The 144179-nt window shown below is 35.7% G+C and overlaps 1 long non-coding RNA gene across 4 annotated transcripts; it reads right to left on the reverse strand.

Moving 5' to 3' along the window:
* Window positions 1–11705: 11705 nt before the first annotated feature.
* LOC105486121 (uncharacterized) lies at window positions 11706–116643 on the reverse strand. Of its 4 annotated transcripts, none has more exons than XR_011620984.1 (4): window positions 116090–116643; window positions 106534–106582; window positions 18743–18860; window positions 11706–14267 (listed from the first exon to the last, which is right to left on the reverse strand). It is a non-coding gene; the product is annotated as an uncharacterized lncRNA (long non-coding RNA). The 4 variants fall into 4 exon arrangements; XR_011620983.1 differs by having other exon boundaries at window positions 106534–106624; XR_989989.3 differs by lacking the exon at window positions 18743–18860 and having other exon boundaries at window positions 106534–106624; window positions 116090–116641.
* Between the last annotated feature and the right edge of the window lie 27536 nt (window positions 116644–144179).

Here is a 144179-nt window from a genome sequence, read left to right on the forward strand (position 1 = left end):
GCAACTTTACTGAATTCATTTATTACCTCTAACATTCTTGGTGGATTATTTAAGATTTTCTTTATATAACGTCATGTCATCTGCAAACAGAGAACAATTTACTTCTTCTCTTCGAATTCGGATGAGTTTTATGTCTTTTTCCTGACTATTTGCTCTGACTAGGACTTGCAATACTGTGTTGAAAAAAAGTGGTAAGAGTGGGCATTCTGGGGCTGGGCATTGTGATTCATACCTTTAATCCCAGCATTTAGGGAGACAGAGGCAGGAGGATAGCTTGAGTCCAAATACTTAAGATTAGTCTGGGCAACATAGTGAGAACCCATTCTCCACAAAAAGAAGATTAAAAAAAGAGTGGGCATCCCGGCGGTGTTCCTGATCTTAGAGGAAAGGTTTTTATCTTTTCACCATTGACTGACTGTAATGTTACCTATGGGCTTGTTACATATGGGATTTATTATGTTGAGGTACATACCTGCTATACCTAATTTGTTGGAAGTTTTTATCATGAAAGGGTGTTGAATTTTTTCAAATGTTTTTTCTATGTCTCCTGAAATGATTGAATAATTTTTTTGTTTGTTTTTTTGAGATGGAGTTTCACTCTGTCTCCCAGGCTGGACTGCAGTGGCACGATCTCAGCTTACTACAACCTCTGCTCCTGAGTTCAAGTGATTCTTGTGCCTCAGCCTCCCAAGTAGCTGGGATTACAAACCCGTACCACCTCACCCAGTTAATGTTGTATTTTTAGTAGAGATGGGGTTTGACCATGTTGGCCATGCTGGTCTCGAACTCCTGACTTCAAGTGATCAGCCTACCTCAGTCTCCCAAAGTGCTAGAATTACAAGTATGAGCCACCACACCTGACCCTGATCAAATGATTTTTGTATTTCATTCTATTAATATGGTGTCGCGAATTTAGTGGGTTTTGTATGTTGAACCATTCATACATTCCAAGGATAAATCCCACTTGATCATGGTATATGATCCTTTTAACATGCTGTTTGATTCCGTTTGCTAGTGTATTATTGAGGATTTTGCATCTATGAGATATTCATCAGAGATATTGGCTGTAATTTTCTTTTTTCATGGTGTCCTTGTCTGGCGTTGGGGTCAGGATAACATTGGCCTCATAAAATGAATTTGGAAATATTCCTTCCTCTACAATTTTTTAGAAGGATTTGAGAAGCATTGGCATTAATTCTTCTTTAATGTTTGGTAGGATTCAGTAATGATGCATCTGGTCCTGGGCTTTTATTTGCTGCGAGATTTTTGATTACTGATTCAAAGTCCATACTCTCTTAGTCTTTTCAAACTAGTACTTGCAAATTTTCTGTTTCTTCAGTCTTTTAGACTTTTCAGATTTTCTATTTCTCTATGATTTACCCTTGGCCTTTGTATGTTTCTAGGCATTTATTCATTTATTGTAGGTTATCCACTTTGTTGGCTTATAATTGTTCACAGTGGTCTTTTATGATCCTTTGTATTATGTGGTGTCCGTTGTAATATTTCCTCTTTCATTTATAATTTTATTTATTTGAGTCTTCTTTTTTGCTTGATTAGTCTAACTAAATGTTTGTAAATTTTATTTATCTTTTTAAAAAATGAACTTTTAGTTTTGTTGATCTTTTGTATTTTTTTCCATGTCTATTTCATTTACTTTTCCTCTAATATTTATTATTTCTTTCTTTCTGCTCATTTTGGGGCTTCGTTTGTTCTTCTTTAGATTCTTAAGGTATAAGCTTAGGTTGTTTACTTGAAGCCTTTCTTTTTCCTAAAGTAGGCATTTATTGCTAAAAACTTTCTTTTTAAAACTTCTTTTGCTGCATCTCAATAATTTTGGTATGTTGTTTTCTAGTTTTCTTTGTCTCAATGTATGTTTAATTGTTCATTAGTGAGTTGTTTAATTTCCACATATGTGTAAATTTTCTGAATTTTCTCTTTTTGTTGATTCTTAGTTTTATACCATTGTGGCCAGAAAAGATAAATGATATGATTTCAATCTCCTTGTATACGTTAAGAATTGTTTTGTGATCCAACATATTATCTGTCCTGGAAAGTATACCAAGTCTGCTGTAGAAGAATGTCTATTATTCTACTGTTAAATAGAACTTTCTGTATATGTCTTCTGGGTCCATTAAGTGTATAGTGTTACTCAAATTTTCTGTTTTCATATTGATTTTCTGTCTGGGTTACCTATTCATTGTTGAAAGTGGAGTGTTGAAGTCCCCCACTGTTATTGTACTTTTTTTCTCCCTTCAGTTCTGTTAATATTTTTTTAAAAAATTTAGGTGCTAAAATGTTGGGTGCATCTATATTTATAATTGTTGTATCCTTTGGTAATTTGATCCCATTATCTTTATATAATGACCTTCTTTGTCTTTTTTTACAGTTTTTTATTTAAAGTCTATTTTGTCTGATATTAGTATAGCCAATCCTGGTCTGTTTTGGCTATCATTTGCATAAAACGTGTTTTTGTATTCCTTTACTTTCAGCGTATGTGCATTCTTCAAGTTAAAGTGAGTTTTTTAATAAGCAACACACAGTTGAATTTTGCTCTTTTATCCATTCAGCCACTCTATATTTTTATTGAATAATCTAATCCATTTACATTTAAAGTAATTATTGATGAGTAATGATCTTCTATTGCCATTTTGTTCATTGTTTTCTGGGTCTCTTGTAGTTCCTTTGTTCCTTTCTTTCTCTCTTGCTATATTCCAGGCTCCTACAAAGGTATACTCATCATAAGTGATAAGACAGTGGTAAGAAAATAAGGAGAGTTTTAAGAGTTGTTTTTATTTTTTCTACTCAGCAACTATTAAGAAAGGTTTATAGACATATATATTGATCTCAGCTCTATGGCTTTTCCTCTTATTTACAAGGAGTTTTTATTAAAAAGTGAAGTTGGTGCTAAGATGACAGAATAACTGAATTACATATTTAGCAGATTAGTAGTTTTTGAGAGCCAAACAATCCCTGGGGAGTCTTTTTAAATTGATTTTAATGGCAGATTTAATGCAAGGTGGTTGCCTGAAGGAAGCAGCTGACTACAAAGCATGTAATTATAGATTTCCCATTTTACAGGTAACCTTAGAATCATACATAAACCTGTCAGAATTTCTTTAAGAAATGTAATGTGATGACAAGATTAATATTCTAGAGATAGAAAAAGGTATTTTTATAATAATTGTTGATCAAGTTTTTAAGGTAAGAATTCAGGACGCGGCTGACCTATGAGTTTGAGAATTACTTTCAATTGTCATTTGATCTGTACTGCTTTTGTAATACATCACTTACAAACTTTTGTAAGCTGTATTTACTCAAGCTACCACAATTTGGGGGTAAATTAGCTACTTGGAAACAGATAAAACAAATATAATTCTTCCATGACCATTTGATTTAGGTGTTAGATGATCCACACACTGTGTGTGTGTGTGTGTGTGTGTGTGTGTGTGTGTGTTTATCCTCTGTATATATGCATTAATGAGTTGGATAACATTTTACCTCACTTTAGATTACGTAGTTTAATGATTTCCCAACTGTGTTACTAGTGTAGATTCCAAGGAGAATCCTAAGGGCAATGATGCCTTGGAATCGGGTAACAGTGACTGTGTAGGCAGGGTTGCCCAATGTTTTCTCAATACTTATTGCATTTCTGAATCAGCCTTCACTTCTAAAGAGAAATCAGTTGCCAGATAAGTTTGAAATATCACAGCTTTAGTTAACCCGCATTTCAATCTACAGATGAGGATCTAGTATCAGTTTACTAGGGTATGGCTTGCCCAAGTGAAGAAAATTTTCCTTTGTCGGCATTCTCCAACTAGAAAGAATATTATTGACCATCTTTAAAGGAAAAAAAAAAAAACACTTTAATAATAAGTGGTCTCAGAGATTCAACTTTAATTTCATGACAAAGTAATAGAATATATTAATCATAATGTCATTGGCTTCAATATGCAATTTCTAGATATTTATTTAACTTTTAGAATAGCTGTTCTTATATGAAAATTTTAAACATGCTTATCAAAGAAAGCTTTGAAACTTAGCAATTATTTTTTTAAAATTCAGTGACTACATGTATTGTGCACATTATTTCATACACAGAATGAATCACATTCCTATCTCTGGTCTGTTTCCAAATCCATCCATTACACCACTCCCAGAATAATACCTAAAGAAAAAGTCTGACAAAGTTTCTCTCTCCTAAAAATTATCCCATAGCTTTTGGTGGCCTGTAGGAAGCAGACTAAACTCTTTAACACTGCCCTCAGTACCATCTTTAATGTGGCTGCTCCTACATAACTCTCCAACCTCGTCTCCTGCCACTCCCTTCATTATGTTTTCTACTTGGGCTACAAAGCACCATTTATAATTTATTGTACACACTTTGCTATAATGGTTAATTGCATAAATTCTGAATCTGGCATGCTATGTTCAAATCCTTACACTGTGACATTTGGCAAGATATTTAACCACTCAGTTTGAAGAGTAAATATGTCAATATATAAAGAATGACGAATTTCCACTTCTAGCCATAAAATTTTGAAATGAGTGTTAGTGAACTTGACATCCTTCTGAAACAACTAGAAAAGTGGGGGAAATAAATTTTGAATATTGAAAAAATGAGTTGCACAGAACTGTGATATCTTTAAGAAGAAAAACAAAAAGGGTGATCCCCACAATCACGTCAGCTTTGTGCCTGAAGACGCTAAATGGACCACAGCACAAAGAGATGAAACCTAAGTAGAGCAGTAAAACCTAAATCATCTTATTCTGTTGAGAAGACAAATAATGTTGTAGGAGAAGGAGAAAGTTATGAGAGGGAGTGCCAGGCAGGAGAGTGCCAGGCAGGAGGGTAGGAAACCTGAATAGGGGTCTTCTCGTGTCTGTTGCTGAACATACTAATGCAAATACATAGAATGTGATTCTACAATGCTGAACTGTGAAGGAGATGAACATAAATAATTCCTAGAACAAATGCATAGCTGGGAGATATTTGACTTCAGAGCAGACAGAGTGGAAAGATTCCAATACCTCAGATACCCCAGAAAATTCAAATCTTGGTAGTAGTGTCAAATTAGACCTACTTCAAAGATTAAGTTAGTTCTGCCCTTGGAAGGCCTAAAATTAAACTTTGATTAGATCAATAATATCTGTAAGTTATTTAACTACCCAGGGAAACAGAATAAGGAAGAGAGTAAAATTCAATCAATATGGTAAAATATCAGCCATTCAATCAATAATTACTAGACTAAAGAAGAAACAGAAAAAAAGGTAGCCCATAATCAAGACAAAAATCAATTAACAGAAAGAGATCAAGAAATGACAGAAATGATAAAATTAGCAGAAAGGGGGTTTAAAACAACTATTATGAAAGAGCTTAAGAATTTAAACAAGAAAATTAGAAAAATAGAAAAGGAAGATAGGAGAATTTAAACAAGAAAATTAGAAAAATAGAAAAGGAAGATAGGGAAAAAAATCAATGGAACTTCCTAAACTGAAAAAATTACATTATCAAAATGAAAAACTAACTGGATGAAACTGACATCAAATTAAACAAGGCAAAATAAAAGAACAATGAACTTAAGTACATAGCAATATAAGCCAGAAGAAGACAAACATCAAATTGTAATCTCAGGTGGCAGAAATAGAAAAATGTCTTTCAAACAATATGAATCATACAGAGGATGTTTGTGACCAAAAAGTAATAAATTAAAAATAAATAACCCAAAAAATGAATAATTTCCAAGTTTTTAGAAGTACTTCTAAATAATCTAAATATTTCTAAATAATTCATGTTCAAAGGACATATCACAAGACACTTAAAATATCTGAACTGCCATCACTGACAGCACTCTTTCCATCTATTTCTACTAATAGTCTGTTTGAGGACATTTAAGTTTTCTCTATCATGTTCTTCAAAATTTATTTCAGACTGCATCCAGTGCCTGGTTCCAAAACAACTCCCCAAATTTTTCTGTGTTTGTTATAGCAGCATCAGACTTCCATGTACTAAAATTTGTATGAGTTATCTACTGCTGCATAACAATATTACCAAAAAATTAACAGCTTAAAACCATGTACATTTATTATCTCACAGTTTCTATGTGTCAAGAGACTGGATACACCTTAGCTAGTTTTATGCTGCAATCCAAGTCATTGATTGCAATGCATTTATTGCAACCAACATGTCAGCTGGGTTGTGATCTTATCTGAGGTTCTACTGGGGAAGACTCTATTTCACAATTCATGCAAGTTGATGGCAGAATTCATTTCCTTTTGGTTGTTAAACTGAGGATTTTAATTTCTTGCTGACTATTGGAAATCACTCTTAGAGGCCACCCATAGTTCCTTGTTATGCAAAGTGTTTTTTACTCCAGCATGACAAGTGTTACACTTAAATGATTATATGACTTTTATAGCAGTCATATAATCATGTGCATGTAATTGCATACATCCCATAATCTTTACTGCATTTCGTGGGATAGAAGTCACAGGTCACACCAATACTCAAGGGGAAGGGCTTACATACAGAATGAATATATATTAATATAAATATGAATTATACACAAGGAGATGGATATATCATTTATTTATTTAGATTTATATACTATATTTAGACAAATATATGTGTATGAAGATATGTATGTATTATTACTATTTATTTATTTACTTATTTTTTGAGATGGAGTTTTGCTCTTATTGCCCAGGTTTGAGTGCAATGGCGCAATGTCAGCTCACAGCAACCTCTGCTTCCTGGGTTCAAGTGATTCTCGTGCCTCAGCCTCCCAAGTAGGTGGGATTACAGGCATATGTTACCACACATGGCTAATTTTGTATTTTTAGTAGAGACAGGGTTTCTCCATGTTGGCCAGGCTGGTCTTGAACTCCTGACCTCAGGCAATCTACCCGCTTCGGTCCCCCAAAATGCTGGGATTACAGGTGTGAGCCACTGTGCCTGGCCTATTTGTATATTTAGTAATGAAAATAGCTTCATAGTTATGTCCTGACAAAATGCTTTATACTTGTAATTTTAATCTGCCAAATGAAAGATCTGGGATTTTAATTGATTGGTTGATTGGTTTCACTGGTAAATACAAATGGTTTAACATAATATATATATATATGTTATATATATATATAACTGCGTATATAATATGTAATATGTATTATATATATATAACTGCAAAGGAATGATAATGGACACAGGATATGACAGAATTCATTGTTAATTTATCATTTTGCCACTGGGAAATAATTGGAAGTAAGTGACTTCAATTTAGAAAAAAAAAACTTTATGTGTCTGTTAGATGATATTTAATATTCTAACTAGAGAGTTTAAAGTAAAGGAGAAGCACAAGTGAAGTACAATTAAAACCAGGAAAATCAATCTCTTCAATGTAAGAGTATGAGAAGAGGTTGAGTCAGGAACCTACAAAGAGTGTTTACTAGTTAGATAAGCAAATAATTGGCACATGTTTTTTCCTCTGAATTTGTCACTTCTCCATTGGTCAAAAGATTTCAAACATGGAATGTGTGACTGTTATGCTGCTAATAACTATTCCGGAAATACTGATCTCTCTGATGAACTGGAGACTCGTTGAGTATGATTTTGTATATCTACATATACTATATGTTTGAAGCACCCATTACCACTTAATCTATCAGTTCACTTTTGATATTGAATGGTGAATGAAAGTATGCAGGAAGACCTCATCCTATGGTCTACCATTTATGATTGGACCAGAGGCAGAGTCTCACTCTGTTGGCCAGGCTGGAGTGCAGTGGCACAATCTTGGATCACTGAAGCTGCCACCCACCAGGTTCAAGCAATTCTGCTGTCTCAGCGTCCTGTGTAAGTGGGATTACAGGCACCAGCCACCATGCCCAGTTAATTTTTGTATTTTCAGTAGAGATGGGGTTTCACCATGTTGGCCAGCTTGGTCTCAAACACTGGACCTCAGGTGATCTGCCTGTCTTGGCCTCCCAAAGTGCTGGGATTACAGGCCTGATCCACCGTGTTCTGCTTGTACCAGAATATTTTAAGTTTAACTTTGTTAGATCATTGATATAGCCATATTTTCATTTTCAATTCTCTCTCTTTCTATCCTCTCACACACACACACGAACACACCCACCAACACACACAATTAGGAAGTGGCAAGATACACAAATTTGAGAAATATATTCATAAATATGATTTCTATAGTGCCTTGTATAGTGAGTAACAATAAATATTTGTTAAATTGATGAAGTTTTAAAATTTGGAAACAGTAATTTATTTTTATTATGACTAACATTAGTTGCAGCTATTACCAAGGCTTCTCAAGAACATAGGAAATATTAAAAACAAATGAACAAACAATAAACTTAAAGTTATGGATCACATTGACTTGGTGATTTCAATGGTCAAATATACAAACATCATAATTAGACTCCTTTTTCCTCATTAATTAGGAAATATGTCAGCAATTAAACAATGTGATTATGCTGAATATTTTATAAAGTTTTCAGAGTTTTAAAACATTTTTAAAATATTTAAAATGTTTTTCAAATACTTAAGTTTTAAAATATTTTCAGTTTTGAGTATACAAAAGTTGTGATTAATTATACATTTTCTATTGACCTTGCAATATATTTTTAAAGCTTTATTAAAGTCTACTTTAGATACCATAAAGTTCATTCACTGTAAGTAAAAGTCAATACATTTTCAGTAAATTTTTAGAGTTGTGTGATCATTACCAAATTCCGTTAGAACTTTTCCAGCACACTAAAAAATTTCCCTCAACCCTCTTTTCAGTTAATTTCAGCTTCTACTTCCAGCCCTAAGCAACCACTGATCTGCTTCTATCTCTATAAATCTACTTCTTCTGAATATTTTATATAAATAGAATCATACAATAGGTAATATTTTGCATCTGGCTTTTTTCACATGTCACAATGTTTTTGAAGTTTATTTATGTTAAAACAGTGCTTTATGTTGTATCTAAGAACTCTTTGCCTAACCCAAGGTCTTGACACTTTTCTTTAATGTTTTCATCCAGAACTGTTATAATTTTAGCTTTTACATTTAGGTCTCTATGATCCCTGTTGACTTAATCTTTCTGCATGATATAAAGAAAATTCTTAGACAAACATATCTATATTCAAAAAGATATAAATTTGTATTGACTTACCTTGAAATGTATTTTATTTTTTCATTTGTATATATTCAAGGCCAGCACACCAGAAATTCACTTAGACTAAGATAATTATAATTTAAAAAAACAGTCTCGGGATGAACTGGGAAGTAGTTCTGTTGGCTTTGTACCACTCCTTATCTTTCTTATTACTTACTTTCTCCTCATTACCCTATAGAAGAAAAAGAGATCTTCTGGCAGCTTACTGTTAGTCAGAACCAATACAGAATTTCCTTCCTCCACACTCTCTCAGTAAAACATAAAGGTATGTTCTATTTTGTTTCAGTGGAATTTCCTGCTAAAGACAAAATAAAATTTTTCTGAGTACTTAGGGATATTTAGAGTACTTGCTGTCAAAATAGCTATGGGAAGGAAAACAACAGTGAAAGGACCTAGAGTAATCAATATAATTGCTAATTAAAATATGTCAAAAATGCATCCAATACTAATAATCCAAGGACAGTGAGAAAATTGTCCTAGAAATTATGCGACGCTTATAAGATATATTTCTCCTTGCTGATAAGTGGAGGAATATTAGAAAATTTGAGGTTATTTTTCTTTCAACTAAAACCTGATTAGTGCTTCTTTACATAAGCATCTCTCCCTTCTTAGTTTATTTCTCTTTTTATACAGGAACCTATGTTGTTAGAATTAATCTGAAGAGTCAATAATCCCACCCACTATAGCAGGAAAGAATGATTAGTAGATGGATTAATAATGACTGTATTTACCTTTATAATATGAGAGCTAATCATTCTCATGCTGTTAGGAATAAAGTAATGCCAATGACAATTTAGACTTAAGTAGCCGTAATGTAGTAATAAAGAACAATCAACAATTTTATTGCTACCACTCATAAAATACATTACCTTTTATCCTAAGAAAGTTTCAAGTATGTAATTGTAATCATAATTTTAACTCATGAATTTATGCATTTTTATTCCTAGATATCAGCTGGAGTTATTTCATTTAATTGAAGAAGAACACTCAGCATTTTATTACCTCTTGAAAGTCTGAATAGTAAAGATATATTTTCTAAAGATGGTGAATTCTTATTCAGTAGAGTTTGTGGCTTACAAATGATCCATTCATACCATTCACAGCTATTAAAAAACAATATGTGCATTTGAGTTCTCTGCCACTAAATCTAGGAGGCATCAGGAAGAGCAAGGTTTTCAATGCAGCTGCACAGTCTTCTTTTAGAGTGATGGTTCTCAAAGTGTGGTACCTAGACAAGCAGTGTCAGCCCCATCACTGAAAGAGATCAGAAACAATGGGGGTAGATGCCCAGCAAGCTGTGTTTTAACAAGTCCTCTGGGTGATTCTGATGCTTAATAAAGTCTTGATAACTATTAATTCTAAGTTAATAATCACTGATAAATTCTTAGTAGGCAGGCTCCTGTTCTATAATGTGTTCCATATTCTCTCAGTCCTAAATGAACCAGCTCAACTTCCCTTGGAAGTGATTGCATCTGAGTCTGCATCCTCCATGGAGATTGAGATGGAAAAGCTCAGAGTTAGGGAGTACCAAGATGCAGCTGAGTAAAATGCTGTAATGCAGAAAGGATAACCAGGTTCTAAAATGATGGCCCCTGTGGAAATCTTTGTATTGAAACAGCCATGAATTTCACAACAGTGCATTTCAGAAACAGAGACCAGACGGGAAAGAAACAGGTGCTCACAGATGATTATTAAGTATTAATTAATTAGGTCAAGGTGTACTGTTCCCAAGACCCGCTAGGATGCTTTCCAAACGGTGGTCTAGTTGTCAATCTCCATTATAATGTTACTCTGGCTCTCAGTTTAACCCATACTTACGAAGGGAACTGTGAAACTTTAACTTTCAGTCCCTGTCTTCTAGATTATTTACAAACTCTCCCTTCCCAATCTGCCAGGCATACTTTGCCTTTGTTTACTTTCTAAACACTTCTACTGAAGAGTTTGAGTTATGTAATTTCTCTGTCTGAAAGTTTGCAGTGCTCTCATTTTCTTACCAGCTATTAATATGTACATTCTTGCTAACTTAACATCTGAGGCCTTTTAAAATGGATGTCAATTACCCTTCCAATCTAACCTATAACTGTTTCCCAACATGCATGCTGTATTCACTAAGTTGGACAGTTTACCCTTCCTTGAATACTCTCAATAACCTCTCCATTGTTATCCTGCCTGATTCTGTTCCCTCAAATTCTCTTCTAGATGCCTGACATATAATACTTTTTGTGGGATGTGGTCTCACTCTGTCGCTTGGACCTATCTAATTCTCTTTGTATTTACTCTACAACTCCTTGTTACAAATTCTACTTATTTGTTCATAATGTGGTAACTACAGTATGATAGGAATTACACATCCATTTATTCAACACATAAAAATTAGAATTACGATATCTACTTCAAACACCTTTTCAAATATGCTAATGAATGAATGCAATTTTACTGTTTATTAACTTTTAATAATATTATTCACAAAAATATAAGAACAATAATGTAGAAAGTATTCAAAACATAAATTCCAAAAGTAATTATTGACAACTAAGTCTCTGACAAGACATCTAAGATAGCTCTGTCATCACTGAATTTAGATTCTAGTTAGGAGAAATAGAGTAGATTTACAATGTTCCTAACACAAAGAAATGATAATGCTTGAGGTGTTGAACACCCCAGTTACCCTAATTTGATCGTTATGCATTGTGTGCTTGTTTAAAAATATCACATGTGCTTCATAAATATGCACAATGATTATGTATCCATAACTAAACGTTAAAAAATTAAAAAGAATAATTTTACAGAATGAAAATATAATTAAGAAAATAGAACAAAAGGATGGAATGCAGTGTGATTTTACAGGAGAGATACTTAAAGCTAGTTTTTCAAGCAAGGTCTGTCTTCAGTGATTTACTCATTCATTTGTTCGTTCATTTATTCAGTGATCTATTCATTCATTATGTTTATAGTAGTAAATATTATATAAAAATAAATCATGGAAATGTATACAGAGTGACTGGTGAAGGTGGGCATTTTTATTTTAGATGAAGTAGTTGGGGACATCCTTCAGAGAGGCAATCATTGTAGCAGGCACCTGGATAACAAGCAGGAGTCAGCACAGATAATTTGGTAAAAGATGTTACAGTGAATGGACATCTAAAAATAAAGAAAATTCCCAAAAAGTTCAGGAAGTCTTCTAAGGAAATCTGCTTAAGAAATGTTCCTACCCAGCTGGGCAGGCTTTTAGATATTTTGGCTCAGTATCCATGTCCAAAGTTGTGCAGGCTTAAGCAAACCAACCCTCTCAGACTCGGGGGATGTGCTTGCCACATGTTGACGGTCAGAGGATGTGAGCGTGGGAAAGTTTCCCGAGTAAGAACACTGTGTGGTAACTGATGAATTCCGCTTCTGATGTGAGTGGATGCTTCCTTGACTTTGTGAGCTTTAAACTGATGCCAAAATCATCAAACTGCATGTATTTCTTTCTATTTTCTCTCCATTTTCCTTGTCTGCCAATGTTGAGAACATTCACATACATCATTTAACTAGACAAACAGGCCCAACAGTAGCCTGTTCTCAGTTACTCCTGTGACCAGATAATTTTCTTATTTGAGTTTCCCAAGATATTCCCCCAGTAAAAAGACACTATGTACTCTAGGCGAGAAGTGTTGTCTCACGCCTGTAATCCCTGCACTTTGGGAGGCCAAGGCGGGCGGATCGCTTGAGGTCAGGAGATCGAGACCAGCCTGACCAACATGGTGAAACCCTGTCTCCACTAAAAATACAAAAGTTAGCTGGGCATGGTGGCGGGCACCTGTAATCACAGCTACTTTGGAGGTTGAGGCAGGGGAATCACTCGAACCCGGGAGGCAGAGGTTGCAGTGAGCCGAGATCATGCCACAGCACTCCAGTCTGGGTGACAGAGTGAGACTCCATCTCAAAAAAAAAAAAAAAAAAAAAGACACTGTGTACTCTAGAAAATGATCCTTTACAAAGGAATTTTTGTTTTTAGCTCTAATAAATTTATTATACATTTAATTGAGATGAGAATCAATCCTTCAATGTGTTTTACACAGTCAGATCAAGAAATTGCCATTTTACAACAAAGTAAATGTCAGTCAGTTAAAATGCTATGGTATCAAATAATTCTTTTCCCATTTTCAAGTGAAAACATATAGGACAGATGTCCGTTCTTGATGTTTTGAAAGAAAAAAAGCAGAAAAGAAAAATAAAAAAACAATTTTAATTCTACTTAACATGCATATATCGTGTAAGCAAATAGTATTTCAAAATAGCTATATATAAATGTAAGTTTGTGCCCCCAAATGTTGATCCATCTCTCCTTAGCTCTTAATTTATTTGTAGAGAAATAAAATTGCTAAAAAATCGCTGCTGCCAATACCAGTTCTCTGTTGGCAAATTTGATGTTATACTTTAAAAATAAGTGAAGAAGCAGCCAGTTGCACTGGCAATAAAGCACTCAAGCATTAACCACTGGACATTGGACCTTTTTCTGTCCCTCCAACGCTTTGACCACACACAAATCTCTGGATAAAACTCTTCTCTTGGCACAAATTTTTGGGTAAACTTCATCACATTAAAAGGCAGGAAAAGGGTTTTTTAGACCTACCTCTGCTACTGCAACTTGCACGATCTTAGATAAGCTCAACCATTTTTGAACTCTATTTTAATGGTTAACAAGATGGCTTGGTCTAAATGACATCCTGGTTCTCTGTGGTTTTACCATTCTGAGCTCGTTTTCCTGGCCTGTTTGCATGCAGCTCTCCCTCATTGTGGCTGATTTATGAGCCACATTTACCTTTTCTTCATTTCCCTTGATTTCCAGGGTATTTGTAAATCTAGAGGAATGAGCCGGAGGGAAGGAACTGGAGAGGAGAGGAGGGAGAAGATATGCCGCTGAGAGTAAAGTTACACACCTTTCACCACAACACTTAGGAGAAAACAATTTCGCTAGTTTCCATTAAGTTTGAACTCTCAGGCAGGAAAGTATCTTCAGGTGAGAGTATTTAAAGAGCAACTGCGTGTTCCTCCTCCACTCTTAGAAGATTTCTTCAGGCTAACCATGCAGAGCTCAAAACGTGTTGAAAGCTGCAACCAACAAAGGTAAAGGCATTATTTTTTATTTATTTATTTATTTATTTTTGAGAGAGAGCAATATAAAATCTAGACAGGTTCAGTTCAGGCATCTATCCCAGAAAGTAATTGTCTTTTTTGGTGATACAGAAACAAATACAGCCCAGCGTTTTGAAGATTTTATGTTCATAGTTGGAATATTTAAGGTAAGCTTATAGGTCCATTATGTGTAAATATGAATCTTATTTATTTATTTGTTTAGAGACGGAATTTCGCTCTTGTTGCCCAGGCTGGGGTGCAATGGCGCGACCTCGGCTCACCGCAACCGCCGCCTCCTGGGTTCAAGCAATTCTCCTGCCTCAGCCTCCCAAGTAGTTGGGATTACAGGCATGCATCACCACACCCGGCTAATTTTGTATTTTTAGTAGAGACGGGGTTTCTCCATGCTGGTCAGGCTGGTCTCAAACTCCCAACCTCAGGTGATCCGCCCGCCTTGGCCAGCCTTCCATAGAGCTGGGATTACAGGTGTGAGCCGCCACACATGCCATGATTATGAACCTTTACCTAGTAGGACTGATTAATGTGTAGTATCTTTTTCAATAAGTAAAACTAGATGCCCTCCTACCATCAGGAGTCTGGTGATAATTAACTCTAATTAAGACCAGAATGGATCATTTATAATTTTGGGTTATTTTTACTGCATTTAATAAAGTGAGTTATAATGAATTGAGACAGAGGGTTTAGGGATTCTTAAAAGTTTTGGCCTGTATTATTTGCACATATCAAACGTGTTCTCTGGGAAAAAAAAAAAATGTTTGCACATGGGTTTTTTTTTTAAAGAACATTTCATACCTGTAACAAAATGAAAAACTTATTGAGTATTTGATGAACTCCATAGCCTGTGTAATTATTGGAACTCTACACAGATCCATTTTAATTTACACCTCAGAATAGTGAAGAATTGCTAAGAGAAGACATCCACAGCATTAGAACTAGTTTTTCTTAGAGATGAATGGGCATTGCTCTAGGGATAAGAGGGTATGCCGGGTTATAACATTTTGGGATAATGGAAGAAGATGTGGGGGACACAGACATCCATTATTAGCTTATTGCTCCTAAATTCTTACTTAGCACAATGAGAATATACAGAGACTGCTTTGGAAAGGTAGCAGAGTGTACCTCTGAAATCTGACTTGTGAATCCACACAGGAGCAATATGGGAAATCAGACATGGCATTATTTGTAACCCTGAATCACTTCTAATCATTATCAGTGAAGTGAAATGCCTACTTCCCCATTACATTTCACCACCTTAACGTTTTCCTGAGAATCCATGAGTCCTACAGTCTATATTCTTTGCTCTGACTCTACATGACAATAATTAACCCAGTCATAGTGGAGCATTCACTTTTTCCTCCCTGCCCAACAAGTGAAACAGAATATCAGTCGCAGAGTTATTAAATACAGCCCAAGGCAGGACTTTTTGGCTGGCAATGCCAGATACCAAACATCCACTTCATAATTTTACTAGTACTAATCGCCTGTAGGTATTGTTGAGGTAGCCATGGTGAAGTAACCATAGTAAAGCAACCGATACTCATTCATTTGTTAATTAAGATTAAAAGTGTAGCTCTTTATGCTTCATGAAAAGACGGTTTCACAACTCTGAGTTTATAAGAAATTCAATTCCTTTGGGGTAGAAATGTATTAGAACATAAGTCAATTTTTGTAGAAATCTTTTCAGGAGATCTAAATCTATTCTGAACCTCAATATGGTATCTTCTCATTAGCCATAGAATTTATAAAAATAAATGGAAAGCTTTGGCTTTAGTGATGGTTATATTTAATAACATCTTGTAACAATAGGCATCTTTTGCTTCCAGACAAAAACTTCAGTAACTTCTGAGCTTTTGCTTTTTCTATATCAGTTTTATAATAGAATTTGTATGTAAAACCATAAAACCTAACATAAATCAGGAAAAGGAAAACAATGAAATCCTCCCTTGACTTTATGTTTCATTAGAGGGAAAACTACATCACAGATATAGAGTCACACATACTAAAAAACGTTACTGAAAATACGTAATATTGACAACAAGATGCAGAAGGGCCTCAATATTTAAGGCATGACTATTTATTAAAGTCTCCTTTTATGAGTGTCTCCAGTGAGTATGAGGCCTGCAAGTGTAACACACATCCTGTTTTATTGTAATGTTTTTGTTATGTGAAGTTTCATGCTGACAACTTACTTGCAACCTTAAACTAAGAAACCCACACCAAAGCCCCAGCTCCCACAATGGAAATGTATTGGCAAAGGAGAATTTGAAATGCTATTGTCTGACCTCTTCATTTTACAGATATGGAGGTGAAATGAATTTCTTTCTGTCACTCAAGTAATTCACTGATTTAACAAATATTTTTTGAGTAAATTGTGTATGTAAGTCTTTGTGTCAGGAAGTTAAGTTAGACAAATGAATAAGATAACATTTAAAGTAGAGACCCCTATACTAAACACTAAACTAATTGGGGTAAGAGTGAGGACAATAATAATTTCCAGGATAGAGGTAGGATACCTAGCCATCTTGAGATAGTCAAGAAAGGCTGAGCAATCTGAGATGGGACAGGGAGCATAAGCAGGGATTAGACCAGTGAATACAAGAGAAAAAGCATTCGGAGAGAGAGAACACTGTGAGCAATGGCATGGTGTTAGAAACAGCATGCTTTCATGATTTTGATGCTTTGACTCAGTGGGTTTGCTTTAAGAAGGAAAAATGACCAATTTTATAAAAATTCTGCAAGTAGCTGCAAAAGAAGAGGCTGCTAAAAGAAGCATTATGTGATAATGAGAATTATTCTCAGCTATCATGAACAGAAGCTGTACAATTCTGATTTGGTAGATAATATTTTTCTTTCTTTTTTTTTTTTTTTTTTTGAGATAAAGTCTTGCTCTGTCACCCAGGCTGGAATGCTGCGGCACGATCTTGGTTCACTGTAACCTCCGCCTCCCAGGTTCAAGCAATTCTCCTGCCTCAGCCTCCCCAGCAGCTGGGACTGCAGATGCGCACCACCACACCCAGCTAATTTTTGTATTTTTAGTAGAGATGGGGTTTCAGCATACTGGCCAGGCTGGTCTCGAACTCCTGACCTCATGACCTACCCACCTTGGCCTCCCAAAGTGCTGGGGATTACAGGCATGAGCCACCACGCCTGGCCTATATTTTTCTTTTTCAAATAACTTGTAAAATGTTCTCAGTGATCCATTTACCCTCACTATTTGCATTAGTCTTTCCACTCCCCATTCTTCTGGTGAAAGAAAGTCACTTCTAATCACTTTTTAACTTTTTCTCCTCTCCTCCACTTCCCCACTCCACAGAGACTTGAAGCAGCTTTTAAAGAAAACACTTCAAATCCATTATTTCTCCTTAAAAGTTTGGAACTAGTTTGGAAATTCTTGTATCAGCCCAAATGATCAAATCTGAACAGTGTCAGCACTCCAGAATTTGGAACATGTAAGAACAGAGCTTAGCATTACTTTGCCTCATTCCAGTCAGGCTAGAGTAGCTACTTACTTCCCTAAAGAGACTATTGTTGAGTGATGGGTACATATAAATGGGATCTGGACATAGGTATAAAGAACAGTTTTCATCATAAAGGATTCTGACTTTTAATGCACCTGAGATAAGATTTTTGGAGCAAAGGCCCGTGGAAGTAATTTTCTTCCCATAACCCTCCCCTAGAGTTTAAGATTTCCCAGGTGTATGGCTATTATGACATAGATTTTAGTGTTGAAAGAAAGTACTTATGGCCTAGTTAGTAGGAAACATTGAAGCTGCCACTTAGAAGCAAACCCACTTAGTCATTCCTGCTTTTTGGTAGTGAATAATGAGGAATTAAGCACATGTAGTTTCTAGTATAAGGGCCTTTGCAGTAATTTTCATGATATTTTACAGCTCACTTTGAAGCACCATCACATTTAGTGCAGCTGGAGATCCACTGGCCTTCTATTATTTCACAAATAAGACAAAATTGGATTTTAAGTCACATTTAAAAGCAGAGCATCTATTTATTTATCCATGGATCACATTAAAGTCTACAAGAGACATTACAGCAAAGATGTTAATAATGTTGGAATCAGAAAAATTGGGGAAGGTTTTTCTCTTAGTCACTTACTAACTCTCTAACAATGTTTAAATTAATCAGACTATGTCAATTTGGTATGTAGGTTATACTAAATATACATAATTCTCTAGACAACTTTTCTCATTCTAGATATGTTATATTTGCTTTATATTTTGAAATCACATAATTAGGTGCAAACAAAATTAGAATAGTAGCCAGACCATGTGGCTCATACTTGTCATCTTAGTACTTTGCGGGGCCAAGGCTGGAGGATCACTGAAGGCCAGGAATTAAAGACCGACCTGGGCAACATACTGAAACCCTGTGTCTGTGAAAAATAAAAAATATTAGCCAAATGCAATGGTGCTTACACGTAGTCCTAGCCATTCGGGAGGCTGAAGTGGGGGCGTCAGTTAGGTCCAGGAGTTCGGGGCGACAGTAAGCCATGGTCACGCAACTGCACTCCAGCCTGAGTGACAGAGACAGACCCTGTCTCAAAAGTAAAGACAAAAACAAAATTGGAATATTTATATCTACTTGATAAATTAATTAGCATAATACAGTGATATATTTTTCATGTGATAATGCCTTATGCCTTAAAGTATGTTTTCTCTGATATTAATATACTATTATTATTTTCTTTTTTAGTGTTTGCTTAATAATTGCTTTGATCTTTTTATTTTCAAGCTTTGTGTCCTTACTTTGGAACACTAACTCCAAACTTAAATGCTATTATGTATTTTAATTACACATGAAATATGTTTCTTCATCTTCTAAGATATTATTTTCATTGTTCTGTACGTCAAAAATGTATTTATATTTACCGACATATTTAACATTTTGTTTCACTTTTGTCTTTCCTGCATCTTCATCTGTTTGTTTTGAATAATATTTCATTCATTTGAAGAATATCTGCTGCTTAAAACTTGTTCAACTTTTGTTTAAAATGGGTTTCACTCTCATTCTAGATGGATATTTTTGTTGAGTATACATCCTACATTTTGTTCTATTTTTAAGATTTTTTTTTCTTTCATAGCTGCACTATGTGTGCCTGGGTGGATTAATTTTTTGAAAAGAAATTTTTTGCTTGGAATTATTAGGCTTAAGAAATCTGTCACTTAATAAATATATTTCATAATTTCTCAAAATTGTTCATACATAATATCTTACAAGATTGCTTTTGTTCCATCTTTCCCTCTCCTCCTTTCAAAAAGATGGTATTTTAGGTTTTTCAATGTATTTATCTATTTTTCACCCTCTTTTTGGTCTTTTTCATCTTTTGTATTTCCATGCTTAATTGTATATATTTTCTTCTTCTTCATTTACTTTTCATATCATTAATTTTCTCTTCACCTGAAGAGAAGCATCTGACCTGTTATTAAACCTTCCTATTTTATTTTATAGTAAGAGTATTATAATTTTTAGTTCGAGAACATATATTTGGTTCAATTTCCAATCTGCTATATCACCTTTTATAATTTCCAGATATCTGCTGATAATTTCAAGCTTTGATTCTATCTCTTTGGGCACAGAAAGTGTAATTCTTATATAGTATGTATCTAATAATGCCATTATCTGTAGTCTCTGGAAGTTTTTATTGGAAAATATAATGCCTAACTGTCTTCCCAAATAGTGCCCTTACAAAATTCTCTAGTGCTGCTCATTCTTCTGGCTTTTGCTTCATTTGATTCCCGTCCCTTCATGTGCCTGGTTATCTTGGATTGTGTGCTGTATATTATGTTTAAATTTTATTTGTAGAATCTCTTTTCTAAAAACTATAAAAATTTGTGGGGAAAATAAAGAAGTCTAAATAAATGGATAGATATGCCATGTTTGTAGATTTGAACATGAAATAACGGTTACAAAGACAATTCTCTGAAAGTTAATCTATAGATTTAATGTAATCTCAATAAAAATCCTAGAGGTCTTTATATTTTGGTAAACATTGCTAGTAAATGGCAAAATTTACGGAGAAATGCAAAGAAACTGGAAAACAAAAGCAATATTTTCAAAGAACAAAGTTGAAGGAGTTTCTCTACCTTACTTCAAGACTTACTATAAAGCTATACTAATTTACTAATTAAGACCATTTAGGATTGTTGAAATTACAGACATATAGATTGATGGAATAAAATAGGAAGTCTATAAATAGACCTAAACTCTTACTTCATATCACATACCAAAATTAACTCAAAATGGATCACAGATCTAAATAGAACAACTGAAACTATAAAACTTTGAGAAGAAAATATGAGAGGAAATCTTTGAGACTTCGGTGTAAAGTCTCTTAGATAGAACTACAAAAAGCATACACCATCCAAAAATGAAAAGTTGGACTTCAAAATTCAAATAACAGAAACACAAACTTTTGCTCTTTCAAAGACACCATTAAGAAAATGAAAAGGCAAGACATAAGTGGGATGATCATGTTCACAGCATGCATATCTGATAAAGAAATATGTAAAGAATTCTTGCCACACAATAGGAAGAATACAAACAAACCAATCTTAAAATGGGTAAAATTTCAAAACAGATTATAAGGAATGGGAGTGAAGACAAATTTAAAAACCACCCAAGTAGAATTATGTCTTAGTCAGTTTGGGGTGTTATAACAAAGTACCATAGACTGGTGGCTTATAAGCAAACAAACAAAAAACTTTTTTCTCACAATTCTGTAGGCTGGAAGTCCCACAACCAGGGTGCCAGCATTGTTGGGTTTCACTCCTCTTATGGTTTGCAGATTACTATCTTCTTTTGCAGATTACTATCTTCTTTTTGTGTCCTCTGATGGCACAAGAGCAAGAGAGATCTCTAGAGCTCCTCTTATAAGGCACTAATCCCATTCACAAAGGCTCCACTCTCATGACCTAATTACCTTCCAAAGACCACCACCTCCTAATTCCATCCTATTGGGGGTTAGGATTTCAACACATAAATTTTGAGGGTACACAAACATTCAGTTTACTTCATTACTCCTCTTCCCCCCTCCACAAATCTGTGTATTTCTCACATGCAAAATGCATTCATTTCGTCCCAACAGCCCCAAAAGCCTTAACTCATTCCAGTATCAACCCCAAAAACTAAGGTCTAAAGTCTTACCTAAATATCATCTACATCAAATATGAGGGAGGCACAAGTTATGATTTATCATGAGGCAAATTTCTCTTTAACTATGAACCTGTGAAACCAAACAGTTATATGCTTCCAAACTGCAATGGTCAGACAAGCATAAGATAAACATTCCCACTCCAAATACAGAAATAGGAAAGAAGGAAGAGGTGAAGGGTATCAAGTAAGTTCAAAACGCATCAGGGCTCAATAATTAAACATTAAGGTTCAAAATAATCCTCTGGCTAACTTCTCTGTCATCCAGACCCCCTATAGCAATGGCCCCATTTCCACAGCTCTGCTGGGCAAGACTCATGTGTGCATGGCTCATCTGGACTAGAATCGCATGCTGGTGACTCTCCTGGTCTGGGGTCATGTCCCCATGACTGTATTGGACAGAGTCCATGCAGCAGCTTTGGCATGGAAGCCCCTACCTAAGGCATTGAGTGTAGGCTTTCTGGCCCACCTGAATCAGAGAGGATGCCCAACCCTTTGAAATTGCTCTGTGCCTCTGGCCCTTGCACTCTGGGCCTGTGGTGAAGGAGGCAGTCCTGATTATCTCTGAATCACCTTGTGGGATAAGCGGTATCATCCTTCTTTATTTTCAAGAACAATGCTTGGCTCCTGTTGAGATGGCTATTGAGGTTTGTGGTTGAAATGGTGATTTGGCCATACTCTTAATCGTCTCTTCTCAGCACACTTTCTCAGTGTTTTCAATGCGGATAGGCTGAGTATTTTCCAAATCTTTAAATTCTACTTCCTTCTCAACATTTCTGTCTTAAAAGTGTTTCTTTCTTCTCACACTTAACTATAATCAGGCAAGAGTAACCAAATTGCTCCTTCAATGCTTTGCTTAGACATTTCCTTGGTTAAATATCCAATTTGGTTGCAAGTTCTACCTTCCACAAAACAGTAGAACACAAAGACAAGTCAGTTATTTATTTATTTATTTTTTTGCCACTTATTAATGACAAGGATCTCCTTTTCTCTATTGTCCAATGTCATGCTTCTCATTTCCATCTGAAGTTGCAGCAGAATGGCTTTACCATCCATATTTTAACCAACATTCTATTCATGTTACTAAGGTATACTCTAAAACGATAAGCTTTCTCTATAGTTCTACCCTTTTCTTTCTGAGCCCTGACAAGATTCACCTTTAAAATTTTGTTCATGGCTGTATAGGGTTTGTCTAGCATACACCTGAAAACATTTACACCCTCTACCCATTACCCATTACCAAAGCTGCTTCTGTATTTTTAGCAATTTATTATAGCAGGACCCCCACTTTTTGGTATCAATATCTGACAATTTTAATAGCTCAATAATAAGTAATATGTTTTTGAATTGGGCAGTTAAGAAATACTAGAAATAAAAAAGCATGTTGAAGTATTTGCTGTGGTAGAGAATCAGGTTTGGCTTTATTATGACTTTAAGATTGGACATAGAACCAATGAGTAGAAAAGTCATATGCTGGGATAGTGCAGAGGAAAGGAAAATGAGTTGAATTTTGAATATATAGGCTTTAGGTACCTAATGCAACATTTACTGGATCTTCCTAGGGAGACTAGTTGGTGATTACTAAAAGGGAGTTTTCAGAAAACTACAGAAAAACATGAATAGATGGTGTAAGGAAGTCAAGGAAGGAAGAAATGATCAGTAATGTAAAACGTGTTAAATACGGTGTTAATACTATTTCTACAATAATGAGTAAGTGTAGAAATGTATTAATACTTTTAAATATTTCAAATCTCATTGACATTTAGCTAGAATGCATTTAGTTAGAAATGGAATGGTTCACGTTTTGAGTAGCAAGTTTCCATTTTTAGGTTATTTATAAGTGATATGAAAAGTAATCACTATATTTGACAGTCTATGGTTACTTGTATGGGATGAATTTCAATGGAGTGGAAGAGCCAGAAATAAAATTGTAGCAGGTTTTGTGAATAAGATATGAAGAGACAGAAACAAGAAATATACATATACACTATTCTTTCAGTGAGATTGATTGTGAGTTATAAAATGAATAAATTTGGTTTCTCTAGTAAGAGTTTATGAAGAAGATATCACAAGGAAGGACATCGGTATGAAACAGTGCTACAGAGATTGATAGGTTGCATAAAGAGAAGGGAGCTGATTATATTATGCTTGTGAATCTACATCTGAAGATCCTCTTAGTGAGATTTGTCTCAGCAGCATACATTAACAATGAAAGTAGAAACAGAAGTTTAAAATCCACCAGAAATTCTCAGGCCGAGGCTTCAGACTCCCCTCTCTTTGATTTCCAGTGGACTTGAGACGAAAAGTAGAACAGAGCTAAGCAGCTTTAAAGTGATGACTGGGGATTTATTTTTAAAACAGTTGGGTATTAAATTTAAATAGCTCATTTAGGTGTTGATGCCTCCTGGAAATTTTCAAGATAACTATCCAACGTTGTAACTTAATTACATAAATAATGATAATAATTATTTGATTTCCTTCATTATATTCTTAATTGTAGAAATATTATTGACACTTCTATCTATTTCAAATACCTTTGACTTTTAGTTAGAATGCATTTAGTTAGAAATGGAATGGTCAATGTTTTGAGTAGCAAGTCTCAAGTTTTTAGGTTATTTATAGGTAATATGGAAAATTTTTAATCATACACTAAGCTTTAAATTTTGTTTAGATATTCTTTTTTTTTTTTTTTTTTTAGAGACAGAGTCTCGCTCAGTCAGGCTGGAGTGCAGTGGCGCGATCTCGGCTCACTGCAAGCTTCGCCTCCCGGGTTCACACCATTCTCCTGCCTCAGCCTCCCAAGTAGCTGGAACTACAGGCGCCCGCCACCACGCCCGGCTAATTTTTTGCATTTTTAGTAGAGACGGGGTTTCACCGTCTTAGCCAGGATGGTCTCGATCTCCTGACCTCGTGATCCGCCCACCTCGGCCTCCCAAAGTACTGGGATTACAGGCGTGAGCCACCGCGCCCGGCCTAGATATTCTTATTAACCGCGTAGAAGCAAATAATGACCTAGTCCATTTTATTTAAATACTATATTTCTTGTGATTTGATTAGTTTTAAAAGAAAAGAACACAATGAAAATTTTGCAAGATCGAGTAACAATTTCAGAGACTTGAAACAGACCTCCAATCTACTTCTTTATTTTGTATGTAATGAACCTAAGATCAAAAAATGTAAAATAAACTATCAAAGTCTCCATAACCAATTATAGAAGGGAACGTCACATGAGAAATTCAAACACAGATCTTCAAAACCATGCTCTATATTTTTGTCAAGTGTTAGATACTACTGATAGTTTATTTTTATTTTTGAGATGGAGTCTCAATAGTTTTTTTTAATTACATGTATTACCAAGAACAGAATTATGATTTAGCCCCTATATTAGTCCATTTTGCATTGCTATAAAGGAATACCTGAGACTGAGTAATTTATATAGAAAAGAGATATAATTGGCTCCTGGTTCTGCAGGCTGTACAAGCAAGTACAGCCTCTTCTGGTGAGGCCTCTGGAGGCTTTTACTCATGGTGGAAGGCAAAGGGAGAGCAAGCGTGTCACATGGCAAGAGAGGGAACAGGGGAGACAGGAGGAGGTCTCAGGCTTTAAACAACCAGCTCTCTCATGAACAGACTGAGAACTCAATCATCACCAAGACGATGGCAGCAAGCCATTCATGAGAGATCTGCCCCATGACCCAAATGCCTTCCACTAGGCTCCACCTCCAACAGAGAGGATCACATTTCAATATGAGATCTGGAGGGTACAAATATCCAAACCACACCAGCCCCCATCCAGTAAATAATTTGAAACTCTCTAGACCTCACTCCATTTAGGCAGGAGGGCTATAAACAAATATATTGGAAGGATAAATTAATATAAAAGCGTATTTCTCTATGAATCGCCTGAAGAGAAGAGAAATATATAAATTGCTTTGAGCTTATTCAGCTAGTTTCTCAACTTTATCATGAAGTACAAATATGCCATTAGCAACATCCTTAAGTGTTTGTCTGGAGCAAATCACAAATAGTTCCACTAAGGTGACCATCGGGATTAACTCCCCACATCCATCACACACTATCTGATTCTTCTGTTAGTCACAGTATTTTTTTTTTGTCTGTTTAACTTAAAATTAGCTCAACAATGAGAATGGACAGTCTAGACCAAAATGAATTAAAAAGAAAAAAGGAGAGACATGATTTCTTTTCCCTTAAGATTGAACCACAGGAGGAGACTTACAACCTCACATAGAATTGCTCTTTGACACAATCTTACAACTATGAGGTGGACCAATATTGCTACCTATAAATGTCTGGATGGCAGAGAAGAGGAGCAGATAGAGCCTGGGTATTGGTTGACATTGTTGAGCATATAAATGAATCACCCAACCCTGAAACCTGCCCTGCCCTAGTTGTCAAGCTGGATGAGCTAATAGATATCTTGCTGCATAGGTTGGTTTGATACACATTTTTAGTTATGAAAGCTAAAAATATCAAAGTAATCTGATTCCTTTTTTTTTTCTTAACATCTTTATCTTACTGACTTGTAAATTCTAAAAAATATATCATGAGAATTTATAATGGAGAGTGGAAAATGAATGAATGCCACAGAACATCAGACAAAAGATGTAAGTATAAGGGATAGGATGAGCAATTGTAGAAGGAAAATGAAAAAAAGGGAAGAATTATTGTGATCACACAACCGGCTCTAGTGTATCTGGTCTAATAGTAGGGAGATGATTAAATTGAGATGAACTTCCTGGATCATTTTTAGCACTGTAACAGCAATAATGTCTCTGGAAACAAGGAAGATTGGCATCAAATGCAAAATAGATTCCTGGACCAGGCAGGGTCCTGGCAGGAAAGAGATGGCATACTCTGAGGCTTTGGCAAAAATGATTTTATCAAGGGATGATTTACTGAAGTGTGGACAGCATTGATGGAACCTGCAAAGAATGGTGATGCACCTAGAGACAAGTAACAGAGAGAGAACCGTGTCTAGATCTGCCAGGCAAGGAAATGAAATGGTGAAACTGGGGTTTTATAGAAGCTGAGTTGTGGAAGAGGGCTTTCCAACAAGATCTGTAGCTATGCACAGTCACTGTCAGAATCATGGCAAGGGAGGGAAAGAATGAGCAAATAAATACAGTGAACTTCCCACCCCTCTGACATCGTGGCCTCTGTCAGTGCCACGCATAGACCAAAATCACTCAAAGCTCAAAGACTCCAGAGGGAGATAGTGTTTAGGGATCAATCCGCCAGGACACAGAGCAGTGAACTGATCTGCTAATAGGGCAAACAGAGAATCTTCAAATATATGATTTAATATATGACAAAGCATGGCCACTTTAGGTTAAAAAAGGTTCTTTAGGGTCAAGTTGTGTTCAGCATTCTGAATAACTCAGACTTGACTTTAAAACAAATGGAGAAGATTTTGGGGGAAAAAATCACGAAGCTTTATCTAGTCCTCTGTGTTACACTGCACCCCTTCTAGGGTGATTATGGAGCCATTCTGTGGAGTCATTTGATGCCCTATTCCTGTAATCCATCATTAAAATGTATGGGAATATGGTAGTAACTACAACTTCAGGGTGTTCTTCTTTCCTTTATCAGTAACCTTTCTAATCACTGAAGCAATAATCTAGTTTAATTATTTAGGGAGAGGTCCTTAAAAACAACCCCGCAAACTCTCAAAAATCTCTTTAGAGGGCAAAAAATAAAAAATAAGGAAATAAATAAACCTCTGTCATGAATACATTTCAGTCTGCATATAAAGATGTGAAAATGTAGATTTCATTGTTTTTTCATTACTCAAGTAAATTTATTTAAGTCCACATTTAGTCTACTAACTGAAAAATTATACAATTTATAATTTTGGAAATGAGACCTTATTTCTTATAAAGGGTTACAGCCTACATGGTGGCCATTGTGACTGGCTGGGAAGTGCAGCCTCTGGTGGAAGCTCAGAAGCATTGACTTGGAGGGAGGGAGGGGTAAGACAGAAATTTAAACTGAGCGGGAGCAGGTTGGCTAAACATGTAGATATTCAGCTGGTTACAGGAGGAGTCATGAATATTTACAAAGGAGGTCCTGATGCATGCGTATTGTACAAACATGCATGTTACATATGACCCATGTTCACTTCAGGGTAGAGATTTAACATTTAAATGTCTTACAATTAGGCCTTATATGTCAAAGATCTTTTTAGGACATGAAGGCATTCAAGTGCACAGCCTCTGTAAACTGGCCAGAACCAGTCCACAGTTGGTGGTTTTTGAAATCAGGAGAAAGTTACTAAAATCAGTCTCTTGTCCAGTCAAAGCTGGAGTGATGGCTTGTGAAACAGGGACTCAGCCAGCATCTGGCAGTGAGCTACAATTGCTTTAATATTGCTTATCTTGAGGTCAGTGCTTGTTTAGCTGCTAGAGAAAAAGAAATACCTTGTGGAAGTTAGAACGTAGTTTATTCTTTAAGTGTAAGGTTATATAACATAATCATTGCCTGGCATAGCCTTAGGTCTTATTTATAAATTGGCACCTTACTGCCACAGTGTCTGTTCTGTCCATCCTATGATCTCTGTTTTAACATTAATGCTGGTCAGTTGTGTCTAAACTGAAAAAGGGAGGGAGTATAAGGAGGCATTTCTGACCTCCCATCCTGTCATGGCCAAGAATCCAGTGTTCAAGGTTTTTCAGGTCCCCTTGGCCAAGAGGGAGTTCAGTCAGTTGAGGGGCTTGGGATTTTATTTTTTGTTTACGAGCCTTATTGTACAAGTAAGTATCATCTAATCCTCTGAGATGTCAGAAAGGTAATTCCTTTCAATTTAGAGTCTTCTCCCAATCTCTGTAAATTCTGGAGCCATTTTGGAGAGACAAGCACCGGGCTCTGTATGGCAGGACCTGACCACACTGTGTCAGCCTTAGCTAAGAGGCACACTTTTCGCCAGCCCTCAGCCCTTCTTGTACTCAGTCTGTTGCATTCTCCATACCGCATCATATGGTGTCTCTTCAGGTCCTTGAGATCTCAATGTCATATTCATATTACTTTCAGACATGTGGGGAAATATGTTCATACCATGCTGAAGAATAGGAACCCTCTCTGAGGTCCACCTACTTGACAAACCCCAAACTGTGACTACACTACATACTTATATCACAGAACAAGATTAGGTACAGGGGAACCCTAGGAGAATTGCAGTCTTCCAAATGACATGGACCACAATGGGTATCCCTCTTCCTGGGCACCTAAATCAGTGTGGAGAGTCTACCTTCTGTACTTCTGAGATTCATCCTTATTTACTATTGAAACTAGATCACTTCTGAGAGCGAAAAGCAGCACTCTTAATAATGTACCAGCACAGCAGTTAAAAGCCAAGTCACAAGGGACAAATGAGGACCTATAGTCGGTCATCTTATTACTCAGGGACACATTTGTATTTTCTTTTTTGGTTTCTTTTACAAGGAAAGAAGGAAAAACTAGCACGGGGTAATTGACTAAATGTGTAATTTACTAAATGTATTGTTTATCCTATGATTTCAGATATTAACAAATAAAAAAAATACTTTGCTGTTTGATTGTATCAGCCCTCCTCAGAGACATAAATCAGAATGCCCACCCAATGGGTTTTCTAGAATAAAGAAGATCCATTAATATAAGTGACCACAATAAAAGTGAAATGAGCTTATATGTAAAAATTTTACTACTGATTTCCCAAAATTGCCATTAACCATTTTTACCCTTTCAAAGGGTCTGAATCACCTTCTCCCATTTTCTCTGTATCCCAGATAATATTCATACATCAGATATTGGGATAACTGTGGATGAGAAAGGGAAGAGTAAATAGTAGAGAACCTTTTGTCACATTTGACTTTCTCTTCTATCTTAAAAAAAAAAAAAAAAGAAACTGCAGATATTCATTATGTGTCTCTTTCTTGATTTTTATTTTAAATTTATATTTAAAAATTCAGGATTGGAGGTTACTTCAATGTCCTTGTGTTTAGTAGTATTCATACTACTATTATACTAATATTGCCTTATCATGTATTTTCTACTTATTTCTTTTTAGTTCATTTTTACGAAAGAAAATATGAAACATAGTTATATGTAATAGATATAACATGCTATTTATAATATAAAAAGCATAAATGTACTATGTAAAACATTAATATTAATATATTATATAAAATATCAATATACATTTATAAACATAAATAATCAATATACATTTATAGACATAAATATACATGTTCATATACATATGAAAATCATTCATATACATATGAAAATCATTTTTTATATTTTTAGACTAAAATGTACCAAATCTTTTGACTTAATTATATCAATAAGCAGGAGTCATTCTTCACTAAACACTAGCATCTAATTAGCATGAATTTTGAAAACCTTAACTTGTTTCGGCTCATATTCAAATCTAAGTTTCCTCTTTCTACTTTTTGACTCATTTCTGTGATACGAAATTTATGTTAAAATCGGTACGGCCGGTGCAGTGGCTCACGCCTGTAATCCCAGCACTTTGGGAGGCCGAGGCAGGCAGATCACGAGGTCAGGAGATCGAGATCATCCTGGCTAACAGGGTGAAACCCCGTCTCTACTAAAAACACAAAAAAATTAGCCGGGCGTGGTGGCGGGCGCCTCTAGTCCCAGATATTTGGGAGGCTGAAGCAGGAGAATCCCGTGAACCCGGGAGGCGGAGCTTGCAGTGAGCTGAGATCGCACCACTGCACTCCAAAATGAGCAACAGAGCGAGACTCCATTTCAAAAAAAAAAATAAACAAATAAATAAATAAAAAATCGGCACGTGGTTTTGAATGGATTTCCTCCATTATGGCAGTAAAGAATAATTTAAATTCCAATGGGAGAAGACATTGTACGTATAATCCAAGAACAAAATCTGCATTTCAGAAATCTGAATTAAGTTTACATTTCAATTACACAGAAGCAAGTATTTTTAGACTTTGGGCTGATGAATTAAATTTGCCCTCTTATTCCTTCAGTGGGGGACAAAATTGGATTTCAGTTATTTTGTAAAAGTGAAATAACATCTTAGAACAAATGAACAACAAACAAAACCCCGTCAAAGTCTGTGAAGCATAAACTCACATAAAAAAAAAATTAGCCTCAGGTCGGAACCAAAGCATACCCACACGTTCCTTCACATTTGTGACCCAGAAACTCTACCCACAAACAGGAAAAACAACACACAGCAACACAAGCTAGTGGCGCAGCCATTCTGCCTTTCTTTTAAAGTTTCTAACATACTTGGCACATGGTGCCATTACTAGTGCTACCGCAATATATAATTATCACAGACGGAACATTGTAAGATGAAATTCCCCTCTAATGAAGACTTATGTAAGTAGGGAAATAAATAGAGATGCTACAAGGTAAAATACCTTTGATTAGTTGGAGGTTACTGCTTTATGCCTATTCTGAAATATTTTTTTCTTTTTTTCTCTGTTTCACTCCCTCATTACTCGTGGTTTCTCCTTTTACCTATGTATAGATACTACATTTAAGATTTATATACATAAATAATCTGCCAGGCAGGAAAGAAAAGTATAAAGTTTGAAATTAATTGCTAACGACAAATCTATAGATTTCATTTAAACATCACTTTTCTATTTAATTTTACAATACATGAAAATTAAAATATAAGGGAATTACCAAAATAAAATTACCATTGAGAACATTATAAGGTAAAAATATAAGTTATGTTAATGGTATTAAATAATCAATCCAAAATATATTTTTATCCTCGAGTATGTGCAAGGCACATTGCGTACATAATTTAGCCAATAAAACATACAAAATGCTTACAGTCTGAATTCATTTATCTTAAATATTAAATGACCATGAAACACTTGAGTATTTATATAATCTCTTTAGAGGGCAAAAAATAAGAAATAAGGAAATAAATAAACCTCTGTCATGAATACATTTTAGTCTGCATATAAAGATGTGAAAATGTAGATTTCATTGTTTTTGCCAAGGTTATAAGCTTAACAGAAAAGAAATATGTGCGCAAGTATTTGTTTTACTACCAGAATACTGAAGGTCTTTGTGAATTTTTTTTAAGCTTTTCTAAAAAATTTAATGTTGGTAAGCAGGGAAAATGATAAAACAGGGCTTAACACTAGGTGAAATGTTAGCATCATAAGTGGAGAACTAAATGGCATATATAAATGGCATAAATAAAGTGTTTAAAGAAAGGTATATGTGAGGTGCATTTTCTCAAAATAGAATTATATTTTGTTTACGATTTTACTTACAAATTATTGTTCTGAGGCATTATCAAATTGTTTTAAACACTTAGTTCAGAATGTAACCTGACATGTTAAACAAGCAAACAAAAAGCCAAAAAGCTATCATCTCTTACTTTATTAAAAAAAAAAAAATTGTATAAAATTGTGTTTTAACTACTAGGAAGCCAAAATAAAAGTTAAGTTTTCTGAGATATGTAAGATGGATATTTTTTTCCTTAGACAACTCCTTTATATTTTATCCCAGAATGATGGTTAAAATACTGACTTTCTTTTTGTATTTTTTCTGCATGTCTTTGTAATATTTGGTACAGGGATTTATTAAGCAATAGGTATTTTTCAAACTGCGTATAACTTAGTAGACAAAATGCCTGGATTCTCTTATCTGAAGTCTCAGTAAATTAGATTGAATTTTCTGCTGATGATGTGGTAATATGAAATAGAGATGCTGCTTTTGAATCTAAGAACATTAAAGTAAAACTAGTTATTAGGTACATGACATTGTGGAGAAGCAGAAATAAATCAAGCTGCTTGTAACGCTCTTTATTCCAAGCATCGTGTAACAGAATGAAGGGGAGCAAATACAGCTTACTTGGCTCAACATGCCTGAACGGAGTGGAGCAACAGCACAATGTGGTTTTATTTATTTTCAAGGGAAGGTGGGGAGAAGCACACACAGTAAATGTTCTCATCCTTCATAGGTTCCCCAAGGGAAACAGAAGCTCCCTTCATCCCTAGCCCAAGTACAAAATCACCTTCATTCAGCCAAGTATAAAGTAAATTACAAGAGGTGCTTGCCTAGGCCAAGTTCAAATACCAGCATTTAAGAGAAGCTGCCTGCCAATCTGCCCACCCTTAACAAGTTTATTCAATGAAGATGTAAGTGTAGCTTCCTGAAGCCTCAGGGAAGAAATAGAAAAGGCATTTCTCAGCAAGTATGTAGATATTACTTTGATGATCACCACTTTAAGTGTGCATGCAACACACTTTTTCTATGGAGAAGATGCTTCTCCCAATTCCCCCAGGGTTAGGTGGTTGACAAGACCTTATGAGTTGAATAATGTAGATATTAAGACACAATATTGCCACTAATGTCATTGACTTACTCTGATATTTTGCGTGATCAGAAGTCCCTAATTTTAACAAAGCATGTAGTGAGCAATAGTACTTAATTCGTGATGCCCATTAGAAGCCTCTTCAAAATATCCATATTAGGATCCATCTTCAAAGTCTGAATTATTTGGTCTGAGATAGAATTCTGACATCATTATTTTTTAAAAGCTCCCATATGATGCTAATTCACGGCAAGGGTTGAGAATTACTGAATTCAATAAACTTATATGGTTCCCTATACAGATTTTATGCAGGATTCCAGAAGTGAAAAGAAACAGAAAAAAGCAATATTATGAGAAGAGGAGATAAAGAGAAGTAGAAAAATTAAAAAAAAAAAAATACTGAATATGTAGAATGTCCCCTGAAAAGACTGACTGAACAAGATTTAGTTACGTGTTGAATGGTTTAGCTCAGGTTTTAGACCAACCGTTTTTGCTGGCAATTTTCTCTCGGTTGCCATACGCAGTTCAAGCAGAGAAAAAAAGCAAGACTGTGGAATAAGCAAGGATCAAATAACGTGCCAAGGTTATAGCTTAACAGAAAAGAAATATGTGCCCAAATATGTGTTTTTCTACCAGAATACTGAAGGTCTTTGTGAATTTTTTTAAGCTTTTTAAAATAAATTTAATGTTGGTAAGCAGGGAAAATGATAAACAGGGCTTAACACCAGGAGAAATGTTAGCATCATAAGTGGAGAACTAAATGGCATATATAAAACAAGAAGAAAAGGCAGGATGGCATCATATATTAGGAAAAAATATGAGAATATTTAAATGTAATAATTAATTTATTCACGATTTCTGAATAGGAAATTTTATTAAATAGCCATGGGTACAAGTCAGTAAGTTGGAAGATATGTGCTACCTATTAGAGTTCATGAAGTCAAGAAATATGAAAACAAATAGTGTATGCAAAATCCACAAGGATTTCTCAAGAATAAAAACAGAAAAATTAGTATTTTAGCCAGGGCACAAATTCTCAATTAACATGGCAAAGTGATCTGGAAGTCCGGAAACGTCCGTAATGGGAGGTGCTGAGGATAGAAAGGGTTGGTGAATGCCAAAGGATTTCTGATTGTAAACAATTCACATAGAAAATGTTTTTTAAGTTTCTATCACCTCCCTCCATCCCGAAGTTTACTCTTGAGAGCAAGGGAGACAACGAAATGAGAAGGATCTAGAGAAGCAAGTAAGGGACAGAACACAAATGGCAAAAAAATTTTGTCTTCTATCTTAGTGCAATGAGATGCCAATAAAAAACTTAGAATAAAAGAGAAAACTGATCCAAAAATGTCGTAAAGATACTCTGACAGCTGTGTATAAATCAGATTGAGAATGGCAAGAATGAAAGTGGAGAGAATTAGGAAGCTATTCCAGTAATTCTGTAAACAGGAAAGCTTAAAATAAAATGTTAGTGATGAACCTGGAGAAAAGTGGAGAGGTGTGAAATATGCTTTGTAGGTAGAATAGACAGACTTTGAGATGGAATGGATGTGGATAGGAGAGAGGTCAGTGTCCAGGATTATTTGCAGGCTTTGGCTTATGTATCTAGGTAAGCAGTGGGACCATTGACTGAGAAGATAAAACATTGGATTGGTTGTGGGAAGATCAGAAGTTCAATTTTGAAAAGGTTAAGTGAGAGAGACAAGTGGAGATGTCAAGTAGGCAATTGCATGTATCAGTGTGAAACTCAGAAGAAAGGTCTTCCAGCATCTTTCCAGCTTAAGAAGGAATATCTTTTTGAAAGAAAACTTTGAAGTTGAAACATGTTTACATTTCCTTTGGTATTTTAGCAACAAACCTACCTATTTTTACAGTAGTTATCAGAAACTGAAATTTAATTATCATGTTAATGTTCCAAATTGAACCTTTGAAGACAATCACAACTTCACCCAACACAACTGTAGTTAATACAGTGCATTAAGCAGCCATCATCTTCTGGCTAATCAGAAGCCAATAACCAGTTTGGCACCTCTTCCAAATCCCTCAGTCTGCCAGACGGAAAGACACATATTTACTTTGTGTGCTTTCTTTTGAAAGCTATCCCAGGATCTGGCCACCTGGTCTGTCATGTTGGAAGCTAATTGGCTACAGCCTGCCAATTGATGAGATTTGTAGGTTTGAAGCAGAAGTCATTCTGACTTCTGAAATGAATCTTCTCCTTCCTAATTAGGGAAAACAAAACCACTCATGGTATAAAACAGATTTTTTTTTTAACGTATGCATTATTTGCCACACAATTCTGCAAGTAGTAACATGGCCAGAACAACTAGAATGAACTCAAAGAGAGACTTCTTAGGGGAAAAAAGAAGAAAGATGCTTTTTTCTTTCTATGAAACTTAACATAAAACAAGGAGGATTAGGGACTGGTAGAATTTTCTACATGTCTTGTAGCCCTTCCTTTATCTTCACATTGGCATGGCATTGTATAGTAAAAAAGAGAGTTCTAATACTTCTAGTAACTAAACATCTTAAGACAGAAATCTGAAACTCATGCTATACCAAATTCTTCACTTTGAAAAGGACTTCTCAGTGTTTACTTAGATTTATGGACTAGATAAATCTCTGAACACATAGAATTATACACCCTTACCTGAAAAATTCTTCCCTACTCTGTGTTCCCCTGGCCTTTCCTATTCCAAGTGATAAAATCTTACTTTCAAGGCCAAATTTAAAAGTTACATTCACGCTGGAGCCTTCCCCGATCTTCTAAGATAAATTGTTTCCCTTTCCTTGATCTGGAGGCATTATGTTAAGTACCTAAACTACAGTATTTGTTTATTTCTCTGATTTAGACTGAGAGATCTCAAAGTTGCAGTGATACTTTTTTAATCAGAGAATAGTTACTGATAAGAAAAAAACAGAATTTTTCAGGGAAAAATCGTACGTTTATTAAATAATACAGAGGAATCTCATGGAAACATAGCTTAGGATATTCAATCAGGACTCATGAAAATTGGAGATTGTTCAACACTGTCTTTATCCTCTCTTCATGGTATACATGGTCTCTTGTCTTTGACTCTTTCGTCATTTAAGTTCTTACAGTTCTATCAGCAGAAATGATTTTCCTGCATTTTCACACTCTTGCATATTCTCTATTTTTCATTAAGAGAAAAATAATTTGTTTGGTTCACCTTGTTTTAATTTTGCATTCCTGAAAAAGGTAATTTGGTTTCCCTATAGAAACTAAAAATAACATTTTCGTATATGTTCCTGAGTTCTTTTTCAGAAATCCAGACCCCCACCAGATGGCTCCTCTGGTATGTAGACCTCAGATAAGGAAAAACTGTGGACTGAATTCTGACAGTTGTTCTTTGTTCTAAAATTCTTTCTTAGGTGCCTGGAGGAAGTCACACCCATGGGCCAAGGCTTACATTCTTTTCTGCTGACCACAAAATTTTAGAAAAACCTTCACCTCTTTAACCAATTGCAAATCAGAATATCTTTTTTTGTTTGTTTGTTTTGAGATGGAGTCTCAGTCTGTTGCCCAGGCTAGAGTGCAGTGGCACAATCTCAGCTCACTGCAACCTCCGTCTCCTAGTTTCAAGGGATTCTCCTGCCTCACCCTCCTGAGTAGCTGGGATTACAGGCATGTGCCACTATACCCGGCTAATTTTTGTATTTATAATTGAGACAGGGTTTCACTGTGTTGGTCATGCTGGTCTCAAACTCCTGATCTCGTGATCCGCTCGCCTCGGCCTCCCAAAGTGCTGGGATTACAGATGTAAGCCACGGTGTCCATCAGAAAATCTTTGAGCCCACCTAGTCCCTGTGAATACTACTTTGAGATGTCCCACCTTTTGGGGTCAAACCAATGTATAGCCTTCATGCATTAATGTATGACTTTTATTAATTTATGACCTTTGCCTCCCTGACTATAAAAACCCTTAAGTGAAAGCCATCAGGGAGGTCAGGTTTTAAGCATGAACTCCCTGATTTTCGTTGCTTGATGTCCTGCAATAAATGCCTCATTGCAGTCCCAGAGTCAGTGTTTGGCTTTGCTGCACTAGGCAGTGGACCTAAGTTCAGTTCAGTAACAACAGATTATATACTTTGGTATTAGGCTGTTCACCAGGATAAAGGAATATCCTGTGAAAGCTACACCATAAACATGCATGACCACCCAACCTGGAGTGCTGTCAGGGCAAGGCTAGAGTTTATAACCAATCTCAAGAGAAAGACCTCAAGCCCAAATTAAATAAAAATACTACAATACTACAGAACAAAAGAGTTATGCACCACATTTGAATTTTGCCCTTGAAATAATTGAGTGTGGACCAGGCATGGTGGCTCACACCTGTAATCCCAGCACTTTGGGAGGCCAAGGTGGGTGGATCGCTTGAGCCCAGGAGTTCAATACCAGCCTGAGGAACATGGTGAAACCCCATATCTACTAAAAATATAAAAATTAACCAGGTGTGGTGGCATGTACCTGTAGTCCCAGCTACTCAAGAGGCTGATGTGGGAGGATCATTTGAGCCTGGAAGGGTGAAGCTTGCAGCTAGCCATGATTGTGCCACTACACTACAGCCTGGCCAACACAGGAAGACACTATCTCAAAAAAAAAAATACAAAACTGAGTGTGTACTTTGATGTCACCTTTTCCCTTTCAAGTGACTGGAAGCTAGTGAGAGCCAGAAAACTTTTTTAAATCCGTAACTAGTAGCCGTTTGTTGAATGTGGCAGAGATGCCTATCCATCCTGAATCAACTGCCTATATCTGGACTATTACATGAGAGGTAAATAAATGTTTATTTTTTAAAAACAAAGTGATTATATTTGATGTTTATTTAAAAATAAATATTTGTACAAGGAGGATGCTAGAGTACCTATAGAAGATTTATGCAATTTGGCTTAGCAGGAAAGCAGCAGATGTTGCGAATACAGAAATTACTGACTAGAAATCCAGTGATCCTTATTACACTATGACCATTACTGAATGTGGTGAAACTGTTACCTATGATCATTTAAAAAGCAAATCAGGCCGGGCGCGGTGGCTCAAGCCTGTAATCCCAGCACTTTGGGAGGCCGAGACGGGCGGATCACAAGGTCAGGAGATCGAGACCAGCCTGGCTAATACGGTGAAACCCCGTCTCTACTAAAAAATACAAAAAACTAGCCGGGTGAGGTGGCGGGCGCCTGTAGTCCCAGCTACTCGGGAGGCTGAGGCAGGAGAATGGCGTAGACCCGGGAGGCGGAGCTTGCAGTGAGCTGAGATGTGGCCACTGCACTCCAGCCTGGGCGACAGAGCGAGACTCCGTCTCAAAAAAAAAAAAAAAAAAAAAGCAAATCAAATGTCTGGAGAGCCCATAACTTTAGTGGAATTCATCAGAAAAAAATCAGAATATTTGTGTGTGTTGGCTGACAGTTTGCATCTTTTAAACAAATCACTGGAGAGAAATAGAGAAATTCCTATGATGGATTCTCAAGCAGATGTGGAAAGTAATATGTTCTGATAAGATAAACTCTTTGCCTATATCCCACAATCTAAGTAAACTGTGATTTGAGTCAAGTAATTTTGAGCCTTACGATGTTGGAGAGCCAAGGTTGCTAACCCCTAAACATAATGGGATAAGATTGAGACCTGAACTTTATTAGAGGGCCTTCTGTCTGACTCAAGAGATCTTGACCAGACAACAACTCAGCCCAGATCACAGATTAGATTAGTGAGTTGTTTTTCAATCCCTATTGCTTCAGGTAGCCTCAAGGTAGTTGCTATTAAATCGAGGAAAAGACATGAGCCAGCTTAACAGGCCAGTAACTAAAAAGGATTTGGGCGGGTTTAAAAATTATGACAAGGCAAGATTCTTGGCCGTATTTAATGTCACATGAAACTGATTACAAACATATAGACTGAAACCCTACTAGATTTTAGGTACTTGTATTATAAAAGACATTGCCACTCTAAATTATAAATGTTTATGTTTAACCTACTCCTAAGTAAACCCCTGAACCTCCAACCTGCAAAATAAGATTTTGCAACCCCCTAAGCATGTATACTCTCCAATGTGTATGCATGTGCATGCTTGCAATGTGTATGCATGTGTATGTGCATGCATGCAATGTGTATGCATGTGTATGTGTATGCATGGCCACATCAAATGTGGTCAGAGACAACAATAGACAAGAAAGAGTCCCTCACATCTCAGAGAGGACAACAGACAAGGAAGTTCTTCCCAGAAAGCAGATACAGGTGCTAACGAAAATAAGTACTCTATTGCCTTGACAGGGAATCTTCATAATTTCTGTTTCTTAGGACCCCTTTATTATTATGAACGCCCTTTTCCTATTTGTCCTTTTTTCAAAATGGAAAGTTGATAGCTATCTTATTTCTTGTCCACTACTAAATATGGAAGGCAAAGATTCATGGTAATTGTCTATTATTTTATACATTGCTTGATCCATTATCCATACCTGGTGGAAAATTCTGCATATTACTCAAATAACATGGCTGGATAATAATTGACTAGGAATTATTTGAGTCTTCCTTGGGAAATGGTGAATGAGTGGGAAGAATCATAACTATGAATGTTTCCATAATCAGAGAGTTGAGTGAAAGATAGCTACTAGTCACCCAGAATCCCTTTTTCTCCTATTATGATACACTTTTAGTTAAGCACAAATCTACACAACCTAATACTATAATTTTGACCTAAATATGTCCAAATAACAAACTCCTGGCCTATGGAATTTGAGCAGAAATGATCTGTGCCATCCAGTTTTTGTCTTTATTACTATTGACCATAGACTCCCCAAAATATCACTTGAAATATTTGTTAATCAAATAAGGCTATGTTTATGAAACTTACTTCATCAAGAGACAATGTAATCTGGACAGTAGTGTATTGGAAAGGAGAATTCAGTGAAGTATATTTTTAGACCTTTAAGGCTTGGGATGAGTGATTTTTAAGGTGAGTCTTGCAAGGCAAAGCATAATTGAAAGCATAGTTGAATATTAATGACATGATAATTTTGGATTGAGTACACCTAAGGTAAAAATATTAAAGCAGGCCTTGGCTAAAAGGGTTTTTCTTCGTAAGAAAGAAATTTTAGGCCGGGTGCGGTGGCTCATACCTGTAATTCCAGCACTTTGGGTGGCCAAGGTGGGTGGATCACAAGGTCAGGAGATCAAGACCATCCTGGCTAACACAGTGAAATCCTGTCTCTACTAAAGGCACAAAAAATTAGCCAGATGTGGTGGTTGGCACCTGTAGTCCCAGTTAGTTGGGAGACTGAGGCAGGAGAATGGCATGAACTCAGGAGGTGGAGCTTGCAGTGAGCAGAGATTGTGCCACTGCACTCCAGCCTGGGTGATAGAGCAAGATTCCATCTCAAAAAAAAAGGAGTCCATTCCAAGATGTCCGAATGGGAACAGCTCTGTTCTGCGGCTCCCAGCATGATCGATGCAGAAGATGGGTGATTTCTGCATTTCCAACTGAGGTACCTGGTTCATCTCATTGGGACTGGTCAGAAAGTGGGTGCAGCCCATGGAGGGCAAACTGAAGCAGTGCGGGGCATCCTCTCACCTGGGAGGCACAAAGGGTCGGGGGATATCCCTTTCCTAGCCAAGGGAAGGCATGACAGGCTGTCCCGGGAAAATCAGGACACTGCCATCTAAACACTGCGCTTTTCCAACAGTCTTAACAAATGGCACACCAGGAGATTATATTCCATGCCTGGCTCAGCGGGTCCCACACCCATGGAGCCTTGCTCAGTGCTAGTCCCAGATTGAAATGCGAGGCAGCAAGCCTGGCTGGGGAGGGGTGTCCACCATTGCTGAGGCTTGGGCAGGTAAACAAAGCAGCCAGGAAGCTCGAACTGGGTGGAGCCCACCACAGCTCAAGGACGCCCGCCTGCCTCTGTAGACTCCATGTCTTGTGGCAGGGCATAGCTGAACAAAAGTCATCAGAAACTTCTTCAGAATTAAACGTCCCTGTCTGACAGCTCTGAAGAGAGCAGTGGTTCTCCCAGCACAGTGTTTGAGCTCTGAGAATGGACAGACCACCTCCTCAAGTGGGTCCATGACCCCCATGTAGCCTAACTTGGAGACACCTCCCAGTAGGGGCTGACTGACACTTCATACAGCCGGGTGCCACTCTGAGATGAAGCTTCCAGAGGAAGGATCAGGTAGCAATATTTTCTGTTCCACAATATTTGTTGTTCTGCAGCCTCTGCTGGTGATACCCAGGCAAACAGGGTCTGGAGTGGACCTCCAACAAACTCTAACAGACCTGCAGCTGAGGGAGCTGACTGTTAGAAGGAAAACTAACAAACAGAAAGGAATAGCATCAACATCAACAAAAAGGACATCCACTCCAAAACCCCATCTGTAGGTCACCATCATCAAAGACCAAAGTTAGATAAAACCACAAAGATGGGGATAAACCAGAGCAGAAAAGCTGAAAATTCTAAAAAACAGAGGGCCCCTTCTCCTCCAAAGGATCACAGCTCCTCGCCAGCAGCAGAACAAAACAGGACAGAGAATGACTTTGACGAGTTGATAGAAGTAGGCCTCAGAAAGTAGGTAATAACAAACTTCTCCGAGCTGAAGGAGGATGTTCAAACCCATTGCAAGGAAGCTAAAGACCTTGAGAAAAGATTACATGAATGGCTAACTAGAATAAACAGTATAGAGAAAATCTTAAATGACCTGATGGAGCTGAAAACCATGGCACGAGAAATACATGATGCATGCACAAGCATCAGTAGCCAATTTGATCAAGTGGAAGAAAGGGTATCAATGATTGAAGATCAAATTAATGAAATGAAGCGAGAAGAGAAGTTTAGAGGAAAGAGAGTAGAAAAAAAATGAAAAAAACCTCCAAGAAATATGGGACTATGTGAAAAGGCCAAATCTACGTTTGATTGGTGTATCTGAAAGTGATGGGGAGAATGGAACCAAGTTGGAAAACAATCTTCAGGATATTACCCAGGAGAACTCCTTCAACCTAGCAAGACAGGCCAACATTCAAATTCAGGAAATACAGAGAACACCACAAAGATACTCCTCGAGAGAGCATCCCAAAGACACATAATTGTCAGATTCACCAAGGTTGAAATGAGGGAAAAAACGCTAACGGAAGCCAGAGAGAAAGGTCAGGTTACCCACAAAGAGAAGCCCATCAGACTAACAGTGGATCTCTTGGCAGAAACCCAACAAGCTGGAAGAGAGTGAGGGCCAATATTCAACATTCTTAAAGAAAATAATTTTCAATCCAGAATTTCATATCCAGCCAAACTAAGCTTCATAAGTGAAGGAGAAATAAAATCCTTTTCAGACAGGCAAATGCTGAGACATTTTGTCACCACCAGACCTGCCCTACAAGAGCTCCTGAAGGAAGCACTAAACATGGAAAGGAACTACCAGTACCAGCCACTGCAAACACATGCCACATTGTGAAGACCATCGATACTAGGAAGAAACTGCATCAACTAAGGCGCAAAATAACCAGCTAACATCATAATGACAGGATCAAATCCACATATAACAATATTAACCTTAAATGTAAATGAGCAAAATGCCCCAATTAAAAGACACAGACTAGCAATTTGGATAAAGAGTCAAGACCCATCAGTGTGCTGTATTCAAGAGACACATCTCATGTGCAAACACACACATAGGCTCAAAATAAAGGGATGGAGGGATATCTACCAAGCAAATGGAAAGCAAAAAAAAGCAGGGGTTGCAATCCTAGTCTCTGATAAAACAGACTTTAAACTAACAAAGATCAAAAGAGACAAAGCCATTACATAATGGTAAAGGGGATCAATTCAACAAGAAGAGCTAACTATCCTAAAAATATATGCACCCAATACAGGAGCACCCAGATTCATAAAGCAAGTCCTTAGAGACCTACAAGGAGACTTAGACTCCCACACAATTATAGTGGGAGACTTTAACACCCCACTGTCAATATTAGACAGATCAATGAGACAGAAGGTAAACAAGGATATCCAGGAATTGAACTCACCTCTGCACCAAGCAGACCTAATAGACATCTACAGAACTCTCCAGCCCAAATCAACAGAATATACATTCTTTCAGCACCACATCGCACTTATTACAAAAATTGACTTCCAACTTATTACATATAGTTGGAAGTAAAGCACTCCTCAGCAAATGTAAAAGAACAGAAATTACAACAAATTGTCTCTCAGACGACAGTGCAACCAAATTAGCACTCAGGATTAAGAAACTCACCCAAAATCGCACAACTACATAGAAACTGAACAACGGGTTCCTGCATGACTACTGGGTAAATAACTAAATGAAAGTAGAAATAAAGATGTTCTTTGAAACCAATGAGAACAAAGAGCCAATGTACCAGAATCTCTGGGACACATTTAAAGCAGTATGTAGAGGGAAATTTATAGCACTAAATGACCACAAGAGAAAGCAGGAAAGATCTAAAATTGACACCCTAATATCACAATTAAAAGAACTAGAGAAGCAAGAGCAAACAAATTCAAAAGCTATCAGAAGGCAAGAAATAACTAAGATCAGAGCAGAACTGAAGGAGACAGAGACACAAAAATCCCTTTAAAAAAATCAATGAATCCAGGAGCTGATATTTTGAAAAGACCAACAAAATTGATAGACCATTAGCAAGACTAATGAAGAAAAGAGAGAAGAATCAAATAGATGTAATAAGAAATGATAAAGGGGATATCACCACCAATCCCACAGAAATACAAACTACCATCAGAGAATACGATATACACCTCTATGCAAATAAACTAGAAAATCTAGAAGAAATGGATAAATTCGTAGACACATACACCTTTCTAAGACTAAATCAGAAAGATGTTGAATTGCTGAATAGATCAATAACAGGCTCTGAAATTGAGGCAACAATTAATATCTTACCAACCAAAAGGAGTCTAGGACCAGAAGGATTCACAGTCGAATTCTACCGGAGGTACAAAGAGGAGCTTATACCATTCCTTCTGAAACTATTCCAATCAATAGAAAAAGAGGGAATCCTCCCTAACTCATTTTTTGAGGCCAGCATCATCCTGATACCAAAGCCTGGCAGAAACACAACAAAAAGAGGCAATTTTAGACCAATATCCCTCATGAACATTGATGCGAAAATCCTCAATAAAATACTGCAAACCAAATCCAGCAGCACATCAAAAAGCTTATCCACCAAGATCAAGTTGGCTTCATCCCTGGGATGCAAGGCTGATTCAACATATGCAAATCAATAAACATAATCTGTCACATAAACAGAACCAAAGATAAAAACCACATGATTATCTCAATAGATGCAGAAAAGGACTTTGACAAAATTCATGCTAAAAACTCTCAATAAACTAGGCATTGATGGAACGTATCTCAAAATGATAAGAGCTATTTATGACTAACCCACAGCCAGTATCATACTGAATGGGCAAAAACTGGAAGCATTCCCTTTGAAAACTGGCACAAGACAGGGATGCCCTCTCTCACCACTTCTATTCAACATAGTGTTGGAAGTTCTGGCTTGGGCAATCAGGCAAGAGAAAGAAATAAAGGGTATTCAATTAGGAAAAGAAGAAGTCAAATTGTCCCTGTTTGCAGATGGCATGATTGTATATTTAGAAAACCCCATCGTCTCAGTCCAAAATCTCTTTAAGCAGATAAGCAACTTCAGCAAAGTCCTAGGATACAAAATCAATGTGCAAAAATCACAAATATTCCTATATACCAATAACAGACAAACAGAAAGCCAAATCCTGAGTGAACTCACATTCACAATCGCTACCAAGAGAATAAAATACCTAGGAATCCAACTTACTTGGGATGTGAAGGACCTCTTCAAGGAAAACCACATACCACTGCTCAAGGAAATAAAAGAGGACACAAACAAATGGAAGAACATTCCATGCTCATGGATAGGAAGAATCAGTATCGTGAAAATGGCCATACTGCCCAAGGTAATTTGTAGATTCAATGCCATCCCCATCAAGCTACCAATGACTTTCTTCATAGAACTGGAAAAAACTACTTTAAAGTTCATATAGAACCAAAAAATAGCCCATATTGCCAAAACAATCCTAAGCAAAAAGAACAAAGCTGGAGGCATCACGCTACCTGACTTCAAACTATACTTCAAGGCTACAGTAACCAAAATAACATGTTTTGGTCCTGGTACCAAAACAGATATATAGACCTATGCAACAGAACAGAGGCCTCAGAAATAACACCACACATCTACAATCATCTGACCTTTGACAAACCTGACAAAAACAAAAAATGGGAAAAGGATTCCCTATTTAATAAATGGTGTTGGGTAAACTGTCTAGCCATATGTAGAAAGCTGAAACTGTATCCTTTCCTTACACCTTTTACAAAAATTAATTCAAGATAGATTAAAGACTTAAATGTTAGACCTAAAACCATAAAAACCCTGGAAGAAAACCTAGGCAATACCATTCAGGACATAGGCATGGGTAAGGACTTCATGACTAAAACACCAAAAGCAAGGCAACAAAAGCCAAAATAGGCAAATGGGATCTAATTAAACTAAAGAACTTCTGCACAGCAAAAGAAACTACCATCAGAGTGAAGAGGCAACCTATAGAGTAGGAGAAAAATTTTGCAATCTACCCATCTGACAAAGGGCCAATATCCAGAATCCACAAAGAACTTAAACAAATTTACAAGAAAAAAATCAAACAACCCCACTGAAAAGTGGGCAAAGGATATGATCAGACGCCTCTCAAAAGAAGACATTTATGCAGCCAACAGACACATGAAAAAATGCTCATCATCACTGGTCATCAGAGAAATGCAAATCAAAACCACAAGGAGATACCATCTCACACCAGTTAGAATGGTGATCATTAAAAAGTCAGGAAACAACAGGTGCTGGAGAGGATGTGTAGAAATAGGAATGTTTTTACACTGTTTTTGGGAGGGTAAACTAGTTCAACCATTGTGGAAGACGGTGTGGTGATTCCTCAAGGATCTAGAACTATAAATACAATTTGACCCAGTGATCCCATTTCTGGGTATATGCTCAAAGGATTATAAATCATGCTGCTATAAAGACACATGCACACGTATGTTTATTGTGGCACTGTTCACAATAGCAAAGTCTTAGAACCAACCCAAATGTCCATCAATGATAGACTGGATTAAGAAAATGTGGCACATATACACCATGGAATGTGTGTATGTGGCACATACACAGCCATAAAAAAGGATGAGTTCATGCCCTTTACAGCGACACGGATGAAGCTGGAAACCATCATTCTGAGTAAACTATTGCAAGGACAGAAAACCAAACACCGCATGCTCTCACTCACAGGCAGGAATTGAACAATGAGAACACTTGGACACAGGGCAGGGAACATCACACCACGGGGCCTGTCGTACGGTGGGGACCTGGGGAGGGATAGCATTAGGAGAAATACTTCATGTAAATGACGAGTTAATGGGTGCAGCACACCAACATGGCACATGTATACATATGTAACAAACCCACACGTTGTGCACATATACCCTAGAACTTAAAGTATAATAATAATTAAAAAAAACCCAGAAATTTTAATTGGTTCACTACCTTAACCTTGAGAAGCAATTATTTTCTGAAGGAATGTATTAATGTATTTGTTTCTGGTCCCAATGTTGTTTAGTTCAGAATCAGAAATATATGTTGACTTAGTTCACTTTGTGCTGCTGTAACAGAATACCACAAATTGAGTGATTTATAATAAAGAGAAATTTATTAGCTCATGACTTTGAAGGTTGGGAAGTCCAAGATCAGGGGGCTGGCATCTGGCGAAGGCTTTCTTGATGCTCATCCCATGGCAAAAGAACAAAGAGAGGGTGAGGGAGAGAGTGACAGATGGAAAAGTGGCCAAACTCATTTTTTATAAGGAACTCACTAAGACAGTAATCACTCTACCTTCATGGCCTGATCACCTCTCATTCGGCCCCACCTCCCAACACAGTTTCACTGGGAACTAAGTTTCCAGCACATGCTTTATGGAGAACATACTCAAACCATAGCATAGCATATATACATACATACATACATATATATGTAGTCTCAGAATTGTTTGCCCCAGAGATAAGAAAGTATGTCATTTGAATTCTCAGTAAAATTGGAAGAACATGTCTCTAGTCTTCTTCCAACTTTGTGGTGATTAGGAAATGATACACCACTGCAGTGACACCTTGAATCCGTGAGTAAAAGCCAAATGTTGAGAATGGCAGAGCTGCTTACTCATCTTGATTCTCTAGCCACCTTCAAGATTATGACATAGGAGAAAATTGAACGATGTCCTATGTAAACTACATTATTTTTAGTATACTTCAACAGCACATCCTCTATTCTAAGTTGTTAATATTTTGAGAAATGTTTATTTAAGGAAAAACTGAAGCAAGCAAACATTAGAGGAAGGGAAAATGATTTGAAGTTTGGAAATTGACCAAAAGACAGAATGGCAAAATCAGACTCAAACTCAGTTCAAGGTATTATGTCAACTAACAGATCAGAATAATATCTATCAGCACCTACTCTTCATTATCTATATAAAATACATAAAGAGAAAATAAAATATGCATATGCTATTAAAAGACAGAATAAATAGTTCTTTGCACTAGAAATAGTACTAAACTGCAAAATGCCATGTGGTACTAAACTACAAACCAAGAGAGGCAACTCAGCTCTTAGAGGCAATGAGAACTGAAAGTGTTCCACGTGACAAAGTTACAGGATCCCAATTCACAAAAAGTATTCAGGAGATGTGAAAGTAATCTCTCATAAAATCAAGTCAAAGAAACCACTGCTGACTGCCACCTAAAGCCACTGTTTTTAGTAAGTTGCAAGCCTAAAAGGGCAACAGGAAGCTGACATAGTTTTATAACAAAGAACTGAACTAAACCACCCACTGACTTGAAGTCATCTTCAGTATAGTCAGTATGATCACCAACAGGAACATCGCAATGCCACTCATTATAAGTGTGGTTCTCATTTGAGGGTCTAGTTCCAATGCAGGCAGTGAAAAAAGAGAGAATATGAACAAATAAAAATACTTATCTGTCAAAATGAGCCCCCAAACCAAAATTCTAAAACGTAAAAAGAAATAGAATGCTAATACATATACCAAAATTTTTCTAAAATCTGAATATTAATAAAATATGTTTCACATAAAAAGGTTTTATGTTTCAAATTAAAATATCACATGAGATAGACTGATTTTTCTTTTTTTCTTGAGACAGGGTCTCACTCTGTCATGCAGGCTGGAGTGCAGAGTCGTGATCACAGCCCACTGCAGCCTCAACCTCCTGGGCTGAAGTGATCCTCCCGGCTCAGCCTCCTGAGTAGCTGGGACTACAGAGGCATGCCACCATGCCCATCTAATTTTTGTATCTTTTGTAGACAGGGTTTTGCCATGTTTCCTAGGCCAGTCTCAAACTCCTGGGTGATTCACCCACCTCAGCCTCCCAAAGTGCTGGGATTACAGGCAAGGGCCACTGCATGTCAGCATGAAATGCTTTAAGAAGTATGTTTATGTTCTCAAAATGATAAATGAAGGAATTCATTCTATCTGTAACATCTTGTTCAAGAGTAAGACATAAGAAATTAAGGCAAAAACAAAAAATGAAAAGATACCAATTTAAGATCGTGAATGTAAGCCTTGAAATAAACACATATACACACTTAATGGGGATTACACTATAGAGAGCTCACAGCAGATGAGGAAATGAGTGAATGTGTGATAGTAGTGAAGAAGCCACCTAGAACAAAACATAAAGAAATATAAAGATAGAAAAGTAATCAGTCAAGACATATTAAAGGTAGATTAAAAATCATGAATTAATTGGTATTTCAGAAGAAATGGATATTTCAGAAGAAAAGAGACAATGACAAAGAAGGAATGACATTTATCTAGAATTAAAGAAAACTAAGAATACTAAAACTAAAAACATATTTCAATTACTAAGCAAAAGGAAAATATAGACACATCACAATACATCTGAAAAACATTGAAAACAAGAGGAAATACTTTACAAGCTAACAGTGAGAAAAGACAGACTGTCCATAAAATAATTGGAGTTAAACTAACAGCAGTCTTATAAACAGAAATAATAGATGCCAGCAGTAAATGAAAAAATATATCCCACATGCTGAGGATATACATTGTTGTTTTAGAGGTATAGAACAGGCCAAATTACCATTAAAGATACTTGGAGGGAGCGGGTGCGGTGGCTCACGCCTGTAATCCCAGATATTGGGAAGGCTGAGGTGGGCGGATCACCTGAGGTCAGGAGTTCGAGACCAGCCTGGCCAACATGGCGAAACCCCGTCTCTACTAAAGAGTACAAAAATTAGCCGGGCAGGCGCCTGTAATCCCAGCTACTCAGGAAGCTGAGGCAGGTGAATCGCTTGAACCCGGGAGGCGGAAGTTGTAGTGGGCCGAGATCGTACTATTGCAGTCCAGCCTGGACAACAAGAGCAAAACTCAGTCTCGGGGGAAAAAAAAAAAAAAGATACCTGGGGATGTGAAATAAATGTATTTTGGGGTATATAAAGATCATGACAGTTTGTGACCCATAGACTCTAATTAAAATATCTATAAAAAATGAACCCAGAAAGGCGGAGTAGAATACAAATAACAACAATGGAAACAGAAAAAAATTTATTAGTAAACTTAATTTACTGTGACCATAAAAAATAAACCATACAATTTTTATGTCTAGTAAAAAGAGGCAAATGTGAAACACTTAGCAATGCAGTGGAGGAACAGCTCAATTGATATTTAAAGAACTGTAGGATCTTTGTCATTTCCAAGGGAAAGATAAATACGCTGAATTGCTATAAACTTTGTTCAAGTTTAGGTATGTCTAAAATTAATGCAAATATTAAAATAGGAAAACCATATTCATACATTGCTGGTGAAAAGAGCAAGTTGTTACAATTACTTAGGAAAACTGGCAAGATCTACTGAAGCTACATATATTCCTATCTTATGACACAGCATTCCCACTTCTGGACATATACATAAGATAAATGAGCATATGTGTTTGTCCAAAGACATAAGAATTTTCATAATGTAACAGCCTCGAATTGGAAATAACACAAATGCTCAAACAGTAAACAGTAACTAAAAATCTCTGATGAAAAAAACTTAAAGGATGTCTAAATAAATGAGGAAATATTCCATGTCCATAATTAGAAGACTTACTCTTAAAATGTCCGTTCTTCCCAAATTGATTTGTAGATTCAACACAATCCCAATCAAAATCCCAGTAAGCTGTTTTTAATATGGAAAGGCAAAAAATCTAGAAGAGCCAACACAATATTGTAGACAAAGAACAACAACTTTGGAGGATTTGTGCTACCTGATTTGAAGACTTACTATATTGCTATTAGTAATCAAGGCAGTTCCTGATATTGACAACATAACAGACACATATACAAATGGAACAGAACACAGCATGAAATAGGCACACACAAATACAGTCAACTGATCATTGACAAAGAAGCAAAGGTAATTGATGGAGATAAAATCATCTTTTCAACAAACATTGCTGGCACAATAGCACATCCCTATGCAAACAAACAAACAAAAAAGACCTTACACCTTTTACAAAAATTAGATCAAAATAAATCATAGACGTAATTGTAAAATGCAAAAATTTTAAACTTCTAGAAGAAAACACAGGAGAATATCTACCTGACTTTTGGTTTGGCAATGAGTCTTTAGATACAACACCAAAGGCATGATCCACAAAAGAAAAATTAAGTTAGACTTTACTAAAATTTAAAATGTCTGCTTTACAAATGACAGAATAGGCAGTTAAGGGTCAGGTAAGAGAATGAAAAGAATTCACAGACTGGGAAGAAATATTTGCAAACTATATCTGATAAAGGTGTATCAAAATATACAAAGAACACTTAAAATTCAATAGTAAATAACCCAATTAAAATATGAGTGATGGATCCAACAGACATCTCACTAAAGACATTACATATGGCACATAAGCATAGGAAAAAAAATGTTCAACATCATCAATGACTAAGGAATTGGAAATTAAAACCACAGTGAAATACCACTACATGACTGTTAGAATGGCTAATATCTAAAATACTGATAATACCAAATACTGATCAGGATGTGGGGCAACCAGAAATCTCACTCATTGCTGATGAATGTTTATAGCAGCTTTCTTAATAATCACTGAAGAGTGTCAGCACCCAAGATGTTATTCAATAGGTTGAGTGGATAAACAAACTGTGGTACACCCATAGAATAAAATGTTATTCAGGGATTTTTAAAATGAGCTATCAAAATACAAAGCAAAATGAAGGAAACTTAAATTCATGTTGCTAAGTGAAAGAAGCATATCTGAAAATATTATATACTGTTTGTCCAATATTTGACATTCTGGAAAAGGCAAAACAATAGAGACATAAAAAAGATTAGAGGTTGCCAAGGATTCTAGAGGAGGGTTGAATAGATGAAACAAGAGATTTTTAAGGTGATGAAACTATTCTGTATAATACTGTAATGTTAGATTCATGATTTTATACATTTATCAAAAACCGTGGAGCTTTACAGTTCAAAGATTGAATCTTAATGTATGCAAAGTGATAAAACAAATCATTTAGAGGTTTGGGGAGCCCAGATGGCATCCAGGCTATGGTAAGAGAATATAATATATTATAAATGTATGAAACAATCTGACTGAAGGGAATAGGAGCAACAGATGTTGACCTAAGTATTTGGAAATGAAAGGTGTCTGTAAGATTTAAGGCAGAAGGACATGGGCGTAAGCATTCCATTCTAGTTGACAGCCTTTTTCTGTAGAGATATAGGTTAACAGTTCTAATACTGGTATATATGCACCTGGAAGCAAACAGTTAACCAAAGGGATAGCAGGTCATGAGAGCCAGATTTTTCATGGTTGAAGTGGGAGTTTACAGATAAGCAAGGGTAGATGGCTAGGATAATCCACCTGGTTATAAATTAGTTTGAGACATCAGTATATACTCATATTTAGCTTAATATAGATACCGACGGGCATTGCCTTAGTCCATGTGAATTGCCTGTAACAAAATACAATCAACTGAGTGGCTTATAGATAATGGAAATTTCTCTCACAGTTTGGGAGGCTGGGAAATCTAAGACTAAGGTGCCAGTATGGCCGGGTTATGGGTGAGAGCCCTTTTTCCAGTTGCATACATCTCACTATGTCCTCATGTGGCGAAAGGGGCAAGGCAGCTCTCCTGGGGGCCTCTTTTACGAGGTCATTAATTCCATTCATGAGGGCTCTGTTCTCAAGATCTAATCAGCTCCCAAAGGCCCCACCCTCTAATACCATCACTGTGGTGATTAGTATTTAACATATGAATATGGGGAGGGAAACATTCAGACCATAGCAGCTACATATAAATATAACATATTTGTATACACACATGATCTTTCTTGCTTTGTCTGCTGAAAGGCTTAGAAGCAAGGACACCCAGTGGCAAAGAGCACACCTAGTAGCCCAAGGTCTGAGTTGAGTTGCTTGCCCATTACTCCAACAGTGCCTTTGCCCCCTTTCCTGCCTTGCTTTCCTTAAGCTACCTGGTGCATGTTTACAATACACCAATAAAAACAAAATGGCTTTGTGTTCCTCCTCCCTAACAAAACTTGATATTAAAGTGAAATTTTCAGTATTTCATCCAAAGATATTCTGGGACTTTTATCCAATAAGATATCAATGATGGAAGCACTACTTTTGAGCTGGATAAAAGAATGAAGTTCTCAATATCCTTAAATCATACTACTTTCAAATTTTATAGATCTTACTTTGGTTTCAGGATAAATTTTATAAAGTACACTACATATCAAATGTTGGGCCAGACATAATAAATATTAAATAATAAGTATAATTTTTTTAAATGAAATCACAACATAGTAGGAGGAATAATAGCACTACTACCTATATTTTATTAAACCATGTTTATTAGTATATACTTATATATTTACACATGACTTTTCAAAAAATAAGCAAGTAATCTATGCAGTAATAATTATCCAGAAGCAACTTTTCAGTGCTAGTACTAGCATTCCATTTCATCATTAGAGTGAATTTATTACATACACAATCACTCTAAATTCTTGCACAAATTCTATTCTTATAATTATTTATACTATTTATTTTTTAAATAATTATAACCAAGCACTTATGGCCTTAATACTCACAAGCCCTGTATAATATTGTACCATTATTTCCATCTCCAGTTTACTGATGAAGGCACTAAGGTGATCACATAGTTTATCAATGGTAGAAATGGCATTAAAACATGCATCTAATGTCAAAGCCCAGGAATTTTACCATTCCTCCTTGCTGTCACCATAACTTACAACCAGTGTCTTTAGTAATTAGTGTTCTGATATACAGAGGAGCAAAGGAAGAAAGGAAGAAAGAAAAAAGGAAAAAAGAAAGAGAAGGAAAGAAAAGATAAAGAGAAGGAAGGAAGGAAGGAAGGAAGGAAGGAAGGAAGGAAGGAAGGAAGGAAGGAAGGAAGGAAGGAAGGAAGGAAGGAAGGAGGGAGGGAGAAAGGGAAAAGAAAAAGAGAAAGAGGGAGGAAAGGGAAAGCAGGGCAGAAAGAAGGAGAAAGAAAGGAATAAGAGAAGGAAAGAAACTTACTTGTATGTGTTGTTTTTCATATTACTCCCTGCTATCTGGTTTTTTACAAATGTGAATTGTTTGTAATAATGCGTTCAGCAGAGGTGAAATTTGGCTGAGTTCCATTTGAATAAACACAAACCTTATATTTTATTACTGGATTCACCACTGACTCATTGCATTAAATTGGATAAAGGCACTTGAATTTTGGGAGCCTCAAATTTGACTTCACTAAAATAAGGAGGTTGTACTGGTATCTAATGTCTGAGGTCATCTCACATTTTAAAAAGCTGCAGTTCATTCTAACTCTATATAGATTTAGTTTTCTCCTTTGGTGGATGTGATACATCATTGAATTGAGATCATCTGATGGGGAAAATTTTGAGGTTATTTTAGTATTAAGTCTCCGTGTATTTTTGCAAGGAGTCTCACAATTCCTACAGATTCCATCTGCGTCCCTATGGATGCAGGATGCAGCGACCAGCAGAGGGCAGTAGAACTCTAACGATGAAAGCGAAATGCTTGTGCTAGCACTGCACAAGTGGCTTCTGGGTAATTATTACTGCATAGATTTTTTTACTTGCTTATTTTTTTTTTAAAGTCATGTGTAAACAGATAGATATATGTGTCCTCAGTGAGTAAAAATTAGTTATGATGATTATTACAAATATTTGCTACATCAAATATTTATAATATAATCATAGCTAATTTCTAATTACTAAATAAAAACAAAAATTAAAAGAATATCCAACTTGCTGTTGTAGAACTCTATAAAAATGAGTTCCTTTTTAAAGAAAGCAAATTATTTCAGTTACAATGAGATAATAAAATAGATTGTTTTCATCAAATAAGGAAATAAGAATGTTCATAATAGTAAAAGAAAGAAAATTCAAAACTACCTTACCTCTTGCTAGGAAGTTTTTTAAAGTTTTTCTATTATTTTGTATAATCTATAAAGAATAAAAATTAATGAGGGAACAAAAATAAACCATCTTAGGGCTATATCTCAGAGAACTTGTTAACTCTGTAATGGTGTTGCATGTAAATTTGGGGAAATAATTTTTTAAATTTCATTTTATTTTTTATTTTACAGCCTTACTGAGATACAATTTATATACAATAAAATCTAAACATTTTCAATAAATGTATTCACCCAAGTAAAAAGTTATGGGCCATTTCTATCACCCCAGAATGTTCCTACATACTCCTTTACAAAATAGATTTATGGTTCTGGAATTTTATATAGATGGAATTATACAATACATATTCTTTTATGACTGGTTTCTTTTGTTCTTTATACATGTTGGATCATGTGTTAAGAGTTAGTACCTATGTATGACTGAAGAAAATTCCTTTATATAAATATACCACAATTTCTTTATCCATTCACCTGTTGTTTAATATTTGGACTGTTTCAGTCTGAGGTATTATGAATCAAGGTGCTAGTATTTATGCTAGGATCATTTCTTTTGGTTGGACGTAGATTTTCATATCTTTTGGATAAATACCTAGAAGTGGAATCCCTGGGTCTTATGGAAAGAGCTCATCAACTGTGTTAGAAACTGCCTAGTTGTGTTATGTAAGTACTTGTACCATTTTTCATCCCCACCAGCAGGGCATTAGAATTCCGGTTGCCCCACATTCTCACAGACACTTGGTATTGACAGTTATTTTATTTTTAGCCATTCTAGAATGTGTTAGTGGCATTTCATCATGTAGTGAAATTACACTGATTTCATTGTAGTTCTTTGACTAATGATGTTATATAACTCTTCGTTTTGGCTATTTGTTTATCTTCTTTTGTGAAGTGTCTCTTCAAGTCATTTGTATAGTTTTGTGTGTGTGTGTGTGTGTTTTTTTTTTTAAATTTGGGCTACTTGTGTTTTTATTGAACTGTAAGAGTTCATTATGTATTCTGTATACATGCTCACACATAAGTATTGTGAATTTTAAAATATATATTCCAGATACAAGTTCTTTGTAATAATGAATATTTTCTCTCTACCTGATATCATAACTTTCCATTTTCTTAAAGCCATCTTTATGAGAACAGAAATTAATATATTTGATACAGTACACATCACAAAATTTTTCTTTTTTTGTTCTTGATCTTTGGTGGTCTGATCTAAAAAAATCTTTTCTTACTCTATTGTCATAAATATTTCTTCCTATGTTTCCTTCTTGAAGGTTTAGACTTGGAGTTATTGGCATTTAGTACCATGATCTATTTTGAATTAATTTTTGTGTAGGCTGTGAATTAACAGCTGAAGTGTATTTTTCTCCATATGGATAGCCAGTTGTTCTAAAACCGTCTGTTGAAAAGATTAGTCTTTCTCCTTCAATTATTGTGGCACCTTGTTAAAAAAATCAATAGATTCTGTGTTGGTCTATTTCTGCCCTGTCTATTTTGTTCCAGTGATCTTCATTTTTATCCTTATACCAACACAAAACTGTCTTAATTATGTAGCTTTATAGCAGTGGTTCTTAGCCGAGGGAGATATTGACTCCAGGGAATATTTGGCAATGCCTGGAAACATTTTTAGTTATCACAATTAGAGGGTGTGGCGGATACTACTGGCATCTAGTGGATAGAGGCCAATGATGCTGCCCACCATCCTGCAATGCACCGTGTAGTTCCCACAAGAAAGAATGATCTAGCCCTAACATCAATAGTGTCTAGGTTGAGAAACTCTGATTCACAGGAACTTTTAAAATCAGTTAGTGCAAATTCTCCAACATTGTTCATTTTCAAAATTCTGTTGGCTGTTTTAGGCTTATTGCACTTTCATATAAATTTAAATCAACTCGTGCATTTCCAAAAAAAGAAAACGTGAAATTTAAATTGAGATTTTGTTAAATTTGTAGATCAGTTTAAGCAGAACTGACATATTAATAAGATGGAACCTTCAATCAATGAACATTGTGTGTGTGTGTGTAAATAATACATATATATATGTGTATATACACATATGGAGACAGACATCATTCTTTGCTTGAGATAAATTAAAGAGGTGTATATACACTCTAATTTATCTCAACCAAAGAAATTTAGCTTGTAATGTACAAGCCTTACACATATTTTATTAAATGATACTAAATATTTCTTTTTTTTTTTTTTTTAATTTATTTATTATTATTATACTTTAAGTTGGAGGGTACATGTGCATAACGTGCAGGTTTGTTACATATGTATACTTGTGCCATGTTGCTGTGCTGCACCCATCAACTCGTCATTTACATCAGGTATAACTCCCAGTGCAATCCCTCCCCCCTCCCCCCTCCCCATGATAGGCCCCGGTGTGTGATGTTCCCCTTCCTGAGTCCGAGTGATCTCATTGTTCAGTTCCCACCTATGAGTGAGAACATGCGGTGTTTGGTTTTCTGTTCTTGTGATAGTTTGCTAAGAATGATGGATTCCAGCTGCATCCAAGTCCCTACAAAGGACTCAAACTCATCCTTTTTTATGGCTGCATAGTATTCCATGGTGTATATGTGCCACATTTTCTTAATCCAATCTGTCACTGATGGACATTTGGGTTGATTCCAAGTCTTTGCTATTGTGAATAGTGCCGCAATAAACATACGTGTGCATGTGTCTTTATAGCAGCATAATTTATAATCCTTTGGGTATATACCCAGTAATGGGATGGCTGGGTCATATGGTACATCTAGTTCTAGATCCTTGAGGAATCGCCATACTGTTTTCCATAATGGTTGAACTAGTTTACAATCCCACCAACAGTGTAAAAGTGTTCCTATTTCTCCACATCCTCTCCAGCACCTGTTGTTTCCTGACTTTTTAATGATTGCCATTCTAACTGGTGTGAGATGGTATCTCATTGTGGTTTTGATTTGCATTTCTCTGATGACCAGTGATGATGAGCATTTTTTCATGTGTCTGTTGGCTGTATGAATGTCTTCTTTTGAGAAATGTCTGTTCATATCCTTTGCCCACTTTTTGATGGTGTTGTTTGTTTTTTTCTTGTAAATTTGTTTGAGTTCTTTGTAGGTTCTGGATATTAGCCCTTTGTCAGATGAGTAGATTGCAAAAATTTTCTCCCATTCTGTAGGTTGCCTGTTCACTCTGATGGTAGTTTCTTTTGCTGTGCAGAAGCTCTTTAGTTTAATGAGATCCCATTTGTCAATTTTGGCTTTTGCTGCCGTTGCTTTTGGTGTTTTAGACATGAAGTCTTTGCCCATGCCTATGTCCTGAATGGTACTACCTAGGTTTTCCTCTAGGATTTTCATGGTATTAGGTCTAACATTTAAGTCTCTAATCCATCTTGAATTAATTTTCGTATAAGGAGTAAGGAAAGGATCCAGTTTCAGCTTTCTACTTATGGCTAGCCAATTTTCCCAGCACCATTTATTAAATAGGGAATCCTTTCCCCATTTCTTGTTTCTCTCAGGTTTGTCAAAGATCAAATGGCTGTAGATGTGTGGTATTATTTCTGAGGACTCTGTTCTGTTCTATTGGTCTATATCTCTGTTTTGGTACCAGTACCATGCTGTTTTGGTTACTGTAGCCTTGTAGTATAGTTTAAAGTCAGGTAGCGTGATGCCTCCAGCTTTGTTCTTTTGACTTAGTATTGTCTTGGAGATGCGGGCTCTTTTTTGGTTCCATATGAACTTTAAAGCAGTTTTTTCCAATTCTGTGAAGAAACTCATTGGTAGCTTGATGGGGATGGCATTGAATCTATAAATTACTTTGGGCAGTATGGCCATTTTCACGATATTGATTCTTCCTATCCATGAGCATGGTATGTTCTTCCATTTGTTTGTGTCCTCTTTTATTTCACTGAGCAGTGGTTTGTAGTTCTCCTTGAAGAGGTCCTTTACATCCCTTGTCAGTTGGATTCCTAGGTATTTGATTCTCTTTGAAGCAATTGTGAATGGAAGTTCATTCCTGATTTGGCTCTCTGTTTGTCTGTTACTGGTGTATAAGAATGCTTGTGATTTTTGCACATTAATTTTGTATCCTGAGACTTTGCTGAAGTTGCTTATCAGCTTAAGGAGATTTTGGGCTGAGATGATGGGGTTTTCTAAATATACAATCATGTCATCTGCAAACAGGGACAATTTGACTTCTTCTTTTCCTAACTGAATACCCTTGATTTCTTTCTCTTGCCTGATTGCCCTAGCCAGAACTTCCAACACTATGTTGAATAGGAGTGGTGAGAGAGGGCATCCCTGTCTTGTGCCAGTTTTCAAAGGGAATTTTTCCAGTTTTTGCCCATTCAGTATGATATTGGCTGTGGGTTTGTCATAAATAGCTCTTATTATTTTGAGGTACGTTCCATCAATACCGAATTTATTGAGCGTTTTTAGCATGAAGGGCTGTTGAATTTTGTCAAAAGCCTTTTCTGCATCAATTGAGATAATCATGTGGTTCTTGTCTTTGGTTCTGTTTATATGCTGGATTATGTTTATTGATTTGCGAATGTTGAACCAGCCTTGCATCCCAGGGATGAAGCCCACTTGATCATGGTGGATAAGCTTTTTGATGTGTTGCTGAATCCGGTTTGCCAGTATTTTATTGAGGATTTTTGCATCGATGTTCATCAGGGATATTGGTCTAAAATTCTCTTTTTTTGTTGTGTCTCTGCCAGGCTTTGGTATCAGGATGATGTTGGCCTCATAAAATGAGTTAGGGAGGATTCCCTCTTTTTCTATTGATTGGAATAGTTTCAGAAGGAATGGTACCAACTCCTCCTTGTACCTCTGGTAGAATTCAGCTGTGAATCCATCTGGTCCTGGACTTTTTTTGGTTGGTAGACTATTAATTGTTGCCTCAATTTCAGAGCCTGCTATTGGTCTATTCAGGGATTCAACTTCTTCCTGGTTTAGTCTTGGAAGAGTGTAAGTGTCCAGGAAATTATCCATTTCTTCTAGATTTTCCAGTTTATTTGCATAGAGGTGTTTATAGTATTCTCTGATGGTAGTTTGTATTTCTGTGGGGTCGGTGGTGATATCCCCTTTATCATTTTTAATTGCGTCGATTTGATTCTTCTCTCTTTTCTTCTTTATTAGTCTGGCTAGTGGTCTGTCAATTTTGTTGATCTTTTCAAAAAACCAACTCCTGGATTCGTTGATTTTTTGGAGGGTTTTTTGTGTCTCTATCTCCTTCAGTTCTGCTCTGATCTTAGTTATTTCTTGCCTTCTGCTAGCTTTTGAATGTGTTTGCTCTTGCTTCTCTAGTTCTTTTAATTGCGATGTTAGAGTGTCAATTTTAGATCTTTCCTGCTTTCTCTTGTGGGCATTTAGTGCTATAAATTTCCCTCTACACACTGCTTTAAATGTGTCCCAGAGATTCTGGTATGTTGTATCTTTGTACTCATTGGTTTCAAAGAACATCTTTATTTCTGCCTTCATTTCGTTATGTACCCAGTAGTCATTCAGGAGCAGGTTGTTCAGTTTCCATGTAGTTGAGCGGTTTTGATTGAGTTTCTTAGTCCTGAGTTCTAGTTTGATTGCACTGTGGTCTGAGAGACAGTTTGTTATAATTTCTGTTCTTGTACATTTGCTGAGGAGTGCTTTACTTCCAATTACGTGGTCAATTTTGGAGTAAGTATGATGTGGTGCTGAGAAGAATGTATATTCTGTTGATTTGGGGTGGAGAGTTCTATAGATGTCTATTAGGTCTGCTTGGTGCAGAGATGAGTTCAATTCCTGGATATCCTTGTTAACTTTCTGTCTCGTTGATCTGTCTAATGTTGACAGTGGAGTGTTGAAGTCTCCCATTATTATTGTATGGGAGTCTAAGTCTCTTTGTAAGTCTCTAAGGACTTGCTTTATGAATCTGGGTGCTCCTGTATTGGGTGCATATATATTTAGGATAGTTAGCTCTTCCTGTTGAATTGATCCCTTTACCATTATGTAATGGCCTTCTTTGTCTCTTTTGATCTTTGATGCTTGAAAGTCTGTTTTATCAGAGACTAGTATTGCAACCCCTGCTTTTTTTTGTTCTCCATTTGCTTGGTAAATCTTCTTCCATCCCTTTATTTTGAGCCTATGTATGTCTCTGCGTGTGAGATGGGTCTCCTGAATACAGCAGACTGATGGGTCTTGACTCTTTATCCAGTTTGCCAGTCTGTGTCTTTTAATTGGAGCATTTAGTCCATTTACATTTAAGGTTAAGATTGTTATGTGTGAACTTGATCCTGCCATTATGATATTAACTGGTTATTTTGCTCGTTAGTTGATGCAGTTTCTTCCTAGCCTCGATGGTCTTTACATTTTGGCATGTTTTTGCAATGGCTGGTACCGGTTGTTCCTTTCCATGTTTAGTGCTTCCTTCAGGGTCTCTTGTAAGGCAGGCCTAGTGGTGACAAAATCTCTAAGCATTTGCTTATCTGTAAAGGATTTTATTTCTCCTTCACTTATGAAACTTAGTTTGGCTGGATATGAAATTCTGGGTTTAAAATTCTTTTCTTTAAGAATGTTGAATATTGGCCCCCACTCTCTTCTGGCTTGGAGAGTTTCTGCTGAGAGATCTGCTGTTAGTCTGATGGGCTTCCCTTTGTGGGTAACCCGACCTTTCTCTCTGGCTGCCCTTAAGATTTTTTCCTTCATTTCAACTTTGGTGAATCTGGCAATTATGTGTCTTGGAGTTGCTCTTCTGGAGGAGTATCTTTGTGGCGTTCTCTGTATTTCCTGGATTTGAATGTTGGCCTGCCCTACTAGGTTGGGGAAGTTCTCCTGGATGATATCCTGAAGAGTGTTTTCCAACTTGGTTCCATTTTCCCCCTCACTTTCAGGCACCCCAATCAGACGTAGATTTGGTCTTTTTACATAATCCCATACTTCTTGCAGGCTTTGTTCATTTCTTTTTCTTCTGTTTTCTTTTGGTTTCTCTTCTCGCTTCATTTCATTCATTTGATCCTCCATCGCTGATACTCTTTCTTCCAGTTGATCGAGTCGGTTACTGAAGCTTGTGCATTTGTCACGTATTTCTCGTGTCATGGTTTTCATCTCTTTCATTTCGTTTAGGACCTTCTCTGCATTAATTACTCTAGCCATCAATTCTTCCACTTTTTTTTCAAGATTTTTAGTTTCTTTGCGCTGGGTACGTAATTCCTCCTTTAGCTCTGAGAAATTTGATGGACTGAAGCCTTCTTCTCTCATCTCGTCAAAGTCATTCTCCGTCCAGCTTTGATCCGTTGCTGGCGATGAGCTGCGCTCCTTTGCCGGGGGAGATGCGCTCTTATTTTTTGAATTTCCAGCTTTTCTGCCCTGCTTTTTCCCCATCTTTGTGGTTTTATCTGCCTCTGGTCTTTGATGATGGTGATGTACTGATGGGGTTTTGGTGTAGGTGTCCTTCCTGTTTGATAGTTTTCCTTCTAACAGTCAGGACCCTCAGCTGTAGGTCTGTTGGAGATTGCTTGAGGTCCACTCCAGACCCTGTTTGCCTGGGTATCAGCAGCAGAGGCTGCAGAAGATAGAATATTTCTGAACAGCGAGTGTACCTGTCTGATTCTTGCTTTGGAAGCTTCCTCTCAGGGGTGTACTCCTCCCTGTGAGGTGTGGGGTGTCAGACTGCCCCTAGTGGGGGATGTCTCCCAGTTAGGCTACTCAGGGGTCAGGGACCCACTTGAGCAGGGAGTCTGTCCCTTCTCAGATCTCAACCTCCGTGCTGGGAGATCCACTGCTCTCTTCAAAGCTGTCAGACAGAGTTCTTTGCGTCTGCAGAGGTGTCTGCTGCGTTTGTTTAGTTTACTGTGCCCGGTCCCCAGAGGTGGAGTCTACAGAGACAGGCAGGTTTCCTTGAGCTGCTGTGAGCTCCACCCAGTTCGAGCTTCCCAGCAGCTTTGTTTACCTACTTAAGCCTCAGCAATGGCGGGCGCCCCTCCCCCAGTCTCGCTGCTGCCTTGCCGGTAGATCACAGACTGCTGCGCTAGCAATGAGGGAGTCTCCGTGGGTGTGGGACCCTCCCGGCCAGGTGTGGGATATGATCTCCTGGTGTGCCTGTTGCTTAAAGCGCAGTATTGGGGTGGGAGTTACCCGATTTTCCAGGTGTTGTGTGTCTCAGTTCCCCTGGCTAGGAAAAGGGACTCCCTTCCCCCTTGCGCTTCCCAGGTGAGGCAATGCCTCGCCCTGCTTCAGCTCTCGCTGGTCGGGCTGCAGCAGCTTACCAGCACCGATCGTCCGGCACTCCCCAGTGAGATGAACCCAGTACTTCAGTTGAAAATGCAGAAATCACCGGTCTTCTGTGTCGCTCGCGCTCGATACTAAATATTTCATCTTTTCCATGCTACTTAGGGCATATTTTCTTTTACATTATTTCATTCATAAATATTTACAATATTCCTATAGAGCGAAATACAATTCCCTTTTTGTTTTGACCTTGAATCATTTGACTATACCAAATTCACTTTTTGTTCTGAAAATTTTTAAGTATAATTCTCAGGTTTTAAAATGTCTTCTGAATATCAAGATTGGATTTTGTTTTCAATCTCTTTGTTTATTGGTTCTTTTCCTTGCTGTATACTACATTAGCTAAAGCCCCCATTCCTATTGCTCATGAATAGAAATGATTATCTTATTCTTGAGCTTAATTTTCTCCATAAATATGATAAATTATAATGATAGATTTCAGAATGTTAGACCAAATATGCATCTCTGGGTCATGACGTATTATCATTTTTACTTAGTAATAAATTTAATTTTCTAAAATATTGTTAAGGGCTTTGTGTCTATGTTTATGAGAGCTGCAGTTTTCCTGTAATGTTTTGGCCTGCCCTGGCATCATGTTAATGCTAGCCTCAGAGAAAATAATTACAAGTATTTTATTTTCCTTTGTTTTTGCATGGGTTTGTGTAAGATTGGTAGTATTTCTTCCTGAAATGTCTATTAGAATCCAACAGTGAAGCCATCCTGGTCTGGAGTTTTCTTTGTGGAGGGTGTTACTTGTGAATTTGACTGCATACATAAACTATTTAGATTTTCTACTGCTTATTTATATGTTTGATTATTTTAATCTTTTATTTGTCCATTTCAAGTTGTAAAATTTATTGGGATAAATGTTTTCATCATTTCTTTAACAAAGAGTTTGACTTTATTTTTTTTTATTTGAATGCTGACGACTTTTAAACCTCACCTCTATATCTTTCCTTTCTGTCTCCCATCTGGGAAAACCAATATGAAGGCCTTTATGCCCTCTCTTTTGATACCAATGAGAGTTTCAAATCATGCAAACCCCTGCCTGCACAAGGGAATCCCAGACCCATCCACAACCACAATAAAAACTCCAAGTCAACCTCCTTTTCCTGCTCTATGAAACCATTTTCAGGTAACTTGGATGCCTGCTCCAATCTCCCCAAAAAGCCTTGTTATATATAAGCAATAAGCATTTTCATAACTTGTCGGTGTATGTGTTGGCAAAATCAGCCTTGATATCCAAAAAACATTTGTGGAATGATGTGTCCTGATTCTGAAGAGTGATCATAATACATTTACTGACTATTTTTAATGCCTACTGGATTTCTAATGATGTCCAATATTTTTTCTTTACTCCTGGCCTCAAGTGATCCTCTCGAGTAGCGGAGACGCAGGCGCAGACCACTGCAGCTGGCAGATGTCATTTTTTAAATCCTCACACTGATAATTCTTCTTAATTGGTCTACCCACAGATTTATGAATTTTATTGCTCTTTGTAAAGGACAACTTTGGGATTTATTTTCTGTATTAATTGCCTTTTTATGAATTAACTGCCCACCTTTTTCTTTTATTATTTCCTGCATTTTTTTTTTTACTTTGAGTTTACATTGTACTTCGTTTTTTCGCTATTTAAGAAGTAATCTTAATCTTTAATTTTAGGCTTTTCTCTTTTCTGACAAAAGCAATTATGTTATTATAGTCCCTCTATGTGCTGTGTTAGCATTATCTCACAGATTTGATTATATTGCATATTAAATTCACTCCATTCAAAATATTTTCTAATTAACTGTAAAATTTTAGAGCTATGGGCAGGTTAGAAGTTAAACAGGAATGGCTGTTTAATTTTAAAATATTTGAACATTTCCAACATAGGTTTTTAAATATTTTGTTACAAAAATATGTTTAATACTATTTAAATTTATTGAGAATTTTTTATGCCCCTTCATATGGCCTGTCTAGGTAAATGTTCCAGATGCACTTGAAAAGCATGCGTACTCATCTCTTGCTCAATTAATTATTTTATATATCTCAACTAGTTCCAGGTGGTTGATAGTACTGTTCAAATTTCCTGTATCTTCACTGATTTTTCGTTTACATGCTCATCAACTGCTGAGGGGAGAGTGTTGAAATCTCCAACCACAACTCTGGATCCTTCTATATGCCCTTTCATTTATGTCTAAATACATTTTTTCTTTCATGTATTTTGAAGCTCTGCTATTGGGTTCATGTATTTTTAAGATTGTTGGGTTGTCTTGATGAACTGAACTTCTTATCATCATGAAATATATCTCTTTGTGTCAGGTACTTCTTATGCTGAAACCCACAGTGTCAGATATAGTGTAACTACTTCACCTTTCTATGTCTAGTGTGTATATGTCTCTATATCTCTATTTTTTAACCAGGCTTTTATTTTTAACCTATCTGAGTCTTTAAACAATCTTTAAAAAATGTTTCTTATAGATGGTGTATAGTTACATCTTGTGTTTTTATAACCAGCTAACAATTTCTGCCTTATAATTTCAGAATTAATGCCATTTATGCTTAATATAATTACTAATATGATTGGGATTAAGGATACTATTTGCTGCTGCTTTTTCACTTATCATATACTTTTTTTTTCTTTTTCTTTTTCTTTTTTTTTTTTAATTTATTTATTATTATTATACTTTAAGTTGTAGGGTACATGTGCATAACGTGCAGGTTTGTTACATATGTATACTTGTGCCTTGTTGGTGTGCTGCACCCATCAACTCGTCATTTACATCAGGTATAACTCCCAATGCAATCCCTCCCCCCTCCCCCCTCCCCCCTCCCCATGATAGGCCCCGGTGTGTGATGTTCCCCTTCCTGAGTCCAAGTGATCTCATTGTTCAGTTCCCACCTATGAGTGAGAACATGCGGTGTTTGGTTTTCTGTTCTTGTGATAGTTTGCTAAGAATGATGGTTTCCAGCTGCATCCATGTCCCTACAAAGGACACAAACTCATCCTTTTTGATGGCTGCATAGTATTCCATGGTGTATATGCCACATTTTCTTAATCCAATCTGTCACTGATGGACATTTGGGTTAATTCCAAGACTTTGCTATTGTGAATAGTGCCGCAATAAACATATGTGTGCATGTGTCTTTATAGCAGCATAATTTATAATCCTTTGGGTATATACCCAGTAATGGGATGGCTGGGTCATATGGTACATCTAGTTCTAGATCCTTGAGGAATCGCCATACTGTTTTCCATAATGGTTGAACTAGTTTACAATCCCACCAACAGTGTAAAAGTGTTCCTATTTCTCCACATCCTCTCCAGCACCTGTTGTTTCCTGACTTTTTAATGATCGCCATTCTAACTGGTGTGAGATGGTATCTCATTGTGGTTTTGATTTGCATTTCTCTGATGACCAGTGATGATGAGCATTTTTTCATGTGTCTGTTGGCTGTATGAATGTCTTCTTTTGAGAAATGTCTGTTCATATCCTTTGCCCACTTTTTGATGGGGTTGTTTGCTTTTTTCTTGTAAATTTGTTTGAGTTCTTTGTAGGTTCTGGATATTAGCCCTTTGTCAGATGAGTAGATTGCAAAAATGTTCTCCCATTCTGTAGGTTGCCTGTTCACTCTGATGGTAGTTTCTTTTGCTGTGCAGAAGCTCTTTAGTTTAATGAGATCCCATTTGTCAATTTTGGCTTTTGCTGCTGTTGCTTTTGGTGTTTTAGACCTGAAGTCTTTGCCCATGCCTATGTCCTGAATGGTACTACCTAGGTTTTCCTCTAGGATTTTTATGGTATTAGGTCTAACATTTAAGTCTCTAATCCATCTTGAATTAATTTTGATTCAATGCCATCCCCATCAAGCTACCAACGAGTTTCTTCACAGAGTTGGAAAAAACTGCTTTAAAGTTCATATGGAACCAAAAAAGAGCCCGCATCTCCAAGACAATCCTAAGTCAAAAGAACAAAGCTGGAGGCATCACGCTACCTGACTCCAAACTATACTACAAGGCTACAGTAACCAAAACAGCATGGTACTGGTACCAAAACAGAGATATAGACCAATGGAACAGAACAGAGTCCTCAGAAATAATACCACACATCTACAGCCATCTGATCTTTGAAAAACCTGAGAGAAACAAGAAATGGGGAAAGGATTCCCTATTTAATAAATGGTGCTGGGAAAATTGGCTAGCCGTAAGTAGAAAGCTGAAACTGGATCCTTTCCTTACTCCTTATACGAAAATTAATTCAAGATGGTCTTTTTCTTTTTCTATTTTTCTGTGTACTTTTGGATTGAGTGTTTTTAGTTTTCTCTTTTGTCTTCTCTATTGAGTCATTAGCTACAATATTTTATTATCTTATTGATTAGTCTAGAATTTACAATATGAATCTTTAACTTGGTAGTCCATCTTCAAATTATATTTTATTCTTTCATCTATAATGTGGAAACTTCCAACAGTATTCATAAATTATTACCTTCTTTCCTTTATGCTAATGTTGCTATAACCTTTATATCTATATAATTTGTAAAATCCGCAGTACATTACATTCATTTTTGCTTTATGGAGTCAATTGTTTTTTAACAATTTTAAAATAAAACCCTTGCTGTATTTATTATTTGGATATTTTTATTTCCTTATATAGATCAGAGTTTTGGTATGACAGCCTTATTTTTTACAGGCAGTTTTGTTACTTGTGGATCTGCTTGATCCTAAGATTCGATGTTAGGCTTCATTAGGGCATATCTGAAACAGCCTTTACTCTAGAACTAATTTAGCATCAAATTGTAACCATTGGGGGCTGTCTACTAAACACCCTGTGTATTTAACTAGCTTTTTCTACTCAACTCAATAAAAAGCCATGGTAATTATCGCACTTAGAGTTTTCTGGTAATTGTTCTTTCCCTGCTAGTTGTTTTTTTGACTGGTTTCATGGTGTCTCATCTGACAAATATGCTGCTTAGAAGTTAGCCAAGGCTTTAAGGAGAACCTTACAGATTTTTTGAACTCTCTTTTCCGTAATCACCTACGCTGTGTTACTCTCCCCTAGCAACACCCACCACTGCAACCTCCCTGAATACCAGTAGCTGTCTCCTCAACACACTGAGAGTGACATACTTGATAAACACAATTGTGAGCTTCTCCTTCACTGATTAAAATAATGAGGTTGTTTTATTTTAAAAGTTAAGTTGATGCTAAGATGAATGGAAAATTATAAGCTTTAATAACCAATAATCAACTAATCTGGTGCTTTCATCTAGCAATTGAGATTGTACTACTTGTAGAACCTTCATATTTAAAAGTAGTTTTAAGTGCTTCACTTAGTTCAGGCTACAGCTATTCTGAGGGAAAAAAAAACCACAAACCCTGCATAATGAATCAAGATATAGGATATAATCAGTATATGCCTTTGCTTTTTGCATGTATATATTATCTTAGGCTGTGTTGTAGGAATATCAGGTAAAAAAAAAACTTGGTAAAAGTTAAAGCTCATAATAATCTGGAAAGACTCATCAGGATTCTTATAAACTGTTTCCCATTTTTTCTGTCTTTTGTCTGTGGAGCCTCTGAGATCAGAGCCCTTTCTTTGGTTGCTTCTTGAATTACACACAGTATAGGTCTACTGATGTCCAGATCAGCTATAATATGAAACTCCTAAAAATAACTCCTCTGCAGTAAATTTTATCTGGTAATTCTATTTGAAAAGTAGACTCCTACCTATTTATTACATTTGCAGCGTTTGTGTAAGGGAAAAAAATCATGTTCTCAAAATAGTAATCTCAAAGTAATAATTATATGTTGGCACAAAAGGATTTAGAATTGTAAAAATGTTCAGTATTTGAATGGTTTATGTAAGCCACGGCAAAGAATGTTTACTTCTCCTGAAGGGTTTTACCTGTTCCTCTACACATTCAAAACTTTCTTTTGCTATCTTCTGGCCCAACCATACATTTTCACTTTAAGCAAAACTATATTTTGTTCCATCATATTATTACTACACTGTTACTGTTGTTTATGAGCCATTCAAGTCAGTTTGCTTTATTTCATGAGTTTCAGATAATTTGAAAGCTTAGTTCTGAGGAATCTAATGTTCTGTGGTAGTTGGATTAATAAAATATTTAACACCCATATTAACGAGAAAGATGTATTAATGTTCATCTCTATTTACAGATATTCCCCTTGGGAGTTTAGAAGAAAACAGAATTATGGAACACTAGTCTCTCCCTTGGTGTGAAATCACAGAGCAACGTTCAGATAGTTACCCACAGCTTTTTAGCAAGCGTGGAACATTAGTTCTTCTGACAGTCCTTGTTTTACCATTTCTACTTGTGTCTCTTCCTAGGCTTTCAATTCTAAGGATCAGAGAATCTTTTGTTTTTTGTTTTGTTTTGAGAGCTGGTGGTTCTATCTAGCTGGTAGCCATAATTGATTTTAATTTTTAGCTTGTTTACTTTCTATGGCTCAATGAAAATATTAGCAGATGCTGGATTGCATCTAGCAGTTTCCTACTATAATTTTAGATGTAAACCTTGTTATTTTTTTAAAAAAACCCTCCATTTCCTTTTCATCTACTTCAGAATATTATCTGAAAATTTATCATCAAAACTTTCTTTTGTAAAATCTCCTCTGATTCAACTGTATTTTGTTTATAATTTTGAATCTTTGTTCAATTTACTTTAAGGGAGAGAATTCTGAAATGGCCTTATGTATGAAATAAATTTTGTATATTTTCTTCTTGCTCTTTCGAGAATATCTTTAAAATCATGCACAGCTCGGTTACTGAAATTTCTTCATAGTCTTTTTCATCTTATTAATTCTTATTATATTTCCTTATCTGAGAAGATGACTGTTAACTTGCTGATACATAGCTGGTGGCACCCAAAGCAATTCTGATTTTTTTTTTTTTCCAGAAAATTTCTGCCTAAATTCCTGAGGTTCAAAAGGAAAACTTAATTTATGAACTGCAAATTGGTTCTAGAGCAAAGTTTATATTCAGCTTCTATAGAAGAGCCTTCTGGTCTTGTAATTTCAAGGGGATATTGTGCAATGCACTTCTTCTTTTTCTGAGCAAAAAAAATGTCGAGGAAAAGATAATGCATGTGACCACTTAGAATAAGAAGCAAAAGGATGTAATTATAGAGAAGAAATTCAAGGAAAGTATATTTCAGAAGACTTGAGCAGGAATGAATAAACTAGAGAGTTTTTTAAACAAGCTATTCTGGAGTCAATATTTGGTTTTGTGGATTTGGATATTAATTAAAATGCAGATCATTGCATATTTAATATTAATTTTTTCTTTTTCTGAATTTCTTAAAAATGTAATAATTATGAAATATTAACATTCTTCAAAATGATAAATTAAAAATTTTTTTAACCATTCACCAAAGAAGGCACAACAGCTGTGAATATAATACAAATTTATGAAAGAGTCACAGATTTTGCCAGGAAGATGTTGCAGTTTTGATGTGAACAAACCCATAATAAACAAAAAAGAACCTCTAAAATCTGTTACATCTGTGTGTTTATAAATGATGTTCTACGTTACCCAACCCAAGTCAAGGCCAGGAAGAGGCGGTGCAACAATGACCCAATAATCACTGTGGAAATGTGAAGTAGAGTGACCTTGTACACAAATTGACATGACAGGACGTCTCTTTGTGATTTTGGAGATGAGCCAAGACACAATTTGATCAAACATCTCAGTATAAATTACCTGCAGCATAATGGTGCTGCAACAATGATACTTTTAGGCTGGTTTGGACTACATTGGAGGTTTATCCAACTGATACCTCCATCCATTTTCTAGGGACCACTCCCTGACTCAAGTCACCAGAAACAAGACGATCCATATAAAGCCATGACACAAATCTTTTTCACTAAGAGAAAGACAAAAATAAAAAACAAGCCAAGTTGCTAAAGTCAGCATGTTAGTGGCAAAAATATTTAACATATAGCGCACCACTAAACCGGAACATCTAATATACTAATATTACTTAGCAACAAATTATAACAACATACATTTTGTAATAAGAGTCAATGAAATAAGTTAGAGTTGAGATCATGTAGAACCAGTTGCACCTGGCAGAAAATCTGAAGGACAAAGGAAACTGGCGTACAAAAGGGCTGGGTAGATTTATTGGTCAAAGATACTATATTACCCTGTTGGAGAAAACTACATTGTTAAAAAAAGAGACCTCTATTCAAAACTCAAATCAATAAGCTTAATTTATTGCTGATGGAAGTAAAGAAAAAGAGCTATGTTGATCAGATGAAGCCTCACTGAGCACTGCAAACTAATTTTACATAGGGTATTGGGGAAGAGCTTGAGATTGATTCAGGTTGTGTTTATATGGGAGCAAGAATGGATTGATATGAGCTGTAGAATCATATTTTGTGTTAGTTGTAGAGGCAGGAGTGGTTTGTTGTCAATCTTAGAAGCATAGTTTCATATTTTACAAAATAGTGGTTCCATGTCAGCCTTAGAAACATGTTCACTGGAGTGAGTTGACTGCCAGTTGGGTGACTTTCAAGGCATGAGTTAGTACTAAATGACTGGCGTCCAGGGGCATGTTCACCGAAGCAAATTGTCATTGCTGAATTGTACAGATTTAAATCTAGTTCTGAGTTTTACTTGTTACCATGGCTATGAAACATTAGTTGATTAGACAGGTATAAAACCAGTCCTGGTAGTTATTTTCCCCATAGCAATAACATAATTTGTCTTTTCTTAACATTTTTAAAAAATGTCAATGTTATACATAAAAACCCATACAATTTTTGTGTTTCTACAGGTCCCAGATAATAATTAGGAAAACAAATCAGGACTGAAGCTCCAGAGAGACAAAAATAAGAATAAGGAATAGAATTGAATATTTATATATCAGGCAGTGTTCGAAACACTGTACATGTATTACCTAAAGCAATTCTTATAGCAACCCTAAGAGACAGGTATTATCAACATCTTTCTACATGTGATATGACTGGAACACAGAAAAGTTAATCAATCTGAACAAGTTCTCATAGCCATAAATGGTAAAAGTCAGGATTCAAACTTGGAGGGTTTAAAACCAGAGCCTCTTTTCTTATCCGCCTTATACAATGAATATGAGAACAGGGACTTATGATGGAGGAATATTTATTCCTCTCTTTGTGACACAAACTAAAGAGGTAGTCTCTCCTCTTTTTCCCATCACATAAACACACACACACACACACAAACACACACACACACACACACACACACACATCCATGCCTGCACAAAGGCCCCTTAATTGTTAAGGGAATTAAAATATCAAAGTCACTCAATATTATGGCTAAAGTCCATATATTCACTACTCACATGAGACAGGTATTTAATCACAGTAATAGCAACTTTTAATAAAATATTTACTTAATGAATACTATGTTTCAGATGTTCCATTAGGTACTTAAATATACTACTCCAATTCTCTGTACCTCTAGCAGTTAAATATTATAATAACCATATTTGTTCATGAAATGAACTATAGATAACTTGGCCAAAGCCACCCATAGCTTGCAAAAGGAAAACCCAGATTTACTATGTTTTGTCATTCATCACTTGGCTATATGCTCAGCAGGAACCAAGGTGGTTTCTCTCTTGTTTAATGCTTTATCCCCGAAATCCAGCATATATGTTCTTCCACAGTAGTACCCCATACTATAAAAATAGTATGTTCTCAATTAATAAAGATTAAATGAATAACAGTGTCCCAAACTCTTGTTTTTCACTAATGTTGTTTTTCACTAATTTCACTAATTACTGAATCTATGAATAGGATAATGATTATGAAGAAAAATGTAAAAGTACAATCTCTTGAGCTGAAGAAAAAATACAGAGTAATCATGCTCTTCATAAGAATTCTATCTAAATGGAATGACGAACAAGGCTGATTTGATGCTTAGTTGCAGAGATACTAGTCAAGTTTATTTTAATACTTTCATTGTATTTTATTTATGTAAAAATATAATAATTCAATGGCTCCTCCTTGAATATAGAATCCAGTTTCCCCCATCAGCATGACTTCTGGCCTGGCCTTTCTAACTTTGTACCTCTAGCACTACAGCAGTCTTGTAGTTCCTAGACTGCATTGATATAATTGTGCATGTGATTTTTCCTTCTAAGATACTCTCCTCCTCATTCCTCTCAGATCTCTCCTTTCCATCCTGCAGATTACACGCTAAAGATTCTCCCATTTGTCATTTGTTTTTAAAATAGTCTTTATTTTTTAGAGCAGTTTTAAGTTCATAGCCACACTGAGATTCCCCAAATACTCCCTGCCCCCACACATGCCTAGCCTCCCTCATTACCAACATCCTTCACCAGAGTGGTACAATGATTACGGATGATAAACCTACACTGGCACATCCTTGTCACCCAAGGACCGTCATCTACATTAGGGTTCATCCTGGTGTACATCCCATGAGTAAGTCATTTTTCCCGTTTCATTTTACACCTTGTTATTTCTTCTAATTATTTCTCCTCCTCCTTCTCCTTCTTTCAGTTTTCACTTCTGAGATGTTTGCTGCACTTAATACCAGGTTGTGTAAATTTATTATATACATTATTGAGTTGAATAAATGAAGACGACTAGACCAATATACTATAAATCTGAGAGATGCCAGAACCTATGAGTAAGACTAGATGGCCCTAATTGAGTTGATGGGAAGAATTCAGGAGACAGGGAGGCAAGAATTCAGTCTCATCTTTTTATAGGATTAGTAAGAAATTTTTTAAAAATGGTAAAAATATTACTGTATTGGTATTGTCTACCTTCAATTGGATTTCAATATTACGAATTAGTTGTTTAAGATGCAAATTTACTGATTTGTCTTTGCTGGTCAAAATCTATTAGCCACCCTTAGCTCTAAGATAGAGGTTTTTGGTGTTTGTTTGTTTTTGAGTTTAAACAACAGGAATTTATTCTCTCACAGTTCTGAGGACTGGAAGCTAAAATAAAGTTTTGATTTCTTAGCTTATCTAGAAGCTTGTCCTATTTGATCTTTATTCTCTCCCTCAACATGCGTATTGTCATTCATTTTTTTTTGTATTTAAATGATATCAGGCAGCACAGTGTTCTTTGGACTGAATAAATGTGCTCACTTTTCAGTACATTTGCATGTAGAGTTAATTCTGCATGGAAGCTTCTTCAATGAGTGCTCAGTTACTAAATGATTCATTTGTTAAATCACTCCTAACATTATTCCCCTGCTGATAAATCCACTCTTACATTAATAATCTTTTAAGCATATCTTCATTATACTATCACATTGTTATATTTCCATGCATCTTTCTGCTGCAAACTCCCTGAGTGGACTGGTGTGTGTATGCATGTGTGTGTGTATGCATTCTCAGCTCTTGCTATGATAATCTAACAGTCTGTAGGCACAAAATAAATAGATTTTTACACATGAGTGAATTTAGATATTTCATAATTACATATTTGTTTTGTTCTGATGAACTTATTTTTCTTAGTGTATTGATTTTAAGCTTCCACAGATTAACAGCTGACAAATAACCTTGATTTAAAATAACTCATACATTTTGAAAATTAGTCGATTGGGATTTTTCTACCTTTCTATTTGTCTGAAAATTGAATGGTTTTAATCTTTCTGTAAATATTTATCTATAATTATATCTCATGCACAACCATCTGTAACAATATTTACATATTATTTAACTACATTTAAATATAGAACTAGTGCACACCTATGGTCCCTGCTACTTGGGAGGCTGAAGTGTGAGGATTGCTTAAACCCAGAGAGTCAAGGCTTCAGTGAGCCATGATTGCGCCACATCACTCTATCCTGGGTGACAGGGTGAGACCTTGTCTCAAAAAATAAACTGGATAAAGAAAATGTGATACATATACACGATGGAATAATTTGCAGCCATAAAAAATAATGAGCTCATGACCTCTGCAGAAACATGGGTGAACCTGGAGTCCATTATCCTTAGCAAACTAACGCAGGAACAGAAAATCAAATACTGCATGTCCTCACCTGTAAGTTGGAGCTAAATGATGAGAACATATGGAGACACAGAGGGGACACACAGAGGGAAATAGTGGGGCTTATCAGAGGGTGAAGAGGGGGAGGAGAGAGAAGATAAGAAAAAAATAACTAATGGGTACTAGGCTTAATACCTGGGTGATGAAAAGATCTCTATAAGAAACCCTCATGATACAAGTTGACCTGTAAAACAAACCTGCACATGTTCCCCTGAACTTAAAATAGAAGTTAAAAATATATACCTTTATATACACATATATTCACACATATATATATGAATATACATATTTACTTAAAATTTCAAAGTCTCTATTAAAGTCTACCTATGCATTCAGCCATAAGCTGTGGCCCTTCTCATCAGGCACTTGCACCTGCTCTTTCCATGTTTTAAAAAACATCTTCATGTCTAAGATTGCTAATACAAGCTTTCGTATACTTCAGATACAAGCTTAAGTTTTTTCTTAACTTGCCAGACTAGTCAAATCCTTAAGGCACTTTATGCCATCTTTGCATATTCTTGTACCAGTTACACTTTTACATGCTTATTTGATTAATATCTCTTCAAAACTGTGTGATCTCCAAACCCTGGGCCAGGTGTATCTCCATGGTCAGTGGTACCAGAAGCTCTTTCAGGTTCACAATGTAGCCCAGTTTGGAGGCAATGAGAAATAGACAAGTGTGGGAGTGTGGTAAGAAGTCTCTACAAGATCTGATCCCTGGAATTAGTTAATTAGTAGTCATTCTATTTTTTTTTTTTTTCTTAATGGAGTCTTGCTCTGTCACCAGGCTGGAGGGCAGTGGTGCAATCTTGGCTCACTCCAACTTCCGACTCCCTGGTTCAAGCGATTCTCCTGCCTCAGCCTCTCAAGTAGCTGGGATTACAGGCATGCACCACCACACCCAGCTAATTTTTGTATTTTTAGTAGAGATGTGGTTTCACGATGTTGGCCAGGATGGTCTCTATCTCCTGACCTCATGATCTGCCCGCCTCAGCCTCACAAAGTCTTTTTTTTTTTTTTTTTTTTAATTGAAACCTAATGCACCTATTCAATTTGAGGAGCCTCATCCATTTTGATCACTGGTGAACTCACAGGACTTTGCACAGTTTCCTGCATACAGTACACATTCAATAAATATTTTTGCTACAATAAACAAATTCATACTTTCTCCTCTCTAGTATTTGTAACGAGAACTGAGTAAATATTGTCAATCCAATTAAACTAGCTCTATTTCAGTCAAGATCGTCTCATGCTTCTGGAACCTGATTATTTAAAGTCAATGGAACAAGAGTAAAAGGGATATTGGAGACGAGGGATGGTGCGACCACAAGATCAATGTCTCCTTTCTCCTTGATTGAATTGCCTCAATTTCCATCTGCCTCTCATGACATTGACATTTTAGTTACCCTTTTGAAGTTGATTTATCTTTAAATGCAAATTGACTATACTATACAATGACTGTGTAGGATAGAATTGGGCATGCTGTTAAACAAGTTAAATTTGTTCATGAAATGCAACTTTGAAAGTGAGATGTGTATTTTAATGAATGACAGAGCTTAGGATGAACTTTATGCTGAATATGTAATGTGAATCTATGGCATTTTTCTTTTTGGAAAACACGGAAAGAACTTGAGTAGTAATTTTCTTTGAAATTAATGCCATGGTGAACATTATCATTTCATCACCACAAACACTTAAATCAAATTAGAAATGAGAAATAAACTTTACCCATTGTATTTCTAATTTAATTTAAAACATTGAAACTGGAAGCATAGTTTGAAGCACATAAATACAGGTATCAAGTGGAATGTCTAACCATTTTCTGTCTTTGGCTGATGTAAGTATGTATTTTGGCATCTAAAAGAAAAAATAGCAGATATTTGCTGGGTTCAACAATCTTCTTTTCCAGGAATACATGAAATGAGTTTCTCCAGGGCCTCCTTTTCATGGGCGTATTTCCACCTCAATAAATATACTAAATAAATTACTTGTGAAAATGAAAAACTAACTCAATTAACCAGTTATCCAGATTATTTCTGTCTCATCATCTCCATAGTTATGTTGAGCAGAATCTGCCAGAAAGCCAAGTCTGGTAGCATTCTGAAATTTTTTCCTATGTTAAATATTCCTTAATAAAAAGGAGGGGCTTGTTTTAAGCCTTCTAGGACAGACGGATATATGGAGAGAATAAATGATTTCTATTACTCATTGTTTGTAGTATATTAAATATTATCTATTTTGAGGATTTTGTAGGTTAACATAACAATAAAGAATTGTTATAGTAGTGATTTAAATTTTCTGTGAAATATGCCTCAAACTCAATCTTAAACACCTCAGAAATACAGTTCAAATCAATTGATTTATTAACCAATAATTCAAAAGTTGTCAAGATTTGATGTGATGCTAAAACTAGCATGTAAATTTCTCCTGACCTACTCAACATACAAATATATTTAATAGAGGCCAGAAGCACAGGAGTCATCCTAAACTTTCCTTCACTAACATCTCTCCCACCCATCTGATCATTCATTACATGATGCTTGTTTTATATACTAAATATTTCTCAATCCTGTTATTTCATTTCCAGAAAAACTATCCCAGCTGTTATGGCACTAATTCAGGTCATGAATATATCTTTGTGCTATAAATTATCCTGACTAGAATGTACTATTTATGTTCTCCTACAATAATCTGTACAATAATCTACACTGTAGCTGGAGAGACTAGCTAACATATAAACCTGACTATATACTCTCTGTTTAATGGCTCTGTATTGAGAATAAAGTTCAGATGTCTTCACATATTATAGGAGGCCTTCTGTCACCTGGTTCCTATCTAGTTGTCCAGTTTCACCCTGTCATACACTTTACTATGCAAAAACACTGCACTGCTTCTTGTTTTTCTTACATACCATTGTATTTCAACTTTCTCTGCTCTAAATGGATGCCTCTCTTCTCCTGCAACAGGATAGATTGTGTGGGTGAGGGTGTGAGGCTCACCATTTCTTCAATGTATACATTGGCTTTTGGAACTTGACTGTTGCAGAGCCAAGTGGTGCACTTCCATTCATAGATTTACATCTGTTTGTTTACATAGGTTTGAAGAGCTCTGAGACAAACCTTACCTCAAGGAAAGGAGTCTACATCAGAAAGTCCCCATCTTTACCGCAGTTTTATGGGCAAAGCCAGTTCTCATCAAAAAGTTGGATGGAGGGTGCATGCCTATCTAAACACAGCTTCCTGCCAAAGTGACATGAATGTGGCCTAGGGAAAATGGTTGGGTACTAATCCAATGTCTTAGTTCTTTTGTGCTGCTATCCCAAAATACTTCAGACTAGGCAATTTACAAACAACATAAATTTTTTTCTCACAGCTCTGAAGGCTGAGAAGCCCAGGATCAAGGCACCAGGAGATTCAGTGTCTGGTAAGGGCCTCTTCTTCCAAGAAGGCACCTTATTGTTTCTTCTTCTAGAGGTGATAGACACTGTGTCATCACATGGTGGAAACAAGAGAGGCCAAAGGGGCCTAGCTAGTTTCCTCCAGCCCTTTTATAAGGTCTCTAATTTTATTTATGAGGGCTCTGCCCTCATGACTCAATCATGTCCTAACGGCCCAGTCTCTTAATACTATCACATCGGCAATTAATTTTCAACATGTGAATTTTAGAGAACACATTCAGACACAGCACTTCACCTCTGATCCCCAAAGTTTATGTACTTCTCATATATAAAATGTAATTATTCCATCATAATAACTTCAAAAGTCTTAATTCACCCCATCACCAACTCAAAAGTCTGAACTTCAGGGTCATATCTAAATATCACCTAAATCAGATACGGGTGAGAATCAAGGTATGATTCATTCTGAGGCAAATTTTCCCTTCAGCTATGAGCCTGTGAAATTAAACAAGTCATGTGCTTCCAACAATGGTGGGATAGGCATAATATAGACATTCCCATTCCAAAAGAGAGAAATAGGCAAGAAGAAAAGAGCAACAGCTCCCAGAAAGTCCAAAACCCCACAAGGCAAACAACATCAAACCTGGAAGCTTCAGAATAACCTTCTTTGTCTGCATGTCCCACTTGCTGAACACACTGAGGCACAGTTGGGCCCCCCAAGGCTTCCATCAATCCTGGTCTCATAGCTCTGCTGAGCATAGCTGATGTGGCACCTCTCATTTGAGTTGGAGTCACATGTCTGTGGCTCTCCCAGGCTAGTGTTGCACACTGGTGGAGGTCTGTGATTGAAGGGGTGCTCCTGTACTCATGGCTTCACTAAGCATTACCATAATTGCGGTTCTCTGTGGTTGCCACCACCCCATGGTTTTGTTGAACATTGCCCTATCTGGTGTTCTCTGCAGTGGCCTCACCCCTGTGGCTGTTCTGTACCTGGGCCCTGAGGCTCTCTGAGGCATCTCTTGAAATCTAGGTGACGTTAACATGCCTTCATAGTCTATGCACTCTGTGCACCTATGGAGTTGACACCACTGGAACACTGCCAAGATTTACCACTTCCTCCAGTATGGTGGCCTCAGCCACACCTGCATTTACTCGAGTAACAGTTGGGATGGCTAAGGAGTGCTGCAACAGAATGCATGGGGCAGAAACTTGAGGCAGACCTGGGAAGTGAGTCCAAGATCCCACAGGAGCCTTGGACCCATCCCTTGAAACCATTTTTCTCTCAAGACCCTGGCACTCTGGGCCTGTGATGGGAGTGACAACTTTGGAGATCTCTGAAACGCGTTTGGGATCATTCCTCTACTGTCTTGATAAATAGCATCTAGATTAGTTCTATCCATATTAATCTCCTTATCAAACGTTTGTACGGCCACTCCTTTGGTGTTCTCTCCAAAACACACTTGCTCATTTTTCACAGGCTGAAAATTCTCCAACTTTTTACTTGCTTCACTTTTAATTATAAATTCCATATTTAATTCACTTTTCCCTTCTCACATTCTACTATAAGCTGTCAAGAGAAGTCATGCAACATCCTGAACCCTTGCTTAGAAATTTCTTTTACCAAATATGCCAGTTCACCTCTGTCAAGTTCTGCTTCCCACAAAATAATAAGACATAAAGAACAGCCAGGTTCTTTGCTACTTTATAACAAAGATAATCTTCTCTCCAATTTCTAACACTTTTTTTTTCTGATTTCTTTCTAAGACTTCATCATAATTGCCTTTGCTATCCATATTTCTATGACCATTCTGTATGTAATCTCTAAGAAAATTTGGACTCTCCCTACAGCCCCCCTCTTCTTCCAAGCCCTCATCAGAATAACCTTTACCTATTACCTAGCTCCAAAACTGCTTCCATATTTTTAGGTATTTATTATGGTGACACTCCACTTCTCAGTACCAATTTCTTAGCTCATTCATGCTTCTATAACAACATATCTGAGACTAGGTAATTTATAAACAACAGAAATTTATTTCTCACAGTTCTGGAGGCTGGGAATTCCAAGATCAAGGCAGGTTCAGTGTTTGGTGAGAGCCTGGTCTCTGCTTCCCAGATGGTGCCTTGAACACTGTCTTCACATGGCAGAAGGAATAGAAAGCAAAAAAGGGACCTAGCCAGTTCCCTTAAATCCTTTTATAAGGACATTAATTTCATTCAAGAGGGCAGCCCTCATGAATTAATCACCTCCTAAAGACCCCACCTATTAATATTATTAAATGGGCAATTAAGTTCCAACATGTGAATTTTAGAGAACACATTCAGACCATAGAAGCCAGTAAAGCTAAAACAATGGGACTGTGGAAGTGAGAAGAGATAAGAAGGAAGATTTTTCTCTTCCTCCCTATTTCAGAACCACTTTGCTTCATGTAAACAAAGGTGATCTGTACTGAACCAGAGGAAAGTGGAAACACAAAGCAGCCAAGGAACATTGTGGGCTACCCTGTCACCAAGGAATCCTTGGGCTTGACATTACAGACAAATACAAGCAGGGTTCCCAGGAGCACTAAGGGTTGCATAACTTGACTTTAGGAATGTCTTGAGCTCTATCTTCCTTCTAGGACTTTTATGGTTTTAGGGCTTACATTTAAGTCTTTAATCCTTCTTGAGTTAATTTTTGTATAAGGTGTAAGGAAGGGGTCCAGTTTCAGTTTTCTGCATATGGCTAGCCAGTTTTCCCAACACCATTTATTAGATAGGGAATCCTTTCTCCATTGCTTGTTTGTGTCAGGTTTGTCAAAGACCAGATGGTTGTAGATGTGTGGGGTTATTTCTGAGGTCTCTGTTCTGTTCCATTGGTATATATATACATATATGTATGTATTGGTAACAGTACCATGCTGTTTTGGTTACTGTAACTTTGTAGTATACTTTGAAATCAGGTAGCATGATGCCTCCAGCTTTGTTCTTTTTGCTTAGGATTGTCTTGGCTTTGTGGGCTCCTTTTTTTAGTTCTATATGAAGTTTAAAGTAGTTTTTTCCAATTCTGTGAAGTAAGTCAGTGGTAGCTTGATGGGGACAGCATTAAATCTATAAATTACTTTGGGCAGTATGGCCATTTTCACGATATTGATTCTTTGTATCCATGAGCATGAAATGTTTTTCCATTTGTTTATGTCCTCTCTTATTTCCTTGAACAGTGGTTTGTAGTTCTCCTTGAAGAGGTCCTTCACATCTCTTCTAAGTTGTATTCCTAGGTATTTTATTCTCTTAATAGCAATTGTGAATGAGAGTTCATTCATGATTTGGCTTTCTATTTGTCTGTTTCTGGTGTATAGAAATGCTTGTGATTTTTGCACATTGATTTTGTATCCTGAGACTTTGCTGAAGTTGCTTATCAGTTTAAGGAGATTTTGGGCTGAGACGATGGGATTTTCTAAATATACGATCATGTCATCTGCAAACAGAGACAATTGACTTCCTCTTTTCCTATTTGAATGCCCTTTATTTTCTTTCTCTCGCCTAATTGCCCAGGCCAGAACTTCCAATACTATGTTGAATAGGAGTGTTGAGGGAGGACATCCTTGTCTTGTGCCTGTTTTCAAAGGGAATACTTCCAGTTTTTGCCCATTCAGTATGATATTGGCTGTGGAATTTGTCATAAATAGTTCTTATTATTTTGAGATACATTTCATCGATACCTAGTTTATTGAGAGTTTTTAGCATAAAGGGGTTTTGAATTTTGTTGAAGACCTTTTCTGCATCTATTGAGATAATCATGTGGTTTTTGTCATTGGTTCTGTCTATGTGATGGATTACACTTATTGATTTGGGTATGTTGAACCAGCCTTGCATCCCAGGGATGAAGTCGACTTGATCGTGGTGGATAAGCTTTTTAATGTGCTGCTGGATTCAGTTTGCCAGTATTTTATTGAGGATTTTCGCATTGATGTTCATCAGGGATATTGGCCTGAAGTTTTCTTTTTTTGTTGTGTCTCTGCAAGGTGTTGGTATCAGGATGATGCTGACCTCATAAAATGAGTTAGGGAAGATTCCCTCTTTTTCTATTGTTTGAAATAGTTTCAGAAGGAATGGTACCAGCTACTCTTTGTAACTCTGGTAGAATTCAGCTCTGAATCCATCTGGTTCTGGAATTTTTTTTGGTCGGCAGGCTATTAATTACTGCCTCAATTTCAGAGCCTGTTATTGGTCTACTCAGGGATTTGACTTCCTGGTTTAGACTTGCAAGGGTGTATGCATCCAGGAATTCATCCATTTCTTCTGGATTTTCTAGTTTATTTGCGTAGAGGTGTTTATAGTATTCTCTGATGGTAGTTTGTATTTCTGTGGGATCAATAGTGATATCCCCTTTATCAATTTTTATTGCATCTATTTGATTCTTCTCTCTTTTCTTCTTTATTAGTCTGGCTAGTGAGTCTATCTATTTTGTTGATCTTTTCAAAAAAACTGCTCCTAGATTCATTGATGTTTTGAAGGGTTTTTCGTGTCTCAATCTCCTTCAGTTCTGCTCTGATCTTAGTTATTTCTTATCTTCTGCTAGCTTTTGAATTTGTTTGTTCTTGTTTCTCTAGTTCTTTTAATTTTGTTGTTAGGGTGTTGATTTTAGATCGCTCCTGCTTTCTCTTGTGGGCATCTAGTCCTATAAATTTCCCTCTACATACTGCTTTAAATGTGTCCCAGAGATTCTGGTACGTTGTGTCTTTGTTCTCGTTGGTTTCAAAGAACATCTTTCTGAATTTTAGGCATATAAGAAACTCAAAACAAAAACCAATAAATAAATAATTCAGAGTAGATATTCTCTCTTGAGAATCAGAAATGTTTAAGGAGAAGAAAACATTGAATTTCTGAAGCCAGGCACGGTGGGTCACACCTGTGATCCCAGCACTTTGGGAGGCAGATCACGGGTCAGGAGATTGAGACCATCTGGTTAACATGGTGAAACCTTGTCGCTACTAAAAATATAAAAAATTAGCCAGATGTGGTAGCGGGCACCTGTAGTTCCAGCTACTCGGGAGGCTGAGGCAGGAGAATGGCATGAACCCAGGAGGCAGAGGTTGCAGTGAGCCGAGATCGTGCCACTGCACTCCAGCCTTGGCAACAAAACGAGACTCGGTCTCAAAAAAAAAAAAAAAAAAAATTGAATTTCTGATTCCATTCTGATTCCAAGATAGGAATCATAAAGTGAAAGAATAATGAAAAATACCTCATACCTCATTGCTAATTAAGGTCAGTTACACCAAAAAATTACCTGCACTTTCCTAGAATGTTTTGCCTGCCTGATCTGCCTTGCCTGAATATTACTCATTTTGAGTCATTATGTCTACAATAAGTTCTCCAAATTAGCGAAATGCTTTACCTATGGTCTTCCACAAAGATAATAAAGAAATATTGAAGAAAATACGGAAATAAGGAATTAATTCATTCCCTCCTCTTGTGCCCTAAGAACACCATTGATCCACTCTTAGGAGCATCTTTTTATGAGATTTCCTGGTTCTCTGGGGCTCATGTGGCAGGCTTCCTTCTCCATCATTGCTGGAATTCTACTCCCTAACTCTTAGGTGGATGATCTTTTGCTACAACCGGCACTCTTCAGATTTCAGCAACCATCTTTAAAATTTATTTTTTCTTTCTGTTATATTTTTTGGTTATCTGTACTCTGAACTTCAGCTACTTTAAAGCTTGTTATCATCTCTTAATAACAATTGCCTGGAATTTGCACAAAAGATCATCTCTGTCGGAAAACAATAGAATACATGAGATTTAAAACTACAGCAATGATTAAAAAGTATTATTTTTAGTGGAAATACTGAAGTCGGGCAAGGATAGGCGGCTAAGGAGCCTTTGAAAGTGGTCAAAGTCCTCCTGCCGCACTACCTGCCCCCCCACTTTCTGTCTCCCCAGCTTGCACAGACAAATAGGAAGCACATCATCTTAACTCTTACTTCAACAAAATTTCTGACAGACATTTTGAAAATGTAATCTTTTTCTTTATTGATATGAACCAGAGGGAAATTGTGATGAAGCCAAAGAGTTAAATAACTTTTAGAAGATATACTAATTGGTAGAATTGATTTCAAGTTGTTTTCCAAGTATGCTGAGTTTGTAGAATATCTAAATGGCAGTGATTCAAGGATTGTAGCAGTGAAGGTTGTCCCATCAGCACCATGTGGCCATTATTAACAGTTTGTAAGGGATTTGATAGAAATATATTTCGTATTTTCAGAGGGGATCTGTTATGCAATGAAAAATATGTACATCAGCTTTCATGGTTACAGTTTTCCAACTTTTTTACTTAAGAACTCCCAATTTTACATTATGACGGCCTTTTTAAAGAATAACTTTTAGTATAGGAGCATATAGTTTTTCGAGAAACTATTTTACCTCCTCCTCTCCCCAACAAAAAAAGTTCCTGAAAATAAAATAAATTTTAGCTGATTTATCTTTTTTCTGTTAAGCATATAGGCCATGTAATCATATCCTATCTCTGTACCTATGCTGTAATACCTCTAAGTACAAGCGAGTTTTGTTTTGTTTAATACATAGTTAGAACTTAGCACAAGGATCTTACAACTTGTGGATGCTTAGCAAACATCTACTAATCATGATGATACTTGTCTGAGGCAATAAATCCAGTCCTTTAACCGTCTCATATTACTGACAAAGAGACTGAGATGCCAGGATGTTATGCAATGTACACACGTTTCAGGGCCATTTTCAACCATAATGCTAATAAATATTTGTTTATAGACTGCTAATGTTCATATACATTACAAACCTAAAGAAGATTATTTCATAAGATTTTTATTTCAATAGTTTTAGTCAAAGAATTTGCAGCCAAATTTTCTTCTGGAGTGTTAATGTCTGTTTCCAAAGTGTATCTGTCAGGATCCCAACAGGATTGTAGGTTCAAATTCGAGTAATTCGAGGAATGCTTATTTACAAAGAAACTACTTACAAAGGTGTGGTATAGGCATAAGGAAACACTTGAATAACTTGGAGTTAGTTGCAGTGAAGTGGAAACTGTTGATACCCAAGCCTTAATGAGAAGAGGAAACTCGGAAGAGAGTATTAGGGAGAAGTTCACCTGGAGAAGCACAGCAGCAGTGTTAGGTGCAGGAACACAGCAGCCCTCAAAGTGACCTTGCAGTAAAGGAGATTAAGTGAACACCCTGACCTCACTCGCCCTTCTCTTCCAATCGAGGGCCAGGATATCCCTATACATCAATCCAGCAGGAAGCCTTTGTTCCTCGTGGTGCACAAGGTCAGTCTCCCAAGGCAGAAACCAGGATGAATAACTGGGCAGAATGTGGGCATGGGAGGCAAACCGAAGACACCTGGCACACAAGGGAAGAGTTGAGTGCTGGGGTGAAATTTTAAATTATACTGTCTCAAATGAAGGATTTTGGGGTAATACATTTGACTCTAACTACATTTCAATTTCTCATTTTTTTCAATGAAAAAAATTGAAATTAAGTTGAGAGATACCATAATTTGCAGTACACATTTAATTCAGATTTAAAATAGAAAAAATAAATGTTCATCTATACAGCCAAAAATATGAAAAGAACAAATTTCTATGGATTTGGGGTTATAAATTTAATCTACCAGTAGATTTGGGGAAGGTGGTTCAAGGAAAATAAAGATCCATAATTTATAACTAGAAGACTACCAACCAAAACCACAGAACCTGAAAATTGTTCTCTGGGGAAATGAAATAAAATGACTAAAAGATGCCAGGGTAATTTTATGCATTTTTTCCTCTTCAGATTAATGCCATACTATTTCAGCATTAGTGATGTGGGATAATCCAGGCTGCCTGCGCCTTGTGAACGCACACCCAACTGATGACTAACAGTCTCAATAGCCTATAAACATGGCCAAGTTATACAATGAGACTTCAAGTCAGAGAAAAGCCTTTGCAGTAAAGGAATCTGTAAATTAACCAGCCTAGCCATTTGTTCATAAATATGAATGAGCTCATAGGATCACTCAATGTTTGAGAAAACCAACAACAAAAAAAGAAAGAATGGGCAACTGGAAAAACAAAGCAAATCAAAACAAAACTGATACTAAGGAAAATAAATATTTTAGAGAACACAAAAATATAATTCTATTTGATGTAGTATGATGTTGAATACATGAAAGAGAATAGAATCCTTTGATAAAAGGCCATTTAGAGAGTTAAACAGATGTCAGTAAAAATATAAAAGCTGAAATAAAAAGTGGAAGATTTGTCAAGAAAAGTCAAATAAATTTTCCAAAAACTAAAAGAAAGTAAGAAACCTTCAAGAGAAAGGTTGAAACTGAAGGAAGAGCAATGTAGGATTTTGACATTTGTACTAGGAAAACAGAAAGAAAGAGCAAATGACTAGGGAAGTAAACAATCAAAGAAATAATAATAATATAATAAAAAACATCTTCTGGAACTGAGGAAAATCATGCAAATATGGAGCCAACCTCATTAACTTTTCTCATGTCAAGGATCCTAGCACCTCATGACCTACTTGTTTCAATTGCTCTTTAATACTTTACATCTTTTGTAGTTGTTTTCAGTGGGAGGTAGCTTGATGGGCACTATCCTATCATGTCCTGAACCACAAGTCCGTTAGTCATTATCTTCTTTCTACCTCCAATACTTAGTTAAATTTACAGAACATTTTACCACATGAGTAGTTGCCTGCATTTCGTCTTATATTCATTTCTTCTTTCCCAGTCCCAGTCCTTCTTGTTGAAATCTACTCTTCAGTAGTTTTTCATCATGTGCCATGAGTTAAAAAAATACTAATGTTTGGAATGCCTGAAAATAATTTTATTTTACTGTCATTATAAAGTATCTAAGTGTAGTAATATTACTTTTTAAATCTTGTTTGGACTCCAGGTTTTTTGTTTAAATCTAACAATGCATATCTTCCTTTAGAACTATATCATTCATCATTTCCCGGAATATTGCCTTTTTCCTCTTTCCCTTTCCTTTTGTAATTCTGATTAAATTTGTGTTGGTCAACCCATGTTCATCCTGTTTCTTAATTTCCATCTCTATATAATGTGGTTTGAGTCATTCCTTCAGACCTATCTTCCAGTTCTCTCTTCTGCTCTGTCTACTTTAATATTTAATGCATTTTAATGACTGTATTTCCATTTCTGTAATTTTTAAAATGATATTGCAAACCCACCTGTTTTATTTCCATAATTTCTACCTTTTGCCTTACAGATTCTATGCTTTTATTTATTGTTATTAAAAAACTGTAGATGATTAAAGTCTCTTTTTAAGAGAGTCTCTAATATCTGTAATTCTTCATATGTAAGTTCTTCCATTTTTGTATCTATTGTCTCTCATGGCACTTTGTAAAATTTTACTGAGCTTATCTTTGGAGAGTTTTTAGTGGTATTTACAGGTTCTCTAGCATATGGAGTCATTCCTAGTATGTGGTTTTACAATTGTCTTTTAAAGGACCTAACACATTTCACTTTAAGACAAGTAAGGTTTTTATGGTTATTGATATTAATTACACAGTTTGAGATTACTGCATTGCATGAAGAATTTTGGCTATGGTCCAATTTCTCTCTGAATGAGTGATTCTTTCTCCAGCTGTTACTCTAAATAAAAGATAAACTGTCTTCCTTGTTCCTGGCAGCATCTTGGCACTACTGGGTGAAAATTTTCTGACTCCTGTTTCATGGAAAAAAAGCGACTACCTTTATGTAGAGTACTATTGTTTAGCTGCTGGTCATAGACAGGGCAAAAACTTTGTCTCTGAGTTACATGAGTTTAATAATCCTGAATTAGGAATATTTCACAACTCAAAAGCCAGAACTTTTATTTGTGAACATTTGTGCATTACTCAAGCACTTTTCAAGGCTGCACTTTGTATACCTGATTTCAATGTACTGTGAGATACTAGGCTTTAGGTATTTCTCATTATTCAGATTTTACTTTCTTTTTTGTGGCTGCAATCCAGGAATTTCATGTTCTAAATTTATACATCAAGTACTTATTTTTAAAACTTTTGATGCATTTTATCTTCCATTTCTACATGTTTAGAGTAGTAGAGGAGTTGTCCTCACTCATGTCTCAGACTGCTGGATTATGTTGCATGACACATTGTAAAGGTAGAGCAAAATAACTTCTCATTCTTTAATTTTTTGTGATTTTTTATCTTTGGCGTACAAAAATATATTATAAGGTTTCTTTTATAAACATTAGTTAGTCTCTGTTTTCTGTTATTCTTGTAATTCAGATGAACTTTACTTCGAGGTTAAGGGGAAAGGGCTGGGCATGCTGTATTACTCACTTGGCAAGGTGATATTTTCTATTAGCTAATGGATTGGCTAAAAAATGTTCAGCCTTCTCATTGATTAATTTTTTTAAAAGTTTCTCCATATCTGACCTGTGTAGAATATATAGAAATTTATAACCCTGAAGCTACCCAAAAGTACATCTCTGTTTCAACTTTAAGAATATTAGCATTGGCTAGAATGTCATTAAATAAAAAGTAAAAATAAATATCAATAGTCTTCATTATGTAGCCTTATTCTGTAAAATTGTTGTTTTCTGAAATAAATTCTAACTCAATTGGTCATATATTCAACCCAAGAAATTTTTTTTTGATTGCTTTAATTACAATTTTGATTGTATTTGATTACTTATTTATGCAAGTAAAATGTAAGCATTTATTATTATAATTTGTATTTTAAAATACTTCCATCACTTTCTGGAAATCAATATGTATTTTCTCCTGAAGGGAATACATACTCATATGGAGTATAATACAATGCCTACTTTTCATTTTGTGTTACTAGTACATTCATGACTCTACACAATTTTTTCTCTCTCAGTATAGTGGTACTAAGTTTATTGCTCCCTATCCCATTCCTAATAGTAGTAAATAATTATATGATTATATTACAGATGGGAGCATTTATTTACTCTTTTCCAGGTACTTTGACCTACTTTTGTGATTGCCACAAAATCCTGAAATGTGTTTCTCTCCCAGTTTTGCTCATGAGGACAGAGAGCTTGGAAAGGTAGTTTCTTGCAGATACAAAGCTAGCAGATTGCCAAATGAAGTCCCTAATGTAGGCCATCTATCTCCAAAGATCACACTCTTTTCCCTATAGTGGGATGCCTTTCATGTTTACCAATTAAAAAATGCTGCACTTTGGTGAAATCACATCTTATTTATCTTGCCTAAGTTAAATTCTAAATCATAATTGTGATTCAAGTAATAAAGTTATGCCACAGTCACAACCCAAATTATTTTGAGTGGGTAGCTAGTTGGTGTTTTCTTAAAAGTGGGAATTTTGTTTGATTTTGTTTTTATTGTCATAATGTGTTTTCTGGCTATTGTTACAAGCTTATAAATTATCATGATTACATTTCGTTTTTGGCAAAAATAAAATCCAATGACAAACTGGAAATTTGAAGGATGAGCTTACAGCTGTGCCGCATGCATAGTTGACCGAAGATGTCAGATAAAGGCCACTGGAAAATCGGCCTCATTTCTTTTCCAAATGAAAGACAAAAACTTTCATTTAGAGGGCATGTACAGTGATCCAGTAATAATAGGATGTTTCTCGGTGGACCAGATTTTTTTTTTAAATTAATGTGATGTGTTGCTAAAGATTCTTCTTCACATATATGTTTCTTCTTATTGGGAACTGTAATGTCACTATGGAACACTCCAAGAATGGCAAAACAGAAGTTTATAATTTCAGATCTTTCAGTATTTCTTTGTTGATTTAAGTGAATCACAAGACCTAGTTTAGTCCTGAAGTACCAGATTCAAATAGTTATAGGAATTGTAAAGTACCAAGTGCCTACCTTTCTGAGCTTTTGGATTCCTCATGCATTGTCTTTCTTATGTTCTAGAACTCAAGAATAAGGGGGCATGATATCTAGATTAAAATTAAACCAACACATGCCTGATACCCAAGACTACAGCTTCCATTCTAGAATTTCATTCTAGAAGCATTTTGGGAAAAAGCAATTATATTCTGTGCCACTATATACCAAGCGCTGTCCAAGGCTCTTTACTTACGGTGACTTAATTTAATTCCCCAATAAACCCATGAGAGAGGTAGACTAGAGCAAAAGATACTAAGGCTCAGAAAGTTAATAGCCCATGCAAGATCACAAAGTTAGTAACTGGAGGAACTGAAATTCAAACACAGTACAGAATAACTTCTAGGTGTGTGTACTGCTAAGCTTTTATCATTAGTTTTCCAAATATCGAACAGAGTTCATTACTACAATGTCTTGGGCCTCATTCAAAATAAAACTTGGTAATGTACTTTGGTACTTTGCAATGGTTATTCCTCAAACCTTAGTTTTTGTTTGAGGAATGGACTTTGTTCTCTCTTTGGAAATAAGAAGATAGATGCCCATAGGAGGAAGCGTCCCATTTCTCCCACAACAAAAATAATACACAACAGGAAAAAGATAGTCTCTTCAATAACTGATGTTGGGAAAACTGGATACCCATATGCAGAAGATCGAAATTGAGTCTTTATTTCACACCATATACAAAAATACATTTATTTTCCTGTGTACAAGCTCCTTAGTTTGAGGTAATCCTATTTGTTGATTTTTGTGGCCTGTGCTTTTGGGGTCAAATACAAAAAATTATTGTCCAGACCAGTGTAGACCAATGTTGTGTAGTTTTTTCTCCTGGGGTTTTCTTATAGCAGTTTTACAGTTTCTGGTCTTATGTTTCAGTGTTTGATACATTGTGAGTTTATTATTGTGCATTGTGTGATATAACGATCCAATTTTATTGTTCTACATGTGGATATCCAGTCTTTCCAACACATTTATTGACAAGACTCTTTTCTCATTGTGTACTCTTGGCAACTTGAAAATCAATTGATTGTACATGTGTTGGTTCATTTCTGGGCTTTCTAGTATGTTACATTTGTTGATGTATCTATTTTAATGCCAGTAACATGCTACTATAATTATTATAGCTTTGTAGTATAGTTTGAAATCAGCTAGTGAGATACCTCCAGCTTTGCTCCTTTTACTCATGATTGCCTTAACTATCCAGGGATTTTTTGTTTGTTTGTTTCATATAAGTTTCAAAACTTTTTTTTCTATTTCTATGAAAACTGACATTGGAATATTGACAGAGATTATATTAAATTTGTAGAATGCTTTGTGTAATAAGGTCATTTTAACAATATTAATTCTTCCAATCTATGAACAAAATGCATTAATTTTTGTCATTTTCCATTCCTATCATCAACATTTCATAGTTTTCACCATACATGTCTTTTACCTCCTTGGTTAAATGTATTCCTATTTATTGTAACAATTGTAAATGGAATTTTTCTCTTCATTTCTTTTTCAGATAGTTCATAGTGTGTAGAAATACTACTAATTTTTGTATGTTTATTTTGTGTCATGCAACTTTATGGAATTCATTTACTACTTCTAACAGCATTTTGGTAGAGTCTTTAAGGTTTTCTATATATGAGATCATGTCATTAGTAAACAAGGACAATTTTACTTTTGCTTTTCTATTTGGATGTTTTTTATTTCTTTCTCTTGCCTAATTGCTCTGACAAGGACTTCCAATACTATGTTAAGCAGAAACCGTAAGAGTGGGTATCTTTGTTTCAAATCTTAGAAGAAAGGCTTTCAATTTTTCACTGTTGAGTATGTTACTTGTGGCCTTCTCATATAGGCCCTTTGTTATGCTGAGGTATATTCCTTCAACACCTAATTTGGTGTGTTTATTTTAAAAGGATGTTGAATTTTGTCAAATGCTTTGTCTGCATTTAATGAGATGATTGTATGGTTTGTCCTTCATTCTGTTAATGTGATATAGCACATTTATTGATCTATGTGTGTTAAAAACCCATTCCATATCACAGATAAATCCCATCTTTTTGATACACTCTTGAATTTGATTTGTCAGTATTTTGTTGAGAATTTTTGCATCTATGTTCATTAAGGATATTGACCAGCAATTTTCTTTTCTTATAGCATCCCTATCTGGCTTTAATAGCCAGATAATGCTGGCCTTGCAAAAAGGAGTTTGGAAGTATTTCTTGCTCTCAATTTTTTGGAAGAGTTTAAGGATTGATATTATATTAATTATTCTTTAAAAGTTTGGTAGAATTTAGCAACAAAACCATCAGGTCCTGGGTTTGTCTTTGATGGGAAACTTTTCATTACTGATTCAATCTTGTTACTCATTATTGGTGGTGTGTTGCAATTTTCATTTCTTCACAATTCAGCCCTGGTATTTTGTTTCTAGGAATTTGTCCTTTTCTTTTAGATTATCCACTTTGTTGGTATATAATTGTTCATTGTAGTCTCAGATTTCTTTTCAGGTATCATTTGTAATGTCTCCTCTTTCATTTTTTATTTATTTTAATCTTTTCTCTTTTTTTCTTAAGTTTAGCTAATGGTTTGCTGATTTTACATATTCAAAAATAAACTCTTAGATTATTGATCTTTTGGATTGTTTTTCTAGTCTATGTTTAATTAATTCTGCTTGGATCTTTATTATCTCCTTCCCTCTGTTAACTTTGGGCTGAGTTTCTCCATTTTTTCCTACTTCTTTGAGGCATAACATTAAGTTGATCTTTTGAGATCTTTCCTCTTTTTTTAATGTGTTTATTGCTATAAACTTTCCTCTTAGGACTGCTTTTGCCAGAGTTGTTATTCCATAAATTTTAGCATATCGTATTTTTATATTTTTGTCTCAAGAAAAAATTTAACATTCCTTTTAATTTTTTTTTATTGAACCATTGGTTGTTCAGGAATACGTTTAATTTTCATGTATACATGAATTTTTTTGAAATTCCTCCTGTTGTTGATCACTAATTTGAGACCATTGTAATTGGAAAGACACCTGACATTCAATCTTATGTAATTTGTTAAGACTGGTTGTTTGACATACCATGTGAACTATCTGGAAAAATGTTCCATGTATGCTTAAGAGTAATGTATATTCTGTTTCTGTTGGATAGAACGTTCTGTGTGTCTGTTAGGTCTATTTAGTCTAAAGTGTTGTTCAAGTCAGTCCAGTGTTTTCTTATTAATTTTCTGTCTTGATGATCTGTTCACTGTGGAAAGTGGAATACTGAAATGCCCTACTAGTATTATATCTCTCTCTCTTCATTCTTTAATATTTGTTTAATATATTTAGGTGCTCTGATGTTGGGTGCATGTATATTTACCATTGTTATATCCTCTTGATGAATCGACTCCTTTATTATTATATAATATTCTTTTTGTCTCTATTTACAGTTTTCTCAACTTAAAGTATGTTTTGCCTGATATAAGTACAGCTATGCCTGCTTTCTTTTGGTTTCCATTTATATGTAGTATCTTTTTCTTTCCCTTCACTTTCCGACTATGTATGTCTCTGAAAGTGAGGTGAGTCTCTTCTAGGCAGCATATAGTTGGGTCATGTTTTTTGATTCAGTCAGTCAGTCTATGTCTTTTTATCACAAAATTTAATCCATTTACATTCAAGGTAATTATTGACAGGTAACTACTCAATACTACAATTCTGTTCATTATTTTCTGGTTATTGTATAGATACTTTGTTTCTTTCTTTCTCTCTTGCTATCTTCCTTTGTGGCTTGATGGTTTTTTGTAGATTATGCTTTGAATTTTTTCTGTTTTTGTTTTGTTCTTACACTAAAGACTTTGGCTTTGTGGTCACCATGAGGCTTACCTAGAACTTATAACAGCCTATGTAAAACTGATAGTAACTTAATTTTGATTGCATTCAACAACACTACAATTTTACTATCCCTCCCTTTTATGTTTTTGAAGTTATAATTTACATCATTTTGTAGTGTGCATCTCTTGAAAATTTATTTTAGCTACAGTTGATACTCACAGTTTTGTATTTTAATCCTTGTGCTAGAAATAGAATTGCTTTACATGCCATTATTACGGTCCTAAAGTATTATGAATGTGGCTCTATATGACTTACATCTTTGAGTTTCGTGCTTTTGTATGTCTTATGTTATTAATTAGCAGCATTTTTTTGGTGTAAAGAATTTTCTTTAGTTATTTCTGTAAGGTAGGTCTGGTGGTGATGATCTTCCTTGGCTTGTATTTGTCTGGTAACATTTTGTTTCCTCCTTATTTCTGAAATACAGATTTGCTGCATAAAGTATTCTTGGTTGTCAGGGTGTTTTTGTTTTTTTTTTTCCCCCCTTGAGCTCTTTTAATATATGATTCCATTGTCAACTGTCCTGCAGAGTTTCTGGTGATAGTCAGATTTACACTCTTTTGTATGTAATGTGTTTTTCATTTCCTGCTGTTCTCAGATTTTTCTTTGTTTTTTTTTTTTTTTTTTAATTTTGATTATTATGTGTCTTGGTGAACACCTCTTTGGGTTGAGTTTCATTGGAGACTTCTATGCTTCTTGTACGGGGGCAGGGGAAGATGTTATGGGGTAATTTATAAATTAAAGGAGATTTAAGACACATACAAATCAGCAATAAGGTATGGAATTTACTTGATCCTGTATCAAGCTAATCAACTTTGAAAATAAATTTTGAGACAATCAGGGTAATTTGAACACTGACAAGGTACTTTATGATATTAAAGAAATACAATTTATTTAGGTTCATATTGATATTGTCATTATAATTTTTAATCCTTTATATTATAGAAGTACAACTTGAAATATTTATAGATGAAATGTCATATTGAGTGAAATTTGTTTTCAAATAATATGAAATAGGAAGGGAAGATTGACCATGAATTGGAAGCTATGCACAAGGGAGTTCCTTATGTAATTGTTTACTTTTGGATATGATTGAAATTTTTCCTAAGAAGAAATTACAAAGAAAACAGAAGGTAAAATTGCTTGATGTGCCTATTTGTAAGCCTATTTTTGCTTCAGTGTAATGGATGAATGTTAATATCCTGGGTGAATGAAAAGAGTAGCAGAGGAGATTTGGGAGACTTGGTTGGTAGGCTATTGATTAACACATATCATCCCCTGATCACATTACATATTAGGAAACATCTTTTACTTTTTCTTATGAATTTGGATTGTGTAGTTACTACACAGAAAGACTCTAGAATTAAAGAGTTTAATAAGACTGGGGTTCACATTCTAGCTCTTATACTTAGTAGCTATTTGGCAGCTTCCTGATGGCAATGTAGGGCAATGTAGTTATGAGGTTAAACTCATAAGAATCTTTTACTCTGAACCTAGTCACAGTATATAACAGAAAAACAAAGTTTCCTTTTTATAGATTACTAGGTTCATCTCATTAAGATGAAGAGTAATTTGGTAATGTTGTACCTTGAATTACACACACACACACGTTGCTTAAACTTCCACCCTGGAAAATATAAATTTGACACTTTAAGTTGTCAAATAATACAGGGGATTGTAGCTATTGTTTAAAATCCTTCCCTTAGTTTGTTCTATTATTTCAGAGCCAACTCAGTACCCTGGGTAATGGTTGTGGACAAGACTATAAGTTATCCCTTAATTTTGATTATTACAGCAGCTCATTTTGCAACCCTGTCTTCTGCCATTGATCCCAGATTTCCTCATTCTTTAAATAAAGTAAATATCTGGAAAGTACAGGAAAGAATTTTTTTTCTTTTTGAATTTGGCAAGTGGAATAAAAAGAAAGCCAAAGAAAAAGTCTGTCAAAAATATTTTCTTCTCAGTTTCATTGATGACATTCCTGTCAGGTTTTTGGAAAGGCCATAACATACAGATGTTAAATGCTTACTTGGAATTGAAAATTCATGTCCATTCCTTGTGGTAAGGAATGAATCAAGCAGTCTGTCTGCAGTCTTGCCCTGATTTTTATGAAACTGACCATACCGAGTTTTACATTAAGTTTTACGTTGAGCAATAAATAAGGTCAACATCACCAAAGTTTTGCTGCAAAATAACTCTCAGTGTTGCTTTGTGTGACTCAACAATAATCCATTTTTAATGTATAGTTCAGTTAGAGACTGATGTGGAAAAGTAATCAATGGCTCTATAATGGAAAATAAAAATGACTATTAATTGTGTGGGACAGATTGCTGAAACCAGACAAGGACCCTGTTTTAATAAATTTTGAAAAGTGGCAAGTATACTGATTGCACATGGGAAAACTCCTGAAGAAAATATCTAAGAAAGAAATAAATCATGAGATTCAAAGCCACACTTGAAGCACTGCCATTCTTAATATCTACCTAGTGACTTCAACCAATATAGAAAACCAAAAATTGCATACCTCATGGTAACCATCTCTAGCCTGATCTAAAGGTTTCTAATATTCTGCATGTATTCAAACTTCTTTATGACTTTTATTCTCTTTGAAAAATACTGCATGAAGAAATTGAGATTCCTTCTTCCCTGAACTTATTTATACTGAACTTATTTACACTAAGTAAATCCATCCAGGGAAATTTTTTAATGAATATTCAGTTATTGAGAGCTATCTTTTTTTATTCTGTAGATGAGTATGTGTACAAGTTAATCTCTACTAGGTTTACAGACAGGTTTAATCTCAATATGTATGCTAGACATCCTTGACAATTCAGCCTCCCTGTCAGGACACTCTCACTGCCCAAGAATCTCTGCTTCCATTTTCCTTATTCCATCAGCGCTTGGAAACCATGCTTTGGTTGTATTTTCTTGATTAGGTCCCAGTGATTCTGTTAAAGGGAGTTTTCCAAGAATGTCAGTAGGTTTTAGAAACTACCAAGTATTAAAATTTTGTCTTCAATTTTTCACACAAAAGTAGAATTTATAAAAAGAGTGCTACTGTTATATTTAGTCATGAAACAAAAAGAGCGATGATCATGCAAATTTTCCACTCTCTGTTTCATTTTTCTCCTCACTTAAGACTCATAATTATCTTCTCATCCTCAAATTTCTTGATCTGGTCAAGCAAAATTAATCATCGCTTTTTTTGTTCTTCTTAATTCAGTAAATGTGTGTGTATTTTATCTTGGTTGCACTTCCCTTGACTCTAATCTACACAGTTAACTTCCTCTCTTCTTTCAAAGCCAGCTCAAATATCACACTTCCTTGCACCTCCTCTTCCTGGAATTAAGCAGATAGCAATTGGCTTTTCCCTTTTGTGCTCCTATAGCAAATCCAAGAAAATCTTTGAGGAATACTCCATTCTCAGTTGTCTGCAGATGTAGCATATTGCATGGTATGTTACCTATCCAGTACAAGCCAAAAGCTTCTACCCTAGCTCTCCACTCTTGTATCTGGGAAATACCAGCTACATTTAACTACCTAATTTAAACTTCACTTGAAAGGGACATTTTCTGTATGAAATTATAATAAGCTTATGAATGTCAAATATTTGGAACTATCTATTATTTCAGAATATCAGCCCCCTCGTGTCTTTCAGTGGGTAATTAAGGTTTGACTACAGTTTTATGTCTTTTTCTGTAAAAGGTATTGCTTTCTGACAGCTCCTTAAATTATCATGTGGAATGCAACTGTTGAATGCATAACTGAAACAGAGATATAGGATGTAAAAATCACACAGTATAATTTTCTAAAATGCAAATCACTTATATTCTACAGCTATTATGGAATAAAAATCCTAGTAAGAAAGTTGCACAGGAAGTTTCAGAAAGAAGATGGAAAAAACAGATTTGCTCCCTTTCTGTCTGTCTCTGTTAGTGATTTTCCAGACACAGTACAGAGGTTCTGGTTTGAAACAGTTTTAGGCAGGGCTTCAGAGAGGTTTTATTCCATAAAAGCACACTATTTCCATTAAAGTCCACAATAAGAGCTGAAGGATATGCCATTCTTTCACAAGAAGCAACACTCATAAATCTTAGTAACATAAGCAATTCTAAAATCAAATCAAATTGGAGTGCAGAACCATTTGGGGGCTGCTTTTCACATTTTTTTTTTTTGAGGAGGCAAAGATTTTCAAAGAAATAGGACTGCATTTTCAGCCTACATACTATCTCACATCGGTAATATCTGTTGTTTTTAACCTTTACTTTGTCTAAGTGATGTGTGAACATAAAGTCACCTGAGTGACCCATTAACGCACCACAAATTTTGTGATAACATAAGCAGACTAATGTTCTTGTGAACCAGTAATGAGCATTGCTTCATCAGACTTCTTGATCTCCATAATTTTTCAAGGTCAAAAACTGAAATGTGATTTATAGTTCTATAAATTTCATTGCTTCAGAGTTTTGGTTTTCTCTAATCTCAGCTGTGAAAGGAGAGCTCAGAAGTTCCATTGCAGATTTTCTTTTAACCAAAGAAATGAATGCATAAATAAAGCCCAGCTAAAACTTTCACGTGTTTAATGTCCTAGAAGAACAAAATGATTGGCTTGGAATTAAAGGGAAATGTAATGATTTTTTATATGTTTTGCAAGATGAATAATGAAAAGATCGTGTAAAATAGTGTATAGTGTGACAAAAAAAAATCCCCAAAGTAGTATTTCCAATGTCAACATTTTCCCATGGGCTCTGTATTAAGCCCAGAGAAATCCTTTGTATATGCTTTGTAATTTTTAACTGGAAAGAAAAAGTGAACGAGAAATATGTTACTTGGGCCATTAACTTGGCATGTCTATTGATCTCTTATAAGTAACCTGGAGCCTAGGGATTGCTGTAGTCAATATATATAGAAAGAAAGACTCAACTGGTGGGATTTCTTTATTAAGCAATTACCCTCTACCTTCTGCAGAGTAAATGCCAATGCTGCATGAAATTAACAGAATTCCACAGCTAGAAATGAACAGAATGATTTGATACCTGTGCTTGGTATTTCTGGAAGGGAAAGATTTTATGAGTTTTACAAGACAGACCAAAATTTAAAACTTAAAGAAGGAATTTGAGTTACTTTGGTTGAAACATTACTGTCTGCAAGTGTGGCAGTATGCTTTGTTTTTTCACAGCCTGTGGCAATGGGACGGTTTTTAATTGTAGGTAGCTAACCCCTTCAGTGGAAGTGGGAATTGTTTTGTTATCAGTTAGCCGTTCGGCAAATATTCTGAAATTAGTAGGGCCTTGAACATTAAAAAGACATTATCATATCTTAAAGCGAATAATGAATGTGAGTTTGGCTACCTAAAAATTTATTTAAATAAACAACTTCTAGGTTTCTTTTTTTTGTTTTTTTTTTTTGGTATGATAGGACAAATACGGTTTCTCTAACATTCTTAATGTGATACTCAACAAAAAATCCCAAAAGTTAACTCTGAAGTAGATTTTAGGAAGCAAATAACTGCAAGTATTTTAAATTAAATTTGTTTTCTTATAAGGACTGTGTAACAAGTAAATATACATAAAAGATGCTCTAATAGAGTTTTAAGATTTAAAGCAACATTTTAGTGAGACCCAAAGTTTGAGGGATATAGCACATTTCTAAAATTTTAAGTCAAGGGTAACAGAGTCTAGATATCGGAAACTCAGATATTCTTGCTTTGACTTGCCATCTATTAACTATTACTGAATAATTCTGTTTTTCCAGCCCTTACCTGTTAAAAAATTATAATGGGTGAATGATATTAAATGACCTTAAATTTTCCTTCTATCACTAAAATGTTTTAATTATGCTGATTAAAAATAAAACATGATTTAACATACAATATTTACTTTTCTATATAATCCTTAAAATTTGGGCAATTTATAAAGCAAAGTTAAATACATGAAAACTTCCATAGTGTAAACCATAAAGTTTCTGAGACAAATCCCAATCAATTTAGAACTTTATTTGGTCAAGACTGAGGATGCATGGGAGACAGATCTGTACCTTTCTGCAATGATGATTTTCAGGGCTTCAATATTTAAAAAGGAAAAGCAGGCTGGAGGGGAAATAGGGAGGGTCTGGTCACATTACTGAATCCACTTGTTGCAAGATAAAAGAAGTAGTAAGGAAATAGTCAATTATGTATTTGTCTCACGCTCTGTAAATAGGCATTTTACCCAAGATAAGGTGAACATAAAGTGGAGATATTTGACCTTTAATTTGTAGCTATCTGCTTAGGAACAAAAGCAAAGTCAGTTGCTTGCATGACTCAGCTTTCAGCTTAATTTTTCCCTTTTGGCATAATGAATTGGGGTCCCAGTTTTTATTTTCCTTTCGCAATAGAGATTACAGAAATACCTCAATTTTGCTTTAGATTATCATTAATCCAATTATTCATTTATTGTGTCAGACATTCGGTATTATAGGCAGGATCTTGTAGTTCAGTCAGAAGATATTCTACAAATACATAATTATATGCAATGTAGTAGACGATGCATTAAAGACAATTCAGTATGGTGAGTAAGAGCACAGACTCTGGAGTCATTCAATCCCTATGTCTGCCAGCTACCTGCTGTGTGAACCTGGTCAAGTTGCTATACTTCTCCAAACCTCAGTTTCCCAAAATGGGGATAATAATGATGATTAAATGAGACAATTCTTTGTCTCATTCTTAAGAAATATTTAATACATGTTAAGCATTGAGCTCAGTTATGCTCTTGGATTTGCTAATGGAGCACAAAAGGGAAAAGCCAATTGCTATCTGCTTAATTCCAGGAAGAGGAGGTGCAAGGAAGTGTGATATTTGAGCTGGCTTTGAAAGAGAGGAAGTTAATTGTGTAGATTAGAGTCAAGGGAAGTGCAACCAAGATAAAATACACACACATTTACTGAATTAAGAAGAACACATTCTAAGTTAAGGGAATGTAAATGGTTTATTGGCTGGAGAAGTACGTATGTATGTACAGGTATAAAAAGAGAGGGGTTGGAAATTGACTGAGGCTACCACTTTAACATAAATGTGAAATGCTATGAAATACCTTGTGTACCAAGAATTTGGAGTTTAATCCTTCTGGAAACATCAGTGAAGCACCCAAGGTTTCCACATAGTAGTAGGATGACAGTATCAAAAGACTTACTGATGTAGAAAGGTCATGTTCGAGACAGTATGGAAAAACGATGAATGGAATTGAGATTGGCAACAGTGAGACGCCAGTTAGACTATTCCAGGCAAAAACTGATGGAGGCCAAACCCAAGGTTGAAATAGCAGAAATGGAAGGAAGAGAGATTTAAGAGAGAGTTCTGAGGTAAAAAGATGCATGTATTAGGGTTCTCCAGAGAAACAGAAGCAATTGTATGTGTGTGGGAGGCAGGGAGAGAAAGAGACAGAGGGTAGAATTTATTTTAAGGAACTGGCTCACATGATTATGGAAACTGTCAAATCCAAAATCAGCAGGGTGATATAGCGGGCTGGCAACTCAAGAAAGAGCCAGAGCTGCAGTTCAAGTCTGAAAGCTCTCTGCCAGCAGAATTTCCTCTTGTCCAGGGTAGGTTGGACTTTTGTTCTATTCAGACCTTCAACTGATCATATGAGGCTCACCTACATTATGGAGGGCAGTGTGCTTTACTCAACATCTGACTTAAATGATAATCTCCTCCATAAACACCCTCACAGAAACACCCAGAATAATGTTTGACCACATATCTGGGCACTGTATCCCAGCCAAGTTGGCACATAAAATTAACCATCATGGGCATGTATTGATGATTAATTGGAGAAAACAAAAATGAGGAGAACAAGAAGCTGAAAATGAATAAGGTGTCCCTCTTGGTACAGGAAGAAGTATTATCTGAAGTAAGAGAAAAGGAAGAGACCGACTGTGGATGGAAGAGTTAGAGTTGAATCATTTTGATTGATTATATTGAATTTGAAATGACCATGGATAATCCAAGTGAAATGTTTCTTAGAAAATTTGAGGTATTGGTCTGAAGCTTAGATAAGAAGACAGGGTTAAGAATAAAGACTCAGACTAATACCCAGCATATATATGAAACTTAAACAAATTTACAAGAAACAAACAAACCCATTAAAAAGTGGACAAATACAGAACAGACGTTTTTCAAAAGAAGACAAACAAGCAGCCAACAATGCTACAAAAAAAAAGCTCAACATCACTGATCATTTGAGAAATGCAAATTAAAACCATAATAAGATACCATCTCACACCAGTCAGAATGGCTATTATTAAAAAGTCAAAAAATAACTGGTGCTGGCAAGGTTGTGGAGATAAAAAGGAATGCTTATACACTGTTGGTGGGAGTGTAAATTAATTCCACCATTGTGGAAAACAGTATGGTGATTTAATGAGCTAAAAACAGAACTACCATTTGATTTATTAGTGGATATATATGCAAAGGAATATAAATTACTGTATCCTAAAGACACATGCACACACATATTCCTTGTAGTACTATTCACAATAGCAAAGACATGGAATCAGCCTAAATGCTCATCAATGGTAGACTGGATAAGGAACATGTGGTACATATACACCATGGAATACTATTCAGCCATAAAAAAGAATGAGATCATGTACTTTGCAGGAACATGGATGAAGATGGAAATACTATTCAGCCATAAAAAATAATGAGATCATGTACTTTGCAGGGACATGGATGAAGATGGAAGCTATTATCCTTAGCAAAATAATGCAGGAGCAAAAAACCAAATACTGCATGTTCTCACTTATAAATAGGAACTAAATTATGGGAACGCATAGACATATAAAGGGAAACAACACACCCTGGGGCTTAGCGGAGGGTGAAGGCTGGGAGAAGAAAGAGGATTAGGAAAAATAGCTAATGGGTACTAGGTTTAATAGTTGTGTGATGAAATAACTGTGCAGCAAACCCCCATGACCCAAGTTTACCTATGTAACAAACCTGCACATGTACCCAGAACTTAAAATGAAAGTTAATAAAAAGAGAGTAAAGACTCAGAAACCAATGGTCTATTCAGCTGAGAACATAGATAAAATTTATGAAAGTAGTGATTCTCAAACCTAAAGCTCATAAGAATCATCTGTGAAGTATTTTAAAAACACAGATTCTGGTCCCCACCCTTGGAAACATTAAGTCAGAATTTTCAGAGCTGTAGCTCAGGCATTCAATTTAGCAAGTCCCATAAATGCAGCCAAGTTTGAGAGACTCTAGCTTAAAGTTTGAAGACTGCTAGCTTAAAGAACAGATCATGAAGCAAAATAAGAGACCAAGGAAAAAGGATAAAATGTAGAGAGTAGCATATTTTAAAGAGAATAGATTAGGAGAACCCATAAAAGTAATCAGCAGGAAATCAAGGAGGAAGAACGTTATCTGGAAACCAAATTAAGGAAAGCTGGGCTAATAGTATCGAATGCAGAAATTATGTCAGTAAAGATAAGGAATGTGAAAGACATTCAACTTAGTTTTCTGCAATTAAAGCTCATTTTGATCTATTACTAGCAAAAGGAGTATTTGGGTCTTAGGAGTAGTAAACTCCGTTTTCTATTTCCCAGTCCCACTTTCATGTTCCCCAGAACCAAAGGCAGCTTTTTTACCAGATGGCAGCTGGCCAGGACTTTTTTTTTTTTTTTTTTTTTTTTTTTTCCCACTGAACTAGGAAGTAAGACAGGCACAAAACAAGATATAAAATCAAAGAAAGAGACTAAGTAAACCATGTCATAGACGTCAGCCTGATCATTATGTTTAGAAACCAGCAGGATGACACGAAAAAGTCACTGTATGTATCTTCCAGCTGGAAAATGTTTCTAACTAAAGAAAGGAGGCCAGAGAATTTTCAAAAGAGTTGTTGAGACTATAAGCAGTAAAGGGAATGTCACAAGTCCTACCTCAATGTCACTACAACAAATATCAGCCTTATGTCAAAAGCATCCTGCATTCACTTTGCCTTACATCAAGACTTTGCCTCAGAGCCAAGTCCTAAAGGGAAGATGCTATGGAACCACAACTACGATATAATCAAAACTTGGCTCTGAAAGCTTAAGTCCATGCAACTAAATTTCCCAAAGCCAACCAGGCCATTGTCTCCTCTGCAGGAGAACAACCATTCATAACATTTTGCCCTCACTCTGGTAGGCCAGTAGTGTCTGCATTACTCCAGTCAGGAAATTAATAGAAATTCACTGGAATTGAACACATAATTGCACTCTGATCCACCAGGTCCTACCCACTGAAAAAACCAGTACATTTGAAACATTATTGGGACATTCAGAAAGTCATCCCATACAGAAAGCTGGGATGCCTGTACTTTACTAAATCTTTAATTTGCTAATTTAGAGGCATATATATATAAAATATATAATATATACTATATATCATACTATATATCATACTATATACTATATATTATATACTATATATCATACTATATACTATATATTATATATACTATATATCATACTATATACTATATATACCATATAATACTATATACTATATATGCCATATAATACTATATATTATATATGCCATATATACTATATATTATATATTCCATATATACTATATATACTACATATTATACATACTATATACTGCATATTATACTATATATTATACATAATTTATAGTATATTGAATGTATATATTGTATATATTATATACACTATATATTATACTATATTATATATTTTATGACATATAGCATATATAGTATAGCAAATGTATATATTCTATAGTAATCTACTATATACTATATATACTATATACTATATATCTATGATATATAACATATACATTTGATATACTATATATGCTATATAATATATAGTTATATGTGTATATATAATATATAATATATAGTTATATGTGTACATATAATATATAATATGTGTATATATTATATAGCATATATAATATGTGTATATATTATATAGCATATATAATATATAATATGATATAATAGTATATATAATACATATATTATATATGCATATATTATATATGTATATATTATATGTATATAGAATACATATATTATATATTATATATATTATATATACAGTTGAGAAGTCTCTTACTTGAAAAAATGAGTGATCCTGTCTTCCACCTTTTGTGATATATATATTTTTTAACTGAGAGTAGTTTTGCTCTTGTCACCCAGGCTGGAATGCAATGGCGCAATCTCAGCTCACTGCAACCTCTGCCTCCCAGGTTCAAGCAATTCTCCTGTTTCAGCCTCCCAAGCAGCTGGGATTACAGGGGTGATCCACCACACCCAGCTAATTTTTGTATTTTTAGTAGAGATGGGCTTTCACCATGTTGGTCAGGATGGTCTTGAACCCCTGACCTCAGGTGATCCACCCTCCTCGGCCTCCCAAAGTGCTGGGATTACAGGTGTGAACCACCACACCTGGCCTGTGATAATTAATTATATTGGAAACATTTCCTGCTTTGGAAGACCATCTGAAACAAAATTTCACCAATAGTAATATATTAATGAGAAAACGTGGCTGGTTTTAATTCAGAAGACTCTCATTACTGCCGATATCTTTATTATACCAGTCAAAATAAATGGTTCTGGAAAGCATCATCAATCCACTCTTTCAGTATTTCTCTAAGTCAGTCAAATGTCTATTTCCTTCTAATTCAGTTCTTCTCCTATGTAATAGAGGCATAATGCTGAAGCTAATGCTTTCTGTATACCAGAGTTTAATCAAACAAGCAACACTCAGGTACTGATTTGAAAATCGCGATCTTGCCTGATAAAATGAGCTCCTCCTCACAATTCAAGATTGCACCATTCACTTTCTATGTTTTCCTAAATTACTAAGAGTAAGACCCATACACATGCGGTAAATTCCTACACAAATGGTCTGTTTATTATCTATTAATGACTGCCTTAAGTTTCAACCCACCAGGATGTCACTGCAGATTAAAACTGACAGCCAAAGGGGGCTTTGGTGTTCAATTCAAATTTTTGAATTCATAGATTTGAATGAGAGAATTGAAATAGAGAAGTAACTTGTCCAGCATCCCACATCCAGTAAGGGATAGAGCCAGGACTTGAATTCAGATCTTCTTGAGTACACATAAGCTTTCTTTTTCCTACTATGTCAAGGTACTGCTATAACTCTCTAAGCAGTTTATGACTTCATGCTTCTTCCCTGTCTGACAAGTTCACACTGCCCCAACTTGCATACATTTTTTCTTTTTGTGCAGTTCCTTAGCATCTGCCTTTTCATTTTGCCCCTCCAGAAACTCCATTCTTCATCTCTTAAATGTGATTTATTTCTCAGTATGTCTGAACACATTTACATTTCTATCCTGAACTTCAACCCTGTCATCAAAAATAATATTTTGCCTAGTTCTTTTCTCCGAGGCAGATCAGTTTTGCAGGGATCTGAGGTAATCCGCACTTAAAGTTTTACTCTAGGGTGACCCTAGTCTCTGCAAAAACATATTTTCTACCTTGGTCTTTGGGTTATGAAATTCTTAGTGGTATGATGGAAAGATTCAGGAGAGCTGAGAAGTTATCATGGATTTAATATATTTTTGCATGCCCAAAAATGCAGAGCCATGTTATATTTAGACTATTGCCATATAAAATAGTTGTTTATTGTTTCATATAATGTATATGTTATATGCCAACTCTGATTTGAATGGAAGTGTATTTGTTCCATGATAGATGTTCTCCTAATTCTAGAACTCTAAAAAAGAGAATATGACATGAGCAATAACTCACCTCATAACTTCCAGAAACTTGTTCATGTATATTACAGGGTTCCATTGAGCTGCAAGTAACAGTAGAAACAGACATACATATATTGGTTCACCTAGATATAAAAAGTAAACAAACAGTAATATACATTTATACTATTTAATTATAAAAGCAGGTTTTTTGTTAATTTTACATTAACTATCCAGAAATGTCCAAAATATGTTACTGAAATCTCAGTTTTAATTACTAGTTAAAAAATATAAGATTTATGTATTTACACAATTTCATTCCTGTAATCTAGTCAGAAAAGGATAAGGGACCGATGGCTGAAAGCTTGGGAACCCTTGCATCATCCACAGCTGGCTTAAGACAAGAAATCAAACAAGGTAGCTTATAAAAATCAAGAGTGGAATTTTTAAACTAAAAATAAATAAGTTAAAAATATATTCCTTTATAAAAAAGATAGACTTTCACATTCAATAAAATTCACTTACAATACTTTTATCTAGTCACTTGAAATTCACTGTGGGAATGTTTCATGTGTAAATCCTCACACTTTCTCTCACTAGATACCTCATAAAAGCAGCAAAACAGTAACAGCAAACAGAGGCCATGTGTATGTCCTGGAAAGCAGCCTTCTCCTTGGCCTTGATTAATGATGACAGTTCAAATCTACCTCAATCTCTCCCATCGCATTCTTAATGCTGAAGAGCTGCTTGTATGTTCCCTTAACCCAGCCACAGGGGATTTATGGGTGTGCACACATACCAGGTAAGAAAAACAGAAGGTTGGCAGACCCGAGTAAAGGCAGCAGATGCAGTTGTAGACACCATGGTTAGCATTAACAAGCACAGAAAAAATATTTCTATTTTCCTGTGAAGCTGAAGCACAGACTGAACAAGATAGACATACAGATAAAGAAGACCAACCACAATAGCACTGTACCAGGAAATATATTAGGTGCCCATCCAATTATCTTACGTGGTCAAATACAAAAGTAATCCGTGTACAGGGTCAATGGTCGCCTTCATTCCTGACTTTTTCTGGTGAGATTTTCATTGAAACCTGAGTACTCTTCCCACATTAAAATGTCTGCTTTTGAAACTAAGTTACTACTTATATGAACACATCAAAGAGGCATTAGCATGAAAGAGGGAAAGATCATTATGTCATCCAGCTCACTTCCTTGCCAAGTAATGAATATCGCCCTCATTCCTCTTCCCAAAGTATTGGTCAAATCCTGTTTTTAAAGCCTCGGAGATGGGCATCCATCCTCTCCCTCAGAGGATATTTATTCCACATTTTAATAGTTTTCACAATTAGGAAACTTTTCCTGAAAGTCTGTCTAATTTTTCTTTGCTTAATTTCTTTCCATGGCCATTTAGTAATGGCTTAGAGTTCTGAAAATCTTTCAAAGGCAGTTGATCTGGAAAAGGGTGACTGAAAGTGTGCATGATGAGACTGGGGGGAAGCAAGCCGATCAGGAGCATCGGAAACCACTTGGATTTCCACTATGACTTCTGTGTTTACCTTATCACATTATCATATCTATATATAAAACCATGAACTGGAGTTTGTAGAAATTATCAGAAATCTTCCACAGAACACTGTTTTTTGGCTTGAAAAAAAATTAACACAGGTCATAGAATAATACTAGGGAAAAAAATCAGTTATTTGTAGCCAACTTAACCAAGCGTGTGGTCCCATTTTTTTCCCACTATAGTGGGTGAAGGTTGGTGAGGGCATTAAAGGAACGAGTAAACCAGAGAAATAATTTACTCCTCAAAACAGTCTTAAATACCCAATTCAAGGAAATCAAAATTTGGTCATCTAATGAGAAAAAAATGGACACATTTTGAAGAAGTCATAACTTAACGCTCTACATTCTTGGATTTTATCTCTCTAAGCCCTTCATTTCTCCTACCTTCTAACCAACTAAAGACAAAAATAACAATAAAAACTCAAAGCATAAAAATGCCTTAATTGAAACAACAAGCATTTCTAGTCATTTATAAAAGTATAAATGCCTAGAATACAATTACAAATCAAATTTAATACTTTGTGTCATTTTATGTTCACCTTTTGAGGAATTAAAAGATATCCAATAATAGAAAAGATATCCAATATATTTGGCCATAGAGCGTCTTTGGAGGGCATAGTGTTATTTTCTGTATTGCAATTTTATCTAATATATCCACGTGATTTGATATAACATGTGTTTCCACCAAACCCTTAATAAATTTATTAAGGTAAATGGTCCCTTGAATGCAATTTAAGTACATAAAATTAGTTTTAAAGTAATTTTGAGCGCTTCTCATTATAAACCATTTAAAATGTAATAGAACTTTCATTAACTGCAATATCAGGATCCACAGTCTTGTTTTCCTAATGATGACGTTTATTCACGATGACTTCAGATACTAAAAATTCTTTTTCATTGTTAGCTGACCTTTGCATAACCTTTCTAAAGCTTATCAATGAACATTTTCCAATCTCAGGGAGTTCCTAGGAACAAGGGGATTCATCCTGGTGCAACATTCCATGCTCTTGAGGATGCTAATATGCAAAAAGTGTCAGGGTCTGTTAAAGTTGCTGCTAACACAGTCGGCAAGTCATTGTGCAGCCTAGAAAGGGGCACTTTCCTGTGGCACAAATGAGAAATATTGCAAATAAGTACCTCATCTGAGCAGACCAAATAGAGAAAAATGCCTGCTCTTCTGGGCTGAGGCAGAGTCCAGATAGGACACAGAGAATGGTGAACAGAGTGCTCCCTGGGTTTTAGCTCATCGTACCCACTTGGCCAGGTGCCTCTGTTCAGGACATAGGGTACACAGCCTATGCAGTGGCTCCAGATTCCACATATCACCTGAATTACAAATCAATCTGATGATAGGCAATTTCGGAATGCTCAAAAAGGACTTTCAAATCCTGCGTTGCCTAGATTCTGTTTTGTAAAATAGGATCTAGTTCCATTGTAACTTGAAAACTGTGATATTTAAACTGAAATAATCAGACACAGTATCTTCTCTGAAGGCTTTTATCAGCATAAAATAGTGGAACAATTAAATGCTTGGAAGTTAGGTAAATTTGTAAACCAAACTTTAACATGTGTGGTGAGATATTGGTCAAGTTACTTAAAACTCTCTTAACCTTTCCTGATACATAAAATTGAGATAATAATGGCTGATGGGAGGACCAAATGCAATAAAATATGAAATGCTTGTTAAATAGTCCATGGAACATAGTTGTATACAATATCTGGCTTCAATCCTACATGGAAAAAAGATAGATATATAATCATCTGGCACATAAAGTTGACTGTTCCTTTCATTAAAGCCTGATTTTGAATATGAGTCATTGTGCAGTTGCTATGGAAATCAGTGAATAGTAAAGGTAATTACTTTAACAAATTCTTTCGTAGCACATTCACTGCAAAATACTTGTGTCTCTAAATAGTCTGAGGTATTTGGTTTCTCTTGGAACGTTCTCTTAAATTTTCTAAGTATTTAAATTCCTTCTCTCTTGCCCCCAACCCTCACACTGGACATGATATTTATTAATAAAAACAATAAATTAGATATTCTCAGAGATTCACAGGTAAGACTAAATGAACCCTGTCCTTTTATATGTATGTTTAACTCTGAACAAACTATCTAATACTTTGACTTTGCTTCTTATATATTCTGCAACACAGTTTAATACGTCTTCCCAGTCAATTCACAGATACTGCTGAGTGGATGGGTTGAGGTAGGTACACATAGTAGGTATTTATTGTCTGCAGGAAATTAGCCTAGCCAAATACATAGTACTAAATAGTTATATAGTGTCTTCTTTTTATAATTTGGTTTTATTGTTATCTTTCTAATAAAATACTTGTTCTTTCAAATTGAGTTTATATTATAAACATATAAAGGTTGAAGAGTGTTTTATGGGCTTCATGACAAATAAGCTATATTAATTTTATACAATATCTTTAAAAGTCATATCTGTTTAAATGTTTCTTTTTTTTTTTTTTTTTTTTCCTGCTAAATAGAAAGGTTAATTGGTTAAAAAAGTTTTGATAGAGGAGAACCCTACTGAGAGGCTGGCCTTAGAGGTAGAATAATAATAGTAGTAGTCTGAGAAAGCTATAAAGAAAGCGAGGTATTTTCTTACCTATACTTCTTGGTCCACAACAATCAGTCCTGCCGTGTACATGTAGAAACCAATATGTTGTGAGAATTATCAATGATCATGCGAAAAGTAAGGATTCATGATGATTCACATTTTTTTAAAGCATGTTCTAACATTTTACTTTACAAATATAAAGAAGGAAGAGCTAGATGTTTCTGTTATTCTCTAAGATATTTTTTAATTGTGCCAATATAATTAGAATATGGAGTTTTAATACATAATTACAATACATATTTAATACTCCTGTCAAAGATTCATCATCCTCAGGATCCTTAAAGGAATTTTATAGTCATATGTAAAAAAAAAGAATTACAAAACAAGTTGTGTTCATTGACTCAAAAAATATTTATAGAGCCCTTATAATGCATTGTGACATTTGCGTGAGGACGTATGTTAAGTAAAGTCATCATGCTGACTTCCGCCTTCTTGGGGCTTTCAATCAGGGAAGATCCTCATTAATTACAGGATCACATAAAAACATACAATTGCAATTCTGTGAAATACTCTGAGTATGTGGCATGCAGTTCAAAGTCCCTGGGGAAGGGAGAAGTATGAGGAACTAAAGTAAACCAGTGAGGCTGTATCCCAGACGGCAGAGTTTTGGCGAACAGGTTACAGCTTTACATAAATATCCTGTAAGAGATAAAAAGCCACTGGAATTATTAAGCAGCAGAAACACTAGATTTTTCTTTTGAAAAAGTAATTCTGGCTGCAGAATGGAGAATGCCTTGGAGAGAGAAAGACTGAAGGCTAATGCAGTAGTTCAGATAAGAGACAACCAGATTTTAATCTACACATCTCCATCAGAACTCTTTTTGTACATACCTCCATGGCCTTGCTGCCCTAGGCAACAGTCAGCAGGTGGCCAAACATGTGAGTGAGCCACAAGAACAACTTGGCCCAACCCCACATAAATTGTTGACCTATAAACATAAGCTAAATAAATACATTTGTTTAGCAATAAAAGAATAAAAAGAAGTAACTCCTCTTTTTAAGGTCACTGATGACCACCACATTGATTAATCACATGGTCAAGCATTCGTCATATTACCCAACTGCTCAGGGGCATTTGATGCAATTGATCACTCCTTCCTTCTTCTTTTTTTTTTTTTTTTTTTTTTTTTTTTTTTGAGAGAGAGTCTCACCTCTTTCACCTGGGCCAGAGTGAAGTGGTCACAATCTTGGCTCACTGCAACCTCTGCCTTCTGGGTTCAAGTGATTCTCCTGCCTCAGCCCCTACAAGTAGCTGGGATTACAAGCACCCGCCATGACTCCTAGCTAATTTTTTGTATTTTTAGTAGAGACGGGGTTTCACCATGTTGGCCAGGCTGATCTCAAACTCCTGACCTCGTGATCCGTCTGCTTGGGCCTCTCAAAGTGCTGGGATTATAGGCGTGAGCCACCGCGCACAGCCCACTCCTTCCTTGTTGACATTACACCCCCTGTCCTGCTCTGATCTTCATTGTTGTTCTTCTCAGTCTTCTTGGCTGTTGCTTCTTGTTGTCCATGGTAAACTGCAGTACTTTAGGGCTTTTTTTTCCCTTACATATTTATCTTATCTCTTTATACTTTTCTTGGTGATCACATCCAATCCCATGATTTTTAATACATCAACACACTGAAAACTTAAATTTTAACTTCATTTCTAACGTTATCTAAACTAAATTTGTATCATATGCCAGCTATGCCAAAATATATCTTGAATCTGATCTCCACTGCTGACACTTTATTTCAATCATTCAATTCAGATAACTTCCTACATTGCCTTCCTTTTCACCCTTGCTTATATTCTAATTTCAATACAGCATCCAGAGTGAGTCTTTTAAAATATAAATCATCAGGCAGGGTCTTCCCCACCCTCCCCACGCACTGACCCTCTGGCGGAAACCCATAGCTCAGCCTTCTCTCCTGCATCCATTGTGCTGATTGGTTGCAGCTCCGCATCTCTCTGCGGTGGAGCCCCAAGAGAAAAGTAAAAGACCCTTGGCCACAACCACTGCTAAGGTCCCTTCCTCTGCTGTCTCCAAGTTGGGGAGGGAACATAAACCCTGAGATTGCCCCAGAGTTGTGGTGGGCAGCCCGGGAGTGCCAAGCCATGAACGCAGCCAGCTCTCAAGTGGGGAAGGAACTCATATTTTCAGATCGTTGATAGGGAGCATGGCTGCAACCGTGGGGAAATGTAAGGGAGCCACAAGACTGAGCAAGAGCCTGCTGACTGACCATTATGCCTAAGCACCACCTAGTGAATCACACACCAAAGCTTCAACACCAAAAGTACTTCGTTAGCATACCAGCCTGTGTACCAAGGACAAAAAGTCAGCTACAAATGAAGACCCTGCACAAAGCTTGGGCCCTCTGGAAACATCAAGAAAATATAAATCAAATCATATTACTCTTTTGCTCAAAACTTGCAATTTCTGTTTCTTGTTTTTTGTTGTTGTTGTTGTTGTTGTTTTCTTTTCTTTTCTTTTTTTTTTTTCCTTTTGAGACAGGGTTTCCCTCTTGTTGCCCAGGCTGGAGTGCAGTGGCTGAGATCTTCACTCACTGCAACCTCTGCCTCCCAGGTTCAAGTGATTCTCCTGCCTCAGTCTCCCAAGTACCTGGGGTTACAGGCATGTGCCACCACACCTGGCTAATTTTTGTATTTTTAGTAGAGACGGGGTTTCGCTATGTTGGTCAGGCTGGTATCGAACTCCTGACCTCGGCCTCCCAAAGTGCTGCGATTACAGGCGTGAGCCACTGCGCCCAGCTTTCTTTTACTTAGAGTCTTACAAGTAAAATCCAAAATTCCTACCACAACCCACAAAGTCTTAAAAGCTGTGTAATCTAATATCCCTGTATCCTTTGTATCTCTTCCTTGCTAACTATATTCCTTTCTAGTTCTGAAAAAGCTAAGCAAGCCCAGGGGATTTTGCTTTTGCTGTTCCTTTACCTAAAATGTCCCTTCCCTCCAATGTCACAAAGCCATTTCCTCCAATTCTCTCATGTCTTTCCTCAAATATATTTACATGTAAACTTTATCAACCACTCTTGATAAAATCATACCCCACCCAAATCACTTCCTAATGCTCTTACTTGTTTTTTTTCATGAAATTTATACCACTATTTATCTCACATGGAATTTATACCTCACTTTATTTATGTATTTATTTGTTTATTTTATGCCCCCTTCCTTAAAGATTGTGAGCTCTATAAGACCAAGGAGTTCATTTTAGTTGTTACTGTATGAGACAGTATATATTGCAGGCATCTAATATAATATCTGTTGAATAAATAAATGAATAAATATATAAAATCAGGTTAAACATAAATTGCTGAGGATTTTTACACTTGCATAAAGTGTACACTCAAAAGATTACAGTTATAAATAATTATCTATACATATTATTGTATTTAACTGTCAAAAGTCCCCAGGAGGTAAAAAATATTAGTCTATTTTGCAGATAAGAAAATTGAGGCTGAAGAATAATTGGAAATGTGTCCAAGATTCCACAGAATGCATGTGTTTGAGTATAAGACCTATGTCTTACAGTTCCTTTTCACACTATCTCCCATAAACAACCTGAATATTACAAGCAGTTTGACTGGTTTTGTGTATTCAGGTACTTACATTTAAAAATCCTGGCACAAAAGTAAGGTAATTGCTTGTGGAATATGAGAGGGATAGAGTCAGAAAAACTTCCCGTAAAATTCTGGCTCAAGCAATAACCCAGTTTGTGACCTTGAACGCACCTTTCACTTCTCAACTTCAATATTTGCCTCTATAAAATAATAATCTTAAAATGTGCATATTACACAGTGGGATACGAATGATTAATGGTTACTGTCTGCAAAGAATTATCTAAGTGCTAAATAATATTGTGGTTACTAACAGGTTTGGAATTCTGGTTCAGAACTTTTGGCTGCTTATTCAAACCTTATCTAAACTATCTTAAAATCTTGAGTCTTTAAGACTGGCCTTACTAAAGCTTTTTCCTTGCTTATAGTCTAAAGTGATTTCTTAAGAAAAGAATTTATCTTACGAATCTTGTGAAATTTTCAAATTTCTGCTTTTAAAGTCATCCTTCAAAAGGAAGATAAGAGGCATTTGTTAGGAAAGCAAAACAACCTACTGAATAAGGGATTGCTTTTGACCTTGACATTGGTGTCAGCATCCCGTGGTAGATGCTGCTAATTTTTTGAATCAGTAGTTGAGCCAAATTTCACAGTATCAGTAAAATTTCTGAACACTTTCTGCTTACAGGAATACAAAATCCAGGTACAACCAACAGGAGAAGAACCACTGGGAATGGGGAAATTTTTAAAAGCATTCAGTGTAGCCATTCAGTAACTTTCCTTTATATGGATTTTAGATAATTCACTGTGGTGTCAGTCTAAGCACTATTTTTCTCAATGCAGAAATTATTTTGACAATCATATCATATCACATATATCACATATCATTTACTTAGATATTTACTGATTGCTTAATGGATGGCAAGGACTTGTTAGACATTGGACATATAGAAATAGAGACATACCAAACATTACATTAAAATGTCAATGGAAGTAAACACAGGAACTGGAATGAAATTACCCAATTTAAACTAAGAATATAACTCCTTTGGCTTTTGAGATACACAACAGACTTAAGCAACGGAGTCAAGCCAAATTGCCTGGTTCAAGTTCCAGCACTGCCACATATTAGCTGGGTGTCGTTGGACAAGTTATTTAATTTCTCTGTGCCTCATTTCTCTGTTACAAAACAGAGATTTTAATAGAATTTACCTCATAAGGCTGTTGTGAAGATCAAATTAATTAATATGTATAAAACACCTGGAAAATCTTAGCAGAAAAAAAGGTTTTATATAGCTAATGGTTTTTATTATTATTTCAAATATAATGGTCTTTCCATGGTAGCAACATAAAATCCAAAATCTTAGTAAAAAAGGTTGGAATAACTATATAATATCTCTAAGTAACTGATAGTGTTAATACATTATTAACATGATTGAATATTTATGAGTTTTATTCGGGACTTAACCACTTATTAGTTGTGTGAACTTGGACAAGTTACTCAACCTCTCCATAATTCCATTTTCTCAACTGCAAACAGGGGGTAATATTTGTACTTAGCTCCCAAAGTTCTGATGAAGGAGGTTTAAATTAATTAATAAAGTAACGCACTTTAACAGAACCTGGCACATTGAGCCACTGTGTTAGTTATTGTTATTATTACTAATGTCAGAAAATATATTACAATCAAAAGGAAAGCGACCAGAGTTCAATAAGTAATTAACAATAATCATCAAATATCAAAGTATGAAATGCTTAATCTGAGACAAACATAATTATTAGTAAAGAATGATCAATGAAAAATAAATATTTGTGACGCTTATAGTCAATGGAGTAATAAAAAAATACTTACCAGCTGACAGTTAATAGATAGCATGATCTTTTTGGAGTATCTTTTTGTACAAGCTTCTCTGGGTAGACATCAATCTTTTCACATTACCTAGCACCTACCAAGTAGCCTGAAGCACTTAACAAGCTGTTACATGGGGTGGTTTAAAGTAGTAACAAGAAAAGGAAAAAATAAAAAAATAAAAAGCCAGAAGGAAAAAGTGAGTTTCACAACCTGGCTGATGGCCTAGGAACTACACTGGAAGTCGCTGAGTCTGGTTTAAATGCTTAACTCTAAGTCCCAAGGAAGTTCGAGAATCCAATGTCTACCAATATTTTAACATAACTTACATAAATCTTCAGTAAACATCAAGTATGTTTGGGGGAGATAAGTTTGATTACTTACTGGCAATGTGTAATTACAAATTCTCCTTATATTTTCACAAATGGAGTTATTAGAATGATCACTTCCCACTTTGATGTGTGTAGAAATTATGACTCCACTTATAGCCCTATCCACTCACCTCTCCTATTCTTTCTAAACTTACTATATCCTTGTTTACAGCCTCTCACTCTCCAACATATTACTGGCCTACTTTCAGCTTATTCCTAAGAAGAGATAGTATTTCCAGATCTGTGCACACTGAAGATATTCCAAAAAGATTTCACCCTTGTTAAGTCCAGAATGATAGGAAATTTCCTAACATTGCAGTAAATGCACAGGCTTTTATTTACTCATCATGCTTGTTGACAGCCATTTCATGCTGGAATGGACAGTCTAGGGGTGGCCTGGCTCAGAATCTAAACGCAGAATAGCTTTTGCGGGGCAGCACAAATCTTGCCAAATTATGTGTGGTTTCCCCTTAAAAATTGTTTATTAAAAGTCTTACCAATAGCGAGGTGTAACCCAGAGACTTTGGCAATGAAATTCTACTCATACAAATCATAGAAACATGTGTCTTTAGGATTTTTAAAAACAAAAATCTCAAATCAGTTTATATTTTTGTCGCATTTACACTTGTTAAAAAATTTAAAAAGGTAATCAGGGCCTCTTTTTTGTTACACAGCCCATAACGGTTACGGTCAAACGAGTTTTGATTTAGATAAAAGGCAAATTGCATCTCCATGTCTGGGATAAGCCTGTAAAATTCATGAGTGAAGCAGAAGCTAATCCTTGATCTGCTTCTCCTCCTTTCTTGTACTGCTGGGGTGAGAACATAGCAGCAGTTACAGAATCTGCCTCTATGTTAAAGAAAGCTGTGAGAAGTTGACATTAAAAACTGCTAAAAACCTCATATATATATGTTTATAAAAGTATATAAAATTATAAACCTATATACGTACATATGTTTTTGGTTTTCTAACTTTCTTGGTTCCTCAATTTCTACAAACTCTGTTTACTTTAAATTAAGAGTTATCAACAGCAATAACAAAAAAATGGTAATCCTGTACTCCTAGCTAAGTAGGTTTTTCTACTCCCAATATTATTTTGTCAGTGATAACTCACATACTGCTGCTTGATAAAATAATCTCTTCCAGACAGCCACTTGGTGACATGAAATCATTTAGAAAGAACCAAATAGATACGTGGAAAAATATTCAAGAAAATGTTTAAAAGAAAATAATTAATGTTTCTTAGTAATCGAAAAGTTGACTTTGGAAAAAAAAGATGAACACATTATTTTGAAAATGTAACTTTAAAGTGTCTAAATGCAAGCTATCATTATGGAAGATATCTAATTTAAAAGATTAATGTTTACAGTGATCCATGCAAAAGGTGCCTTGCTGAACAATTGCATATAAATTGAATTTCTGAAAGTTGAGTTAATGTATAATTTCTATTTACGGCAGAGATCTTTTATTAAAAGAAGGATCTTTATTTGTTGTTCTTGTTTTTGTTATTTTCTGTGATAATTTTCTATCAGAATATTTTAAAACTAGGCATTTCTATAATATAAAAATAATAAAAATTATGGGACAAATCCATGTTGTAATATCCATAACCTATCAATTAAGTGATTATAATAAAGGGTATCTAAAATTGGAAATGGCTGGAAAAGTTTTCTTTGAACTTTTGATCTCATAGAATTTTCCGTCTTCATTCACAAAAGGCATTTTGAAGTTGATGTGTTTTTGCTACCTGTGAGCAGCTCCAAATTCCACATGACAGTGCCCAAGCTGCTTTCTTGGAAGGGCCTTCAGAAATGGTTTCTGAATCAACAAACATTGAATCTCCTGTGAATAATGGGCCAAACCATTATTCTCACCTGCCTGCAAATAGAAGTTAATGTATTTTCCATGAGGACCCAGTACAATGGCATTAAAAAAAAAAATAAGCCACCATTATGGGGAGTATTAGGAAAATAAGATATTTTTCAACACTGGTAATGTTACTGTTACTTAGATCCTTTCTTCAAATAGTGACAGAATGTACTTTTATTCCAAGAAGGATTCATAAAAGTGTAACAGGTACAAAGAATTATAAAACACTGTACGTTTCTCAGGGTGCAGCTTTTACAAGATTGTGTATACTAAGGGCATTAAATCACCATAAGTATAGAAGTACTTCCTTTCCTCCTGGCAATTTGGGCCAGAAAAACTGTAACAGTAATTGGAATATGAGTCACAGGATGTACTTTAGGTCAAGACAACACTTTAGGAAGGCCAAGTCAATACTTTTCTGACTGTGAATGTTTGGGGATTTCTTTTTTTTTTTTCTTTCTTTCTTTCTTTTTTCTTTGTTTTTGGTTTGTTTTCATTTTTTAATGCATTGATTTTATGTTTTGACTTAAAGTTCTTCACGTTCCTAGAATTTGGGCTAGCACACACACACGCACACACACACACACAACCCAAAAAATGAGGGAAAAAAAGGCCCTAACCTTTTTTGCTATTATTTTTTTGTAATTTTAGAGAATTCCCTTATGTGTGCATATAGTCTAGTCTTTCCTTGATCAAAGGACCTCATCCAAAGTTCAAGATTAAAAAAAAAATTCCAACTTGAGCACATTTAGGAAATTGTGGCCACAGCATATTTTATGGAATAAATTTTATTCAGCAGTTCCAAATTACTTAAATTATGTTTCTAAAGATCTTTTATTGAAATTTTACTTTGAAAATCAGAATTTCTGAGATTGGAAGCCTTTTTACTCATCTTACTGATCTGAGTCAATGTGCAATGAACTTTTGTGGTAATTGTCAGGACATGTATTATGTTTAGAGGCAAGTGTTGATACGATATGTTGTTGGCATGATAGGAGATTTGAAGTCAGGAATCAACATTATGGCTGGTAACATCTCCTTTATTTTCCAAGGCACCTATCACCATGACAATAAGATCTGTAAACAGACATATTAGCTTCAAATCTATACATAATATAATGAATCCTGTTGCTGCAGGATGCAAGAACAGGGAGGGAAAGGAAGAATATGCCATGATTGGAAGAGGTGACTAAGAGTGAGTGCTTTCCTCAGTCCCTGGCTTCCCCATGATGGTATATTTTCTCTAAACAGCCTGATCTTGGTTCTTTGGAGAGGGTTGGTTATTGGCAATCAGAACACAGATGAGCCAGGAATTCTAAGTGCATTCAGTAAAAATTATTGCAATTAGTGGTAGTGGCTCATCACTTTGTTTTTCAGCATATCTCATTTGGCAGACCAGGGTCAAGCTGGAATGTACAGAATAACACATTTTCAAAAATTAAAATATGGTAGACTTAATTCTATTTTAGAGAAAATAAGCTCTTTTCACAGGGTATTGACAAGAAATCTAGGGCATGTTATAAAATCTGTATCAGATAATATGAATTAGTAGTATCATCTGTATTAGTAGTTTATCAATTACAATTTTAGAGTAGACAAAATAAAAAATTGTATTTAAATAAGAAATGACTACAGATTATTGTTTAGGCTCCCATAAAGAAGAAAATAAAATGTGCCCATGATTATTTGTTCATCATGAATATTTAGTGATTGCTAAATTATGTCTCTCTACTTGTTCCATAATGTCTCCCTACTTGTTCCATAATGTCTCCAGACATGTGGTGGCAGTATGCATTGAAGGATTGCCTGAATGGAAAAAATGTTCATTCATAAATGAATAACCCAAAGTAAGTCGCTTGATTTTCTCCTCCCTCAGCCCCAGGGAGAGCCATATTGAGTTTCCTAATCTCTAGAATTTCCTTATCATCTTATTTTGAAAAATGAACTGTCTTTAATTTCTGTGAATCTAATATATAACAAATACTGACCTTTGTTTCAAGTTGAAGGAAATGAATTTAGATAGGCATTTTTGGTTGTATTCATCCCTCCTGAAGGCAGAGAAAACTTCTCTATTTTCCTTATGATGTTCCTTCTTTCATTTTCTTGTCCATAGAATGATTGAGGGAATCTGCCATTGTATCCAAAATTCTAGTTAACAAACATCCTATCCAGGACTTTGTAATCATCTTAACTCACTGATTATAAATCTTCCCTAAGCATGTCATTTCAACAGTTTGTCTCAGTTCTTCTTGCTAGCATTTAACACAAGAAGACCCCGCTGTTAACATTAGTCTTGGTAGAATAATGATGGGGATTTACTCATTATTATGAATATTTCTATTTTATATGCCCAAAAAATTTCCTTTCCTCTAAAAAATCATTCCCCTTATTAGGAAATAATGGAAACTTTGCATTGTAAAAGTAATACGAACTCAAAATAGAAAATCTGTTTTAAAAAAGTAGAAAAAAAGAATTTTTTTTAAAAAACCCAAGTAAGTCTACCTAGAGACAATCTTTTAATTTGTACTTTTCAATGAATCTTTTTAGATAAAAATAAAAATATTGTGTTATTACAAAATATGCAACATATAATTTTGCATTTTTATTTCTTAATTTATGTTATCTTCTTTTCTATGTTGTTAAATATTCTCAGAAAAGATATGTATATATATTTATATATTTTATATATATATAGTGACAGGGTCCTACTCTGTTGTCAGGCTGGAGTGCAGTGGCACAATCATGGCTCACTGCAACCTCAAGCTCCTGGGCTGAAACAATCCTTCGATGCAGTTAAAACTACAGGCACATACCAAACACACCCAGCTAATTTTTAAATTTTTTGCAGAGATGCAGTCTCACTATGTTGCCCAGGCTGGTCTCAAACTTATGGCCTCAGGCAACCCTCTTGCTGAGTCTCTCAAGGAACCGAGATTACAGGTATGGGCCACTGCGCCCAAACAGGAAATATTATATTTCATTGTATTTGAATGAATATAAAATCACATTGTTTAGATACAGCATTCTTTTACTATGTTTTAATAATTTAATTTTTGCATTTTACTATTAAATATATTTGAGATTTATTTTGTTGTATAATGAAGTGAGAATCTAACATGAACTTTAAAAAGAGTGTTTTCAACCACTTTCTTTTAAATATACTCTTCCTAAGTGGTTTCATACAACTTTCTTATCTTTGTATCTGACATTCTCAAATCTGCACTTATTCTCCTTTAATCCATGGCATTAACAGAGTGATCTTTTAAAAATGTAAATTTGATTATATGCTACATTGTCTGAGCAATTCATGTGATATAAACAAGATGGCAGAAGGGGTGGACTTTGAATAGAAAATAAACCAGTATATCAGCTTTGAAATTTTGAGTTGCTCGTTAGATTTCCATATAGAGATGCTAATGTTGGTGTTAAGGAATGGGTAACACAGATAATTCTTAAAATACATTACTGTATTGAAAACTTTTTGGACAAGTTCAGGGCCTGAGTCCTAGAGCACTGCACTGCTTAGAGGTAAGGTATTTGAGGAAGAGCTGACAAAGGGGTTGAGAAGGAGCAGCCCCAAAAGTAGAAAGAGAGCCAACAGAGTGATGTCCAGAAGCCAATGGCAAAATGCTCCAAGAAAGAGAAGGTACCAACTGTGGCTGCTTAAGGTAAAGCATAATGAAGTCTAAGAACTGACCCTTGGATATAGCACAACTGATAGCTGGTGAGCTTGGGGCATTAAGCATTTTGGTAGAATGACATTGAAAAATCAATTGGAGTAGATTTAAGAGATCAGGGAAAAGACTGGTAAAATGAGTACAAACCCTTCCAAAGAGTACTGTTGCAAAGGTAAACAGATAAGTGGAGTGATAACTAGAGTTGGCTATAGAGTCAAAATAAAAAAGCACTTTCTTTTTTTAAAATGAAAAATAAGGCATGTATGTATTCTAATGGGAATGATTCAATTAAAGGGAGAAAATTAGGATGCAGAAAACTGAAATGAGTAAAGGGGCACTTTGCTGGGGAAGAGACCTAAAATAAGAGAGAAGAGATAGAATCTATTATACTGGTGAGGAGCTTGGCCTTAGATGAGGAAGAATAGTTTACATAATGTAAGGAAGGAAGCAGAGCATATGGGTGACACAGGCGAGTAAGTGTGAAGATGTGCTGGTGGAGCGCGTGGAGGATGCTTTATGATTACCTAATTTAATTTTGGTCAAGTATAAATCAAGGTCATCAGCTGAGAGTGAAAATAGTGAGGACTTATTGGAGATTAGAGAAGATGTAAGGTCCTGAGAATGACTGAAAGAATAGAACAAGAATATTCAGCCAGTAGCTCTATGGGTATTCCAAATCTATGTCAGCAATTTCAAGTAAGGCCATTCAACATGGTTTTGCATTTTTGCACCATTCTATTGCATGGCTCTAAAAATTGAGTGGGCAGAGAGTTAGATTTAACCAGGGTCTAGGTTTTGTCAGGCAGTTGTGGCAAAGGTATAGGGAAGACAGGAGTTGGTGGTGTACAGGTGTGATTAGAATGATTGATGCTAAAAGATAAGCTTAGGAAGAGGGAAAGTGGTACTTGGAGAGGGAAGCAAAAATGCTTCATGGACCATAAGTTGCTGGAGAAGCAGAATAATTGTCTACATGTATTGGAGAGAGTGAGATAGAGCAAGTAGGGAGTAGGCGGATAGTGAGATTTCTAAATCTGAGGTCCCACAGGGGATGTTGTTTCAGTAATTTTACATCATTACTTATGAATATTGGAGTGGATGCTTGATAAGGAACTAAGAGGCCAGGATGTGAGAGGTATCATCTATGTGAATTTCCAAGAATCAAGAATCATGCGAGGAGAAGTATTGAAGAGAATGGTGGTAAGCCAGCTATGATTAATTCTCAAGGAGTCAGAGAGGGGTGACCTAGAGATCTGTTGAGATCATCTGAACTGTGTCATTTGAAAGGTTGTTTAGATATTTTTCTTAACTATGTTTTAATTTTTCCATTGGCTTCAGTCTCTTTTTTCAATCTTCATAAACCATTTTATCATTAACATTTTTGTCATTTTCTAATGAATTCAAGGAGAGTTTCTTGCTATTGTTCTTCACCTTGCTAGTATCCTGTAATGCCATTTATGTTTTTCATTACCTCAAATGGAGATTTTAATTCTGTTAATCTTGAAATTTTACCCTTATGAATTATCATCATTTTCTTCATTTTTTTCTCACATTTTCATTTCAACTAGTCCTCAGATTACAGTTTTCTGTTCCTATTTCATAGAGTCCAGGTCATCTTGTAAAATACTGAAAATGAAGAACAGCTTCTGAAATATTATGCTCGTCTCTATAGTGAATCCTTTCTGGAGGTAAACTCCCCCTTGAAATGTTTGGGTGATGTTTCTTTTGCTTCCTTCTGTAGGACGACATCATAGGCTCCAGGCAAGTTTTCTTTAATCAACTTGTCCTCATTGAGAAGAGAGGTCCTATATCCAGTTTTGTCAGCAGACTATGTGACTAATTGAATCTGTCTTATTGAGTAAATTTACTTGAATCACCTTCATGTCAGCTGGATCAAAGACCAAAATGTTTGCTCTAATTGCCAGTTTAAGACATTCTTTAATAAGCACATGAAAAATTGCTCAAGAGTATTAGTCATTAGCAAAATGCAAATAAAAACAAAAATTAGATAGCACTTCACACTCTCTAAGATGGCTATACTAAAAAAGATGGATGATAACAGGTCACATGTATACATGTGTAACAAACCTGCACGTTGTGCACATGTACCCTAGAACTTAAAAAAAAAAAGATGGATGTTAACATGTGTTGGTGAGGATACAGAGAAATCAGAACACTCATGCCAGCATAACTTGTTTTATCTTGCTTCATTTTATTGCACTTTGCAGATAATGTTTTCTTTGGATTTTTTTTTTTTTAGCAAATGAAAAGTTTGTGGCAAATGTGTCAAGCAAATATGTCAGTGCCATTTTTTTCCAAAAACATGTGCTCACTTTATGTCTCTGTGTCACATTTTGATAATTCTCACAGTATCTACATTTTTTTCATTATTACATCATGGTAATTTGTAATCAGTGATTTTATGATACTATTGTAATTGTTCTGGGGTACTTCAAACTGTGCCCATAGAAGACTGCAAACTTAGTTAATAAATGCTGTATGTGTTCTGAGGGTTTCTCAGTCTAGCTGTTGCCCCATCTCTTTCCCTTCTTGGGCCTCCCTTTTCCCTAAGATACAACAATATTGAAATGAAGCCAAGTAATAACAAGATAATGGATGCTAAGTGTTTAAGTGAAGGGGAGAGTCTCAAATCTCCCACTTTAAATCAAAAGATAGAAATGATTAGGCTTAGTAAGGAAGGCATGTCAAAGGCTGAGATAAATATAAATAGTTTAGATGAAGCTAACACAACATTCATTCTGTAACCCATGAATCAGGAGTCTTATGATTCAAGAAATACATATTGTAAGGCTACAGCTGTTATAGACTGTGATTCCACTGATGAATCTGAGCAGAGTAAATTAAACATCTTCTAGAAAGAATTAACCATTCTAGATGCCATTAAGAACATTCATGATTCACGAGAAGAAGTCAAAATATCAGCATTAATAGTAGTTGGGAAGAAGTTAATTCAAACCCTCATGGATGACTTTGAGGAGTTCAATATTTCAGTGAAAGAAGTAACTGCAGATGATAGAAAGAGAAAGAGAACTAGAAGTGGAGCCTGAAGATGAGATTAAATTGCTGCCACTTCATGATCAAACGTTAACAAATGAGAAGTTGCTTCTTATGGATGAACAAAGAAAATGGTTTTGCAAAATGGCATCTACTCCTAGTGAAGATGCTGTGAACATTGTTGAAAAGACAATAAAGGATTTAGAATATTACATAAACTTAGTTGATGAAGCAGTGGCAAGGTTAGAGATGATTGACTCCACAATTTTGAAACAGTGGATAAAGTCCTATCAAACAGCATTGTATGTAACAGAGAAATATTTCATGAAAGAAAAATATCCATTGATGCAGCAAACTTCGTTGTTGTCTAATTTTAAGAAATTGTTTGTTAAGACTCACTGGCTGAAGGCTCAGATGCTCATTAACATTTTTATCATGAAGTATTTTTTGATAAAGGCATGTAATCTATTTGTTAGGCATAATGTTATTGTACATTTAATAGACTATAGTATAGCATAAACATAACTGAGAAGCCAAAAACATTGTGTGACTCACTTTATTGTAATACTCACTTTTTTGCAGCAGTATAAAACTGAACCTGCCATATCCATGATATATGCCTGTACATTGCTGGTGGGAAAGCAAAATGATGTAGACCCTTTTGCTTTTGACAATCTGACTATAATGTGTTTCAGTGTGGATCTCCTTTAAATTTATCTTACCTGGAGTTCTTTGAGCATCTTGTATGTTTAGAGTCATGTCTTTCATCAAGTTTAGAGAACTATGACCGTTCTTTTTAAAATATTATTTTTGCTTTCGCCTCTCCCACAGAACTCCCATTATGCATATGTTAGTGAGCCTGATAATGTCCCAAAAATATCTTAGATTTCATTCATTTTCTTTATTTTTATCTTTTTTGGCTCCCTGGAATAGACAACCATAATTAATCTGTTTTCAAATTTGCTGATTCTTTCTTCTTTTTGCTCAAATTAGCTATTAAATTCCTCTAGTGAACTTTTCATTTCAATTATTGTATTTTTTGACTCCAGAAAGTTTGTTTGGCTCTTTTAAAATAATTTTTATCTATTGACATTTTCTATTTTGTGAAGCATTATTTTCCTGGTGTCCTTTCATTCTGTGTCCATGGTTTCATTTAGCTATTTGAAAATATTTAAATAGTTGATTTAAATCTGTCTAGTAAATCTAATGCCTGGGATTCTTCAGGAGCCTTTTCTACGGTTTATTTTTTTCCTATGAATAGGTCATACTTTCTTCTTTCTTTGAATGCCTTGTGATTTTTTCTTGAAAACTAGACATTTTCAATATTATAATGTGACAGCTCTGGAAATCAGATTATCTTCACTCTTAAGTTTGTTGTTGTGGGTTTTTTTTATTTTTTAGCAACTTTTCTAAAGTATGTTTTTATAGTCTGTATTCTTTGTCTTGTGTGACCACTGAAGTTTGTGTTTTATTAGCTTAGTGGTCAGCTAGCATTTTAACAATTTTCTTAAACTTCAGGAGCTGAAAAAAAAAAAAATATATATATATATATACACACACACACACTTTTTTAGTCTTTACATATCACCTGTTTTTTACACTTTTTCAACTCTTTGACAAACTATTTGCCACTCAGATTCAGCCATCACTTCCTGACTGTGTGGTCCCTGAAGATGAGCCAGAGGTAAAAACTTAGGGTTCTCTCAGACCTTTTGCTTATGATATTTCAGACTGACTTAATGTAATAATTTAGAAATCAATTTATTGTTAGGACTAAAGAGCCCGATCATTACTCAGCAAGCCCGTTTGCTTTTTTGCTGCATAAAAACAATCACCTCGAATCTTAGTGGCTTAAAACAATATATTATTTCTCATGATTCTCTTAATCAGCTGAGTGATTCTGCTGATCTGAACTTGTCTTGGCTGATCTTGTCTGGGTTCACTCAAGTGTCTACAAAAAGCTGACAGGTAATCTAGGGTTGATTGGTTTAGAAAGTCCCAGGAAGGGAAGCCTCGCATCTACTATAAGTAATCTGTTACTCTTTAGCAGGATAGCTCAAACTTGTTTTGGAGGTTGATGGCAGGGTCAGGAGAGAGAGAGAGAAAGAGAGAGAGAAAATGTAAAAGCAAGCTAATTTTCTTGAAGAGTGAAAACTGTGAGAGCATTCTATTGGCAAAATCAAATCATAAGGCCAGGCCAGATATATGTATCTGGAGATATACATATATATATATATGAGGGGAAAATGTGCTATTTCTGTAACTCAGGGTCTGTAAAGTCAAGCAATCGAGTATAATGCTCAGGGGGTGGAGAATATTTTTATAATCAATTTACCAAATGAACTGGATAAAGCTACATGCTGAACCTGCAAAACACATTATATTCAAGTTGACTAGTATTTTTTTTTTTTTGTATCCAGTGATACTCTATAAGATTCTGAATTCCCTTTGAAAGATATTTTAGAAGACTCACATTAGAGCATTTAATACTAATTATATATCTCACAATGAATAAATCATGCTGCGGCTGAGCACAGTGGCTCATGTCCATAATACCAGCACTTTGGAAGGTGGAGGCAAGAGGATCACTTGAAGCCAGGAGTTTGAGACCAGCCTGGGAAACAGAGTGAGACCTCATCTTCACAAAAAATAAAAGATTAGCCAAGCATGGCAGCATGTGCCTGTAGTCCTGGCTACTCATTTGGCTTAGATGGGAGGATCTCTTGAGTCCAGGAGTTCAATGTTACAGTAATCTTTGCATGCACCAATGCTTGCCAGCCTGGGCGACAGAGAGAGACCCAGTCTTGAAAAAAAACGTGATGACAGAGTCATTTGAAACTGGCTAATTCAGGGTTAATTTCCAAACAAATACTTGGTAGTAAAAAAAAAAAAAAAATTGTAGGTTTCATAAAGAACAAATATTCTGAGTTTTTGAGAATTCAGTCTGTCAATCCTGCCAAATTTTGCTCTGACATATTCCATGTAAACAGACAACTATAGCAGGCTTGAGCAGGTGCTATTTGTGAAATATAATAGGATTAATTCTTTGTAGTTTAACCAGCACACGCCATATTACAAATCAAGTCAACTCAATGTCAGTCTTCTAAGGAATTATTTAGCTTTAACAAATGATAATCTGTTGCTAAGAGAGATAAAATAATAATAACAATTATAGCAGTGAAATGTTGTAACCTTCTGACAATGACCTTATTGACATTTCAGTTTCTTCCATGAATTAAACTTGTCAAGTTTATATAGACAGCATTTGAACTGACTACATTACACATGTGCTATTGTAAAGCTTATGCTGTATTTTTTAAATAAAATGTAAAGAAGTATGTCAAACAAGGTGGAAAATCCTGGAAGGATATGTGCTAAACACTCATAATAGGTCAAAACAACAGCTTTAACTATCTCATTTTAGTGATATAAAACTCAAGACTTAAATGGAAGACAGTTTATGATATAGTTCAAAATTATTTATTTTTTCCAGTTTTAACAAATGTTAAAGATTCAACATACTTAATTGAGAAATAAGCTATACAGTATATCCTATAGCTTTACAGAGCCAGAAGTATGCTCAGAACATTTCTCTTGTGGAAAATAAAGAAAGTATACATACTGAAGGTGATTAAATTGAAGACTGACAGACCTGCAGCCTTCAAGAACAGATGATTGACCACCATTTACCCTTGGTATATTACACACAGGATATGCTTCAAGTGTTGTCTAAACAAAGAGAAATTTCACAGTGCTCAACAGTGTCATATTTAATACAAATCTGCTGGGGTAGAGCCTAAGCAATTGGATTGCTATCAAGAACAGAATGTGTTACCTCTAATGAATGTCCTAGCCAAGCACATGGTTACAAATGGAACCCAAGATTACTGTGTTAGGATTGACCAGAAGAAGATGAAGTTTCTACCAAAAGTCAGAATGATTAAGTGAATAAATTAGAAATAGCCTGAAGGATTGGTGAGTTTCACTTTTAAAAGCCTTCTTAACAATAAATTCAATCAATACATTCCATGCATTAGTTACTCTTCTACACAGTTATGCCAAATACCTAAATGGTCTTATGACTTTGAAAATGCTATTGGTTATACTCTTGGCACTATCAGAGGTTGTACCCTTTTCCTGTTAAATACTACACAAATTGTCTATAACCTCAACACCAAGCATGTTTTCCACTTATTTAAATAATTGTTCTTCACTTTGATTTACCACTGTGTCTCATCTTTTCTGTTGACTTACAGTTTTCTGATTGAACTACAAAGGGGCCAGGAAATTGTAATAAATGGAAATACACATGCAACAAACAGCATCTGTTTTAGAGAACTACCTACCACTTGGCTAGTTTTATTTCCTGAGAAAATAACTATAATCTTTTTATTATTAACCTTACCAAACTCATGTTTAAGCAGCTATGAAATCTGTGTATTTGCTCCACTAATGGATGACTTATTAACTATGTAATTCATCTCCTTTCTCTAGCTCTTCATGGCAATAGAAAAGGTTTCAACAAAACACCTAGTAACATAATGTTCAAGTTTTAATACTCAAGTCTGAAAGTAGTCACAAGAGTCTGCTGTGCGATCGTTGTGAAAGCTTGTCCTTGGCTGCTTGACTTTCAATTATACATGTGATCTATAAAAATACAGGAATTTTATTTGAATAAAGAATTGTAAGGTCGTCCAGATTTGTGTATAGGACTCTTAAATACTTCCACTTGTTCTGTGGAATTGAAAGGTAAATGAAAACAGGACAGGATTCTAAAAATGGCACATCATGTGCCCTTGTACAACTCCTATTTTTGAATGCTGTGCCCCAAAATACAACCAAGTCTGTATCAAAGCAATATGGTTCAACTAGTAATTTTTTTATGTAAGAAAATTTGTAAGAAGATATTCTTGTGTGCATTATAGTTCACTTAAGTTTGCTTGTACCTTAATTAGTAAACTGAAATTGAACAGAAGTATTAAGTGCATGTTAAGTAGCTTTGTAATTATGACATGTTTTATATACCATAGTGCCATAGTTTCATAGTACTTCAGCTTGGGGCATCCTTAATATGAACACCAGGCCATTTCAAGAAACCATTTCTGCCTTCAGTTATGAATTATATGTTTTAGTAACTTGACTCCCTCTCTTCCTAGTAATTCCCAACAATCTGGATACTTACTCAAAGGTTTGTTCAGGAAGAGGCCAGTTATGTTAGTACTCTACTTCTCTCTGGGCTGTACTCTAGTCATCATTCTCGCAGAGTACCACTGATGAACAATTGTCTTTCCCCACAGTCTGAAATTGGCTGACCATGGAACATCTAACCCGAAAACATGCATATCCCTTTCAGAGGGCAAAAGTAAGTACAGGGTCTTATATTGTCTGGACTGCTCACTAAATCAATTTTAACTTTGATTAGTAGAATGGGATATCATAGCAAAGAATCACGGTAACATACAGCATGTAAATGTTAGTGTTTAATTAGCAATGAAATTACTATTTCAAAAGCTTCTAAAGATGGAAGTATTGTCATTTTAACGGACAATATACTGATTTTCCACTAATATATTTTGGTATTTTTACTTCCTTTATTATTTTAAGAAAACTGGTATGTTATGTTGTGTGATTACTTTCAAAAATTCAAACAATAATTTTACTCAATTTGAAATTTATTTTCCTAAATGCAATTTGCATATCAAAGTGATCTCCAGGGATAAAACAATTCATAAATTAAAGTTTTGTACTAACACCTAATAAGGAAAATTGTTTCTTCTAGCCTAACACTAAACTTACTTATTCTTAAAACTCACCACTACATATTTATTTCATATACAATTGGGTCTCCATGTCCATGGGTTCCCCATTAATGGATTCAATCAACCACTGATTGAAAATACATACGGAAAAAAATGAATGGTTGCATCTGTAGTAAACATGTGCAGACTTTTTCTTGTCATTATTTCCTAAAAGTGTAGCAAAAAAACTATTAACATAGAATGTACATTGTATTAGGTATTATAAGTAATCTAGATGTGATTTAAACTATATAGGATAATCTACATAAGTTATATGCAAATACTACAACGTTTCATATAAGGAACTTGAACATTGGTGGGTTTTGGTATCCATGGGAGTCCTGGAAGCAATTCCCCAAGAAACTGAGGAAAGACTATATATTGATAGATTTAAGTTTAAATGAGTGGAAGCATACTTAGTTATACTTACATATTAATTTTATGAATATTATAAATCAGAGCTGAATTTTAATGACTGATTGATTTCCTTTTTCAATCATCTTCTCAAAATAAATACCTCAAAATCCATTTGCATTGTATATCACAATTTCTTCTTTATTCTATCCTAAGACTAAATCATTAATGCAGTCATTTTATTTTGAGATTTTGAGAAACAATTAGATTAAAAGTTGAGAAACATGAATTTTATTTTGCTTTTTCAATGAAGATAATTCAGTCTTTTAAAACTCAGTTTTTCAGATGGGTAGAAACTATTTTAGAAAAAAATTTGAAAGCATATTTTCTCCCCAGAGTCCCTGTATTTTATTTATTTATTCACACAACAGGATTTTTACATCAGTATTATAAAGTGAGAATGGGTATGTTACTTTCTAAAAGCTAAACCAAATCAAACAAACAGTATGAATATCACTTAATTTTTAGCATGAGGTCAAGGTACAAAAATAAAGATGCTCAAAATCTAGTCTAGGAAATCCTGAACAACTCTAACTTCTTGGTGATCTTTCTACTACTTGTATGAAACTTTTTTAAGGTAAGAAGCCATTTTCCTTATAGGAAAGAACTGTTTGTTCTTTATCATACCAACAAATAACCACCAGAACCAAGCTGTTAAACATTCAGGTAAATATGTACGTGTCAGTCCATTTTGTGTTGCTATAAACAAACACCTGAGCCTGCGTAATTTATAAAGAAAAGAGGTTTATTTGGCTTATAGTTCTGCAGGCTGTACAACAATGGTACCAGCAACTGCTTGGCTTCTACTAAAGCCTCCGGAAGCTTTTACTTGTGAGAGATGACAACGGGGACCAGATGTGTCACATGATGAGAGAATGACCAAGAGAGAGAAGGAGGTTCCAGGATCTTTTAAACAACCAGCTCTCATGTGAACTAACAGAGTGAGAACTCAGTCATTACCCTGAGGGCAGCACCAGGCATTTCTGAGGGACCCACCCCCATGACTCAAACAGGCCCACTGCCAACATTGGAGGTTACATTTCAACTTGAGCTTTGGAGGGGGACATACATCCAAACCATATCAAAGTGAAATCTTGCTTCTGTAACCGCGCCATAGAAAGGCAACCACTGAGTGGCAATCTATTATTTCTGAGGTCAGCCAATTAGCGGTAAACTTACTGAGTAAATAAATTTCTGCAAGTCAACTAATCAGTGATAGTCTCAATCAACCAGTTTCCTAGCCAAAAAAAAAACCAATTCCTAAATATTTCTGCTCCTGACAGTTCATCAGTACTTGAACACCAAGCTTCCCAAGCCCCTTTGTAAGCTCTCGGTTTTCTCAGAAAGACTGTGCCTTAATAGTACAACTACATTCAGATTTTCTGTTGGGTACTGATTGATTGTCTTTTTTACACCTATAATTATGATAAGACAAGATGGGAAGTAATATCACTGACCCTTTAGGAATAGTTATAATGAGGCTTAAATAAGTAAAGGCTTTTCTATTTCTCTGGTAACAAGGAATCTCAAAGTAGAAAGAACTATGTTCATAACGGGATCAATGAAATAATTAAAAGTCCAGTCTCCTTCTATTTCTCTGTACAGTAATCATTGCTGATATCTTAGTACAAAAAAAGGAAAGGATGAATTTGGGATAGGCAACTAGAATAGTAGTGACTGCCACAAAATTATAGCGGTTAAGAGTCTGATCTCTATAGTTATATTCTCTGGGTTAAATTTTGGTTTTGCAACTTAAGTTGCATGACGTTGGATAAATTACTTAAGCTTTCTCTAAAGCTTACTTTTGTTTGTGAAAGGACCTACCATAGAGAATTGTAGTAAGAATAAATTACATAATACATGTAAGGCATTTAAAACAGTAACTTAATAATATTTATATTATTATTGCTATATAAATATACTTATGTTCACTTCCATTGGTTTTTCATGAAAAGTGGCATCACAGGTAATTTTCTATTGTAAGTTTTCTATGTAGAAAAGAATATCAAACTAAGATTTTTTTTTTTTTTTGCCTGCCAAAATGGACATAAAACTTTTTTTAAAAGTGTAAAGAAAATTTGCACCAGATCGTATTTATAAAAAGTAAGCATAAGATTTTTTGCATTTTACCTCCTTGGCTTTCATCCGCATGTTTTCATTTGTAAAGAAATCTAGTCTAAACACGGTAAAAATTATTGGATAGTCCTACTTCCCACCCTCTTCCAAAAAAATCAGCCCACGCTGATGAAAGTTTATGAACCTTGGCAAAACTTTTGCTGAACCAGTCTGAGTTTCACGTTTACTTGAAACTGAAACCAGGTGAGTCTCAGATTTTTTTATGAATGCTTCACAATGTTCTACAAATAAAACATGATTTACGTAACATGAAGTATTTGATCCTTGCCTGTTTGTAAGTCTTCAAAATTTCTCAGTACTTACAGCTGAATTTTATGCTTTACACAGCAATTTTCAGCCTGAATTCTTCTTATATATTTTTAAGCCTTATCATTGGAAACAGTGATAAATATATTCTAATACAATAACTATATTTTTGTAGTAAATGAGTCTTTGACAATTTCTAGAAATTCACTCTTTTCTGAAGAAGTGTGTCATTGAGTAAGGGTTTCTTCCTCTTAAACAGCCTTTGATAAAATTTTATATGTTTTTCAGTCTTTATGCTTAGAATTCCACATTTATTAATCCAAGTTTATCAGTTGAGATTAATAAAAGTGGCATTCTAAGTATAAAGATTGAAAAATATTTAGCGTTGTTAATTCTCATGAGCTCTCTAGACTTTAGTTTTACACATTCTTGATTTCTTGATAAATATTATACTGATTATTTACTGACACATCTTTTCTTGTTTTAATATGAAGGGAAGAGAAATAGCAACAAATGTGTCATAATGTATATTTCTATTTGTTCAGTAATCTTGTATTATATAAGACCCAGAGACAAAAAATATTTTATTTTTTATAATAATGTGTTTCTTTTTATATTAGAGAGAACAAATTAATGAGTAATCCTTGTGAACACAGATTTTATAATTATGTTAGGTGAGTACCTAAATTTTCATGGGCTATAAAATTTTCCTCTCCTAAGTCATATGATATAGGCAGGAAGAGAGCATGCTTTAGTAATATAACAGCTATTCAGTGGATGGTTTTTCTGTTGTAAAATACATGGTGAGAAGGACAGAGGCTCATTTAGAGGCCTTGAAAGGCAACAGTATAACTTGTATGTTAGAAAATAAATCAGTGAGGATGAAATTGTATAATACAAATTAGATATGTACTAAGAAAATATAGTCTAAAAGCAGGAATAAAATCAGTTTAATTAGGTTGCATTAAAAAATTCTCTGTCTCATTAAAGAGTGTTCCTGTATTTATTTTTTCAATGATATAATCTAAGGCTTTTTATTGAAGGATATATATAGACAGAAAAAAGAACAATAAAAAATGTAAGGCTCAATGAACCCTCACAAGGTGAACACTCCCACTTACCAAGCAGTGAAATAGAAATAGAGAGGTACCAGCTTCTTTGAAAGTCCCCTTGAGCCTCCTTCTGATTAGTGCCCATCTCATTTTCAAAGAGTAATTACTGATGTGATTTCTCATATCACAGATTTGTTTTCTCTGGTTTTGATATGTACATATGTGGAATAATTCAGCATGGACACATTTTGCATCTGATTTCTTTTACTGATCTTAGCGGTTTTGAGATTTATGTTTGGAGTGTGGCAGTAGGTTTCTTATTCTTGTTTCTGTATAGTATGCTACATTTGTTTTATCTATTCTATTTTGATGGACGTTTGCATTGTCTTTTGATGTATATTTATGACTCTCTATTGTGTACTCACCTAAAGTAGAATTGCTGTCATAAGGCATGCATATATTCAGCTTAGGGAATATTGCCATGTAATGCGTTGGTAGAAGTGGGTTTTACCAATTTCATTCTCACCAACAATGTATGAACATTCCTCCTGTTCAGTGTCCTCTCTCACATGTTCTGGAATTTTCATCTTAGCCATTCTGATAGATAGATAGTAATAGTCCATTATGTTTTTAACTTGAGCTCCCTTTCATATATTTATTGGTCATTAAGATATACATTGTTATGCAACACCTGTTAATCCTTTGCCTGTTTTATTAACTGAGTTGACTACCTCTTAAAATTAAATTTTAAGAGAACCTTTCATATTTTGAATATAAGTCCTTTGCCAGAAATATTAATTGCAAATATCTCCTCCTTCGATGTGTCTTGAAGTTTCACTCTCTGAAAGTTGTTTTCTAACAATTGGAAGTATTTAATTTTAATATAGTAAAATTAAGCAAAATTTTCTTTATTATGAAAGCTTTTCTGTATCCTTATTCATTTGTTTGGCTCAAGCCATACAACATAAAATAGCCTGAATATTAAACAAGTGGGCAGATAGTTTGTGAGTTCTGCTAGGCAGTTAGCAAAAAGATTGAAGTGCATTTAAAAGAGAAATGTAGTCAACATTTTGTTTTAGATAGACTAATGATATTGACTAAAAGAGATTTGTAGGAGAGAGACTTACATCTGGTAGATCGATTAGAGACTATTTCAGTCACTTGTGAGAAAGATAATAAGGCTGCAAGGTAAGGCAATAGCAGGGAAATAGGGAGGAGAGAATTAATTCCAGAATAATTTAGATAATCAAATTAATAAGACCTGGTGGTGACCAAGGAAAGGGAGAAAGAGAAATCATGAATGATCCTGGGTATCTGGCCTGAGTGATTAGTTAGGCAGCAGTATGGTTAACTAAGACCAGAGCCTATATTTTGAAGAGAAGATTTGGGAATATTCATAGCTTAATGTAGGCTATATTGAATTTGAAATGCCTATGAGATATATATGTGAAGATATTCTATTCAAGTATGAAATACCAGTGTATTAGTCCATTCTCATGCTTCTATTAAAGACGTACCTGAGACTGGGTCATTTATAAAGGAAAGAGGTTTAATGGACTCACAGTTCCACATGGCTAGGGAGGACTCATAATCATGGTGGAAGGGGAAAGAAGAGCAAAACCACGCCTTACATGGTGGCAGGCAAGAGAACACGTGCAGGGGAACTCCCATTTATAAAACCTAGATCTTATGAGACTTATTCACTATTACCACAGCAGCATGGGGCAACCACTCACATGATTCAATTATCTCCACCTGGCCCCACCCTTGACACATGGGGATTATTACAAATCAAGGTGAGATTTGGGTGGGGGTACAGAGCCTAACCCCATATTAACCAATCTAGGTAACTGCGTTTTCTTCTTTTTTCTTGTTTTCATTTTCTAGTTTTAAAAAATAATTAACATACTAAATTGGTAATAAGACCAACAAAACAACAAAGATGCATCTTCCTCACTCCTTCTTCCATCCAGATAGTAGAATGTGAAAATGAGTAACAGCTCACTGTCCCAGGATCCTGCTATTTAGTTGTCACTTCTGGAACTCGTGTGCCTGAGGCCTACTCATATCTTCTTCATGGATGATCAGATTCAGGATCCATGGCCCAGCAATTGGTCATTTCTATGCAGTTTGTAAGGCTAAATAATCAACAAATCCTTGTTATTTTCATACACTAGGAAAGCTTTGGCCTCGTTCTCCTGGTCTGGTCTGCTCTGTTGCCTGGTCAATGTTTCCAGCTCTTTCTAGGTCTGTGGCCTCTTCATGAATTTGTTTCCATATGGCTCATTGTCAACTTCATTCTTATAAGCTCCCTCCTCTGGGGTTTAGGATTGTCTCTCATCTTCATAAAACTTTGAAGAAGTAAAAACTAAATATTTGCCTACAAATGGACATTTTGTTATAACTCCCTGCCTACTGTTTACAAACCACAATGTTGAGTGTTTAATGTCTTTTATGTGTAGCATTTCACTAATAATTTACGTTAGTTGCTTGTACCCTTTAGCCATTTCGATTTCTTACTTCATCAAAGCCAATACAATAAAGAAAAAGAACCATTGCAGCATAAATTATAAATTTAGAGAAAACTGTCCAGTATTGTTAGCACATGAGTTGTCCAGTTACTAAGTTGACACTGTTGCATTGAGCAAAACCATATTTCCTGATGAAGCTGCACAGAGAAGGAGTCAAATTCAATTAGTTCTGGGAAAATGGCCATCCTCAAGAGAAAACTGGTGATCTATGTAGCCTCAGAAATACTAATTTCTTCCTGCAATAAAAATAAATATATTTCCTGACTCTTGGAAAAGCACAAAATAGAGGAAACAAAATAAGAAATTTGGAAGAATCTGAATGGCCCTGTGGAGGAGTATTTCAGTGAAAAAATGTTGAGAGAAAATGATAAATAGTTACCTGCATTTTAGGGTTGTGATACCTTGGCCAAGATATTTTATAGTAGGTATGTTACCCTCAAAACATTGGAAGAAAACAATGCCCCAGATTCTCCCTTTATTTCATGTGTCACCGCATTCCACCCCTGACAACAGACAGAGAAAAGCATTATCCTGTGATCTTGATACATGAGGATACCAAAAATCTTGACCCTCGACTGCTGGTGCCCTGGGCTACTGCAGAGATCTGTGCAAGTCATGCCCTCCCCAAGCCTAGAAGTGCCATTCACCTGTCCTAGAGAAGGGCAGTCACTAACCTGCCAACTCTGCAGCCTTGCCAGTGTAAATTAACCCACACTTTTAAGAAATGACATTAAATCAAAATTCTTCTATGGGGTTGTCATTTTTTAGTGGTATGAGAATATAATTCATTGATTATCATATAGTAAGAAACATTGCAAATAAGTGCTTAGGCCAGTTGAGTTGGCAATATATTCTTTCTTAGTTTCCTACTCCCAACTTCTACTTTCTTAACTTCAGTATTTTTATTCCTTTCTCATATGTTTCAATTAACAGTAACAAGAACTTCGAAGCAAAACAACTTTAGGCTTTCAGCCACCTCAACTTACAGGAAACATTTTTAACCAAGGTTTCCCTGTGTCTCACAAAAAAACCCAGCATCACACACCCCTCCCCGCAGGCCGTTCTTTTCTCAAGGGTTTGGTCTGGTTGGAAGGCAGCACCCGGCATCTGACCTTCATATTGCACATCTACACAGGTGAGATTGAGAAACAGAAGACAGTAGACTTGCAGACTGGATTAGAAGAAGGAAGAGAAAGAGACAAAAACAGTTTGGGATCCAAAGAGCCTAAACCCTGTTTGGTTTGGCCTTCAGTCATGGCAGCTCAGCAACAGGAAATGCCAGCTCATTAAAGCCTTCACATGGCATCATCAGACGACAGCCGTCAGCCCGCTTGGCAAGATGCTCAAGATCACACAGAAGAGGAAAAACAATAGGAACCAACATGAATGTCTAGATTTCCCTTCTAAGACAGGAGTGTTTACTAGGCTGGCTGACTTAGCAAGCTGTTAGCAGAATGAATTTGACTGCCTTGGCAAGGATGAGAGGATGCAGGAGATCTCCCAACTTTGATTCCAGCTTTGAATTCCAGTGATTATCATGTATGCCGTGGACCTAATGTCATTTGAGGGATGAAGGTGGCTTGGGTTGGGGATTGCAGAAACATCACCAAAAGTAACCACTACTGATTAACATTGGTCATTTATAGGTGTAAGGGGAACAGGTGCTAGAGGCAGGCAGTAGCCACCCCTGGACACATAGCTTTTTGGATCGAGTTTCAAAGAAGGTGTATTTGTCATGCTTATCACATCTTTGAATATGTCACTTGGGTTATCACCTTCAGTAGGGGATCACTTTGCTCTAAAAACTTCTGACTAAAAGCCTTCCCTGTGGGGAGATGGACTGTACTTATCTACAGCTCAGAGTCTGTTGAAGAATTTGTTGCATTAACAGAACTTCAGTTTTTGTTTCCCAGGGGCAAGAGGAAGAATACTCACCTCTGGTGCTACTTAAATGGCACCATGGGGCTTCATCCTCTGGGAGGGAACAGGACACTGAAGTAGCGACATATTTGTAAACTGCATGAAACTCACCACTGACTAATATGTGTGCTTTTGTTTCCCTTGGCCCACTTGATCAGCAGCTTTGCTAACCAGTTTCCACAGCCTCTGAAGTCTTGTTGATATCAAAACCCATAGCCAAACATGAAATGAAGGCACAAATAGAAATCACTACAGTCCTGTCTTCAGGAAGATTTTTGTGATATTCCCCAAACAGCTTCCCCAAAGAAACTAAACTTCATTGTGAAATGCATGGCAGTGAAGCAGCAGACACACAGATTCATTCACCATTGAAGAACTTGCTTTTGCTTTCAACATCCCAGCTGGCACCCTTAACTTCTCTTGGCATCTATCTCTTTTAATCACACCATGCTTGGGCAGTGAGGCCAGGCAGATTTAGGCATCCAGAAGGCCCACCGGGATCTGCTACATGCAAGTTGTAGGAAACGGAGGGTGTGTATGATTAAGCAGAAACCGTTAGCCTCAATTGTATCCTCTTACCTACTGAGCTGCAGTGAACTGTGGTCCACTTGTGAATTTCTCAAAGAGGCTAAACTTCTAAGGCTTTGGTTATTACTGCACAAGACATCCTAGGTTCTAAACTACATTTGAAAATACGATCTGCTCCTCCAAGGGAAATGTATCTCCTTTGTTTCACATTGGTCCACCTGTCTAGGGATACCTTCTCAGTGCTGTAACAATGGCTACACCATTGTAAATCTGCTCAAATACCCACTACTCCTTATTTGTTTATATAGTATTGGTGGTAAGGCAAGGATTTAGGATATATTAAAATGGATGATTTACTTAATAGTATGAGTCATATTCATTGTTGTTCACTCAGCAAGAGTATTTATGTCACTCACACTATATGTGCAAGTCACTATGCCCAGGCAAAAGGAAGATCAATTAAGAAGTGCTTGACTAATGTTTCAGGCACTGTTTAATGGAAAAGCTAAATTAAATATATTATCTCTTAAGAGGCTAAACTACAGAAGATTAAAACTGATGTTTATTCTTCATTTGGTGGGATCTATATGTTGGTATATGAGTCAAGTTTGTTAGTTGTGAGTAACAGAAACAATCTCTGGGTAACTTAATCAGAATAAAGAAAGTAAAGTACATTGGATAGCTCACACAACTTCCGGAGGGGGCACATAACTAGGTTTGGAGGCTATGCAGCCAGACATGACACTATAATAATGTGCCGAATTGTTCAGTGAAACCACCACTGTTGCCATTACTGAGCAGACACTGGTGCTGTCACTAGAACTCCAGCTACCCCTGGGCACTAAGGAGCTACTTCTTCCCACAGAAGAATGACTTGTGCATGTTAGCTACTTCTTTTGATCATTAGATTCTAAACCAAAGTCTGCAATGAACATATCTGATATTGACAGAACCTAATTCATATGCACACATTCTAACTGCATATAGAGGTGGAAAGCCTCTATATGGTACTTCAGTCTCTAAACTGGGAGATGGACATTGCCAAAATTAAGAGAAGAAGAATGAGAGAAAGATGGTTATTTGTTCCAAAACCCAGAGCCTGTGCTGTTATTCTCCCATCAGGGTTTGCTGCAGTCTCCATGGACATCCTTATCTGCCATAGACCCATTAGTATATATTAATTCCCTAAAATATAAGTAGCATGAATAGCTAGAACCAGGTGGAAAAACTTCTCCCGCTCTGAGCTTGACTGAAAGCTTGATAGCTTTGTGGGTGAGTAAATCATCAGAGAAACATCCCCCAGTGAGGTATATGTGCCCTCCAAAATCTACAGATGTTATTTAAATGTTGTGCTCCTTTCTTAGTTGTAGTATTAGGTGTTGCAACTCACCCTCTACTGGGAAAGGAATATTTTGAAAATCGCAGACCACCGGAGCAGAATTACTGATTTTTCCTTTTGCCTCAGTCTCCAGTATGGCTCAGCATGGTACTATTACTGATCTTATCTTTCGTTAAAATTTTGATTCTCTTTTCATTATGGATTTTTCACATGAACTTTTTTTCAATTATTGCGTTTAAATATTTTCTACCTTGATAAGGTTTTTAAATTGCATGTCCTTGACAAGTGCTGTACTGGTGCTGGCCCAAGTTCAGGTCCATCCTCGGGTGTTCAACTTCCCTGTTTTCACAGGCCTCTGGTTATATTAGGAGAGACAGTGCATGCAGTTCAGAGAGAATAAAGTTCTAGGTCGGAGTATGTGCATGTGAAATGGGTTGGCAGGAAAAATCTCACAGAAAAAGTGACATTTGAGCAAAGACTCAAAAGAGAGGAGAGAAGCCTAGATTTGAGTGTACACAGATTAGGTAGATCTTAGAGGAGTACTCCTCGATATGGGCTTTGGAACTTAGTGATTGAGTGACCACTGCCAAACATCTCTCAGAATCACACATTGGGATTATTATCAGCTTTCCCTCCTTGCCTCAGCAACTAAGGTCTCTGCCTCATTGCTTGGCCTCTGATACTCTGGAATTCTTTTCTCTCCACTGAAATTCAGTAGCCAATTTAATACACAAACTTTCACCAGCATCTCTGGCCAACATAAAACACCCATACCCATCCAGAGTTAGTTTCTAGAACACCCTGAGGGTCAATTACAACGTTAAATCTGAGTGAAAGGGGCTTAGGTATTCAAAATAACAACAAATTTTATAGTTGTATATAATATAAATATTATATATATGTAAAAATGCTACTATCTGAAGGATACTTGTGAGAATAGAGTCTTAGAGAACTAGACTAAATAGGGAAGAACATAAATTCAGACTGGTCTGAGTTTATCAATATATGTGTGCACGTACCAGAGTCTGAATTCAGTGTGTGAACTCTGAATTAGTGGTTCTAATTTGTTTGCCTGAATGCCTTTAATAAACTTGGGACTCAAGAGTGATCTCCAATATAAAAAGTGGAGATGTCAAAAATACCTTGAAATAGTGTGAGAAAAGAATCCAAACACTTAGGGATTCTACATATTGGAGTGAATTTATCATATGTAATGTACTCACCCACCTCTAACATTTCCCCTCAAGAAGGCCCTGAACACTGTCCTTTAAGACATTGAGAAACAGATTTTTAGGAGACATATTGTTATTATATTATGTATATATATCTGTGTTATGTGGATATGTTCAATAGACTTGAATAGAATTACTATTGTCTAAAGAATGTCCTTTATTCCAAAACTACATTCAAATTATATCAGAAAACTAGACACAACCACGATACGAAAGAATTTGTGCCAAGGTACAACACTGCAGAAAGAAATCAATGTGGAAAATTAACTCTCTGTCTTTAAGAATTGGTGAGATCTCTCTTGATAACATTTTATGTACCTTAGTACTTTCATTGTAAAACAAGATTAACTTGTTTTAATTAAACAAGATTAATTTATTTTTATTTTGCAAAATAGCAGAAATTGAAAGGATTCTCCTTGCAATGATTTCCAAGATCTTAAAAGAATGAAAAGCTATCTAAATAAACAGCTTTTAGTACTAAGAAAACATCTATGTTACAAGATAGACATTTAAATACTAAAATAAATTCTAAATAAATTTGTTGGACCAGTAAGAAACTTAAGTAAAAAATCCAAGTTTTCCTATAGACATATTTCTTGACTCTGTCTTAAATTATCTAAGACTGCCTACCTCTGCTCTAATCGTTTCAAGAGTTCACTATTGGGATGCCCAATTACCGCCTCAACACCCCTGACCTCACGCCTTCCAAAGCCAAAGCTAGGCTCTCAGAGCACACATAGGTTACTGGGTCTAAATTCCTCATCACCTTAAAGGCTGTTCCCATCCTTTTCAATCACTGGGCTTATATTCATGTTTACCTTTTCATTTTTTATAATGCTTTGGCACATTCATCCTATTACTTGTAATCATATTTTTAATCAGCAGTTTTTCTAATTCTGCTGGCACAATCACCACCCCATGCGCCCTTATTTCACATTTCCCTTAGCAATTAAAGTAGATTTTTATATAGTCTGGTGTCCTCACTCTTTTCCCTGTCTACACAGAATTATCTTCTTTAAAATACATCTCAACATCAAATCCTTGCAGTTTAGCTGCAGTGGCACTCCACTGCCAGGCAATTAAATTAAATACTTCTGTTTGATATTCAAGGAAATCCAACAACTTGTTCTCTTTATTCTTTAACATGGTTTCTTGCTTTGATCAAGAATGTGTCTGTCAACTCTCACAATAGTTTTGAGTTTTTAAGGGTTCACTTGCCTGTTCCTCATTGCATCTACTCGAAATGTTTCCCCTTCACTTGAATCTACCTTGTCCTTTTTCTCTTGACCACCGATGTGGCTGTTCTCTGTTCCCTGATATGTATAATTTGCATTTGAGCTCATGATACACCACACTGAAGCATTCTTAGGTCTTTTCTATATGAGTGTATGCTGTGCCTTCCATATGAGATTATCACTTTCCTAAGAACAGATGTCTCCTATTTATTTTCCTACCACTCTAGTAATGTTTAAGATGTGTGAATCAAACTTCACTATGCTACCTTAGAAATCATTGATTCTAGTATTTAATGTAAATCCTGTGGACCCCAGAGAGTTAATGGATGAACTTCAGAAAATTGATGACATCCCCTCCCCAAGATTGTGTTCTACACATAAAATGTTAAGAATACTGTTCTGTTTGAACAGGAGTAACTTCACAGATGAAGAAACTGAAATCCAAGGTCAGAAAACTAACTTGCTTGAGGAGAATAGACTTTCAAGTCCTTGTGCCTTTTAATTTCTGAACTCACTTACATATACTCTTGGGGATATAAAATTCCATGAAAGGTCTTCAAAATCCATTACTCTGCCTGCAGGCAGAATTTGTCATAAAGATTGCAGCAGATGCAACCCATGACACTATTAAAGATCTCCTGGGAAAGGAATTTTATAATTTCCTTCAGTTTACTTTCATGGAAACATAAAACCAACCTCTTACAGCAACCGCTACATTATATTACTTCACTTT

The sequence above is a fragment of the Macaca nemestrina genome, chromosome 3, assembly GCF_043159975.1.
Source record: "Macaca nemestrina isolate mMacNem1 chromosome 3, mMacNem.hap1, whole genome shotgun sequence".
Taxonomy (NCBI): Eukaryota; Metazoa; Chordata; class Mammalia; order Primates; family Cercopithecidae; genus Macaca; species Macaca nemestrina.